Source organism: Strix uralensis, chromosome 5, assembly GCF_047716275.1.
Source record: "Strix uralensis isolate ZFMK-TIS-50842 chromosome 5, bStrUra1, whole genome shotgun sequence".
NCBI classification, from domain to species: Eukaryota; Metazoa; Chordata; class Aves; order Strigiformes; family Strigidae; genus Strix; species Strix uralensis.
Window position 1 is genome coordinate 47,113,336 of NC_133976.1, and position 144,179 is coordinate 47,257,514.

Consider the following 144,179-nt stretch of genomic DNA (forward strand, 5'->3'; position numbering starts at 1 on the left):
CCAGTGCTAGATGACATTTCTGGTCACTATTTAATTTATTAATATAAATGCAGCCTCTAGGTCCCTACTCAAAATCCACTACCCTTAAAAAATATAGGAATCTTCCATAAGGCTAGCTATACGGAAGAGATCCTGGGTTCATAAAGCTATTTCAATGTGTTTGTCTAGGAAAAACAAAAGAATGTGCAGATGTCAACCATTCAGAATCTAATTTTCAGTAAAGAATATATCTGGACACTCCACTGTATCTGCAAAGATTATTATATTTTTGTTTTCCCACTTTATGCTTCTTTTCTAACAAGCCAAAATACTATTTTTTCCCAAATATTCTTTCTACACTGAAAGGTAACCATATCTGTAAAGCATATATATGTGTGTGTGAATGTGAAATATTAAATGCAGACACACACCCCAACACAAACACATATGTTCTCTAAGTCAAAAGTATCTTTTATTATTGTCAACAATGTTGAAAGATTTTGTATTTCTGCATATGTTTTTTTCTGAATATTGGAACTGTGATGAAACATTAATTCGTCAGTTCCCTTCTACTACATATGTCCATGTTGCCACAATTTCAGGATTTTACTGCACATCTTGAGGGATCTTTTTCAATAATTTTTAATTTTTTCATGCAGAGTAACTGCTTAAAATATACTGCACTTTAAAAAAAATTGTATTCTCTTTCATTAGTGGCAAATTTTAAAAGGGTAAAAAAAATCCACTCCTGTTTTAGATCCAGCTCACTAAATAGTGATTGTAGGAAATAAAATTATAAAACATTTTTAAAGAATTCTAGAAATTAATAAAATTATATCAGAAAAATAAAGAGGAATGGATCTATTAATATTCTTTTTATGAAACTATTTTATTCTAAAGTTATTGCAATAATTTTCTTTCTTCATTCTTAAAAATATTTAGGTACTTAACTACTGTCACAATTGGTACTAACATCTTCAAACCCTGAATTTATATGTTACTTAAGTTCATGTGAATAGCAATGCTTATATTTCTGTTTGTGTCATGGATTTAAGGACAACAAAATTAATCAAGTTCCAACAACATAAAAGTTCAACAATGCTGTAGATCTTACTTGTGTATTTCAATAATGTGAGAACAGGATTTTGGATGATTAATACAGCTTTCTGGTTTTTCACCTACATAAATAATGTAATCCAGTATTTTGTCTACATTAGTATCTGGAATGTTTCTTAGCTATAAAACCTATCAGAGAATGTTGACTCTGTGGTGTGTGGTACATTGGCTAATCAAGTAATCCAGAATTCAATAAACACTGTACAGAGTTTTCAACAGTCTTGAACTGACTTCTGCGAGAAATGTCATTTTTCAAAGTCTAACATATGTTGCTTTTGCAAAATATCTTAACATGCAAGCTGAAGTGTGACTATCATTCATATAAATATAATGTATAGAGTACTAATCCTAAGAAATGAATGGTACATTATTCTGGGTGTATCTAAAATAACACTCTGTGGTTCTGACATAAGCCTACATGAAGGCAGTAGATAATTGTCAGTGTGGCATTTCCAAAAATTTCTGTGCTTTCTTTAACCTAAATCTAATTATATACAAGAAGTAATTTACTTCATATTCTTCAATTAAAATACTGTAAAACAGAAAAACAGTATAACTATTTTAGTCATTATTTACTCTTTTACTCTGTTTGTCATTATAGTTCTAATGTTAGAATTTTATACAATGGAAATATATCAAAATAAAGCAACAGAGGATCAGAGCACCACAGCATATGTAAAACAAGGAAGGGAGAATGCTCCAAGCTAAACATTTCTTGATAGTTAGAGCAGAAGTTCTTAACCTTTGGAGTCTGAAATTATGACAGTTAACATTCTGGGGATGCTTCTTAATATATATCTGGCAACAGAATAACCTATTTTCATAGCATTCCTAGTGCAAAATATATGCCTGTGGTGCTTTTGGTCTGAATCCAGACTTCAGATTTCATGACTCAACTTTCAACACCTCTCACTGTAATAAATCATAATAGGCAGCGAGGAATTTACTTATAATGCATGAAACCAAGACCCTGAGTCATGGAGACACCACAAAAATCTGGAGTTTCCACATCTAAGGAGCAAAACAAGTATTTCTGAGATTGAAAATTCATGTTAGTAAATGGTGGGCTAGTAACACTGCAACAAAACAACCCTGTTGTACAATGAAATCCATTGAGGTCTTCACCATCGCTAAATTTGGCAGGTTAATATGAAGCAGTGAAGATTCAATGTGAAAAAATCTCAAAGGACTCAAAATCTCAAAATTACTACAAATATACACCATGGGACTGTTTTGGGAAATTAAAAATAGCTTTTAAAATTGGACTTCCTGGAAGATATAATGTGGGAAAGATTTTAACATACAAACATTTAATCCTATAAAGAATTTCTGTGATTATGTATGAATATGGATACATATATATATATATATATCCCATACACAAGTCTATGGGACCAGATGGGATACACCCAAGGGTGCTGAAGGAGCTGGCTGGGGTGCTTACCAAACCCCTTTCCAGCATTTACAAGCAGTCCTGGCTAATGTGGAGGTCCCGACTGATTGGAAATTGGGAAATGTGATGCCCATATATAAGAAAGGTTGGGAGGATGATCCAGGAGATTACAGGCCTGTCAGCTTGACTTCAGTGCCTGGGAAGCTGATGGAGCAGCTCATCCTGAGTCCCATCATACAACACATGTGGGACAACCAGATGATCAGGCCCAGTCAGCATGGGTTTATGAAAGACAGGTCCTACTTGACAAACCTGATCTCCTTCTACGACAGGGTGACCTGTTTATTGGATGAGGGAAAGGCTGTGGATGTTGTCTACCTTGACTTTAGTAAGGCCTTTGACACCGCTTCCCACAGCATTTTCCTGGCGAAACTGGCTGCTCGTGGCTTGGATGGGCACACGCTTTGCTGGGTACAAAACTGGCTGGATGGCCGGGCCCAAAGAGTTGGGGTGAATGGAGTTAAGTTCGGTTGGTGACCGGTCACGAGTGGTGTTCCCCAGGGCTCGGGTTTGGGGCCACTCCTGTTTAACATCTTTATTGATGATCTAGACGAGGGGATCGAGTGCACCCTCAGTAAGTTTGCAGATGACACCAAGTTGGGTGGGAGTGTTGATCTGCTCGAGGGTAGGGAGGCTCTGTAGAGAGATCTGGACAGGCTGGAGCGATGGGCTTAGGCCAACTGTATGAGCTTCAATAAGGCCAAATGCCGGATGCTACACTTCAGCCACAACAACACCCAGCAGCTCTAGGGTCGACATAGCGCTGAGGGATATGGTGTAGTTGAGAATGGTCAGTGTTAGGTTAACGGTTGGACTAGATGATCTTCAAGGTCTTTTCCAACCTAGATGATTCTGTGTGATTCTGTGATTCTGTGAATTTCGATTTTCACACAGCTGAAGTGGGCTTTGAGCCTCTGCCACATCTTTGGATTTGAAGGTAGATTTCATAACTGAATATAAGATGTCAGAGACAACAAAAGGTATGGAATTAGGCTGATGAATGTGGTAATTCTCAAAATCTTTATTTGGTATGATAAGTCTATTTTATGCATTTTTCCCTCAGATTGCTATGTTTCTTCAGGAGCAGGTAGGAGGGCAAGAGAAAAAAAGGAAACCAAACCAAACCAAACTAAACAGACAAAGCAAAATAAATGCAAAGAAATAAGAAGTGGGACACACTTCCTAAAGCAATAAGGGAAAAAGAATAGCATTTTTGTTTGGATTAACTGAAAAATATTAAAATGAAACATCGTTTTGTCAGCAAAAGTACAGTGTCTTTTTCCCTAAAAAATTATTGGTACAAAGAGGGGAAAAATTTAAGAGAAAAATTCAGACTTTTATTGCAGAATATAAGAATACAGATAAAGGATGCAATGTGTAGCATCTTGTCCTAGTTCAGCGTGTGAAGTGCTGGAAGTCAGTGAAGGGGGAATTTACTGTTGCAAAAGTAACTTTTACTGATTTGACTGCGCAAATCATTTGGGTGACTGAGGGGGACAAGTTCCACAGAAAATGTTGTCCTTTACCTCTTTTCACCATTAAAGACTTACTCCTCAGAGGACATTTTCAATATCAGTAAAGGAAGGAAAAATATAGGATATCAGGAGAAACACAGGCAGAATTTCCTTTGCATTAAGAAAATATGTGATTCCTACAATATTAGGGACTTCAGACTGTGTAAAAAAAATAGTGCAAGAGAGACAGGGACACACTGCAGTGAGTCAAGTGAAGTGCCACAAGATAATTGCAGGACCAGAGCATCTGACACACAAGGAAAAGCTGAGAGAGCTGAGACTGTCCATCCTGAAGAAGAGAAAGCTTAGAGGGATCTTGTCAATGTGTATAAATACCTGATGGGGTAAACTAAAGAATATGGAGCCAGACTCTTCTCAGTGATGCCCAGTGAATGGACAAGAGGCAATGGGCACAAGCTGAAATACAGGAAGTTCTGCTGAAACAGAAGAAGAAATCTTTCTTCTCTGAGGGTGATCAAACCGTGGACCAGGTTGCCCTGGTAATGATGGGCTGTGCATCGCCATCCTGAGAGCTACTCATAACGCAGCTGGACACCACCCTGAGCAACCTGCTCTAGCTGTCCCTACTTTGAGCAGGGAGGGGTGGACTACATGATCTCTGAGAGTCCCTGCCAACCTCATACATTCTGTGATTCTGTGTGAAATATTTCCCCTACTACTGAAAAAGAATGCTAAAAGTAGAAATATTTCACTTCTGGATAACTTCCTTTGACAATCTAAGTGTTCAAACCAATCTAGAAGTCAAATAAATTTTATTTTTTAAAATGAATTTTTTAGAAAATAATTTGGTTTATTTTTGTTTGCTTTTTTTACAGATATGTTTCACTAAAAGCAAATTTTCTTCAAACCTAACAAACAAATAAACAAAAGACACTTTAAAAAATTTGACTAGCTGTATACCTACACTTGACCCACTTTATGTCCATTTTATTTTCAAATTAATAAAAAGGATTTTTTTCACAAACAAGATGTTAACTCAGAGACTTCTTCTTTTATATTTTCTCTTGAAACCCCTTTTGCTAAATCTTCATTGCTGAGTAAGTGGAGGTTCATGATCCAGATGCAGATCCAGATTTCAGTTAGAAGGTATTTTTGGGGTGACATCTGAAAGATAAAGTGGGACCAGGAAGCTGCAACTTAGCATTAGGTATTTAGAGGCAAACATTTTTTTAGGCCATAAAGAGATAATTTACTGGTACTAATATGAATCTAAACAGATAGAGAATAAATTATAAATAATTGTATTTTTATTGATTTTTGACTAAATAATACTTAGTTGTAGTAAACACAATGATGCTGTGAAAATAATTAAATGGAGAAGACTGAACTAAATAAGCCACAATGTACATTATACAGCTTAGAAAGTAGAAAAGGAGACCAAGGGCATACCTGTTTTACTTACAATAAAAGGCAAAACAAACAAAAATAATTGCACAGTATTCAGCGGACAAACCTCTCCATTTAATTACTACTTTGAAAAGATTTGAAAAACATTTTCATGGTAACATATTGTTTATTCTTGCTCATAATTATAGTTCTCATTTAAATAAGACAGGAGGCAGCAGAAAGATGCCTGTGTTGGGATGACATCTACAAGAGGAAATAAATCCATTTACATTTGAAAGCTGTCCCCTGGGGATGGATATTTTCATAAGGGACATCCTTTGAAAAATAAAGTGCATTTTCTTCTACTGTGCATTACCTTTCATGTAACTGTAAATCAGAAAATGACAAAGCTGTGAAAGTACAAGGTGAAAGTACCACTTCCTCTTCCAATAAAATTCCTTCTCCAATATCCCCCTCTCCCTGAATAAAACCTTTTTATGTGGGATCAAAAGAAATCTCTGAAAGAACCCAACAAACTGAAAACACTTTTGCTTATTAGAAAGTCATCTTATTCTTTTGTATACAAAAAAAAAAGCATAATGATTTTAACTAAATTGTTAAAGAATGGAGATACTTTGAGGATGATATGAGAATGTTTATGTGTTCATTGATTTTAAGACACAAGCTCGTACCCTGTTTAACCTCACCTTAGAGTCTGTTTTCTAATGTTGTATAAGTAGAAATTAGAAAAAATGAGAAAAATATTGGCAAGGTAATAGCACATAGTTAACTATAAAAGCAGATAAAAAATAGTTATATTTAACTATTCAAGGCATTAAACAACCTGATAAAAATTAAAGTTGGACCTAACTTTGAAGTTGTCCTTGCTTTGAGCAGATGGTTCGGCCAGGTGACCCCAAAGGACCCTTGATTCCTCCCACATGACTGGAAAAAAATTACAAACTGAGAGTTTTTGTATTCACAGGAAGGATACTATTCCTAAAGCTTTTGTTGTTGTTTTTGTAGTTTGCAAATAGCTGAGGCTATCCTTTTTTTTATGTGTTTTCTTTTTTTGTGCTTTTCATGAAACTACCATTTTAGTTTAATAAACAATGTCGAATGCTGGTTGAAATTGAATTTCCTGGCAGATTTTGATGTGGATATCAGAAGAAGTTACAGAGTGTTATTTTTATAGTTTAATAGAAGACAGCTATTTTCCTTATACAAAAAAAGTACTGATGTCTTAGTAAAAGCAGGCAAGATTTTTATATAAATTTCATACAAATTATGCAGACAATTTACAAGAGAGGAGTGGAACTCTGAGAGCAAGCACACATGCCTATTTGACATCCTTTATTATCCTGATAATCTTTGACATATTTATTCCTTAACTACATTTCTGGATTTCTACAGGGTATATTTTTGTTCTTCTACAAAAGCATTACATTTGCTGATTGATGTTTGGAGAAAACAATACCTAGATCTTTAAATGTATAAACAGATATATTTGACATATATTAAAAGAATATTGCTTCATAGCTTAGTTATTTGAAGACAAGGTGAGGAAAGAAAAAAATAATCTTCTAGTAACTGTCCAAATTAATTAAAATCACAAAATCTTACACTTATTTGAGACTTTGACTACCTGTCTTTGATTACTTGGTCATTTGTTCATAACAAAATGTAACTATAAAAGAATGTCAAGTGATTGTGACCTTGTGACCTTGAAGGAAGAGGATTTCTCCATAACAAAGATTGAAGACAAGTCTGAGAATAAAAAGGAAACTGGTGTTTGAAGAATCATGACTAACCAAATTAAATTTAGTTAAAAAACTAATATTTTTTTTTAGTTTATGAAGTAGTGTTGAAAATTAGTAATGCCCAAAGCCAACATCATAAAAATACATTTGCCAAGGAAGATATCATTACTGCTTATATGACTCAAACAAATAAGTCTTGTGGACAAAATATAGCTATTATCAAGCCACTGCTATGTAACTTGAAATCTGTCAGGTGACTGAAAACTGACTGCAATGACTGATCTATGTTCAGCAATGAGAGATGAAAAGCTAAGACTCACTCCACCACCAAGCTCTACATGGTTCAGGAAATTGCTGAGCAATAGTAAGCCAGTCCTACCCTAGCATCAATGTCTTCCATTTGAAATCTAATTATTTGAGGCAAATTTTGGGAAAAAGGAACACAGGTGTTTGCTGGGAGCTCATGGTGGGGACTTCTCCATCCTCTCTGCTGGGAGGAGTGTGATGTAGAAGCTTCCTTCCACATCACTCTTGGGCTCTGCCTGGATTTCCTTCTACACATTTCCCTTATACATGCTGCTTCCTTCTCATCCGTTCCCCACAAAGCCTGGAATAGTTTCCCCCAGCCTCAGGGGATGCAAAGAGATATGTTTGCTTTGCAGTCAATTGTCCAAGTTTGTCAGACCTTCACCATAAGGTATTCAGAGGGTTTTGACTAAAACAGGCTGGGTGATAGTCACTTGGCAGGGGGAAAACAATTAAAATAAGGTAAAACCAAGTCAGGCCAAGACAAGCCCTGAGAGCCTGCCTTCAGGAGCCTGCAGGTCCATGCAATAGCCTGTGGTGATTGCCAGTAATGGCAAAGTCACTTTTACTGGGGATACAGTCAAAAAAATTATCACACTTTAAAATTGCTTTATTGGAATTTAGGTTGACTCACTTTAAATAAAGACATAGAAGTAAATATTAGTACTTATTCTGATACAGTTTAAATAACAATTTGAGTCATATGGGGGCTTCACAATTAGAAATAGAGAACTGAGACACCAGAAATAAAATTAAATTAAACATGTTTTCATTCTAAATAAGAGGGAACCATAAAGAGTTTTAAAACAGTACCATGTTTTCATTAAAATCCTTATTTACCAGGATTAAAAGTCATCTTTTCCGTATCTCTCCAGAAAGGGTCTAATAGTTGATATTAATATTCTCAATTGAGCTAGATGCTATTTATAGGGAAGAACACCTAGGTCTTCAACTTGCCTTCCTGTGAGAGAAATTTTACCAATTTTACCATTCCACCTAGGCCTAACGGAAAGCTACTATACTTGACTGCGATTTTGTCAAGTGGATACTATCTCCCCAGAAGGGAAGAGAATTAGAAAGCTGAAGAGGAAGAGCTACTTTTCAGTAGAGTAGAATCCAGACTGACTAAAGGTAAAGAATTAGAAGAGAATTAGAGTCTGAGATAGTTTAATTGCTGCCACTGATGTAAAACATATAATATATAGGGAGAAAAACACATTTCTGAAAGGAACCAAGACGCATTCATTCTAGTAACTGAAAAATTTGAAATGGCAAAATAGCTCATTTTTGTCCTCCTTTAAGCAAACTCATTGCATAATGGCTTCCATCCCAGCCAACATAAATTTCAACTTTGAAATACAAAAAACCATGTTAGATTCTAATATGTTGTGGTTCAAATGCTGAGGTGTCTCTTTTCTTCCTCTTTGTTGAATTAACCTGACATTCCTGTATATGAAGCCACTACTTATTTAAATATAAATCAATCAAATGGAATGAAATGGAATGGAATTGAATTGAATCAAATAACATAGAATATTTTCATCTGGAAGGGACCTACAATGATCATCTAATCCAATCTAATCTAATGCCTGACCATTTGAGGGCTCACCAAAAGTTAAAGCATGTTATTAAGGGCATTGTCCAAATGCCTCTTAAACACTGACAGGTTTGGGACATCGACCACCTCTCTAGGAAGTCTGTTCCAGTGTTTGATAGCCCTCTAGGCAAAGCAATGTTTCCTTATAAATCATGACATATTTGGTTTGTGAAAAAACAGAGTGAAGAGCAATTTTGTTATATTTATCCACAGAATAGTTTTGTTAAATTTTCTACCATACCAAAATATTTGATAGGGTGTCCTGGTTTTGGCCAGGATAGAGTTAACTTTCCTTGCGTTGAGAGGGAGCACAGCTGAAGGGCTGGGTCCTGATCTATCATTGGAGCATTCCATGTCATGTGAGGTCAAAGCTCAGCATATAGGCAGGCGCATGCTCTCACGTGGGTTGTTTTGTTTTCAGTTTCCAGATTGGCTGGGCGGAGTTTCTCTGGTGCAGTGGGATCGCTGCTGGGGACAGGCTCTGTACCGGTCGCCATTTGGTGAGCACTACTGCATTTTACCTGTTTTGGACTACTATTATTACTGTTGGTTTTACTAGTAATTTTTTTTAATTTAACCTACAAATTTCTTCTTTTGTCCCTCCCCTATTTCACCGGGGGCTGGTGGGGTGGGTGTCCTGGTTTAACCAGGATAGGGTTAAGTTTCCCCAGCAGTGGGGGGGGAGCTCTAGCCGGGTTATTCAGATACCATGCAGACGTCACATCCTGGCAGGTCACATTTTCCTGGCGCGGAGCGCGGTGCACTCGTGGTTTTGTACATCGTGCTTCAAACTGCTGTATTTGGTAGCTATTTTGCTCTGTTCATTGCTATCACTATTACTGTTATTGTTATTGTTGTTGTTGGTTGTGTTGCTATTGCACTGTTGTATTAAACCTTTCCTTATTTCAGTCTTGGGGCTTTGTATTTCACTCCCTTTGTGGGGGAGGGGCAGCGGCCGCGTGGTCTCAGACCCCGGCAGAGGCTAAACCACCACAGTGGGGAAGTAAACAACTGACCAAGTTGCTATTTGCTACTGTATGAGTTCAAACCCCAACAGTTTTTAGCGCCCAACATGGGGCACGAAGTTTGAGATAATGGCAGAACGGGTAATAATGTTGATTGCTTGGCTCCTTAAGATTTTATCACCTCATTTGCAATATGCATTTCCCATGCTGTTGCTCACAGTCTGTGAGAGTTGGGTTAAGATTTTGGTTTTGCTGTACTATGTGATGTTTATCTATGATGGGGTGCTGTCATTGGCCCTGGGGCTATTTACAATTGTGTTTGAGGAATTCAGGAATTTCAGATACCTTTGGAATGATGATATTAACATGGACATCTTACTGTGTTCCTGCATGCGGTTCAGGTTTTTTTCAGGGTTAAGCAACTATTTAAGAGTATCCTTTGGAAATCTACCCCAAGGTTGGAGAATTATGAGTGGCTGGGGGTGTGGAGTAGCATGGGCAAGTACCTAGAACAGTGAGCACCTCCGGTGTATTGGAACTTCACTCCTGCACAGGTGCAGAATCCTGAAGAACTAGTAAAATATTTGGAAAATATATGTTGTCACTCGGGTAATTCCAGAGAGGCACAGCTCACTGCAACATGCTGGGGCCTAGCCCATGCTTACCGAGTGCTATTAAACACTGTTCAGCACCCTCAAGAGGAAGAGAAGGGCTCTGGATCTGTTAACAAAGTAACAGACAGTGCAACCACTCTAAAGTCTACAACAGAAACTGCAGCCACTACAACCCTGACCACAGGTGCTGCAGCCGAACCAGAGAACCAACTCATGACGGTGTCAGTTGCTCCCATACATAAGAAGAAATACACAAGAAAATCCCCTCGTGGCCTACAGGGTGACGATGAACCAGGCCCATCACTAGAACAAGAGGAGGAGGCATAGCCAGTGATAGTCACTCGATCCTTATCCCTGAGTGAGTTGCGAGACGTGCAAAAAGATTTCAGCCGCCACCCAGGTGAGCAACTTGTTACCTGGATGCTCTGTGCTGGGATAGCGGGGCCAGTAGCGTGGAACTAGAGGTCAGAGAGATGAGACAGCTAGGATCCCTGTCTAGGGAAGGGGGCATCCGATTCCAAGCAATTGGAAAGAAAACATGAAATCTCAGTCTCTGGAGGCTACTCCTATCAAGCGTGAGGGAGAGCTATCCCCTCAAGGAAGATGTTGTATGTCATCCAAGTAAGTGGACCACTGTGGAGAGAGGCATTCAATACTTGAGGGAGCTAGCCATGTGGGAGATGGTTTACTATGACCCAGATAATGCACAGCTACCCCCAGATCCAGATGAAGTTCAATGCACCCAGCCCATGTGGAGGAAGTTTGTATGGAGCACACCATCATCATATGCCAGTGCATTTGCAGTAGTGGACTGGAGAGACAAAGAGGGACCAACAGCAGATGAATTGTCTCGTCAACTATGACAATATGAAAAAAGTCTCTCTCTCCCTCGTCGTGGCTGTGGAGAAATTATCTCAAGAATTCCAGCAATTTAAAGAGGACATGTCCTACTCCCCACCTGCACAGACTAGAATCTTGGCTATCAGGAGCAGTCGTTTCTCTACTTGAGAAAAACCAGTACACACCACGGGGGAAGCTGTGTCATTGCCTGTGTGACTATGGAGAAGACATGAAGAAATGGGATGGAAAACCTACCTACCTCTTAGAAAAACGGGTATGTGATTTGGAAGGAGGAACAAGTACAAAACAGGGTTCTTTTAGGAGAAATGCTGCTCCGGATTCCAGTAATCAAGTGCTCAAACAGAGCAGAAAGGTCAACTTTGCTCACAATCTTATGAGAAGAACTTCTGACTTATATTCACAAGAAGTAAGTGATCAAGATGAGACTGAAACCCGTGCACACCACACTAACCCATTTGTCGTTAGCAGGTATTATGACCAACATTAGAGGGGCCCTGCCTCCAGCCAGGTGCAGGACAGGGACAGTCAAGTTTATGGACTGTGTGGATTTGATAGCCTGGCACGTCTGACCCCCTGCAGTATAAGGCTTTAGTGGACACTGGTTCTCAATGCACCCTAATGCCGTCAAATTTTCAAGGGGCAGAACCCATTTGTATTTCAGGAGTGACAGGGGCATCTCAGCAGTTGACTGTATTGGAGGCCAAGGTGAGCCTAAGTGGAAAAGAGTGAGAAAAAACACCCCATTGTGACTGGCCCAGACGCTCCATGTATTCTTGGTATAGATTATCTCAGGAGAGGCTATTTCAAGGACCCAAAAGGGTATCAGTGGGCTTTCGGTATAGCTGCCTTGGAAACAGAAGAAATTAAACATCTGTCTGTGTTACCTGGTCTCTCAGAGGATCCTTCTGTTGTGGGACTGCTGAGGGTCAAAGAACAACAGGTGCCAACTGCCACTACAACAGTGCACCAATGGCAATATTGCACCAATCGAGACTCTGTAATCCCTATCCATAAACTGATTCATCATCTAGAGAGCCAAGGAGTCATTAGCAAGACGAGCTCCCCCTTTAACAGACCCATATGGCCAGTGCAAAAGTCTAATGGAGAGTGGAGATTGACAGTAGACTATCATGGACTGAATGAAGTCACACCACCGCTGAGTGCTGCCGTGCCAGACATGCTAGAACTTCAGTATGAACTAGAGTTGAAGGCAGCCAAGTGGTACGTGTCACAACTGATATTGACAACACATTTTTCTCCATCCCTCTGGCTGAAAGCACTAGGGAACACTCGGGGTCAACCCCTGGGGTTTTGGAGTCAGGGATACAGAGGATCCAAGGACCACTGTGCTCCAACCGAAAAGGAGATACTGGCAGCATATGAAGGGGTCCGAGCTGCTTCAGAGGTGATTGGGACTGAAGCACAGCTCCTCCTGACACCCCGACTGCCAGTGCTGAGCTGGATGTTCAAAGGGAGTGTCCCCTCTGCATACCATGCAGCCGATGCCACGTGGAGTAAATGGGTCGCATTAATCACACAACGGGCTTGAATAGGGAGCCCCAGCCATCCAGGAATACTGGAAGTGATTACAAATTGGCCAGAAGGCAAAGATTTTGGAATGGCACCAGAGGAAGAGGTAACACATGCTCAGGAGGCCCCACCATATAATAAACTACTGGCTAATGAGAAACGATATGCCCTGTTTACCGACGGGTCCTGTCGCATTGTGGGAAAACATTGAAGGTGGAAGGCAGCTGTGTGGAGCCCCACACGATGGGCTGCTGAAGCTGCTGAAGGAGAAGGTGAATCGAGTCAGTTCACAGAGGTGAAAGCCATCCAGCTGGCCTTGAATATCGCTGAGCGAGAAAAGTGGCCGGTGCTCTACCTTTATACTGACTCATGGATGGTGGCAAACGTGCTGTGGGGGTGGTTACAGCAGTGGAAATGGAGCAACTGGCAATGCAGAGGCAAACCCATCTGGGCTGCTGAACTATGGCAAGATATTGCTGCTCAGGTAGAGAATCTGGGTGTGAAAGTACAGCATGTAGACACTCATGTACCCAAGAGCTGGGCCACTGAAGAACATCAGAACAACTAACAGGCGGATCAATCAAGATTAAGGTGGATCAAGTAGATCTGGACTGGCAACATAAGGGTGAACAATTTATGGCTCGCTGGGCCCATGACTCGTCAGGCCATCAGGGAAGAGAAGCAACATATAGATGGGCTTGTGACCAAGGGGTGGACTTAACCATGGATGTTATAGCACAGGTAATCCATGAATGTGAGACATGTGCTGCGATCAAGCAAGTTAAATGGTTAAAATCCATTTGGTGTGGAGGACAATGGTCAAAATATAAATATGTGGAGGCCTGGCAGATTGATTATATCATGCTCCCACAAACTCGGCATGGCAAACGCTATGTGCTTACGATGGTGGAAGCAGCCACCAGTTGGTTGGAAACTTATGCCGTGTCCCATGCCACTGCCCGGAACACCATTTCAGGCCTTGAGAAGAAAATCTTATGCCAGCACGGCACACCGGAAAGAACTGAATCAGATAATGGGAAACATTTCCAAAAGAACCTCATAGATGCTTGGGCCAAAGAACATGTTATTAAGTGGATATATCATATCCCCTACCATGCACCAGCCTCTGGGAAAATTGAGTGATACAATGGGTTGCTAAAAACTACACTGAGAGCAATGGGTGGTGGAAGTTTTGAACACTGTAATGTGCATTTAGCAACATCCACCTGGTTAGTCAATACCAGAGGATCTGCCAAGCAAGCTGGCCCTGTTCAATTAAGCCTCTTACATACTGTAGATGGGGATAAAGCCCCCGTAGTGCGCATTAGGAATATGTTGGGGAAGACCATCTGGGTTATTCCTGCATCGGGTAAAGGTAAACCCATGCGTGGAATCACTTTTGCCCAAGGACCTGTGTGCACTTGGTGGATAAAGCAGTAGGATGGAGAAGTCTGATGCGTGCCTCAAGGAGATTTGATTTTGGGTGAAAATAGATAATGAATCGAACTGTCAAATAACCCTGTCATTGCAATTGCTGCCTCACAACATCCTCCTGCCACATCCAAAGCCTTCTGCTCCACCGACTGAGCCAACTCCTCCTCATTCCTCCAGCCTTATAGACTGTCATGACAGATGGAACCCGAAGTTGTGGAGTAAATTAACTCAGTAGACATTTTGGAAGGATGGCCCATAGGTTGAGGGAATGATATCTGTGAGACCTGGGAAAAAGGGGGTGCTGATTCCTTAAGATGTGTTTGGAAACACGAGCATAACGTCAGTGGTATGGAATAAGGGGTGGAGACTGTCCTGGTTTCAGCCGGGATAGAGTTAACTTTCCCTGGGCTGAGAGGGAGCACAGCTGAAGGGCTGGGCCCTGATCGGTCACTGGAGCATTCCATGTCATGTGACGTCAAAGTTCAGCATATAGGTGGGCACGTGCTCTTATGCGTGTTGTTTTGTTTTTGGTTTCTGGATCAGCTGGGCGGAGTTCTCTGGTGCGGTTGGATCGCTGCTGGGGACTGGCTCTGTGTTGGTCTCCACTCGGTGAGCCACAACTGCATTTTACCTGTTTTAGCCTACTATAAGTACTGTTTTTTTGCTAGTAATTTTTTTTTCATTAATCTACAAATTTCTTCTTTTGTCCCTCCCCTATTTAACGGAGGCGGGGGGAATAAACAACTGGCTACGTGGTGATTTGCTATCGGCTGAGTTTAAACCACAACATAGGGGAATTAGAAATACTTGCTTACATTTATTTTCATTAAACCTAGTTGTAAGCTTTCTCATCTAATGGTTTGTTCCAGAAAAAGGTCTTGTGGGAATTTGTTGATATTTTGTATTCTCCTTGTGAAATAAGATTTTTTTTTCTACTTCTTGTTATCAAAATACTTTGATCAATTTATAATATGTTATTTCAGTTTTTATTCAAACAACATAAACAAATAATTCAAGGATATTCACTGATGTAAGGATTTCAGTCTTGCCTTACAGAAAACTGAAAATATAATCTTAGAATTTTAGCTGATGAGAGTGAGTTTTTCAACCACGTTTACAAGTCAGTGTTTTGTGTGTGTGTGCAATTCCTCACTGTATTTTTGCAACATATACCAAAATACAGTATTAACTAATTTGCCATTAATTTTATATGATAAATCTTTATATAGCATGTTGTAAGAATTTTAAATAATACCAACCCAAATTTTAACCTATGAATTAAATAGCTATTAATGTTTGAGTATGCTGTGAACCAGCCATTTTATTCTTGTTTCTAGTTTTTTGTCATATGAAGTTTTAATCATGACAATTATTTATTTTTCGGTGTGGATACCAAGTATCCTTAATATCTCCTTGTGGACAACTTTAATAGAATCTTTCAATAAGTTTAAATAAATTAATCCAATTGACTCATTTCTGCCTAGCACTCCAACATTAAGGAAGGCATAGCCCTACAAAAAGATGTGTTTTTCTTTCCTCCATATATTGTATTAGTCCAGGTGATTTGTAAGTCTAACTCTTCCTAGATCTTCCGAAAAACTCCTTATCTTTACTATTTTACTATTTTCTTGCCTGAACACAAACCATTTTTCTTCTGTTGTCTTATGAAAAGATTTTGTTTAGAAACATGAAGCCCAGAGTGGAATGAACACTGAGAAATGTGCTACAACTCTCTCTTTGAATTCTTACACTTATTTACACTTAGCTGTGTGCACTCTTCCTATACCCCCTTGTGAAATTCCTAAAAATGAATTTACTGTTGGTAAGAGATATGATAATAGCATGGTAATTATCTCCTTTGGCTCCTTTGCTCAAAGTACAAGTCTTTATAAGTTTAAAAAAGATTTTTTTGACTTCTAGGGAACTAGTAACTTGCTATTTGGAGTGTGTGTCCAGCTGAAAATGCAAATAGCACAACACTAACTTTTTTGTCAAATACTTTAACATGAATCACTGACCAAGAAACCTCCTTAATTTTATCTCTGAGGCTCAATTTATATCTGCTCTGTTGATGCAGAGGAGCCATAAATCACCTAGAGCTGGCCCCAGAGGAAGATCACCAGCAGCGTGGAGCTGATGGGGCAAAGCCTGCACTAAACACCCTCCTGGCTCAGCCTGCGGGGTGCTGGGACATGGCCAAAGGAGAAGGTGTTACAGCAGTGTGCCTATGCTCCAGGGTTTCTTGGCTGATGCAATGGTCCTTTGCAGTTGAACATGTTACAAAAGGGGTTTTTTTGCCTGTCATTTCTACCGGGGACCAGCCTTCTTTTGAAGCAGCCTGGACATATATATATTTTACAGCCCTGTCTCCTCACTGTTGTGGCATTGTACTCCACAGAAAAATAGCAGTACATTACAATAAAAGATGAAAAGCAGAGGATTTATTAAAGCTAAGTACAACGCTTAGGATGAACAGTTTGCTGACACAGTGCATTTCTCCAGCTTGTCATTGGTAAGTTTCAGCTTCCTAAAAATATACACTTCTGATTTACAGTAAGATCAAGTGTTTGATCTGGCAAGGAATGGAAATTTAAAAAGACAAACACAATAGTCTAATATTTAGTCTAATATAAAACACATTTTTCCTCAGCTGTCACAGAAAATTGCAATGGATTTTAGGGAAGGTGGAGGGAGTCATAGCATTTGGCAGGAAAGAAAGAGGTTCAGCTGGGACAACTCTAACAAGCAGATTAATTAAATTGTAATAGAGAACCCTAAGCACCAGCCTGTTTGAATAAATATGTTTAAAATTTATTGAGTGTTTTAAACTTTTGATCAAAACTGAAAAGATTACTGTTGCGTAAATTCTGTCCCCTTATACTGCTTACTGCTTTCTAATGATAAGCCTGGCTATCCTGTATTTACAAATGGATGGCCACTTCCACATGCTTTGGAGCTCGGTCTGGGCTTCCCTGAATTCCTTATTTTCTCTGTTAAATATTAATAATTTGAAATATCTATGGAAAAGAGAAATTCTCCCAGCCTAAACAGTATTCTCTTATGTCTTTCTGCAGCTTAGATGGGACTTACACACTCTTGGACTTTTGCATCTCTGTCCCTATCTTCTCCCACTTTGGACCTAGAAATACAAAACTGTGCTGTGTAAAATTGGATGTAGGGGCAGTGACTTAGAGTGATAATGAGCTTTTAGTTAAAAGCTCATGACTAAATAACTCTGGTCAGGGCTCTTGAACTTAATTGGACCTCTGATAATGAAAATTAAAGTGTCTGGAGACTTCTGACCTGAAGGGAGAGGAATCCAAAGTGTGAATCTAACTGGAGAAACTTAACTCCATACACCACAGAGGAAGGCATGTAATTCTAGACAGGAGGGCAGCTGAAGACTCAGTCACATGCTCTCCCCTTTGTGTTATCTGAAGCAATTCCTTCCTGAGGATGCTGGTTGTATCAATTCCCTTTTTGAGATCCTAAATGTTTCCATGCTTGGAATCTAGGGAAGCAAATTTCAGGTACCTAAGCAAAGGCTTCTATAGCCGTTTTAGATACAATATGGTATCCCAGCTGGTCTTCAGCTACTGCTGCAAAAAGGCATGTTTTTTTCTGTAATGCAGCCTTGGCCCTAGAGGCCCTAGAGGACTACATTTAAGTACATGAATTGTCATCTATGTGTCCAGGTCAGACACACAGAATAAGTCAAATATAGCAGTGTCTGAAAATATCAATTTGTTTTCATGGTCTTTAAAAGGTTCCTGGGCTACTGCTCTTGATGTAGATGTGTACACTGACCCCTACCTTTTGTACCTGATGTCCTTTAGCAGATTGAGGTTTTATGTCTTGTAGACATTCTGAGGAGATGTAATTTGGAGTGGCCATTCAAGAACTCCTGTAGGGTATTGCAGTATATCCAATTAGCGTGTTATGTTTTGGGGGCTACAAAAAATTTGTTGTGTTTTATGCATTTGTCAAAGTGGGAGATGGTTTTCCCTTCTAATACATGAAAAACAAACCAACCAAAACAAAAATCAGTTAACCAAAAAAATTTCAAAATGCAAAATAAAAACCTAAACCCCCCCAAAAAGTATTACCACATATCCTCAGTGCTGGCAAAGGTGAATGAAACTGAGTCAGAAAAAAACCTCATAGAATGTATGCAAACCTTGACTTACTGTGTAAGATTATGGGAACACATATTTATAATTAAAATGTAATTGGTTCAAGCTAAATAAAATCCAAAGATTTTAGGAAATCTCATAAGCTAGCAGATCCCTTGTAACAAAGAATGTGAAAAGTTACTGCATCTTTTTTTAAAAATACTTTCATTGTTAATGTCCAATCAAGGGTAGCTTACATCTATGATTTAGCTAATTAGCTAAGCCTTTGAAGTATTCAGAGCAAATTTAGAATGCTACTGTATAAGTCAGTAGCTGATACACTGTTTGACATTTAATGTAATGATTAGATTGCTCTTAGTTGAACTAACAACGAAGAAGCATGTACAAATGAGTTTTTGATAAAAATGAGGTCTTCGGGTCTCATTATTACCATGAGAATAAACTATTTTATAATCTACAGTATGTACAGAAAATACTTGAGAATTTTTTTTTTAAATCCTTTTTTTCTTTCTGCAAAACTACTTTTTTTCATCTTAGACCTAGTCAAAGGTAGACAGTACACAGGAAGCTTTGTCAGTCTGTTGATCAGCTGTTGCTGAAACAGCACAAATGGACAAAAGGAGAAAGACAGGCTTTCAGTAAGGTACCAAGGTAATTAAGAAAGGAACTTGCCCAAACAATTACCTGGGGACCCTGCAGTAATGCTTGCAGCCGCAGTTTGAGTGTAAAACATTTTCCTGTGTGTTTAAATGTTAACTCTAAGAGAAGCTAAGAATACTCTTTTATACTGGCTACTTAAGTAAATAGAAGCGAATACAGATTTGTAGAAAATAAAACATTTCTAGATGTGAGAAATAGGGGCAGATATTTGTCAGGCCTAGAGTGCACAGATAGGCCTTAATTTCTCTGAGCATACTCACACCTGCTCATGGGCCCAGGAGCCTCATTTCTGTTCAGGCCTGAGCAACTAAACCTCCCATGAGCTGTCAGAGGTGTACCTGCCTCCAGCACTGTGGTCAATCTTGGACCTACATTGCATCTGCTACAACCCTGTCTCACACTCCTGTTGATTGGCTTCCCTGGATGGACCTTGGAGGGATGATGGACTTCATTCATGCCCTCACCCTTTTTGGGGCTGTCATTGAACCCTATCACCAGCACCCAGTTCTGCTTGCAGTGCTCAGACCCTGTGGGACCACATTCTAATAGTGAAGGCAACAGCCTGTGCACAGGTCATCCTTGTTTCCTCACTCATCCCCCTCTTGAAGCAGACCTGCAGATATTGAAGTAGGAGAAAACTACAGAAATAGATTGAACTTTCTAAACTGTTCTTGTTTATTATCAACACTTTGTTTTCATAGATTTTGTTGATGTGACATATTGCCAATAATTATACATATGCAATAAAATCAAGGGTGTCACAAGATCTTTGAAAAGCACTCACATATTTTTGTCCCTTTTCTGCTGTGACTCCAAGGATATCATTATGACCAGTGTAAGGGGCAGAGGGGTGACTCTTCAGAGTAGTAGTAAAAGCCATTATCACACCAGCAGAAGCATGATGTGCAAACATCACCCATTCCAGTTTATGCATAGGATCATGACCTTAAGTTTCAGAGAAAAGCAATCCTGCTGTGTCAGTCTGAAGTAGGAACACACAACTCATTCAACAAATTCAATCAAATAAGAAAACTTGGACAATTACTGCATTTAGTTGAGCAAATGTGACTCATGAGTTTGTCTTAGACCTAAGGAAAACTTGCCTGCATAAGTTCTTTCACTGAGATTTTAATTAACAACAGGTTGTGGTTAGATGCATAGACATTAAACTAATGGAAAGTAAATTGCTAAAATGGTGTAAATTAGTGATGTGAACACAATCTCGATTTCTACAGATAAAAATGTATATGAACAATTTAACATTGGACAGTGGAAACCTATTCTCTTTTATCTTGCTCATTAAGACCTGCATCGCATATTTTAGTCATATCCAGTTTTTTGTGCTGTAATAAAGTACAAAGGGCTCTTTCAGAATGCTGATGTTTTGCTACGTCTTTTTGATGGGAACAAAGCCCAAATGTATAATAGTGTGATCAGTGGGAAGTGTTTAGAAGCTTATCAAGAATTAGATCTAGCTGAAAACTGACACTTTCTAGAAATTATTTTTTAATGATATAATTTGACAGATCTTTTGAACTGCAGTTAAGACTGGAAGGGTCTCCAGGATTTGTCGCTTGACATAATGAGAATGATGCTGCTGTACATATCTCTGCTTATCTTTGTGACCCACTTCTGTTGCATAAAATTAATAGGGTTAGAAACAGCACTTAGAAACATCCACTGGTAAATCCTATACATTTAGATCATAAATTACAGAACACTTAACATTAAAAGAGACCTCTAAAAGTCATTTGGTCTGAACATCCACCCGCAACCATCAATCTCTCTTTCTAACTTCTAATTTAAAGAAAGCTATAAAGGAGTCTAGTATCTTCCATAGGGTTTGCATCCAAACAGCCTTTTATGCATACAAAATTGGGGGTCTTCTGTACTTAATGTAAGACTCCTAGTTCTAGTTATATCTTGAGAGGGAGGACCCATTTAAAGCTGTTATCTTTAGAAATTTCAACCCTAAAACTTTGGACAAAAGAAAAATATTTTGATGGTGCTTTTGGCCCATCTTTGATTTTGATGATTTATACATTACTCCTATTTTGGCAAGTGTTCTGAGCAGTAATGGAAAGATTGGGAATAACATGTAAATTTCAAATGCCAAGGGACAGGCTTGGAATATATGCTTTGCTTAAGGTTCCTGAACAATTGCCAAAGATAATATGTTATGGGTTTCTCAAGCCAAAAAGAGAGAGGGCAGTGGGAAATGACATGTACAGAGGAAATTAGTGTGAGAGATGATTTTTGCTTGAGTGCTAGTTGCAGGGATACCTTCAGTCCCTGAACTCTGGGCACAGCATGAACAAGTACAGAAGTAAAATTGTTAAAAAACATTTTAGCAGAACTGTTGAATTCACAGAAAAAACCCACATGACTATAAAGAAAATGATCTGATAATTTAGTTTGTGGGCATCTTGCCTCACGTACTTGCAATATACTAAGTCAGATAATATTTTAGGAAGGAATCTGACACATTACTTTCTTCTTACCTTTTTTTTTTTTTTTTTTTTTTTAAAAAAAGGAAGGTTTCTAGCCTCTGTGTTCAACTGGCTGCTTTTCTGTAGACATCTGTTTTATGTAAAATGATATTTTGCCCTTCCTTTGTGTGTGAGAAATTGTGGTCAATTCTCCTTGCCACCTTCCTATATGAATGAATTAAAAGCATTGTTAGAATAGACTGATGATTCATGAACCTCTAGAGTGGTAACAGCCATAACAACTACATCAGCTTCCATCACTGGGGTGTTTACCTGTATTGAAGGCTGAATCAGTTCAGACCGAATGAGAGTAAATGTATATATAGTCCTTACAACAGAAAACTAGAGCAGAATACTGTGCACATAAGGAGAAAACCCATTTTTTACATATAATTCCACAACACGTCTATCAGTGATCCTATTTTTATTCCAGATTTGGCTTTTCTTTTTTTTTCTTCCCCTCCCCCCCCCCCCCCCAAAAAAAAAAAAAAAAAAAATTAGGTTAGACCAAAACTTGGAGCTTCTGGCAACCTCAAATCCTGCAGTTCTTCATTGAAATACCTCCTCCTGGTGGCTTTAGAAGCAATGAAACTGGCAAGAATATGTTTTTTGTGAAGAAAATATGTTTTTCAGTGGAGAGAAAAGCACAGCTGGCTTCTGGTCTTTGAGAAGACTTTCTGAAAACACAAGCATGCTTTGAATGATACTTTGAATGCCATGAAAACTTTTCCCTCCACATGTTGACATAACCAAACAACCCTCCAAACAAACCCAATCTACTAGATGATTTAAACAAAACATTTAGGCCCCAAACCTATTTGCCTGAAAGTGTTTTCACCACAACATTTTCAAGCAACCCCACTCTGAATCAATGAGACTGTAATATCAAGAAAATTGTCAGAAAATGAGAAGTGTATCCATGGGTAAATATAGCTATTCTTTCTCAGAAGACATCCATAATATTTTACATGCCTTTTTCTTTCTACTGATTTTTAAAAGTCTTTGCAGGCCAGTTTTCAAAATGTAACTATAATTGTACTAGTAAAGATCACAGAGCATACATTTGTTCTTAGGTTGCATTTGGTCTTTTCAGCCAAAATAATTAGAGATTGTTGACATTAAAAACATCCTCATCCCTCAAGATCCTCTATTAACCAACAGAAATTATGTTTCCTGAAAAGTTATTAAAATACACTGTATTTTTCAACTTTTGTGAATCAGATTTTCTACATCAGAATTCTAACATTGAAATTTCACTAGATAGTGACAGAACTCCTGTCTTCAGCCTTTTATCTCACAGCCTGTTTCTTTCAGAAACATTAATACAAAGAATGCCTTTTCATTATTTATTTTCAATACATCATTCATGTACTGTCTGTAATTATTGAGGTAATGTTTTTCAAAACAATTTTAAAGACATGGAACATGCTGGAAGCATTTTAACAAAATAGTCTCTCATAGTAACACACATGAATATGTGAAGCCTACAAGTTTCATTTAATTCTATTTTATCAACTTATCTTTTTTACTATCTTTAAAAGATACTTCATGTAAAGTTGTAGTGACTTTATTCTGTTAAAATTCTGACCCTATCAAAATTCATTCATTTTTTCTATCCTTTCACATAATGGGATTTACTGAGTTTCCAATATTAATTGCAGTGTTTGCTTTAACCCTAATGTCAACTTTCACTTTGAGAAGTTTAATTATTTTATGAAGAAAAAATGATCTCCAATGGGAGAGAAAGCAGTGGTGCAATACAATGAAGACCTGGATTTTCATTCCAATGATTTAATTGCATTTACGGGTTCAGCCAAAAGTGAATGCTCAGTGGAATTAATGTATCTGTTCTTATATTAGACCTACTTACTTGGTGTTTAGGGTTGGACATCATTTCATTGGACTTTTGATCTGAAGTCAGAAGGTACTGAAAACATTTTTAATGCCAGATATCATGTTCAATCTATCAGTGATTAATAAAATATAGGAAGCACTTTACAAAATTGGCATACCTCTATTTCTGGAGTGCAGTGCCATTAGTTAAATTAAATTGAATATCTCCTGTATAAAAGGTGATGTAAAGAGTCTATATCAATGTTAATCTGATTGAAGTATACAGACTAGGAGAAGCTTCCCAGGCTTAGTAAAACAGCTTTGATTCCAAATAACTCTGTGGCACAGACTGCTGTAAACAGTATTTTTTTTTAAATTTTTAGATAATAGACATTAGTGAGCAGCATGTCACAATATCAGGAGTAACTTACTGTAAATAAAAAAAATCACAGCAAAATAACACCCATGAATACATAAACAGCTTGATCTTTATTTGATCACATAAAAGGCCCTCATGTAGTGAATATCAACATATTTGTTTAATATGACTAAGTGAAGCATATAGATAAAATGGTTCTCTTCATTAGTGAGAATTACATTGTCCTTCATCTTTAAGTGAAATATATTTTGCTTTTCTTAATTTTTACACAAATCCAATACAGTATTTTGAAATTTGGCAATTCAGAGCAACCCGTATTTAGAAAAGGAACCCTGCCTGAAGGCAGGTTTCTAAATCTCTGTTTATTTGATTAGTTGTCATACGTTGAAATAACTGGTTGCCTGACAGTGGAAGAGGGTGGTTATGAAGCAACTCTGGAGGCCATATGACTCCATACAGTTGGCCTCAGGGTGTTTGTACATTGCTGGACAAAAGACACTTGAGCTGGACCCAGCTGAAGTTGTTCAGAAACCAGAGGAAGTGTGAGCAACATAACTCAGCACCTTGCTGAGTATCGGCTAATTAGTGCTGCCTTGAGATGGAGCTAATTAGCCAGCCACTAGCTACCATGTTATACAGTTTTACTATGACACACAGTTGTACCCATATCCTTGACTTCCCTGGGTAAATATACCATCTTTAACATAACACTGCACTGTGCAGTGCAGACATGTCCAAAAGTGCGATTTTAAGAAATAAACCCTATAAATGACGATTTATAGCTAAAAGTGAATTAAAGAGCTAATTAAAGGTCCTGGGATTAGACAACACAAATATCTCCTTTTCGGGGAAAAAAATCACACAAATGAAGTCTCAACAGTGGGGCAGTTCAGGAGGGTGAATTTCTTTAAAGATATAAAGCACCACTTACTATAAGAATTGCTTGGTTTCATTAAAAAGAAGTGAAAAAGCTGAGATATATTTGAGATAAAGAAGAAAATCTGTGCTGAGTTTACACTAAAATCCCTCCAATAATCACAGAAGATAAAGAAACCAGACACATGCAGTAATTGAACAGAAAGGATACTCATTTAATAATGAAAGGTGGGAATTAGTAGCTTTATGAACTCATGTAACTGATGTACACCATTCAGCTACCTTGGTCAGGTTCCAGGCCTTGTTAAGTTCACCAGTGGAGAACTGGGAAACCATGTCCACAGAAGCTGTACCACCCAAACCCATATTGAGGCAGTTGTTTAGATCTGAATGTTTTGTAATATCAGGATAATGGTTTGCCTGAGCTAAAAAATCCCGACCTTGATGCTGTCCTGGGTGCAGGTACCCAGGCACTGGCAGTAGGAGCTGCAGGGTGGCCTCTGAGGAGAGGACGGGGCTTCCCTGTGCTGACCACAGACAGTTCCAGCTAGTTCTGACCAAACCCCTACAGGGCACAGCTGAGCCCCTCAGACAATGCAGTGGCACCTGTGGGAAAACAGATTTAAGGAAGGGCAAAACACTAGACAGAGTTTGGGGTCTTGCAGCCAGCCAGGGTCAACCCACCACAGACACACTACTCAGAAAAGAAGAAGGTATTAATGTCCATGATTTATTATTCAAAATTTCCTGGATAGATAGAATCCCACAAATTGCTCAATTCTGTACAAAAGAAACAGTTCAGTTTAAAACAATAGCACAACATGTCTGTCATTCATTGTGAAGTCTCTTCAAATCTTTAATCTTTCTTATTTTCTCTGGTGTGTAAAATTTTTTGGTTGGTTGGTTGGTTTTTTAATTGATATGTCCTCCTTCCACATTAGAGCGATTTCTTTCTTTCTGTCTTTTTTTTCTTGATGCTTTTATAATCACCATAATCTAAAAAAAGATAAAAAATCAAAATCAGATATCCCCCAAATCATTGCCAAACTCCTTTTCACTTGTGGTCTTTAAGTATGTAAACAAGGACAATTTTCATCTAATTTACATGGTGTGTGCTATGTGTTTGTATGTTTGTATATTTTCATAGATAATAAGGCCCTTTTGCCACTTTTCTTCCATCGTAACACTCATTGGTGAAATTTCCAACTCTGAAATATCTCCCTAACAATTCCAATCTGTCTTGTATTAACAGGGTTTCAAGCTTTATGATTAATAGTGTTTTCTTAGATTTCATAAGGAACTTTCAGGTAAATCTCAATAGCAGCATATAGATGCATAAGCAGTAGACAATTTTTTGCAGACTACACTCATAAACCATAGCTATTTAGATCTTACATCAACATGTGCTATTTGACCAGTTACATTTTTAGCTGAAACCCTATAAGCAAAGACTGTTTTCAAAAAATCCATTCCTGTCAGCTAATCTGTTCACAGAGGTGGGGTTGGATAATTTAGACTTGTTCTACTAAATAAAAATATGGAAGAAGTATGTTTTGACCCACTCAAAACTGCAGAAACATCGCAAGGTCAACAAGCTTGATTTTTGTCATAATTATTCCCTGAGGGATAGTCTTCACTCATCTTGTTAGATACCAATGACAATTTAAATGAGAACAGCCCTTTAAAGATTTTGCCATTGCTAAAGCCTAATTGTACTATTTTGATCCATGTGTAACTCTCAGTAATTGAATTCTTCCAGGGTGTGGCTCAATGAGAAGCAAACATCTCCCGGACAGCTTTGCAGTATCTCTACATTATGCAGATTTACAGGAGATACTGAGCTGCAGAAAGACTGATTTGATCAGGACTTTAGAAGAACTGAATAAATGTGACTTTTTATTCTTAGCATTAAAGCAATCATGTTTTTCCTGCCATCTGTAATCAGAGATTCTTTCACTCACTAATACAGGACAAATATCTCTCACACAATCATTTCAGCTTTGCTCTCTCACTGATTACTCTGTACTTCCATCTGTTGGGAGGATGTAAATATTACAATCATATTTTTGCTTCTTCTACGTTCTCCTATGTTCTTCTACATTCTATGTTCACTGAAAGTTAAAAAAAATCTGTATTCTTCTGTTTGTTTAAGTCCTGTGTTTCCCCCAGTCCTCTGTACATTTTTGTGGAGGCAGATCTCTGCAGAAATCAAGGAAATTAAGAGGGGGAAGAATTCTCTGGATATTGTACCTTTCAGTATTCAGGACATTGGCTGTGGTAACATGTTTATGATTGGTTTAATTTGCTTGCTTCTTTGATAACTTGCTTTTTAAATGTTTTAAATACATGCTCTTGAACTTGTGAAAATGCAATGAAATTAGGTCAGCTTTAAGAGGAGCTTGACACAAACACTTTTCTTTATCTGGGATTTTATAACATTCTTAAAAGAACTGTGGAAGAAAAAGGAGTAGGAGAAGGCCATGAAGAGATGCGTCTGAAATGTGATAAAGAGGTAAGTAAGAGAATGAATAAAGTATTCCTGAATTCTCCTTTCTGACATAGATTGTTTGCTTCCCATTTGCTGACATTAAATACTTTACAAGTTTAAAAGCTCCCAATATTTGAAAAAAGGTAAGAGACCATTCTTAATTCTTCAGAAGGACATAGTGATAACCACAAGTTCAGGTAGCACTATTGGTCCTTGAATTTGATTGCCTAGTTTACCTTCTTTTCACTATTTTAAAACTGATTTAGTTAATGGTCAGTAATAAATTAAAAAATCCATTCTTGGAAGCATGGGTGTGGTGCTTTTGAAATTGTAGCGTGTAGTCTAGTGAAGGTAATTTTAAAAGAAAGTCTTTTGTCTGTTGTCCTGAATTTGCTAGAGAAGGACCCTAAAACACTGGATAAATGTTAGGAGTTATTAATGAAGAATTGAAAAATCACCTCACTAAGTAGTAGTGTCCTTATTACAAGAAATTGAAAACAGTGGCCAAGCGTGTAATATATAGACAATAGTGTCTACTCAGATGTTAATATGGAATCTGTTAAGTAATGCCTGTCTCAGTCTTCGCCTACAGTAAATATTGTACACTGCTGCAAAGACAATGAGAACCTGTGTGAAAGTAATAGATGTTCTTCAAAAACAAAGTAGTTAAACTGTGTGATACATTTCAGAGTTATGAAATCTGCTTAACTTGGGTTGCACCATAATAAAAGTGTGCTTACAGGACTGTTAGTAAGAAAATTATCTTCAGGCACTATGTGTCCAACACTTTGGCTATCGTAGGAACTAGTATACTTGCCTGTATTGATGAAGCCAACTACTCTGATTCTTCATCTGTCAAATTAATAGTTAGCAGTTTATACAGTTCATACCATATAAAACTTCTGAGTCCAATGAAAGTGAAAACACTGTTTCACATATTCATGGGTTTATGAAACAGGTTCCTACCTATCTGGAAACTCTGACCAATAGTACATGCTTTAAATAAGTTAAGTGCAGAGCATATTTTTGCTGGTTTTGTTCTTAGTCATACTGTGGTGAGGGACAAGATACTTGATTTGTACAGACCTTTGGAAACGATTGTTAATATTATGCTTAGTTATGTGGCCAATTTACAAAGAACTGCTGTTATTTTTACAAGCATTGATACTTTAATTATGTCTATCTATGGTCCCTAATTATATAGGGAAATTATTGATGGTGGAAGGGGTTTATCAGCATATATATACACATAAAATATATGATCAGAGTTTAAAATAACAATTCAATTTTATTTCATTTTACAAATGAAAAATTTGTTTCATTGTAATTCTAAAGTTATGCTTGTTTAAATATTTAAATGATAACACAGTTTTAGAAATATAGACTAATGTAAAATATAGTTTCTAGATAACTATGATTAATGTCAATGGTAATTAATAATTTTAAATCCAGTTTTCGATGTTTATTCGATCTGGTAAAAAATGGACAAATACAGGCCAAATGGGAATGAACTGAACAGATTCAGAAAAATATTTTAAGCTCATTAAGTCATAAGTTCTGTGGGATGTCTGATTTATTACTTTTCTGTTTATTTGGCTTTTCTAGGGAAAGGAAGGTCCTAAGTAGGGCCTCTTAATGCAGTCTGTGACTTTGCAAAATTAGCATGCTATCCCACTGGGTCTCCTAAAGTGCAGTGTAGGCTCATCCAGAAAAATTTGAACTAGAGAATTGTTAAAGGAGGAGAGAAATTAATGTTCCCAGTGACAGGTGCAGTTATCTTTTAACATGTAGAGGGTGTGTTTCTATCCCTATTGTTCTGCCACATTCTTCCAAGAATAAAATTTTGCCACCATTCTTGTATCTCCAGCATTACAATCTAAAACAACTGTTGTAATTTTTGTTATATGCATTCTTTGTTTCACTGGGAAAACCAGAGGAATCAACTGGTAGTCATTAGAATATATCTTGTCTTTGTGTTTGGTGAATTAAAAAAAAGCCCTATTGTGTACCTCAACCTCATCACCCTTTACCGATACAACATTTCCTGTACTCAGATAAGAACACTTTTTTCTGCACAGAAGAGTAATTGGCAAGCTCACCATTCTCTTTTCTGTTGGCTGCTGACATGCAACAATCTGGGGATACATGATGAAAAGAATTAAAGGAACACCCAAACAGATCTCATTTGCTAAGGAGTTCATTCAGTTTTTATAGCAGCTTTGTAGAAGTGAGTGATACATGGGGTAGGTGTTGTGTTCATTTTGATATAACCGTGAGAGTCTGACATGTGATTCCTCACTCCATAGATAGCAGTGTCACTGTGTTTTGTCTGTTTTTCCCAGTGTGAAAATCTATGTGCTTAAATGAGATGGGTTTTTTTTCTTTTTTTTTTACATGAAAAGGAGTTCACAAAATGCTTCATGTGGTTTAATAATAAAGCCACAATCTGTGAGGTTTTATTTTACAAACTTGTACTAAAAAGGCATTAATCAATTTCTAAATAATGTAATCAAGTTCTAAATAATGTAATCTATATTTGCTGTTTAGTAAAGATATTTATTTATGCTCCTTCAACTAACTCACAATTTGAGGATTTTTTCTTATGCTATCTGGGTAAAAATAACATAATTTTACAATATAAAAAAATCATGATCTTATTAAGAAAAAATTCATAACTGTGTAGGTCCTGGTTGACCCCACAAGCCTGATCCACCATTAAACATTCCCAAATATTCAGTTCATTATTATATTTCCAAATATGTAACTTTACTAATCCGTGTACTTTTTAAAGATAGTGACTTCTTTTAAAAACAAAAACCAAACAAAAATTCATATTAGTAAGATAAAAAATGGAACAAGGGTTTTATTCTCTTGACACAAACACACAGCTTTAAAGCTATGCCGACAGGTGCTGGGTACCCACTGTTTAGAATCTCTGTTGAACATTGTATGATGTTGATAGGCCTACAAAGGTGCTCACGGACTCTTCATCCTCAAGTTTGATGTTACTTTGTGTGTACAAATACAATGAAATGTTTTATCCTTGGACAATTAATACAGAATTTGTTTGGTGATTTCTTTTTTTTCTCTTACTGATGACCTTTCTAGGCACTTATTTATTTTATTTTCCTCTCATGTGATAACTTTATAACTTTTAGGGGCAACAGGGGAGAGAATGTACAGATATTTATTTCTTTTATAGAAGAAGATCATGTTAATACAAAAAAAAAAAAAGACCCTCCTGAATTTTGCTCTCCAGCCATGTCCATAGTCACTAGTTGGCCATAACTCTGTTATTCTTACAGAGGTTCCTTGTTTCTGTAATTTTAGATTTGTTATTTCTTTACTTTTTCTATGAAACATCTTTCCAAAAATTATACAGTATTCATTCATTAATCTTCAGTCTCTCTTTGGGGAAGGTTTCTGTTGGTGTTGGCTTTACATAGGCCTTAATAAAATTTTCCTCAGATGTTGTAAGTATCTTCACTGCTCACATCCCAGTTGACTGTCATTTCATTGCAGTGCCTTTTCCTACACACAGAAAGTTATTCAGTCTTTCAACACCTGACATTTGGCACAAGCACCTGTGAGAGATTAAGGTTGAAACAGTGATGCACTGTTAATTGTTATAAGAAATAGGCTTTCCAGTTCATAGATTCCTGTAAGCTTTTTGTATTTTTCAAGCAGCAGTTCTCATTCCTTGGCTTATTTAGAAACTGGCTGATGAGTCTGTTGCGCTGTTGGCCATAGAACTGCTTCTGGGACCATCTTGGGGCCAGATTGTTGTGGGACTGGCAAGGCTTTCTTATATCATCCTGAATGATTTTTCTTTCAGGTCATATTAGTATTTGAGGAATTTTTACATGGCTTTATATGGGCAAATAAGGCCCTATACAAATTCCACTGTTGAGATAGTGTCCAGTTTCTAGTGTAGATCTAATGTATTATATATAACCTTTTTGTCTGATCTTTCTTTTTTTTATTCTTCCCTCCCACTGTGGTACAAGAAGTAAATCCATGTAGTCATCAAATAACATAGTTGATAATTACTTCCGTAAGACTGTAGCAGATAATGTTCTCTTTCTTCATAGTTTTAAATGGACCTATAGAAGATCCACACAGAACACATCTATAAACATAATATTGGCTTCTTTTTTTAATTTTTCTTTTCAGGAAACTCACTCAGTTTTCTCATGAAGATTACTGAAAAGAGACATGCCAAGCTAATGGAAAATATTTCCAATAACCAACAGGCATCACATATATTTAGGAAATGACTGACAGAAAGATTAACTTTTTCTTCCAATAACTACCAATAATGATATTATCTTTCTAAACAGCATAAACCTCTTTAACACATAGAATCATAATTATTTTTTAATTTTATATTCCTATGATGTTGAGTGTATTTAGTTTACTTGCTGTGAATTAGTATGTCTTTTATTTACACACCATTCATGTTTTCAAATCACCTTTGTTAACAGCATAGAATCATAGAATATCTCAAGTTGGAAGGGACCCATAAGGATCATTGAGTACAACTCCCTTCTCCTCACAGGACTACCTAAAAGTAAACCACTAAGAGTGTCATCCAGCATCAGCATGGTATTTAAAGATCACAATTCACAGTGGACTGTTACCCCTGTTGCACAGCATTGGATTTCTTTATTCCTTCCTAAGTAGTCTGTTAGTGTAAATATTAGCATTTTAAGATGTGTCTCAGAAACAGTCTACTTTTTCTGATAAATTGTCACTGAGTTGTATTGATATAGTAATAGACAAGACTTCATGATACTTATTCTTCTGTAGTCTGAGCATTAGTGGGTCATGACAGTGTCTGAGGAGCAGTTCTGTAACCTGAGAATTAATTATATAAAAAAAATAGACTAGGCAGAAGTGGTTTTCCAGCTGAATGGGCTGTTTTGTTTTGGTAGTATAATGTAGCTAGCAAACCAAAACACAGCTGGAGTTCCAAAAAAGAGATGCTCCACTTGAGCACAGCCAATGACATACATAAACGCCGTGGGTTCTGTTCTAGCATAGAAATCTTTGCATCCCGCAGTAGAGTTTAGTTCAGACACGCCCATAGGATTTAAGCACCTTATTCTCTAGTGTTGTTCACTTCACAGTGGCCCAGCAGGTAAGTGCTATTCTGTCTTTTTTGTAAAGGCTCTACTAAGACACCAAATAAGAACTGATGATACACCTAGTCACAAAGTCTTAGTAGTAAAGTGCTGCAATGTCCATTTCTTAGGCACCTTGTCTCTAGGATTGGACACTTAAATTCCCTATGATATTGCATTGTATTGTTTTCCCAATTACATTGGCAGGAACTGAAGAAGTCACATATTTTCTAGGCAATATTTATTGCTAGATAATAGGGAAGGTGTATTTTTATGTTATATTCTTACCTCCTTTTGTAAGTTTCTCTTTTCTATTTATTTTAAATTTGGGTGCCTAAATTATAACTTGAGCGGAAAGCATGTTGTGTTTTCTTTTTAGATTGAGCAGTGACCACCTTTTACAACTCAGCAAGATTAAGGGAAGTGAACTGGCATCTGGTAAAGGGTTTACTGGTCACAAGACTGTTGTAAATAAGCAAATAACCGTGTGAGTAACATACACAAACATACACCAAGAAAAAAACAACTAAACAAATAAAAAAACCACTGAAAGTATTTCTTTGCTCAGGACTGAAGAATTAAAAAAATACTATTTCCAACAGAAAAGGATATAGCCGAACTCTGTGGTTTACATATGATTAATATTTCAGCACTTTTCATATGACTGAACATGACTGAAAGCTGAAAACACACTATGATGAAATTAACTGTTAGGTGTTCCAACCTAAGGAGAAGCAATTGGACAAAGATGGATTTTCTTTTCTTACATATGTATAGCAGCTCACTCAAAAATTACACCGAGCTGACACAAAGTAAAGAGAAAGAATATTTAATATAAGAAACAGGGAAAGAAAAGCACAGTAGAGAGAACTGTACTTTGTGTGATTTGCTTTCAGAACTTGGCATTATTAACAAGTGGTAATGTAATTGGAAACGCTGTTTACAGTGACATGCATGCTACTATAACAACAAAACATCTCCTAAAATATGTCTTATACTGGAAATATTTATATTTATTTACACTATTTTCTATTGACAACATTAATTAAATTAAATTGACAGACGAGGCTGTTATTAAACTCTTGTCCAGAAACTGTGTCTTAGCAGTACATAAGAAGATGCTTTAAAGGACACCGTTTCTCTACTTATCACACTAATTGCTTCTTATTTTGGCTGGCTGTCATAGATCTATCTCCCAAATTATGTAATAGTGAAAGATTACTGTATTAGCAAGTCAGTGGACATGTGTAGTAACAGCCTCTCTTATTTTTTTTTCCTTTTTAAAACTGTGAAATCATGGGTCAGGCAAAGTTTAAGGACTCTTTGAAATGCCACAGAAAATTAAAATGATCTGCTTTTCCAAGCTTGGTTGGCTGCAAATCCTATGTATATTCTGCTGCCTGATGTAGATTGTTCCTTTTGTATTCTTTGTAGTTGTAAATAAACAATATATTAAACTATTATTTTTAATGGAAGCTATTATGGCTTTAGAAGTTAAGGGAAATTAAATGTATAACTTCAACTGTACAGATAATACTAGCAAATCATCCACCTCCCTTAAAAAGCAGTTAGAAATTATTACCAATTTACAGCAAGTGAAGGAGCTACTTAATAACAGAGTTGACTTATGCTGGTTGTAAAAACCAACAAAACACTTCATTTTAGAAGTAAGTTTATAGGGGGCTATTATGCATCATTGCTGGTAGTATGAAATCAAGTATTTAATTTTAAATCTCTGGAACAATTCTTTCACAATCTGCAACCTAGCTTTATTTACACTAGACCACTCCTAACAGCTGCTGACACCATCCTCAACACCATGCCAATTAAGCTAACTTCTGAAAGAGGTATTTCTGAAACTAGTTTTAGCAGAAAAAAATGGCTAAGTCACTTCTCAGAGGCCTTTCCTAAAATTTTTGTTAGTTTCTTTGGAACAAATCTCCCATAACCACAAAAATTTTGAAAAGAGGAAGAAATAGTTTGTTTCCAACTTGATAAAGTCAGAAATAAAACTGAGACATAGAAATCTTATTTCAGGTATGGTCTTAGGTAAATTTGCAGAATGTGACATTTTCTAATTATTTATCCATGGTTTATGTATACTAAACCTGCTGGAATCCTTGCTGAATCACCTTAATTGTGTCCAGATTAAAAAACCCAACAGATTAGTATAGATATATCAGTCTGATACCTAGACAAAAGTAACTTGTAAGTCATCCAGCCCAAATCTAGGCTACAAGACTAGTGTCTTCTCTGTTTCATTTCAAAATCTGCATTAACATTTTGTGGTTGTACCTATCTGACTCTGTAGTACATTGGAAGTAAGGACAAGTGTTCTCAAAACTGATTAGGAGATACGGGCTAGCTGTACCAGCCTTACTACACAGACACTCCAGGAGAGTGGTAAAACCAAAACCAAAGTCGAAAAAAAGCCCCCCAATTTAACGGGAACTTTTGCATGAAGGTGGCGTTTATGCACAGAATTTAATCTTTTGATCAGGGTAGTGGGTCACTGTCCATGTGTCCAAGGCCACTTACAAAGTTTCTCAAGCTTGATGGGATGAGATTCCCTGAACCTCTCTCTGTTCTGTTAAATTCATATAGCCAGCTGGCCGGCAGTCCCACCCACTCACTCACACACATGCACAATGCCTGCTACTGACTGTCTTAAACTACATACAAAATATCTATGTGATCATTCCAGAGCCTACAGGAACAGTTTCCACTGACTATTTACAAGTACCTCATCTGTGTACATTTTGGTCAATCCTACAGTAGGAACCACCTTGGAGAGCCTCTGGGATGGCCAGGCTCTCCACTCTTGTCGTACCATTCATTTCCAGTTCAAGCAATAGGAAGACTATACCATGTAGTCTCAGGCCAAGGAGGGTCTCTAGGTACTGCATCAGAAACCACACTTTAGACCATAACTGCAAGAACAGGAAAAGCAATAGAGCACAGGCTTCAGCCTAAGTATGCTGAGTTATCTCACCTGAATGAAAAATTAATTTGTTTGATAAACAATTAGTCAGACACATAATTAACATAAACTGAGAAATGTAAATCTCGTTCCCATGTTTTGTCTTTTGTTTTCCTCTGAATGCCTTGTTTCTGTTATTCATTCAGTAACAATAAATGAAAATGAATTTAGTATCAGCAAGCATTTGATTGGGAAAATCTTTATTGTCTTGTCCTAAATAAGCTTATTAAGGCATCAAATGAAGCTGGCTTTCTGCCTGGTTTTTGGTGAACAGATGCACAGAACAAGAGAAACAAAGTGCATAAATTAGAACACTAGATGTGAATGCTTTTTTGTAGCCTAAAACTTTATAGATAGCTGTTACGTAAGTATCAGGTTTTTAGGGAGGAGGAGGGGATAGACTTTTTATTTTTCTTTTTAGCTTGGAAAATTAAATTAATCTTTCTTGTCAAGAAGAGAAAATAAAATATGAATTATGACTAAACCAAATTTTAAGTAAGTATTACTAGGTGAAGACCAGCAAATCAGAAATTTTAAGCAAATCTCTGTTCTCAGCCCAATTCCTTAACTGCTATTCACATTGAATAGTACAGCCTTACCACACATTACATTGATTTCAATATATAAAGGTGGTGAAATTAAACCACCATTGAAGGCATCTTATATTTCAAATTCTAATGTCTTTGTCAAGGCTAAATTAAATGTTTTTGACACCCTCATAATAATGTTGAAAAGCAAATAATTTAATTCAGGATTTTTCCTTGTGCTGAGCTTTATGTACTTTATTATTTCCTGGTTTGAATGCAACATAAGCTAGAAATGACACTACCCCTTCATATTTGGTTTACACTGACTAAGGAGATTATGGTGATTTTGACACATATATAAACAAAATATAATGTCTAGTAGTTGTACTCAGAGTTAGCTTTTTCAAGCAGTAAAGCATGATGGACAGAATTCATAAACATTGGTACCTTCCAAATTAGAGATCAAATGCTCTGTTAATAATCAGTTCACCCTACAATGCAGTTGAATGCAGTCACTTTGTTGTCTATATGTATCCATGACAGCTAATGAAAATATGTAATGCCTTTAGAAAATACAGCAGGATTTAAACACAGTTATGTGAAGAAAGAGTATCAAATTTAAAAAGTTATAGTGCCTCTAAGACCCTTGCAATATTGGGAATTATGTTATCCATAGAAGAAATTAACAAATGTGCCATCAAATTAACTTTGATACGTAAAGCAAAGCAAATTTCTTAAGTATTTCCTTCTGTTTGATGAAAAGGAATTACACAAAAGCAAACCCAGTCTCCATATGGAACTATTTTTAGTGTATTCCCATTGACATACACGAGGCTAGAAATAATAGAAACAGAATGTAATTCAATAGCACAGAGGCCAGGGTCATACACTTGGGGACTGGGACTAATAATAGTTTCTACTAGAACCTGAGAGCTTATCATCTCGAAACAGAGGAGGACAAAAGCCTAGGAGTATTAGCTGATCACAATATGACCATGAACCACCAATGTGCTATGTCTGGAAAAAATGCAAATTTGATCTTAAAGCACATCAAGCATGGGGCTTTTTTGAGCAGTGATAAGATGTTCGTGTTATTGTACGAAACATTGATGGTCAGAAATGGACTACTACTATTCTAGCTTCTGTCTGTTGACATTCTTCCCAAGTCAGCTCCTCCTGTTCCCATTTGTACCAGAACAAGCCCTTAAACAGGGAGCAGTGAGATGAGTCTAGGGTTGCTGACAGCAAATATCTTAGATTGGAAAGACTTTGAAGCATGTTACAGGACTGATCAGAGGGATAAAGATGAGGTAATAGAGAATGATTTTGGTATAAGGTTGCTAAGATATTTGCTCTCTATGGGAAACACAAAAGAATGACAAGACAGGATCTGAAATTTTTTTCCTGAGAGTTTATCTTCACACATCTAAATGGATCATGACAGTGTGATCTTAGATGGAAGGAGACTGCAGGGACACTTCTTGTCTGTTACTGTGATTGTCTTTGTTTCTATCCAAAACTAAGAAACAGAGATGCGTACTGAGCTGAATAGTATTCCTGCATAACTTAGATATCGTAAAGATTTCTTTATTCATGACAGTCTTTTATGTGGGAGGTATGAAAGAAACAGATATAATTCTAAAGATTAGCAAGGGCCACTGGAAACAATCACTTCATAATAACTCTTATGACAGAGCATGCAGACAGGCTTATCAATAAAGAACCCAGGAGATAATGCATACTGACTCTCTGAAACTGTGACATTACTTTCCAGGACATATGTTGGTAGTAGTATTTGTCCTATGGAAAAAAATTTGTGAGGTAGAAAAAGAAATTCCCAGGATATGATCAACAATACAAAATCTATAGGAAGACAAAGGCAAATAGCTGTTTTTCCAGATTCAGGTGATGACTAGCACTACATGTAATGACTGAGAGCAGGAATTTTCAGTGAGGAAGACATTGCTGAAATTTAGCTTCTGGTGACCCAAAGGCTGGTATACATACTGATAGAAGATGAACTGTTATTTATTCAGTCATGCTGTCTGCAACAATACAACAAGAGCAATGAGTAGTTTGATTGTAATTGTATTTTGGAGCAATTTGCAATTTCCTCTTAGCAGTAACAATGAATAATAATAACAGGTCTGAAACATGGTGTATGAAAATAAAATAACTAAATGGTCAAGTGCAAGCCATCAATGATAAATCACTCAGTCATGCACACACAAAAACTTAAAGTAGGCAGGAATGCCACATCTACTGAGCAACGGACAAATATTTAAGTAATAATGTGATATCAAACACCTTATGACTGAAAAAGAATTAACACCATGGACCATAATCAGCATCCCTCCCAAAATGCAAGGAAATATTTCAGAAAAACAGACATTAAGAGAGCCAACTACTGTTTTCATTACTTATGGAACAATCACAAATCTAGTCTCACATGTTCCCTACTGGAGACACTGATGAAGCATACAGAAGGAGCAGGTTCTACCATGAGTGAAATGCCTGGGTGGGCTGGCAGAGAAAAACAAGTGCAAAAACTGTTTTGTTAAAGGAAGTATCTATGATGTCTCAACACATTGAATAGAATACTGAATATAAATAGATAATCTGTATGTCTGAGGTTGCACTTGCTGACTGAGGAGGAGACTGTGGATTTATCAAATGTTAAGGATGGCAAAAAAGGGTTATAACTTACAAACTCCAGAGGATGTCTTCTAGAATTTTTGGTAGGTGTTTTGCTGATTAAGGATACCAATTAAACTTGGACACCAGAGTGAAAAGAGTAGGTGTATTTTACTGGTGAAAACCAAATAATGTAACAGTGTAATACAGAAAAAATGTAGTAAGAAAAAGCAGAATAGTGCACTTAAAACAACAAACAGGAAAATACAGGGTAATGCATCAAATCATGCAGAATAGTGATTAAGAGAAATACATCACCACTTGCATATATTATCATCATCCAGATCCGCAGACGCTGGGGAGCCCCGGTTACAGCGAGGATTTGGAGAGTCTGTCCCGGCAAGTGGGAAATCCTACGCGGTGTGTCCACCCGTAGGTGAGGCTTCCAAAGTCGCTGCAAATGGGCCCAGCCTTATATACCAGAGATCGACAAGCCAGAATAGCTGGCACCTTTGTTTTGAGCGGAAAATTTCTGGTTTCATTCTCCTGTTGGATTCCACCCAAAGCCTGGCCAGGGCTCGGGGCGGGGGGAACCAAGGGAGTTTCTAACAAGGCCAAACACTTGGGTTCTCAGCCTTGAACAAGGCTGCGAAAGGAAAGTTGGATACATTCTCTCCTCACTACTGATTATATTTTGTCTTTCACTAGTATACACATACGCACGTCCTCCAGTATATACTGAACAAATTTCTAGGCATCAGGTTTTTAAGCATTATGCTCTTATCCTTAGAGAAGGAATGGTCAAGCCTTTTCAGAACTGTTCATAAGAATATGAGCAATAACATAAAAAAAACTACTTGCAGGCATCTAGGGGAAAAATTACATTGACTTCTGAAAGATAAAGCCTATGAGAGAGCAAAATGTAAATAATCCATCAATACAAAGGATAACCAAATATATTTCAGGGTTCTGTGGTGACAACTCAGATGTTGTGTGACTTCTTTTTGTAGATTAACAGTGAAAGAAGTAAATATTTGAAATAAAAACCAGACCTGTGTAAGTCTGAATGATTAACATAAAATAGTAACGGGTAATAATATCTTTTAATCTTGAAAAGAGACACTTGGAAGTTAACAAGAAATACTTGCTAGGAGAGTCTTAAGGGGAAAAAATAACAAATAAGAAAACTCTTATTGCCCATTTAAGAAGGTAACTGAGGTGCAGAATTTTTCTAGGACATTTTGGAAAGCACCATGAAGAGGTCCCTGTGTGGAGCCAAGTTCCAACTGCTAGATGCATAATAGGTACTTTGAACAAGCTGTCTTTCAGAAAACAACACAGAAGGCTCTGTGCAACAGTAGGTGGTTTAAAATTATGTTGAACAGCCTACATGTATCTGATGGAAAACACAATAAAACATTCAACAAAATAATAGAACAGTGAAACAATTCACAGCTGTATGCTAATAATGTCCCAGATGTAAGGGAGATATAATTAAGGATGACTCAGTTTATTCAAATATAAACAAAGAGCAATAGGAGTGCAGAAGAGATGGAATGGAAAAAGAATATTTTTCTTCCAACTAGGTACAATTTTTTTTTTGAAACCTAATATACAGGGCACTTATCCAAAATAGGGGAAACATAGTTCATTTTCTTTCAGTAAATACAATTTTAAACTGACATTGCGCTGTTTCCAGAGTTCTAAAAATATTTGAAAAAGCTATGCTGTTTCCATGCAATATTCATGTAACAATTAGGGATGTGTGTGGTTGGGAGTGCTCAAATGTGGAAGAGGGAACCAAACTTTTGTTTCCTTCCCTACTTCTCCTAAATACACAATTTAGGTGAAACCAGCAGAAAACCACTTGTTTCTTATGCGAGGGAAATAATTACAGCTCACCACTTCTTTTGATTTTATTGCAAATTCTCTAGAAGTAGAAATTCATGTCAAATAGTGGTGGTGTGTTGGTTTTTTTAATCCCCTCTTGAAAATATTTTCTCCTTCAATTAGAAAGTTGCTGAGGAGAGGGGCTCCAAAGAGGAGGATAGTGGTGGGGGACCCTTCTGAAAGCATCAAAAAAACCCATGGCAAAACCGCAAGCTAAGAAGACAGAAGCCCAAGGAAGAGGGAGAGCCTCAAGCCGCCTCCCCTCTGAGCGGGAAGAGTGAGCTGCTGCTAACAAGGGCAGCGGCGCTCAGAGTGGGGAAAGATTGGAGTGACGACACCCCACACACCTCACATACAAGAGCAGCCCCCAGGGAGCGCGAGCAACCAGGAGCACTGCGAACAGGATGGGCAATCAGGGTGTGGCATGTCAGAAGGGTGAGGCACATCAGTTTGTGCGGACAAGGCACAGTTCATCTACTGGGTCTACAGCTTATCTGAGCTAGTTGTCATCTCATCATCCTCCACGAGTAGACTGAGCTGTGGTCTCCACTCGCATCAAAACCATCACCACAAAGAACGTGGTGACCCAGACGGAGCTGCCACGCAAACATGCAGCGGTCCAAGTCTCGGGCTGCAGGGAGTGCCTGAGCCCATCAATCCTGTTGGAGGGCAGCAGTGACAACACCTGTGTGCGCTGTGATCAGCTGGATGACCTGCTCAGCCTGGCGGTGGAACTCAAAGAAGAGGTTGAAAGATTAAGAAGTATTAGGGAGTGCAAAAGGGAAATTGATTGGTGGAGTAGCACCTTAGCACCCCTGAAGCAAAAGGAGTAAATGGAGGCTCCAGACAAGGCAGGTGATCCCTCACTCTCTTGCTACCAGTCAGAAGGAGGGGACCTAAGAGATGGGGGAGACTGGAAACAGTTCCCTGCTCAGGGAGGCAGGAAAATCCTCTCCCGACCTCTCTTATCTTCCATGGTGTCCCTTCACAACAGATATAGGGCCCTGGAACTTCTGAATGAAGCAGAGAAGGATGAAGAAAATTAGTCAAACAAGGTGGAAGATCAAGGTCCACCAAGGCCAGGTCGCTCTAGACCAGGTATTAAAACCAGTTCTAAAAAGAACCCCAGAGCGGTCATTGTAGTGGGTGACTCCATTCTGAGAGGTGTTGAAGGCCCAATGTGCAGACCGCATCCACTTCATAGGAAAGTCTGCTGCCTTCCTGGACCCCGGGTAAAGGACCTCACAGTAAAACTCCCCACTCTAGTGAGATCTAAGGACTACTGCCCTCTCTTGGTTTTTCAGGTAGGGAGCAACGATATTACCAGAAGTCCTAAATCAATGAAGAGAGATTTCAGGGCCATGGGGAAACTGGTTAAGGGGTTGGGTGCACAACTTGTGTTCTCCTCCATCCCTTCAGTTGCGGGGATGGATAAAGATGATTACAGGAGAACTCAACAGATGAACTTGTGGCTCTGAGACTAGTGTTACCAGCAGGGCTTTGGATTTTTCAATCACGGGTTAGTATACAGGATGCCAGAGCTCTTGGCATGCGATGGGATGCACCTGTCCCAGAGAGGGAAAAGGATCTTGGGGCAGCTGGGCTCATTGAGAGAGCTTTAAACTAGATTTGAAAGGGGAAGGGGACAAAACTGGAATTCCCAGACATAAGCCCCAGGGTAGATTACCACAGTTTTTGGGATGGTGTGCCAGCAATGACCTTCACCCTGCTATCCCAGTGGAGGCAAGGGATGGAGACATGCAGCACAACAAAGATGCAAGGGATATGGATGGATCAGTAACTGTGGTAACACCTGTGAAAGGTCAGGCTGGACTTAGGACCTCTAAATGTGAAAAGGTGCTGGGGACATCAGCCCAGCTGAAGTGCACATATACCAATGCACACAGATTGGGTAACAAACAGGAGGAGCTTGAAGCCATGATGCAACAGGAAAATTATGATGTAGCAGCTATCACAGAAACATGGTGGGATGTCTTCCATGACTGGAGTGCACGAACTGATGGCTACAAACTCTTTAGAAGGGATAGACGAGGAAGGAGAGGTGGTGGGGCGGTGCTGTATGTTAGGGACTGTTATGATTGCTTTGAGCGCAAGTGTAGTGAAGACAGGGTGGAGTGTCTTTGTGTTAGAATCAGGTGGAAGGCCAACAGGGCAGATGTTGCAGTAGGAGTCTACTATAGGCCACCAACCCAGGACATAAAGGTGGATGAAATATTCTACAGGCACTTAGGAGAAATCTCACGATCACTTGTCCTTGTTCTTGTGGGAGACTTTAACTTCCCAGATATCTGCTGGACATACCACACAGCAGAGTGGGACCAGTCCCGGAGATTCCTGGAATGTGTGGGAGATAACTTCCTGTGGAGGTTTGAAGTCAGCTGGCAGTCAGATGCCACGTGGCCGCCCGTTCACCTCCCCTCCGCCTCTCTGGTAAGATAGGGGAGGAACAAAAGAAGAGAATTCGTGGGTTGAGTAAAAAGAAAGAATTTACTAAATATAACCAGAGAACAACAGTAACAATAGTAAGTTCAAAAAGAAAACGGGTAAAATGCAGCAGTGGCTTACTGAGCGTGAAGACCGCCCCCCACCCCCCCACCCCCCCAGCAACAATACTGCTCGACAAGCAGACGGCGTGCGTGCAAGCCCCCAGCGAAAAGCAGAGAGAGAGCGAGAGACCGCCCACCTAAATCCCTGGGCATGACATCACATGCTATGAAATACTCCAATGAAAATTAAACTACATCCTGGTCGAAACCATTACACTTCCTGACACAGCTGGTGAGTGAACCAATCAGAGGAGGTGCCCTGCTGGACCTCCTCTTTGTGAACAGAGAAGGACTGGTGGATGATGTGGTGGTTGGAGGCTGACTACGGTACAGTGATCATGAAATAATAGAGTTCTCTATTCTTAGAGAGGCCAGGAGATGGGGCAGCAGAACTGACATCCTGGACTTCCAAAGGGCTGACTTTGACTTGTTTAGGCACTTGCTTGACAGAATCCCTTGGGACACAGTCCTGAAGGGTATAGGGGTCCAAGAAGAGTGGTCACACAGTGGAACAGGCTGCCCAGGGAGGTGGTGGAGTCACCATCCCTGGATGTGTTTAGGGGTCATTTAGATGAGATGTTGGGGGATATGGTGAGGGGAGAACTTTGTAGATTAGGGCTGATGGTTGGACTTGATGATCCCAAGGGTCTTTTCCAACCTGAATGATTCTGTGATTCTGTGAAGGCTGGACAATCTTTAAGAAGAAAGTCTTAATGGCACAGGAGCAGGCAGTCCCCAGGTGCCAGAGAAGACCACTCTGCCTGAACAGGGAGCTTTGGCTGCAACTCAGGGAGAAAAGGAGAGTTTACAGGCTTTGGAAGAAGGGGCTAGCCACTCACAATGATTACAAAAATGCTGTGAGTCTATGCAGGGCGAAATCAGGAGGTCTAAAGCCCAGCTATAAATTAATCTGGCTTCAGCAGTCAAGGACAACAAGAAATGTTTCTATAAGTATGTGAGCAGCAAAAGAAAGACCAGGGAGAGACTCCATCCCCTGCTAGACACAGGAGGAAACATGGTAATGAATGATGAGGAAAAGAATGAGGTGCTTAATGCCTTCTTTGCCTCAATCTTTAATAAGAAGACTAGTTGTACTGAGGGAATCCAGCCTCCTCAGCCAGAAGATAGAGACTGGGAGAACGACTGCCCCACAATCCAGGAGGAGATAGTGACCTACTGCATCACATAGACACACACAAGTCTATGGGACTGGACGGGATACACCCGAGGGTGCTGAAGGAGCTGGCTGGGGTGCTCGCCAATCCACTTTCCATCATTTACCAGCAGTCCTGGCTAATGTGGAGGTCCCGACTGATTGGAAATCAGCCAATGTGATGCCCAAATATAAGAAGGGTCAGAAGGATGATCCAGGAAATTATAGGCCTGTCAGCTTGACTTTGGTGCCTGGGAAGCTGATGGAGCAGCTCATCCTGAATACCATCACACAACATATGCAGGACAACCAGATGATCAGGCCCAGTCAGCATGGGTTTATGAAAGGCAGGTCCTGTTTGACAAACCTGATCTCCTTCTACGACAGGGTGACCTGCTTATTGGATGAGGGAAAGGCTGTGGATGTTATCTACCTTGACTTTAATAAGGCCTTTGACACCGTTTCCCACAGCATTCTCCTGGCGAAACTGGCTGCTTGCGGCTTGGATGGGCACACGCTTTGCTGGGTACAAACTGGCTGGATGGCCGGGCCCAAAGAGTTGGGGTGAATGGAGTTAAGTTCGGTTGGTGACCGGTCACGAGTGGTGTCCCCCAGGGCTCGGTTTTGGGGCCACTCCTGTTTAACATCTTTCTTGATGATCTAGACGAGGGGATCGAGTGCACCCTCAGTAAGTTTGCAGATGACACCAAGTTGGGTGGGAGTGTTGATCTGCTCGAGGGTAGGGAGGCTCTGCAGAGAGATCTGGACAGGCTGGAGCGATGGGCTCAGGACAACTGTAGGAGTTTCAATAAGGTCAAATGTCGGGTTCTACACTTCAGCCACAACAACGCCCAGCAGCGCTACAGGCTTGGGGAGGAGTGGCTGGAGAGCTGCCAGTCAGAGAGGGACCTGGGGGTGTTGATTGACAGCCGGCTGAACATGAGCCAGCAGTGTGCCCAGGTGGCCAAGAAGGCCAATGGCGTCCTGGCTTGCATCAGAAATAGCGTGGCCAGCAGGGACAGGGAAGTGATCTTACCCCTATACTCAGCACTGGTGAGGCCACACCTCGATTACTGTGTTCGGTTTTGGGCCCCTCACTACAAAAAGGACGTTGAATTACTCGAGTGTGTCCAAAGAAGGGCAATGAAGCTGGTGAAGGGTCTGGAGCACATGTCATACGAGGAGCGACCGAGGGAACTGGGGTTGTTTAGTCTGGAGAAGAGGAGGGTGAGGGAAGACCTCATCGCCCTCTACAACTGCCTGAAAGGAGGTTGCAGAGAGCTGGGGATGAGCCTCTTTAACCAAGTAACAAGCAATGGGACAAGAGGTAACGGCCTCAAGTGTTCCAGGGAAGGTTTGGACTGGATATTAGGAAGCATTTCTTTACAGAACAGGTTGTTAGGTGTTGGAATGGGCTGCCCAGGGCAATGGTGGAGTCCCCATCCCTGGAGGTGTTTAAGAGTCGGATTGACACAGTGCTTAGGGATATGGTGCAGTTGAAAATAGCCAGTGTTAGGTTACTGGTTGGACTAGATGATCTTCAAAGTCTTTTCCAACCTAGATGATTCTGTGAGTCTGTGAAAAAAATAAGAAAACAATCAAAATGTTTCTAATTTTGCATATTCTAGGCTGAAATATATTTTTCACATCTTGGTTTGTTACTAAGATATAAACTTAGAAACTGAAAATATCACAATCTGTGGAGAAGACAGAGCAAATGAAAACAGAGGAATCTACTGCCCCAGATTGAATACCCAATATAAAACATATTCTGGAAAGAGCTACAAAGTGTATACTGTTTAGCAGTGGAAAAAATTTGCAGCTTTATGGAATCTTAATACTGTGCTGAAAAAGTGTAATCTGATTTACGTAGACACAGTAGATGGCTACATGAATTCAAGGAAGTGGGACTACCAGGAGGCCATACATAAAAATGCTGTGACCTAGACACCAAAATTTTGTTTTTCAGGTTATGAAGAATGCAGAGAAAGACAGGTGTTCAGGAAGACAATGTTGATGGTTATATGAAATGTGTTTGGTGGCCACAACACACTGAGGCTGAACAGAACTGATTCAAGATTGTTTGGGAATCTAAGCACAGCATTTGGGAATCTCTGGCAGCCCACAAAGACTTGAGAAGGCTGCGTTGCCAATAAGGATGACCAAGAGACTGACTTTTTTTCTGTCACTCTCAGTACAGCTCAGTACAGCTTATAGTCCATTACAAATGCTAACAGGTTGGACACTGAGAGCTGCTTGCCATGAAGGATACAAGACTGCAGTGGAAAACAGAAGGACAGACAATGCATAGATAAAGTAAGCAATTATCTGGGGGAATAATAGCCTCCGTGAGGAGCAGGCATGGGTCTGCTGCCCACCTTATGATGGAAGAGCGCTGGAGGAGAGGCCACTTTCAGCTTCTGTCATATAAGCCACAACCCTTCTAGCAGGAAAGTACCCCCGGTGATAGCAGAATTTGCATAACTGTCTCCATTTCTCTTTCCTGTATGTATGGGAGCATCCCTCCATCCTTAGGTTCCATGCAACACGGTAGAGTAAAAGTTGGTAGTGCAGCTGAAATGTTTCTCCCGTCACTCTGTACAATGGCCTGTCGTTTGCAGGCTTTTTAATTTTTTTTTTTTTTTTTTTTTCCTCTAGAAGGAAGGGTATATGGGTTCGAAATCTTTCAGTTGAAAAAACGGTCTTCAGAAGTTCAGAAGTCCACCTCCAATAGAAAGTTTAGAATTTATTTCATTTACTACAATAAGCTAGTTCTGAATAACAGAATATCAGATCAAGCTGTAAAAAAGATAACCTTTTAAAAATTAATTTATTCTAATTAGTAAGATTTTTGTTGCTCTGTGGCAATTATTTTTTTCCACTCAGGCTGTAATCAATCAATACATATAGTCTTTCCCTGTGCTACAAGATTTGGCTGAAAGAAGGAAAATATATTACAAGTGTACACAAGGGGTAATGATAAGAGAGGCTGCCCAGCTGCATGACTACAATTATGTCATAATATGTAGGAGTGCATGTTTCAGTGACCACTGCTAAAACAATTTTTCTTTCCTCTGATAAAGTCAACCTAGTTTATTATGTTAACCTCATGTGTACATTGCTGCATTTTGTGCTACTGATTACTTTGAGAGTAAAAGGGTGAAAGGGCCTTTGTAAAGTGCTTTACAGATAGATTAACAGTCAATTAAATCCACGTTTCAGATAAATAAATCAACTTTTAAAACTCTGTTATGCTCTGGCTCATTCATGTGGTTCAGAATGAAGAATATAATCCTTGATTTGCAAATATGAGTTGGTAGCTATTTCTAACAGCTAAATGTTTTTTGTTCCAGCTTGCACTCTGCTTATAACCACTGCTCAAAAGACAATGAAAAAAACTGTCTGAATGCCAGAAATGAAATGAATGTTTAGATAGAAATGCTCCCTGGTCTATTGACAAACACTTGGAAAGGTTAATAAAAACATTAATACTGTACTCCGCTGGAAAAGTGGGTATTGTTATCTCAGATTATAAACTTACCTTAGTCATAAACTAAGATTCTATTTTTTAAGTAAGAACAAAGTTTAATGGAGAATTTGAAATAAAAATACATGATCTGACAAGGAAGGAAGAATTGATTGGACTGAATTTGAAAAAAAGCTGCAGCTTTGGCTTCATAGATAGACTGTAAAATAAGGAGTCTGTTTATACAAAACAGAATAGAATATAAAACGAGAGACTAAGATTCTGCATAGTATATACAAATACGCTTTCAAGACTTGGTGATATTTTACATCTACTTGATATCTGCAGGGTGTATTTTTAGGGTAACTGAATCATAGATGTAAGAGTTCTATCAAGTTCATCTTATTACTAAAGAAGAATTGTTCCCTAAACACAATTTTTATTGCTTTGTCCTCTCTGGTCTTAAGCACCCAACAACATGGGTGCTCCTGCAAGATTCATTAAGAGATTGTTGTACACATGAATGAATCTCCCTTTTATGGGGAATAGATTGGTTTAAGGCTCCTTCATGTTGTCCTAAAATAATAATAATAATGATGATAATTATTCTAAAGATCTTTACTCAAGTAATGAGAAACCATACAGTAGGGCCTATAGAACACAGTACTGTATAGTGTTCCCTCATATAGCTCTTCTTGCTTCATAAAACTGCACTTCATGGAGTACAGACTTGCCTCTTCATTGATGTTTGTAACCTAGACAAATGTCTCCCCTCTTTGAGACCACCCTATTTTACATCAGCTTGTCTATGCACCCTAATACAGGGACCAAATCTTTTTGAGTTACTGCAATGTAACACTGTTCAATACAGTTTATTTGTTTGAATCTGAGGAGTGGACACTCAAGAAAGTAGTTTTCAGGTAAGCTAACATAGCTGTAGCACATGTAAGTTAGATAGGTAAATTTAAGAAGCATGCTCTGAGGTAGCTTTTCCCTCAGGACAAACAGGACTGCTGTGTGCAGTTGTTCAACTGGTCAGTGTTGGTATTCCACAAATTTGTCCCCCATAACTTCACAGAAATTGCTTGTGTACCCATATTCTCAGTGAAAGATCAGGTCCATAAGGCTTGTATTGTCTAGGTTAGAGTCTGCAGCTAAGTGCATCAGCTTCAAAGAAATTGGAAGAAAAATGATCAGTTCTCTGTCTCTCTTGTGTCTTTTCCTTTTCTCCTTACCTGTTTGTGTTGACTAGCTACAGGCTCAACAAATGATAGAAATAATGGGGGAAAAAAAGAAATAGAAATGGTAAAAAAGCAGATCATGTTAATGCATGTAACAGTACACTGAACAGAGACTTGGTGGAGAATTCACATCTAGGTTATTTTTAGAAGGTAACAGAAATACAGAAATACAAGCAGGAAAGGATATAAGAGAGCTTCAGAAAGAGCCAAAAAAAATATTCATGTAAAAAAAATTCATATAAAAACAATGTTTCTAAAACAAGAGAAAATACTGTCTGATGTCATTTTTGAGATGCTAGCATCTATATTTGTGGAGAACAGATAATGTCACATGTTGCCTGGCAAATGTGACTTTGCCATTACTGGCAATCACCACAGTATGGACCTGCAGGCTCCTGAAGGCAGGCTCTCAGGGCTTGTCTTGGCCTGACTTGGTTTTACCTTATTTTAATTGTTTTCCCCCTGCCAAGTGACTATCACTCAGACTGTTTTAGCTAAAACCATCTGAATACCTTATGGTGAAGGTCTGACAAACTTGGACAAAGTGACTGCAAAGCAAGCAATATCCCTTTGCATTCCCTGAGGCCAGGGGAAACTATTGCAGGCTTTGTGGGGAACGGATAAGAAGGAAGCAGCATGTATAAGGGAAATGTGTAGAAGAAACCCCAGATAGACCCCAAGAATGATGTGGAAGGAAGCTTCTACATCACACTCCTCCCAGCAGAGAGGATGGAGAAGTCCCCACCATGAGCTCCCAACAAAGACCTGGGGATACTGACTGCTTCTAGTAACTTCTGTCTCTTTCTGTTTGAGCAAGACTGAAGTGTCAGACTTAGGACCAGATAATTATTGGACAGGTGATTGTAACACTGGAGAAAGAGGTATATAACTGGAAGGTTTTATATGATATTTTTAACTGCATGGGGCTCATACATATCATATTAGATAATTTGATATGTTAATGCAATAAATAGTCTAATTATGATTTCTTAGCTCCATGTGTTTTCCTTTGCCCATCATAAGATTTTGAGTGTAACATCTGAAAGTAATGGAAAAGGCAAACATGCTTTAAAGGACATAACCAAACAACTATCTGTAATCACATGGGAAGAACAAATTGGGAAGTAAGAGTCATATTGAGTTTTTCAAAATACAATCCAGTCAAACTGTCTTCATTTCCTTCTATGAGAGGACAGCAGGTTTTGTAGATTTAGACTCGTGAAAAAAGGATTCATCTTGAAAAGACGTATAAAAGCACAGAAATTTGTGACTGTGGGGCTCAACATTGCACAACAGCTCAACAGTCAGACTGAGTTTGATGCTGGAGGAAGTCACCTGCCAGCATCTGCCTAGGTCTGTCTGAACATCCTTCACTTTGAATGCCATGAATAGCTTAAATCGAACTAGGCATTTGATGCTAAGGGGTACAACAAATAGGGACTTGCAAGCCAGGTTTGTGTATGTGACCCCATGGGGTGCTTCCTCACCGGTGTGTGGCTTAGTGGGTTGTGGAGAGCAGCACAGCTGCATATAAAGTTAGAACCCCCCTTCTATCTCCAACAAGAAGTGTAGGTACAAAAGGGAAGCCATGCCTGGAAGAAGTGGAAGGTATTTGTAACCCACATGTCCTGTAAGAGAGGAGGGGAAAGGGCACATATCCATGCATATTTCTGAGGGGGGCAGGTGGGGGTGAGAATTTGTGAGGATAAGTTATAGAAAGGTGATGAAATTTGTGGGTGTTTACAAATGTTTAGCGAATGCCCAGTATTCTATCTGTTTTATTAATTCTGTATGTATAGTTCAGAGATTCTTGGTTAATTACATTTTATTAATACTAAATTTATAAAGTGCTTCAATCCTGATTTGATTTAAATCACAGGAGAAATTTATTCCAGTGACTGATGCTGCAATAAGAAACAGTTATCTGCTACAGCTCAGACAAAAAGCCACAGATTTCAGTGAAGAAGAGATTCAAGCTGACTACTAGGAAAATCTTTCCCAAAGTAAAAGATAATGAAACACTGGAATAGGTTTAGAGAATTGTCACCATTGGAAGTTTTTAAGAGTATTGGAAGATTTCCAAGAGCAGATTGGATAAATATGTATCAGTAAAACAGAAATAAATTAAAATGTCTTCAGAATGGGAAGAAATTCCAAGATCCAAGACAAAAGAATTTATACATTATGTATTCATTTAGCTTACTTTAGCTTATACATTCAGGTAAATATATTAAGTGAAAATAATCAGCCAGAATTGAGAAGTGGCTAGTAAGATGGTGGAAATCAGCACAAGAAGGCATAGGAAAAAGGAACAATTTAGAAAATGTAAAGACTTGACAGTATCCTTGAGCATATATTGGGGCCATAAAAGTACAGTATGGTATTTTGTTTTGATGCAATCAGCACTATGTAGGGATTCCTACCAGCTCAGTAGCTCATTTTACAATACATTATGAGAAGAGCAGAGCCTGTCAACCCATCATTAATTTAATGGAGTGAATAAAGAACTATCTGTGAACAACTGTATTCATTAAAATTGTGTTATAACATCATGGCTTCAATTGCTGCAAAGCTACAGAATATTTCTGGTTGGTATATTGCTGTTGTATGTATGAATGACACTGAAAGTAGCAAATATTTCTAGTACCCGCGTTCATTCCATACTGATAAGATACTCTAAGACAACATCATGATCTGGGTACTATCCATTTTGACTGAAGAAATCTCACTCCTGTGAAATGTTTCTAGCACCAGTTTGTATCCAGACAAAATAGATATGAAGCACAGAAAGGTTACTATAATCTTTCATGTCATTCCCCATCACACATGAGAACTTTTAATCTCAAGGACTTTATTAAGATGAATTTAGCTCCTATTGCCGTTAAAATTGGAACTTCTAGCAAAATAAGTAATAAACCAAAAAAGTAATACAAATAACTTTAAGTAACTAAAGACAATCAATAATGAATAGTAGTACTAGTAGTATATAGTAATAGAATAGTAGTAATTAACACAGAGGAATCTACCTTAAATTACAGCAAAAGTGAATATATTCCTTTACTGATCATTGTATATAATAATAGATTCCAGTTGTGTTATACTTTGGTTCTGAATGTGTTGGGTTTTCTACTCTTTACATGGTTTTATATTCATAATTTTCTGGTAAGTGATATGCTTCTTTGTGATCTGTTAAAATACTAAAGTTTTCTTTTGTAAGGTTTTCTTCCACTGCCCATTGTATTTATTTTTATTCTTTTTTGGGTTTTTTTTTTTTTTTTTTTTTTTTTTTTTGGTTATCTTTTTCTCTGTGACCATATTGTTCATGGTTTGGTCTGAACTAATGTTATAATTCATGTCTCTCCATTCACTGACACAGTGAAAACTGAGTCATTGTTCAAATGGTCGCTTTAATTCAACATTAGCCCTAATTTGTCTCTGAACAGTGTGGCTTAAATTTTCATAGAATCTTAGAATCATAGAATGATTTGGGTTGAAAGGGACATTAATGATCATCTAGTTCCAACTCCCCTGCCATGGACAGGGATACATTCTACTAGACCAGGTTGCTCAAAGCCCCGTCCAGCCTGGCCTTGAACACTTCCAGGGACGAGGCATCCACCACTTCTCTGGGCAACCTGTTCCAGTGACTCACCACTGTCACAGAGGAACATCTTCCTTACATCTAATCTAAATCTACCCTCTTTCAGTTTAAAGTCATTACCCCTTGTCCTATTACTACATGTCCTTGTAAAAAGTCTCTCTCCACCCTTCCTGTAGGCCCCATTTAAGTACTGGAAGGCCGCTCTAAGGTCTCCCTGGAGCCTTCTCTTCTCCAGGCTGAACAACCCCAACTCTCTCAGACTGTCTTCCTAGGAAAGGAGCTCCAGTTCTCTGATCATCTTCATGCCCTCCTCTGGACTTGCTCCAACAGGTCTATGTGCTTCTATGCTGGGGGCCCCAGAGGTGAATGCAGTACTTCAGGTGGGATCTCACCAGAGCAGAGTACAGGGGCAGAATCACCTCCCTCGACCTGCTAGCTGCAATTCTCTTGATGCAACCCAAGATACGGTTGGCTTTCTGGACTGCAAGTGCACATTGATGGGTCATGTTGAGCTTCTCATCAACCAACACCCCCAAGTCCTTCTCCACAGGGCTGCTCTCAATCCACACATCACCCAGCCTGTATTTGTCCTTGGGATTGCCTAAACCCATGTGTAGGACCTTGCACTTGGCCTTGTTGCACTTCATGAGGTTTGTATGGGCCCATCTCTCAAGCCTGTTATGGTCCGTCTGAACAGCATCCCTTCCCTCCAGCATGTCGACCGCACCACACTGCTTGGCAAACTTGCTGAGGGTGCACTCAATCCCACTGTCCATGTCACCAACAAAGATGTTAAACAGCGCTGGTCCCAACAATGACCCCTGAGGAACACCATTCATCACTGCTCTCCACTTAGACATCAAGCCATTGACAAAAATTCTTTGAGTACAACCATCCAGCCAATTCCTTATCCACTGAGTGGTCTGTCTGTCAAATCCATATTTCTCCAATTTAGAGACAAGGATGTTGTGCGGGAAGTGTCAAAAGCTTTGCACAAGTCCAGGTAGGTGATGTCAGTTGCTCTTCCCTTATCCACCAGGGCTGTAACCATGTCACAGAAGGCCACCAAAGTTGTCAGGCACGATTTGCCCTTAGTGAAGATTTGTTAGCTGTCTGTTGTGGTTTGAACTCAGCTGGTAGCAAATCGCCAGGTGGCCAGTTGTTTACTTCCCCACCCCCCCCACCATGGTGAAATAGGGGAGGGACAAAAGAGGAAATTTGTAAGTTGAATAAAAAAAATATTTAGTAATACTAACAAAAAACAACAATAATAATAGTAGTCCAAAACAGGTAAAATGCAACAGTGGCTCACTGAGCGGCAACCAGTAGAGAGCCTGTCCCCAGCAGCGATCTGACCGCACCAGAGAACTCTGCCCAGCCGATCCGGAAACCGAAAAAAACCCAACATGCGTGAGAGAGCACGTGCCCACCTATATGCTGAGCTTTGATGTCACATGACATGGAATGCTCCAGTGATCGATCAGGACCCAGCCCTTCAGCTGTGCTCCCTCTCAGCCCAAGGAAAGTTAACTCTATCCTGGCTGAAACCAGGACACTGTCACCAGTCACCATCTTATTTTCCACGTGCTTTTCCCTTGCCTGGCCACTTCTGTCCTCTACTTATCATAGGCCCAGTGTTGACACAAGCAATATATAACTGCCAAACTAGATGAAACAAGGAATTGATCTGACTGTGAATTATTTTTTTCACTTGTTAATTTATCTAAATCTTTGAAGATTATCAAGGTTGTTAAGTGGGGAAAAAAACCCAAAACAACAGGACTGGAAAATTTATAGAGTAAAATAATTTTCTGGTCAAATTCCAGTCACTGATGAAACCAATTATATTTGTGATCAGTTTTATCTCCTCCAAGTTAACTGGTCAAAATGAACACAGTTTCTCAATTATTTCTCTTCTTTTAGTCACAATATAAGTTTTCCGAGGCCAAGCAAGTAAGTTTTCTTTCTACATGATAGAATATATTTTATCAGGCATGGTCCTTATCCTGAATGATATGTCTCCTTTGCAGCCTAGGTAAATTTGTCAGGCTAAGATCTGTGAAATCCCCCAAAACCACTTTCTCTTCTATTGCGGCCTCCCTGCACAATGCCCCTTTAGTTCCTACCGGTTGCTATATCTCCAAGGGTTGAAATGTTATGCTAGGTTTCTGCTGACCACAGCATCCCCATGAAGCTCAGTAGCAGTGCTGAATAACATCTACCGAGGTACAGCGAAAATCAAAACATATCTTCCAGATGAAGGGCATTCATCTAATTCAGCTGGTCACCACCTAGCGAGAGATCACAATTAAAATGCAGCCTGGGTATCCCAGCTAATGAGTTGAAGGAGAACAGAGCAAATTCCAACAAATTGCTATATAAAGTAAAACTGCACAGCCTTCTTGAAATTCTAAATAAAACACTCTCATATGTGCCCCTCATTTAACTTGCTTTTTAATCACTCATGACTAAAAACCCCATGCAGTTTATGAGCTTGCATAATTATTGCTGTGTTCTATGTCTCAGAGTTGTTCTGAACTTAGAAAATGCACATCTTGCCAACCAGAGCTCACTTGTCTCAGCCTCCAAATAGATAGATAGATAGATAGATAGATAGATAGATAGATAGATAGATAGATTGATTTCACATGTTAAACTTTGAAAAGAACACTTTTTTTTGATGATTTTGCAGAACACAAGTTCAGTCTAACCCTTGGAGAATAACCTTACACAAACTCTCTGGCTGTGCTACTTCCAGTGTTATTCACACACTCACAGAGCTGAAAAAGAAATTTGAGCTATTTGAATTTTTCAAACAGTAATCTTTTTCCCCCCTTTCAGTATTATTCTTGATTTTCTTCCACTTGCTTAATCCTTCCCACTCCTGTAGGAAAGATAATCACAGGAAATTTTAGTAATATGATGTTTTTGTAGTCCTGCATCTGTAATGAAGTGATTTCCATTGTATTAGTGGGTCATTTTAAAAAAGGTTTTTTTCCTTTCTTCAAAAGAATATAGATAATTTGTGCAATGAATATGGAAATGATTTTTTTTCAGCTTTTTGTCTAATTTATGACCTGTTCATGCTGAGTGCTTTTGTTGAAGACTCTTAATTCATACATAGCATGAGGGGCATTTAATAATTTTTTAAAAAGATGACATTTCAATGCATATTGAAATTTGTTGCCTTGCAATTTTCTGCATTTTATACATTTGAGTCCCTATTGTGTTTGGTTGTGTACCTCAAAAAACATTTGATCCAATTCCTGCCATAAATGTATTTCTATAAAATCACATGGTAATGGCAACATACAAGCTTAGTATTTGAATCAAAGTAAATTAGATTTTAAAATGCATTCTTAAAAAGACTTGTGGTTTTCTTCTTTCCCCCACTCCCTGTTATGATCTGGTGTTCTTATGTCAAATGTAAAAAACAAGTTAGGTAATGAAGTTTGTAAATATGATCCAGAATCTATTCTTTTAGGTAAATCATATTTGAGATATATGGTTTTTTCCTGATAGCTGCTGGAAATCATTATTTCTGAAGAAGGTAACTCACTAATTTGGGATAGAAGCTGGGGCTACAGAAAGAATTAGATCTTCTAAGAAGACCTGTATGTGTTTTAATGAAGTCAGACTGTCTCAGGAAGTTATAAAAGATAATGTAATTTTGTGTTCTTTCTCATTATTCCACTTTATTAATAGTATAAATGCTTTCTTTTTCTTCATTGAGTCTCCTGTAGTGAGATATAGTCATCTTCACTTGATCTTTCTAGATACTAGATATTCAGGCTTAGCTTGCCATGTAGGCTCTGTTGACAGACTTTTTGGGAGAGGAAAATCCCTTCAGACACCCACCTAGTTAAACACCTCCAGTGTAAAGTAGGTGCTGAATTATCCTCAGATCTGAACCATCTCTGAAAAATTTAAAATACCTGCTTTTGGCAGATGCTCAAACCATGAACATGTCTGATAATTTGGATTGTATATTGTCTATGAAAATTTTATAAAATGCTTCAGTCTGAGGGAATACATTTTGATATTTATGACATTGTTGCTTTACATCCTACTACTTTATGTCTAAGCAGATTATTTTGTATCAGATAACATGCACAAATAGAGTAAGATGGTGTATTTATTTTGTTATGAACCACCAGTCATAGCTATCAGTAGCATTATAGGAAATCTTTCTGCTTAATCGTACCAATTTCTGGGTTTAGAGAAAGCAAGAGTTCTCTTTCTTATGAGGTTTCTTTGTTATTCTAGCCATGTACAAATAAGATTTATTTGCATTAGATAACATATCTATTCAAATACTTCCACATTAGGATACTTGAGCATACAAAATCAATATGTATTCTGTAATATATTTATCTACTTTTCAGCCTATGTATAGTGAAATGAAAAAAATCCGTATTACTGTTTTTCTAAATTAACTGTCATTAATGATTTGCTATAATACAGTTATCCTCTTATTTTTTAGTGAGAGTTAACAACTGAATTTAAAGTACAAATTCTGTGCCTATTTAAATCCTAAAAAATAGGTGAAGACACTTTTATTGCTACTTACATAGTTTGATCTTGACTTAAATGAAATGGGGAAATGGCTTAAGCTAAACAGAAAAAAAGTAGCTCTTAAATTCCTGGTTTCTTTAAGACCATTCAGAAAACTTTAAATTAAATGGATGTAATATAATAGTCCTAAACTTATTCACTGCAAGAACTTTTACTTGCGTGAGAGAAATAAAAAGATTTGAGGAAGCCCCCAAAAATAATTTTTAAAAATGGAAGAGTCTTAGCCTGTTTCATTGATTCATAGTTCTACTTGTGAAATGATGACCTCAGTCACAATAGTTACTGAAGCAATCAATCTAGTGGATGTTTAAACTTTTCACTGTAGTTGTCAAAGTGTCTTAAAATACTTTATAAAACCAATCAGGACAAAAAAAATAAAAATGCTTATGGAAAACTGGAAAAACAAGCAAGAATCCATTTAATTGTTTCATCTTTGAACTTAATTCTGCCACAATATTTGCCAGTAAAAGTTTATGACTGTTTCAGCTTAAGCACATTAATTATATTTTTTCTTTTATGTATCCTGAACTGTTGTTTTATTATTATAAGTTGGGATTTAGGTTTCCCTGATATTTTTTTTAGGCAAACTAAGAAATTAAAGTTACTAGTAAACTTTTAAACTGTTTTCTGGGGGATTTCTAGCATACTGTATGTTAGAGTTGTTATCAACTGAAGCATACATTTGAGTATATGAAGGATTAGTGCATTTCTGAAAAATGCGATGGTGAGCACCATCCTCTTCAGGTAGCTGTCATTCAAGGAAAAGTAAAAATATGTTTCTGTTGCTTCCAGAAAATTTCCAAAGATGTTGACCTCACTATGTGAAGAAGCATGTTTGCCTTCATAAAATAAACTTTTGTGTTGCATCTAGTATTAGAAATGATGACCTGAAAAATAATGTTTCCATTTTCTCCTAGCTCTTTATGCATTTTTGAGCTGTTGTGAATAATTTTTAACAGAAAGTATTATTGGTGAAACACTTGTAGGTTCTATTTTTTTTTCCCTTCAGACAGTTTTTGACTTTTAGCTCTTTCTTGCATTGGCCTTGATGTTCTCTCAAACCCCACCAGCAAGCTGGGCACATGGAGGATACTGAAACTTGAACACAGGATGCCAGACAACACTAAACTGGTTTTTCCTGTCATTTTATTTTCATTTTCTTTTGGTACCTTTCTCTTTTCTTTTCAAAGTGGAACTGGCTATTTAAAAATTCTATTTAGGTTTGTAATTGTCTTAAGTTTTAATATTAAAAAAAAAGAAAACTCTTACTAACTTACATCATCTCTGTGTTTCTTTTGTCATTCCTGCTTCTAATTTCTGCTGCTTCTCTGGTGTGTTTGCTGCCAAAGAAACAGATTGTTCTACCATAATTTAGCATTTATTATCTTTTGAATTTGAATCCCTTTGATTTTCCTTAAATATTTACAAATCCAATGAGTGATGAAAATAAAAATAGGAATATCTACATTCAAAAGCTCTTGCATTTCAGGATAAAATATTTCCAAATAATGAGTAAAGAAATCAATTAATAAGACCAATCAAAAGACAGAATTCTACAATTCATTAAATTAAAGATATGAACTCTTTCATAGTTTGTTGAGTCTGTAGGAAGCATCCTCTGACATATAGGAAGGAATTAAGGAGCTGAATTTACAGCTGGTAAGCAGTGGTGGAGGACCATTATGTGAGTAATACCATGTCAAGTTTCATTAGGTAATACTCATCATAATAATATTAGGCATTTTAATATAATACTAAACAACACACAAACTAATTGGCATGTCATCCTTCTCAGTACTAACAATCTAGTTTTTGTCAAATAATTGTATTGATAATACTATCAGATGAACTTTTGTATTGTTCAAGTTCTTTATGTTATGGTATGTTAAGCTTTTTGTTTTTGTTCAAGTAATGATTCAAAATAGTCAATAAATACTTTTAGGTACTAACCATATTCTGAGGTGGTCTTAACAAAGCAGTTAAAGAGGAACTGCTGTGGATGACTTCAACCTTAGTCTTCTTCCCAATTGATCCAACTGGCACATGCTATTTTGGTTTGGGAAGTTAAAATCAGCAGACTATGATGCAAGTCATCCTTTTCCTCTCTATGCTATTGGTTTTGAGGAACTAGTATTACTTAAGCTCTCCATAAGCCACTTACACAGCTGTGGGATACAACACTCCATCTTAAACTAGTGTGTTCCTGCTGAAATGCTTAAATGCTTTTTAAATTGCACCATATTTATTTGATTATATGATAAAAGTTCCATTTTATGTACATGCACCTCTTGGAAGTATGGTAATGAGATATTTGTGTATATTTGCTCTTCACTGTAACAAAAGCCAGATAAACGTAATGGAGAAAGAAGTAATAAATCTACCTGAGTTTATGACCTGACCCTGTTCAAGTAGCAAAGTTAATACAGAAGATTTCTTCAAGCATAAAAAGTATAAAATGAGATAAAACTAAAATAGCTAAGTGAACCTAGAGGAAAAATATATCACTGCCTGCTAATTTTAGACAACATATTTTTCGATAAAACACCCTCACTGGGGTGTGATAGTTATTGTTCTTCTGAAAGCGATTACTCTACTGTGCAGTACATTACACTGCAAAAAAATCCACACCAATAAAAAGCAATAATAATGATTCTTTAAAGTGTCCCCTGTGTGCTGTGATGTATCTGTTGTTAACTCACACAATAAATCTAAACTGATCAGCAAACGCTATAGAATGTATCTGCACGGCTTAATCGAGCTTTTCTCATTTAGCATTTTTAATAGAGCAAAATTGGCTGCAACAATACAGTTCGAACAGCAAAACTCCAAACGTTTATTTAAATTTTTAGAAAACAATTATAGAAACTAAGCCATTGCTGAAAAATCAGATACATGACTGAATAATTAAGCATCACAAAGAAGAGTTGTAGGAATTTGTTTTGTAAACTATTTTGTAGTGGTGCTACTGGGTTCTCTGTACCAGTCAGTCTTCAGATTTCAGACTCCTCATTCTAGACCATAAAAAATATTACACTATTTAAACCTGCTATTAAGATAATTGTCTTATCTTTAATAATCACACATCTTAAAGTGAAATTTCTGGAACTCAATTTCCTATTTGAATATTATAAATTATCTCCCTTCATCATGGAGAGATCTGTGCTATCCCTGATGTCTGAAGAGTGAGGACCATTTTCCCTTTGATGATTTTGGATTTCTACATAACGGTGAAAGAAACCTGAACTCTGGAGTGGATAGATAAAAAAAAATGCATCTCCACAAATCCTGAGTGACGTGTAATGATTTCAGTATGGTCAAAACACATATGAGTTTTGCTTATTGCAGTGGACTAGCCTTGACAAACAACCAAACTCTGACCCAGATTCTCACTCACTTCCTCTCTGCAGTGAAACAGGGGGAGACAATGTGTCCTGGTTCAGCTAGGATAGGGTTAACTTTCCCCAGCAGTGGGGAGGGAGCTCTAGCTGGGTTATTCTATACCATGGTCTGGGCGCCCAAGCGCGGGAAGAGCAGGGACGGCTTTTGTCCCGTTTGGTCCCCTCACTGCTGTATCCGTGTGATATATCTCTTGTTCTGTTCATTGTTATTACTGTTATTGTTATTGTTGTTGTTCAGTTTGTTGCTGTTGCACTGTTGTATTAAAACTCTCCTTATCTCAATCCCGGGATTTGTATTTCACTCCCTGCCGAGTCCGGTAGGAGGGTGGGGGAGGGGCAGTGGCGGCGTGGTCTCGGGTCCCGGCAGGGCCTAAACCACCACACAATGGAATGAAAAACTCAGAAGTTGAGATAAAGACAGTGAGATCAGTTACCAATTGCTGCCATAGGCAAAACAGACTCAACTCTGGGAAAATTAATTTATTGCAAATTAAAATAAGTTGGCATAGTGAGAAAACTAAAAGAAAAACTTTAGAACTCCTTTTCTTCCCTCTTTCATAGACTAAATACCTTCACTCTAGACTCCTTGTCCCCCTTTGGGGTGCAGGGGGTTGGTGGGGGGAAGCTATGGTCAATACATAATGGTTTCTTTCTGCCACTCCTTGCTTTTCACACTTTTTCTTTGCTCCACTGTGGGCTCTCTGTAGATCACAGTTCCTTCAGGAATATCCATCTGCTCTGTCATGGGTACACCACTGGCTTTGGTGGGAATGTCTGCTCCAGTACCTGGAGCACCATCTCTTCCTCATCTTTGTCATTGTCATTGTCATCATTGTAGTCATTGTTGTTGTCATCCTCCTTTTCCTCTTCCTCCTCTTTCCTCCTCCTCCACCTTTGTTACTTCTCTCCCTCTCCCTCTCCCTCTCCCTCTCCCTCTCCCTCTCCCTCTCCCTCTCCCTCTCCCTCTCCTTCTCCTTCTCCTCCAAACCCAATGTTTCCTCTGCTGTTTCTCACTCTTTATATTCCCTCTTCCTCTCTACTTTCTGGTGTTATTGCCCTTTCTTAAATACATTTTCCCAGAGACATCCCCAGCTTGGCTGAGGGGTTCAGCTGTGTCTTGTGGTGGGTCTGATGGAGCTGGCTGGAAATACCTGTGTCCAGCATGGGGCAGCCCCTGGTTTTTTTCCACAGAGGCCACCCCCACACTCCCCCAGCTGCCAGCACCTTGACACATACACAAAACACACTTGCATATCATGACTGCTTTGGCAAAATACTCAGTTACTTGTAGTGACATTATTATAAGATGAAAATTTTATTTTGAAAATTTGACTAAGGAGATCTCTTTCCACTGACTTCTCACAGAGAAAAGTAAAGCACATTCTGATTTACATCAGGATCTAAACTAACTGAAGAATCCATTTTAAACAATATCCAATATAATTTCCCTATAACTACCACCTGTAACTGCCCAAAGAAGAGGTCTATATATTTCACAAAAGTCTTTGAAGAAAACTGAGGTATTTTAATTATAATAGTATTATGGCTAAAACAGTATTACAGAATCATAGAATCATTTATGTTGGAAAAGACCTCTAAGATCATTGAGTCCAACTGTAAACCTATACACTGATAAAACATGTCCTTAACCACCACATCTACATGTCTTTTAAATACCTCCAGGGTATTATGTCCAATGAATGGAAATTTTAAGACATAGTGCTTACAGTGGAGGCATACTATCAATTTCAGGTACTGTAAATGATATAGTAAACCTATTTATAACTCCAAAGATGTTAATCAGAGTTCAAAATTAGCTTTCTACTGCATGCTATAATCTAGGACTTTTGATTGGTTATGTCAGGAGCTGAGCATATTCTAAAATTGCTACATGTCCACAGAAATTAAAAGTGCTCAGGATCTTCACACAGAAAATTGTACACGGTTTCTTTATGTAAATGCATTATAAAAAACAATGGGTCAACAAAAATAATGTTGTATAGCAAAGAGTTCATCAATTAGCATTTTCACAGGCAACATCACCTCACTTTTCAATTACCATTTTGAGGTATTTGTGTACCTTTACTGCCTGTAATAGTAGTTCTTTCCTTTCCATGTTGAAGGTTTCCGCTCCTGAGTTATATCAAAAGTTTGCATGGCTGCGTTTTATCTGCATGGGCAGAAATTGACAATGAACTGATTAAAATGCTAACTAGTTTTTGTTTAAAGAGTATGATTTATGCCCCAGATTGTAATTCTAAATGCCTACTGCTTTGAAAGTTGCAGATTTTTGGTCAGGAATAATCTTTTCAAGAGTAGTTTTCCTCTTAGGCTGAAATAGCAAGAGTTCTTGAAAAGCTATTTCACACCATCAAGAAAAAGAAAAAAGATGCCCAGTGAAACTGTCTTTCTGAGGTGCATTCTTCAGGCAATTCAACTTGCATTTCATTCATCCGTTTCCAATGTCTTTTTACAACTCTTGACTATCCTGAAGGTATCTCATTAATGATTACATATTATGATATGAAAATATGTCTGCTCTTTTTTAACTTAGTAAAGATAGAATCTATGATTGTAAAAAGTGAGAATTCTCAGTGTATGGATGCACAGAAGTTAACTTTTACAAGTTTAAGTCTATATCTGTTTTAGGAGAAAATAAAATTTAATACTATTAAAATGTCTTCAGTGACCCTGACCAAGACTGTGAATAGCATTTTATCTCACTGTGCAAATACACTACAATAATTAAATAATAAAAAAATAATTTTACAAATTGATTCCATTGATATTTTAATCCCAAAATTACCGGTGGCTGTCTTATATAAAATGTTCAAATTTCTATAATTCAGAAATTATAGTTCTATTATGGTTTTGCTTGTGATTTCCTGCTGTTATGCTGTACATGAACCTATGTCACATCAAATTAAAAGAACTGGAAAACTGCCCTTTGTATGACTTTAGTTTCTGCTCAGATCTCCAATTAGTTATATTTTATTTACATGAGGCCTGAAGCAAAGTTCATTTTAGTTAATAGGACTTGACTTATTGCTAAGAAAAATGGTTTTAGATTAAGCTTTTAGTGTTTAGATTAACCCTAGGTAGATTCACAAATCAATTACCAAGTGTACTTATGGTTTATATAAAAAAAAAATGCACCTTTGAGCTGTATTTAACAAAACACACTTTTATTCAAGCAATATTACTTGGATTTAATTTGCAATGTAGTTATATCAGTATAATATAGACAACAGCAGAATAACAGACAACTAAATATGGGTTTCATAATGTTGATAGATATACCAAGAAGCAATTCAGAAGTTTATCTTGTGTCACTATTAAATCTAGCTACTCATATTTCCACAAAAAATTATATTTTTGTCAACACTGCAGTATCCATCATACCAAAATTCTTATAGGTGATGAAAAACAGCTTTTTGTGATAAGCGATAAAGCAGTAATAGTACAATAGCACAACTTGTGAAGGCAAGGTTGATCCCTTATTCACTGAGTGATTTGAAATTCCCAGAAGGGACTGCCTGCTGTAAGAATGTCTTTGTGGGGAACATCTTCAGCAAAATTGAATAATAATATTTCTGTGGGCGCTAAGCACTTTGTACAGGATATGTGCTTTCCTGAACTCATTTCATTTTCACAATCATCAAAAATATGTCAATATTGCAAAATGGTTCTGGTTTGTACAAATGATCCTGGACACCTCCTGGGAAATATTTCTTTGTACACAATGTATAAAGAAGCCCCATTCAAGTAAGGAATCTGAAAGGAAAAGGTCTGACATTTTCATATTTTGTTCTCATTTCTGTTCTGAAAGGTTTTGAAAATATGAGAAAGAACAATCTGAGCACACACAGATTTCTGTGATTAGGCACTTTCTACACACTTTTCAACTTTGATTCCTTAATCCCATCAAACATTATTTTCACAGCAGGTACTTATTGAAAATAGCTTTCATTTTAGCTGGAGATTTCTCCAGTGAAAGCTCTGAAAATCTGAAGCTCTATTAATACCATTTTTTCGTCATATTTCTCAGCCTGTGAATTAGATTGAAAAAAGCATCTTTTAATGCACACACTTTAAATACAAATCATTTCATCCCTGATGTGACTATTCATTCTGTTTCATTTGATAGATCTTTAATACATTATTCAAACTTACAATCAGCAGGCAATTGTGTTCATAGAATTGAAGAACCTCCAGGTTATCTCAAAGGAAGATGTGAATTAAATTTTATTTAGCAATTCATGTGCAGTACATTGTATTAAACATTCATCATGTGTGTCAGAGACAAAGAGGGGAAAAAGCAGGGAAAATCTCAGACTTTTGAGAAAATGTCTTTACAGATTTCTGGTGTTAAACCACAATCAGATTTTTACTTCTCTAATCTTAGTTGTCTTGCTTCTACCTTCATGAGACAGGGGAGCTCCTTGGCGGTTTGGTATGGTTGTGAAGATGTGCAAAACAGTGTCTTTTATTCTTCCTCTGAAAAGCTGATTTACAAAAAAAAATGAAGATTCTGTATCAGGGAGGAGAAGTTGTCCTCAGAAAGTGAGGTAGATTAAAGAACATGTAGATATGAAGTGCAGGACCATTTAGCGAGTCTTTATTTTCCCTGTTTGGTCCTACACAGAAGATAGAACAGATCAAAGAAGCAATGAATTCTTTCATCTTTGGTACTTTCTTTCCTTCAAATAGAGCATTTCAACTTGCATTTAGGAAGCATTTCAAGTTATAACATAGTATTAATGCACTGCTTAAATGAAAAAGGACTGTCTGAAAAGTGGTAAGTTTTGCAAAGGAACACATGTAAGATCTATGTTTTAAGCATGTGGTTTAATTCCAATGTGGAAAGAAGACAGTTTTTTTCAGAAAGCAACTGAAAAAAATAAAGAAATCTTGTGCATTAGAGAACAGGCTTTACCTTAAGTTGCTTGACTGGAACCTGGAACTTGAATCTTGGCCACCCCATATTGCAGGTAACATTTTCCACTGACAAGTGGTAAGCTCATACTGTTTCCTATATCAGGAAGAATCCTGTATTGGGAAGAACAGTCTTAAGTTTGTCTCCTAAATCCGTGGCTATTAGGATATTTAGCCAACAAAAATGTCATTAAACATTTCCAATTTTTTTCTTATTATTATCTGAACAAATTAATGTTTTCTGGAAAGTGGAAAAACACCTTGTAGAAAAATTATCAATTTATCCATCTATAAATAAGATTAACAAGCACTTTAATTACAAATGGTAAATTTACCTCGTTCTGATGCCTGACAAACATGAATCACATCCTGAGGGAAACAATGGGTTCTGTGGCTGTTGCTAATGATCTGAGAGAAAGTTTTTAGGAGAAATCTGTTCCTCACAATTTATGTGTGCCAATAGACTATTCCTATCATCTACCATTTTCAAATATTGCAGAAGCTTTACAGTGATAGCCTTTTAAAGCCTCCAACTTTGTCTGTACAAACTTTGGAGGAGAACTGAGACACTGAATGGCTTAATCTTCTACAAATAACAACTCAGAGGTTGCATAACCCTAGCTCAGGATAGTGACAAATCCTAACTGTCCTTATAGTGCACAAATTTTGAGCATTTCTAGAAATGACTTCTCAGCTGAATTGTCTATCAAATTTTGACCACAGATTGGTACTAGGCGTACAGCTGAGGTACAGGGCAGCAGTCTGGGACAGTGCTGCAAGTCCTATCTGCCCACATCGGGTTCTGCCTGAAGTTAAGCGAAAGGAATTGTACAGGCTCTAATTTTCTGTCTGTTGAGTCTATCAAGCAGTATAAATAAGGAACTTGGGCCCTGAGCCCAAAGAGGTGATTTGGGGTTCAGGTTTATGTTCAAAAAGCATTATATTGTAGCCATCATCTTCAAAAGGCTCTATGGAATTTTACTTGATTGGAAGGATCTTATACTGTATCCTCTGAGTTTATTGACATACAAACTGCTCCTAATACATTAATAAAAACTAAATGCACTTTCTAGATTTAACACTAACTTTATACCATGGAAGCTGGCCTTTGACCCTATTTCATTTTTCCCATTAATATGTCCCCACAATCTTCAAGACTATTAGGACTAACAAAGTGATTTTGCAAATATACAAAGGCCCTCCTTTTCTCTTGTCAGAACAAGAGAACATGATGCAACAACACTGGAGAAACTGGCCATTGGGTCAGAAGAATTGGGTTTAGGTAACAGTAGGATAATAAATCCAGGACTTTGTTATCATAGTAGTTTCATATATATTGACTATGACAGAAACACTACATCATAAAACATATGCAAAGATTTAGTGGTTATCACATATTCTTGAGGCTAACCCTTGGAATTACTGTAAGAAAATTCAGATGAAATGTAATGAGTTTAAGGTGTGTTAAGAAAGGTTCAGATTATGATTAGTCATGAAAGGACTGAAGAGCCTTAGAATATATTGCCTAGGAAAATTTAGAGTCTAAATCATTGGAAGTTTTAAAAACAATTTGGACACACCCCTGTCAAGAATGGTTTAGGTATTTTCAATCCTGCCTTTGAACAGATAACTCTCAGGGTCCCCTCCAGCTCTTTTTTGTTGTTCTAGGATTTTACACCCATTCAGTTATGTTACCTAGAGTTTATTCTAAATGTCTTTTCCATTTGGCAGTCTCAGGTGTATATATGTAGTACTAAGTCATTCAAGAATTAGGAAGTTCTGCTCACATCTCTGCTTGATAGCTTTTTCTAAATCCTCTTAATCTAAGGAAAAACCCTGAAACTCTCACAATAGGGTCTGGGATAAAAAATATTTATTTGATATCTTTCTTAAAAAAAATATATGTAACACAAAGTTTCTAATTTTTTTTTTGTGATTCTTTATGCTTTCAGAATTTCTGTGTCAAATATACTTTACACAATTCAGATAACATAGGTGAGTCGAGGAATGAAATGTTTTTATTTGTGTCTTTATACCTGTGAGTAAAGGTCTCTGTCCTGTGGGATTATCACATCTTTCAGACTAATTCCTTTGCATAGTAAATGTAGGCACAGATTTGCATACAAATAAGTGAAATAAATTAAAAATTAGTTTATGTTTCAAAATATGTATTTATAATAGTATAGTTACCTAATTTTCAGTGGAATTTGCCTGTATTGAAAATATAACTTTTTTTCACAAAAACATAACAAAATTTGTTCTTTTACAATATGTAGTCCTTTAAAACATGTGTTTGAGGAGGTCATTGTATTTTTAGTTTTCTTATATTCTGATCTATGTATATTTATCTCCATCTATGTATACATAGACATAATTAAGGTCCAAGGTGTTTATATATATGTATGTCTGTATAAATATACGCATTTTTTTTCTCTCTCTGTCCATCTATCCATCTTCATGGATGGTATATTCATAGTGAATATCTCCCTATATGTTTTAATTTCTGATCTACATAAATCAATTTAATTTCTTACCATCTAAAGTGTTCAGCAAGACAATTTCCTTGGAAGCTGATGTGAAAGCAATACATTTATGTTTAGTACATGTAGTTCTTGAATAGTCTTATTGTGCAAGAAAGCACTTTTTAAAAAATATGTACAAATAACTGCATACTGCCACTGATCAGTTAGGCTAAGTAATTTTTGGGCAAACCCAGGAATGAAAAACATTCTGGCAGTTGACTCTCTAAGTAACTGTGTGAACATCATAGTTGTAATGTACATTTTATCATCTAAGGTATGTGAAAATACTCTTTAGAACACTTTTGTTAGATTTGATTTTGCTCTCATTTTTCCACTGGGACAAATTTATAAGCAAATAATTGTAAATTACAGTATACAATCACTGCTCTGATTGTACCTCAGTTTTGGGAGAGGGGATATGGATGTGAAAAGAAATAATTATTAGAGTTTGTAGACTTTGGATTAATAGGACAGCAAAGGATACAGGAAAAAAAAAGACATTTACTGTTATGCCCTTTATAACAGGAAAAAAGTGTTTACTTTCATCTTCAGAAGTTAAAATATGCTTACATTGACTTCAACAGCTGAAGAAGTGCTTATTCTACTTCAGCTTTAAGACAGAACCTTACAGCTTAAAAAAGAGAAGCATTCATTTCTTTTTAATGCATCTGACGATATGAACACTGCTCCTGTGTTCCCTTAAAACCAAGTATCTTGCAAAATATTTTTGGTTGAGCACAGTAGAACATAACACTGTGTGTAGTTCGGTAACAAATTCATGAATCTGAATCTCCATCTGTAAATAAGCTGAGAAACTTGTGAATTTTGAGGCATAATATAGGCTTGGATAGACAGTAAAATCAACACAAACGTAGAATATTTTCTTTGGCAGTATTTCTGTATTACTGTTACAGAGATAGTTTATACTGTTTTTGAGAATTTAACATCTTTTGTCTCTCATTTTCCTTGTAAGCAGTTTGAATTTGGCCTGACAGCACAACTCATCTACTCTTTTAGTTGATTAAGAGATGAATCCCTGCTGTTTTATCTACTTAATCTCAGTCATATGGCATCATAACATACCCTAATAGGAGTGACAGAGCTCTGAGTGTGCTGCCTAATCTTGGTGTAAATGCAGGGCTTTTTTCCTGGAAGAACAGGAGAGGAGACTCTGAGCTTTACTCAGCAATGATCCCATGTGAAAGCATCATTCATGGATGGATATTACAGTTAGCCTTCAGTCCAGTCACAAGATTGTGCTAAATAAGAGGGAGTAGCTTTCAACTAACCAGTTGGGTATAGGTTAGGTACAAGGTATTAGAGGACTAAAAGTCAAACAGTGGCAATATGGATAAGCATGAATTAATTTTCTTGTAACACATGAATATTCTGAAGATCCTATAGCTTTGGCAGGCATGATACTACTCATTTAGTGATTGTGTCTTGCTAGAAGAGGGTCTAGATGTTATTAGTAATGGATTTTCAAAAGTATCATCTTTAACTGTGCTCTTTTGCTGCTGTAGCATCTGCAAAGTTTGTAGGAGCAGGACAGATACTAGTCACTATGGTGATTAACTTTCTTGGGGCTTCCTAAGGCTTTAAAAATTTATATTTAAACCCTGGTTGCGCTTTGTTCTAAACCAAGAGCGTGAAAAATTGCAATGAGAAAATTGTAATGGCAGTTGGTGATGCAGCAGGAAAATAAAATCTCTATCCAATACACCCATTGTGTTTAAACAATTGAGTTTATGAAGTGAGTAAAATCACTCACAGAGGTAAGCATCCTTGCTGAGCTTTCAGGAGCATACAGATCCCACTTCTGCTTCATGCTACAAAATACAGATGAAAGATAACTATCTTGAGTAAGAAGCCTATCAATTGTAAGGGATTTTGGAAAAATGTGAGTGCAGAACACAGTCCTGTGACTTCTAAAATCACTGCAGCAGCTAAAAAATCCTGCCTCAGGCATAATACGTACAGTGTGGTATAAGTTGTAGGAACTCTAAGCAAAAAAATGAACTCTCAATATTGTCCAACTCCACTACAGTATACACGGTGACAAAAATAGACATGTTTCTCTGCTTTAATTTTACAATTTATTTCCTTTGAACTTCCTTCTTTGTTGCTGTGGAAAACCATTATTGAAATACCCACTAAGCGAAACAAGTGACACTTTTCACTTTGGGAAAAAAAAAAGAAAAAGTGTTCCTTTTTACACTCTTACGTTCTTGCTCAACTCTTCTGCTGCTTGCCTGCAGGTCATCTGCAATGGTAATCTCAGAGGTCCCTACCAGCACTAATCAGCAGGTGACATGTGATTCAAAGAGTACAAACTAGGCAGATGTAACCAGTTCTTAACATTGCTTGATGAAGCTGCCTGTTTGACAAAAGAATATGGAAGACAGAAGAGTAAGGATGTTTCATGGTCCTGGAGTATTTCAGAAGATCCAGTAGGCTCTTTCTGTTTGCATAAGGCACTGTTTCTGAGATGAAATGGTTTCATTATGCCTTCATGTAGTATTTTCCCTACATGTTGCAAGTCAGGACCAGCAACCAAGTCTGTTACCTGTTTCTCTTCTAAGTTGTTCCTTTTTCCACTCATTATCACACTGATGTCGCTAGAACTGCTTGCCGTGAATAATGTAAACAGCAGGGTGGAATGATTCTTTCCTTGTCCCAGTGAACACTTTGATTTGGCTAAAATTGTCCCACCGTTCAACAGACAAATTTATTTCCTGTGTACAAATCCCACTGAAATCAGTGAAACTACTCTAGCAAGCATATGCTTGCCAGTGTGAGCAAAGCATGGCAAGAAGAGACATAAAACATCAACTTGAAGAGGTAATTATTATTGGCTTGTCTTCCATATTAGCCAATGAAAAAACTAGTGTTCTGAGAGGAAGTCACTTAAAAGTTATATTTTTGGCCTGCTTCTTGATTGACTTTTCAGATTCTTACCTCCCACTTGCTCTTCTGAAGTGCTAACTTTCCTATCTCTTTCAGTTTAGAAAATATCTACAAACAGTTTTATAACTTTCATTTTGCTTTGCCTTGGAAACGGAGCTGTACCAGGTACTAAGTTAATATGAAGTATATCAAATCAAGAAATTGATTGATTTTGTGATCAGAATTAAATTAAAAGAAATTAAACATTCTGAGTCAACTTTAGCTTTCAGCATTTACAACTGCCAGGGTTCATCAGTCAACACCATCTGGCTGTAGCAAACAATGAGTTTTCCAAAATGATAAATCATATTTTTATTTAAAAAATAAATTATTGGAAAAATAAATCTGCATAAACATACACAGTTATTACCTAAGTAGAATTAGATAGTAAAGAGCAAGCTACTAGCAGCAAATGTGTCCAAGTGTAATACAAAATAGATGTAGAATTGCATAGAAGACCACAGTTGCTCATATCATTCATCCATTATGTTACATAGATTTTATGGGATGGCACTAGGGACTCTTGTCATCTCACTCTCAGATACATCCCAACACATATTACATGTCCTCCATGAAGTTTATAATAAGAAATCTAAAACATACAAAACAAAGAGGAAGCACTAAACAACATAGGAGACTGAAAGTACAGAAAGCTTAGGTTAATGGATCATCTTCTGCAGAATTTGTGTGTGATCTTGCTGAGTTGAGCAACCCACGTGAATTTATTTCCACACTTGTAAAATGGCAATAATATTTGTCTATGTAAACAAAAAGTTTTGAATCTCAATCTAATCATATTTGCCCAGCATCTTGAAATTCTTAAATACAAGACACTGTATCAGTTACTGTATTACTTCATCTTTAGATTGATGAAAATTTAGACATCATTTTTGTATATAATGTATGCTATGCCAATTAAATTAATGTAAAATCAAAGGTGTTTGACTGATATTTATAATGCCAGGACTATACCTACTTAGAAAATTTCTGTTGGAATACTTTTCAATGGGAAATATTCACAAAATTGGTGGTTTATGCCTGCAATTTTGAAGTATTTCCTTTCTTTTGGTCATAAAAATAAAAATTAATAACAGAGGTAGTGAGATATTAGAGAACAGAAGTACTTCGCCTCTGCCTTTGAGGCTTTCAGCAATTTCACTTGCAACCAGTAAAACTGGCAGGAATTTTGGGCAGAAAGCAAGCCAAAAATTTCTCTTTATGTTATCCCAAAACCAATTTTTCCTGGGAATCCCTTTGCTCATAAAAGCTATATTTTTAGCTTTTATCCTGAAGTGGGATGACATAAATTTTCATTATTTTAGAGGGAGATTTTGAATTATCTTATTGCTGTTTATACAGAAAGCCATTAGGCAAGTAATAGACTTAAAATCAAATTAAATATTTCTGAGTGCCATGCTATTGCACAATACAGGCATATGCCATTGAAGAGCCTTGATATAATAGCATAAACCAGTTGATACATATGTGGCATAGGCAGTTGCTCTGAATAGTGATTTATCTGAAAATCCAAGCATTTCCTATGTGTCTGATATCTTCAATGTATGAATTTCAGTTGCACAAATGTAAAAGTATATTTTAAAAATCTCTTTGCAACATATTCTGCTTTCTCTAATATCTGTTCAATATCCTGGAACAATATGTAAATAAGAGACAATGTAGGCTTGGATGTGACAGGATATTATTCAGAGAACTTTCACTAATCCATCTTCTTCCAGCTCACATTACACTGATGTCATTTTTCTAGGAACTGTTGTTGAGGAAGTGCTATGGCATATTATATAATGATTCTTTTATCTCACAACGTTTCTATTTCCAAGACTGGAATGATGAGGGGAAAGATGTCATCTTCTAGCATCTTCACCTATGGATTAATGAGACACTTTTAAAGTTATTTTACTAAGACCTAAATCCATAAAAAGTTTTGGCACTGAAACCTTATAATAAGGAGCTACATTTGTAGGAGATGCAAAATATTTTATGGAGAAACCAAAAGCATGTTCTATTGCAGAAGATTTTAAAAGGACTAATTTATTTTTTAAAATATTGTACTGCCAAAGATACATGTTTTCCCACAGCTGAACTTCTAACAAGTTACTTTGCTATACTAAGGAATTTCAGTTTAAATTTCCAGCAAGCACATATACACATTGTGCTTTGCAACCTGCAACACTGAACTCTTTACTTATTGTGAAATCAAACCTCATCTGGAAAATATATTTTTGTCATTATAGATAGGTACTTTGGGGTTTATTTTCTGTTGATAGGTACTCTAAGAAAATAATTCCCCTCGGTTAGGTATGACTTGACAGTAACAAAAGAAAGGTTAATTCTTGAGCTGATAGAATATGCAAAAGAATGGGAGATGAGGACAGAAAGATAACAGTATAAATGTTTTGCCATGTGGCATATGCTTGGCACCTACATTCCTACATTTATTTTCCGCTACTACTCCAAATTAACTTCTGTTGTCTTCCTTATTCCCAGTATTCATCTCAGATGCTTTGAGAAGGTGTAACTGCAATTTAAACTCTGACCATTACAGCTGCAAAATCCAGGTGCTCAATTGTCATATATATTTTTCTAACATCAGCATCTGGACACTTGGCTGGCTGCACCGTGGAAAGCAACTGGCTCTAACATTGCTTGTATTGGCATTTAAGGAATTGCCTGAGGATCAGTCTGCTGTGGGGCTGGCTGGGATATGCTGCCCAGCTGGAGGCCATAGTCTTTTGATAGGCCTGTCATTGTCAAGAATTTGTTCAAGTTTATATACCTAAGAATAAAATCCTGTTCAAATTTCCCATGATCTTTTCCACATGTAAAGTGCTATTATAGTACAAAGAAGCTTGTCCAGATTCATTGGAGTTGAGGTATAAGGAACTTTTAAGAACCCACTACTTCGGCTAACTCCTTCATAATTCATATACTGCAGAATATGCCACAGAAAACTGCATTTCTGTGTTATGTCAACCTTTTCTTCCAAAATAAAACCGTTGTGAAATATCTGATTTACAGTAAAAATGAAAATATCTTAATCTGAAATGTAGAAATAAACCCACAAAACAAAACCCAAAACTAATACCACAATGACCTTGAATTGTTAAAGGAAATAACCTGAGGAACAAAGGTTGGTAAAGTCTTTTAACTACATTTCCTAGGTCCATACAGACTTGTGACTGGAAATATTTCATTTCACTTAGACATTCATGATAATATATACAGCAAGTTCAGAAAACCTCTGGTAAAGGGAGGAAAGGATCTATGTAATTAAGATTACTAATATTGGCTCTGGAAAATATTTTTTTTTCTGCAACCAATAATGTATTTTTAAAATTTAGTTTTGGCTGGTTTCTTTTTCAAATTACAGACACTCAATAGCAACAAAAACCAAACAAAAGATAGTTTTTATCCCAGACTGAGAGCAAAACCCATAGCTGTTCTATGTGCAGAGGAAATGGTTGGCAAAACAGTTGTGTGGATATTGTTAATGAGCCTGTACATGCTCTTTTCCTCCCCCCAATGACTGCTAATATTTCTGAGTTTCTTCATGTGTCTTCTTCCACCTTCCGCAGCTGGAAACTTCCTGTGCATCACCCTAATTCCAGCAAGGAGCTGTATCAAATACTCTTAGTTCTAAATCACTGGCTTGGAAACTCTCCTACACAAATCCTTTGTGAAAGCAGAGAAAAGGGTGCAGAGGTCATCCAACTGCTCTACTGCAGTTTACCAGCATCCCAATTTTATGTCATCTGCAAGGCAACTATACTGAGACTAATGTCAAACTAGATGCATAGATATGCAAATATGTCTTGCTGTACATATGTAGAGGCTAGTAAAAGTATTTTCTTTACAGGAAAATCTTTTTTTTCTTGTCTGGAAAATATTTGATTATTGGTTAATATAACAGGGAGTGACCAAAAAAAAAAAAAAAAAAAAAAAAAAATCACTTCCTAAACACGTTTCTTTGGCTTTAGTTGTTTGTTGAACTATGTGGAAAAACACCATGCAGATTAGCCAGACCTCCTGGTAGGGTGAATGTTATTACCATTTTGAGAATGCCAACAACCTGTACAAGTCCCAGACCAGATTTATGAACAGTTGAAATTATGACTGATTATTTTAGTAGCAAATAAACTAGGAACAAGTGCAGACAATAGCTATCATAAAACCCAGGATAAGGTTAACATAAGGGTATTCCTGTGTCCAGAGTTTGGTATTTGTTGACCATGGACAATTTTTAATTTAGTTTACACATCCACAAAGTCACTCCCTTTCTTTATCATTTCTGTGCTTGAATCACCATAAAAAGAGGCAGGCTCTATGTTTAGGACCTCTGAATAGATATTCAGGGCATATAGATTTCTCCATTGACTACATCCATCCATCCACTACAACAGTGCACCGTCAATATCTCACCAATCGAGACTCTGTAATCCCTATCCATAAACTGATCCGTCAGCTAGAGAGCCGAGGAGTCATCAGCAAGACGTGCTCCCCCTTTAACAGCCCCATATGGCCAGTGCAAAAGTCTAATGGAGAGTGGAGACTAACAGTAGACTATCATGGCCTGAATGAAGTCACACCACCGCTGAGTGCTGCCGTGCCAGACATGCTAGAACTTCAGTATGAACTAGAGTCGAAGGCAGCCAAGTGGTACACCACAACTGATATTGCCAAAGCATTTTTCTCCATCCCTCTGGCAGCGGAATACAGGACACAGTTTGCTTTTACCTGGAGGGGTGTCCAATACAGCTGGAATTGGCTGCCCCGGGGGTGGAAACACAGCCCCACTATTTGCCATGGACTGATCCAGACTGTAATGGAACAGGGTGAAGCCCCGGAGCACTTACAGTACATTGATGACATCATTGTATGGGGTAATACAGCAAAAGAAGTTTTTGCCTGGCTAGCTCAGTCGGTAGAGCATGAGACTCTTAATCTCAGGGTCATGGGTTCGTGCCCCATGTTACGCATCAAAAACTGTTGTGGTTTGAACTCAGCCAGTAGCAAATTGCCACGTGGCCAGTTGCTTACTCCCCCCGCCCCCCGGTGAAATAGGGTAGCAACAGAGAAAAAAAAAAATTGGAAATTTGTAGGTTAAATAATAAAAATTTACTTAGCGAAAGAACAACAGTAATGATAGTAGTCCAAAACAGGTAAAATGCAGTAGTGGCTCACCAAACAGCGACCAGTACAGAGCCTGTCCCCAGCAGCGATCTCAACCCACCAGAGAAGCCCGCCCAGCCGATCTGGAAGGGAAAACAAAACAAACAACACCCACCGGTGAGAGAGCACACGCCCGCCTGTATGCTGAGCTTGACGTCACATGACACGGAATGCTCCAGCGATAGATCAGGACCCAGCCCTTCAGCTGTGCTCCCTCTCAGCCCAAGGAAAGTTAACTCTATCCTGGCCAAAACCAGGACAGTCCATTTCTTAAATTCTTAACTGAATCTAGGCACTGTATCTCTCTAGCTTGAAAATTTGCCATTTTTTCAGACATTTCAGTACCTAGGATATCTGCTGGTGATCTGAATGAGATTACAACTTCCATTAATTGTATTTCTTCTTAACACTGAAGAAAGAAATTACATTTGGTACATCAAAGACATTCTAAGACACTGTGCCATGATATTATCTGATGAACCTTTAAAATATTTCATGAATGTTTTCATGAAAGGTTATCCTATAGAAACTACAAAGACTATGTATTAGTATATTACTCATGATTTCTTGAACTCTTTCTGAATCTGCTTAGGACTTCTCAGGTGAGGTGAAGAGAAAAGAAGTCCACTCACCAGTGCTCATGATGCGTTTAATTAGTAACCATGTGATAGCCACAATACCATGACATTTTCAAGCTGTTACTTAAAACTGTGTTGGAAAGCTTCCTTAAACTCAGGAAGCAGGGGAGAAAAGAGCAAGGTTTTTCTTTCCATTTATTCATATACCTGGAATAGTAAATTAGGAAACACATTCAGTGGTTTAATGATGCAGTCAGTTGCCCAGAAAGAGCTCAGACCCACCCAAGTTAATGGAGGTGCAGAGCTGTGTGTGGGCAGCTGTACTGCTTCCAAAGCTCTCCAGCTACATGGATCTTCAGTAAGAAAGTGTAGCTAGGAGTAAACTGGCATCATGTAGAGACAGTCTTTCACACTGGATGTCTTGTGCCCATTAGGGCAAAAGTAGTGCCATGGCACTTCCCAGAGGGCATTCTGGTGCAGTGTTGGACATCAGCTGAGTCTCAGGGCTGGCAAGGCCACAGTCTTACTATAAGTCATTTCATCCAAATGTGGGGAAAGTAAAGCAGAAACCCAAGTGACTCTGCAGGAGCCAAACTAAATCTGGCATGGCTATTGCTGACATAAAGTTCACAAGCCTGCCTCATCTGTTCTTTGCAGATACACAGAGGACAGGAGCTCTCCATATAGCTCTTTCCAGTGGCCACATAAAATTTTCTATTGCTAATGGTCTCTGGCCCACAGTTATTGGCCAGCTCTTCCAGGGACTGCTTGGCAGACTGTAATTTGATATGGACAAATGCATGCCAGGAGCCATTTGAACAGTTTAACAGTTTAGATGGTGTAATTCCAGTGCATGGCAATATTACCCATTGTTGCTTAATTTACTACTATGGATGCTATATATTTTCTAGATTTATCCATTAGCCCAGCTCCATATTATTCAGATTAGTACAAGTTGATTGCAGTTCACGTTAGGCCAATAACTACTAATTCCATATGGTTTGATTTCATTGTGCTATTTTGTTTTCGTATAACTTTTAGCAAATATTTACATTAGGTCAAATACACTTTGCAGAATTTTGCTGGGATAACTGAATGAGAGCTGTGGTAAAAAAAAAAACAAACAAACAAACAACAAACCAACAAACAAACCAACAACAACCAAAAAACAGGAAAAAAATGAAGGTTCATCTCTACCACTTTGTTGCTATGACAGAAAGTGCCCTTTCTACTAAAATAGCAGAGACATCACCAGTAGCTATATTAAAATACTTTTATTACTTTACTCTTCTGATGCACTTTACAGAAATACTTGAAAACAGTATTCAGCAGCTTTGCTGTTTCATGTTTTGCTTTGCTAACATGAAAGGTTGCAGCTGTCTTTTTCCTTCTTCCTCTGTAGGATGGATGAAATAATGCAATAATACCTTATCTGATGTAATCCTTCAACACTTAGTCTTTTACAATTCAGATATACATATATTTTTCTGGTACGATAATTCGATATGATAGAAATGGAGAAAGAATGTAAGCTCTGAGTAGTGCTGGTGCTCCACTGTCTAGCTTCTTGTAATTAAAAAGAAAAAAGAGTGCTTTACTTATCTGATTTGACAGGACTTATGCAAATTCTGTGCTCAGCACTCAGTCCATCAGAAATGCATGGCTGCTGTAGTATTTCAAAAGGATTTGGTACAGCCCTTTGTGTCTCCTTTTTTGTTTCACATGGTATTTTAATAAAGAATAATTTCTTGAGTATATAGCAATAAGAAGAGCTTCAAAAGCACAATATCATTCAAATCATGTTTGAAATAGACATTGGACTAAATTTGAGATATTACACAATGTAAATCTTGTGTCCAAGACAGTAAAGGTTTACTGACGGTGATAAGAACTTTTCTCTTAATTATTCAATAGTTTATAGGATTAAAGAACATGAATTTATATTAGGTAATTATTGGTGCAAATTAAACATGGCTTCTCTAAAATCATGCATTTGCAGGCCATTGTACGAAATAACAAGCCATTTATTCTACTAGGAGTCTTTTTTTCTGTCTCTTGTCTTGATTTCCATGTTCATAGTAAGTTGTAGACACTTAAAAATTATCTTCAGGAAAATGCAATAATGCATATTTATTGATTTCTCATTAATAAGCTTAATGACTCCTCTCTGAACTTTATCCAAGAAATTTATCTGGATGGAGTTCAATACATATATCTTTTAATGCCTTTTTGCTGTTGTTTTGTTTGGGGTTTTTGGTTGGAATTTTTCATTTGTTTGTTTTGGAAGACTTAAAATAAGAGATCCAAATGTAAAAAGCCTACCCCATGGACAAATTGTGCAGATGAGTACCAAATAATTCTTGGACTCTATATAGTGGCAAGTGTCAACATAATATATCTAATTCTGGCAGTTTTTACATGGACTTTTTTTTAAAAGAACCTCTCCAGCTCTCAGTGAATGAATTGTTCTAACAACTAGGTGGAAATTAACACAACAACAGAGGCATTTATTATGTGCATAGGTGCTGATACATTTGTGGAATACTTAGGTGTACAAGAAACCTGTTGAAATTGAAAGAAAAATAGTGGAAATAAATCTGCAAAAAGCACAAATATGTCATGCCTATGTATATGGTGGGCATCTTGCTCACTGTAAGGGAGAGCTCTTACAAGTTTTGCTTGATCTAATTTAAATAAAATAATCTGTTTTCATTAGCTTTTGCCACAGCAAATTATGAGGAAATTAGCAATAGGATGCATTCTTTGCAGCAAGATGGGGAGGCAGTTGAGGGACTACAGCAGATGTTGCTCATCTCAGCAAAACAAGGTATGAACTAGAGGACATGCTGGGAGAGATTCTACCATATGGATGCAAAACTTAAAATCCTTCCAAGTATGAAATTGACATAGGCTCAAATCTTAGATCCATATATGTAGAAACTGGCAAGACTGGTTCTCTCTTCTAAAACATATTAGGCCCAAAGGAAGATTTTGTATGTCATTTCTACATGGAAACAGGGTGGGATTTTTAGTACTGGTGAATAAGAAGCAAAACAGTTCAGACTTACCTTAGGAGGGGGGCAGAATTTAAATAAATAAATCAGTTTTTCTCTGATGGAAGATCCAGTTTGAAAAATGATCAATCCTTTACCTTTAACCTGTAAAAAAATGAAGGTAGAAGATTTTATCATAGAAATTCTACAGAAAAAAAAAAAAAAAAAAAGGATCTGTTTCCTACTTTAAGCTCTTCCATAGTAAGAAGAGGAAACTTGCTGGAGCTAATATTTGAAAAGCTAGGTCAATTAAAGGAACTGTTATTTGATGAAGGGAATGGTAATTCCTTAAGTCTTGCTGTAAGACATCATGATTTTGCTGGACTGTATAGATAGCTCAAGGATAATTAAATAACATTATCAAGAATAAAAATTAAAATTAGTAAGGCATGAACATTTATGTTATAAATTAACAGAAATGATAAAGCTCCCTTGAGAGCACAGATCTGAATCTTTTATTTCTAATTACATAGTTGCACTCTGGAGATTTTTACTTTTCTGTAAGTTATTAGATATTGACAGAAGCAGAATGGCAAAACTGGCAAAAGCAGAGTATGAGCTAGCGCTTACACAGTGACATAATTTTAAGACCTATATTTGATCTGTAGCAACATAAAATATACATGACTTCCACCTTATCTTTAGCTCTAAAAAGCATTTGAGTGACTTGTATATCAAGCACGTGAAAATAAAATCCCTTTTAAAGAATCTTTCAGGTTTTAATTAAGCAGATCTTTCATCACTGCCTTGAAACAACTGTAAGAGAGAAAGCTGGGTTTGTCTAAAAAAATTAGTATCTTAAGCCCAAAATACATCATATCCTTCTTATGGACAATGAATTTGTGACAAAGGATCATCAGCCTCTCTTGCCTGTAGAACAAGATATGAAAATCTGCTTTTGAAGTTAAGATGTATTACTCCATCTCTCTGACTGTCAGGAGATCTCTGTCCTTGATAGTAGCAATCTGCGAATTCAGTGCCTGACTGCCGTTTCTAAAGTTTGGACCATGAATGGGTAGCAGTTACACTGGAGGAGAGAGCACGGTTCTTGACGGCTGTGGAGGAAGTACAGCCTGTTAAAGTCCTGGGGTTCTGACCCGCTGGTTTTGAGTACAGGTAAATGACTGAGCTCCTAAAAGCTTCGATTAGAGGTTTTGGCAGGATTTTTCACACTGTTGTTTTGCAAGGTCATATCTTTGTGGTGTTGCCCTTTTGTGCAACAAAGCAAGAAAAAGAAAGTGACTGTGTCCTCACAGATAGATATATTTGGACAAAAGCATCTGAAAGACTTTGTGTGTTGCGTCTGGATATAGTCCAGTGAAGTTAAAAGGGTATAAAACTCAGTGCCAGCCTTCATTTTTATCTTTGTGGCTTTCCCAGTTACAGTGGTTTTGGTCTTTGTTCCTACTGCTCAAGCTGTTCCTTACATCGGTTAGCTAGAAGCAAGGACAAGTCTTAAAAGTTAAATGATATTATTTCTCACTTCTCTTCCTTCCTAATTTACAAATGCAATCTTCACATAAGGATCAAAATTCTCTTCCTCTTTTTGATTAGTTCCATGCTTTCTTACAATGAAGGAATTTGTATTTGACCTCAATTTATGGCCAAGATGATGTGTGATGAGAGTCTTCTGCTACATGAGAGGGATTCTTTTAAGAAATAAAGAACAATTCTCCAAACTTAAATCCTGAAGAAAATAGACAGGAAAATGAAACCAGAGTTATGCATCTTAAATAGATTAAAAAAAAAAAAGGATACTTTTAACTTGATTTCTGAACAGGAAACTTCCTGAATCTGTCTTTTCATGAAGAAAATGTCAGTAACTTTAAAAACCCACTTTCCTTTAAATTTTGCTGGCAGCACAGTGTTTTAGGTTGCTCATTTTCTTCCTTTACAACAAAGTAAGGAGGACAATTGCATAAATGTATTTTTCCTTGTAAAACCAGAATAAATAGATGTCTATATCTATATATGTATGTAAATGCATATATATTGTTTAAACAAAGATGCTGATTACCTACTAAAATTCTAGGCTTCATCACAGTTGTCCAGCTGTTCATATCTGTAAATGAGTCTCAAGACTGTGGAGTTGCAGGATTACAAATCTCTGGCATCTTTTGAAAAACTGACAGCGTGTTGCTGGTAGAAGAAAAAGCCTTTTCTCTCACTCAACCACTGCTTGTACATGTCTGTCCATAATTATAATAAAATAAGGAAGATATGTGTGACTTTTTTTTCTAGTAACAATATTACTCTGATCATTTTCTGACTCAATAATCTCCATTTTCCTTTACAGTCTCAGCGCTGCAGCTAAGATTCATTTGATCTATATAGCACTGACATGACATAAAAATAACCAAACTGCAGAGTTTAATGGTTTTTTTGATCAGAAGACCCTACATTTTCCTCCCACTCCTTCAGAAAAGGATCTTCACTCTATCTATGGTAAGAACTTTTAATTAAAATATTTACATCACAGTTTTTAAAGATAGTTTTTAGAAAAGTGTTCCCTGAGGGGAAAAAAAACTATTACAACTTTTGTAAATTTATTTTTATTCCTAAACATTACTCCAGAAGTGTCAAAATAATTTGGTCAAGTGGTGGCAATTATCCCAACAGAAATAAACAACTCATCTCATGATTTTCCATAAAATATTTCAACTGCAGTTTGCAGTTTAAATTTTGTTAAATTTATGCTAGATAGTTTAATAAATTAAAAGTAAGAACACTTTTAATTTTATGTAATACATGCATTAGAGATTTTTTACTTTCTTTAAGATTTCAAATCATTAGTACCATCTTCCCTCCTGCCTTTTCCTAAACCATATGAGGAGGAAATCTGTCTAAACTCAGCAGTCTCAGAAAATTAAACAGAACAAAAGATTTTGGAATGACTAAAAATTTGGAATTACCCTGGCCAATTTTTATTAAGCAGGTAGGGTAATATAACCAACTAGTATAAATCATACAGCTCCATTAACATGTAAAATATGTTTTTTACAAGATAATTCTTCATGCTCACATCATTTACTATTAACTATCTACTCTAAAATATCTTTTATATAAATGCATGTAGACATGTACACATCCACATCCATATACACATATGTATTTGGTTCATTTTTTTATTTTAAATAGCGTACCATTTAGGGAACATAAATCACAGTAAGGAAGGCTATAGTTATACCTCCACTTCTCTGCCAGGTACCAATATTAAAGAAATTTCATCAGTCTCCACCATCAAGCTGTGTTCAAACACTAAAGAGATACTAGGAATGCCATCTTCCCTGAAGAAACACTGCTGTAATTCCCTCCAAAACTGGACAAAGAAAGGGACAACACAGTCAAGTTCTTGCTTTGGACCTGACATCTGTGAATCTGAATCACAGAATCACAGAATCATCTAGGGTGGAAAAGACCTTGAAGATCATCCAGTCCAACCATTAACCTAACATTGACAGTTCCCAACTACACCATATCCCTACGCGCTATGTCGACCCTACTCTTAAACACCTCCAGGGATGGGGTCTCCACCACCTCCCTGGGCATCCCATTCCAACACCTAAAACCCCATTCTGTAAAGAAATACTTCCTAATATCCAGTCTAAACCTTCCCTGGTGCAACTTGAGGCCATTACCTCTTGTCCTATCACTTCTTACTTCCTTAAAGAGACTCATCCCCAGCTCTCTGCAACCTCCTTTCAGGTAGTTGTAGAGGGCGATGAGGTCTCCCCTCAGCCTCCTCTTCTCCAGACTAAACAACCCCAGTTCCTTCAGCCGCTCCTTGTAAGACCTGTCCTCCATGAAGGAATGAACACATAGAAATTCTTTATCCTAAGTCTCTCAGAACCATGATTTGCAGAGGTTTTGTCCTGTTATCAGATGTCTAGCTTGAGTTGGATGACAATATGAGTTCTATGCCAAACCCATTAGCATCAAGATGAATTTCTTTCTATTAGTGCCAACGGGCTTTGGATCAAAATGCAGCAGAGTAGTAAGTGCAGACCCTTCATGTCATTGTTCTTCACCTCTTGTAGGAAGCTGCTGCAGGTACCCTAAGACATTGTTATAGGGATCTTCACTCAGAAAACTGTATGGGAGACTGCTTTTCTCCCAAGACATCTTTAGCTGTTATATCCTTGCATACTGTGCTGGTTTTGGCTGGGGTATAGTTAATTTTCTTCATAGTAGTTACTATGGGGGTAAATTTTGGATTTGTGCTGGAAACAGTGTTGATAATATAGAGATGTTTTCTATTATTTCTGAGCCATGCTCACACAGAGTCAAGGCCTTTTCTGTCTCTCACCTTACCCCACCAGCGAGTAGGCTGGGGGTGCACAAGAAGTCGGGAGGGGACACAACCGGGACAGCTGACCCCGACTGACCAAAGGGATATTACATACCATATGGTGTCATGCTCAGCATATAAAGCTGGGGGAAGAAGGAGGAAAGTAGGGATGTTCGAAGCGATGGCATTTGTCTTCCCAAGTAACTGTTATGTATGATGGAGCCCTGCTTTCCTGGAGAAGGCTGAACACCTGCCTGCCGTGGGAAGTGGTGAATTAGTTCCTTGTTTTGCTTTGCTTGCACGCGTGGCTTTTGCTTTACCTATTAAACTGTCTTTATCCCAACCCATGAGTTTTCTCTTTTACCCTCCCCCGTCCCACTAGGGGGGAATGAGCAAGCAGCTGTGTGGGGCTTAGTTGTCAGCTGGGGTTAAACCACAACACATACTTGCTCAGCGTTGGTATATTCTTCCTATATGTTTTATTATGGATGATCTATGAACATGAAAAATTGCAGTATTTACAAAAGAACTACAGTGCTACATACATTTTGATCAATAAGATGAATAATAAGTAATCAGCAAGTTACATCATTACTCTTTGCCATGAACTTCTTATTGTTCACCAGAATTTTGGGTGACTAAAAAGAGACTGGAAGGGGGAAGGGAAGAAAGGACATAGAAATAGAAAAATGAAATTAGAAGTGATATCTTAAGCACCAAAATCTGTCTGAAATTTATGAGTCTCCTTGCTTAAAACTTTGACCCTGCAACAGTTAAGCAAGTATGTAATATCATACATCCATGTACTTCCCATAATTGTGTTGATTGACTGGAAATGCTCACATGGGTAAAGACTGGAATGGGGCTAAAGCTTCTCAAGGCTGTGGCATAAATCCAACTATTGCTGATAATTGACCTGCATCCACATTCTTCCTGTTGATAATGTGTGTGTGTGACACTGGGAACAGAAGATGTAGAAAGATGAAATATTTAAATGGTATTAAAGCCAGCATAGAAGGCTAGATTTCATATTTTTTCCTATCATTCATTTCTGTAAAGAGATCTTATAAATACTTGAGATATAGAAAGAAACAACTAAGAGATACAAAGCAACAGGTAGATCACAATAAGTAACAGGACAATATTAGAAGTTTTGGAAATGTCCCATCAATCTCCCAACTTAATTTTAAAAGTAAACAACTACTGGGCTTTGGGAAGAGTTTTCCTTACTTTAAAGAAAATTATAATACTCTCCTGAGAAAATATAAGCTGATTTGCAAACTAGAACAGATAACACAGTTTCTATTACATGAAATAAAAATGTCTGAAAAATTTCTTTTTCTGGTTATTTCTCAAAGGCCTCATCTGTATGACCTCTTCTAGATTTTTGCTTCCTACAGCAGGCATTTTGGTTTTTTCTCCCAGTCTCTCCATGACTGTTAGTTCATGAAGTGATTAATTCAACTTGTAAAAATATATAGCAATAAGACTTTCACAGTTGGAGCTTATATCCTTTGCTTTGAGATGCACAAGTTTCTGATCTGACAATCTGAATTAGAGAAAAAGTTTCTTTCTCCTCCTTCTTTATAATCTGTTTCCTGCTCACAAATAAATTAAAATCCTTTATATTCATTTTCTCTTGATAAACTAGAAAAAAAAAAAAAAAAAGGTAAAAAAGGAAAAATACCTTCAGTTGCATGGAATTCATTCCATATTTCTTGTAGTATGGGAATTTTTAGGCATGTTCTCTAATTAGAATTAATCAATAAAAGAACATTTTTCTGTAAACGGTAATTTATCTGGAACTCTTCAGGCATACTTGAGAACTTGAATAAATAATACATACTAATAATTATAGCGCCAAGAAAAAAAAATTTAATTTCTCCTGTGAATAAACATTAAAGTATTTTTCTCACAGTTTAATTTTTAATTATTTTCACTAGAAGTGACAAACCTGATTAAAAATCTAAATAGATTTTGAAGGGCTTAAAGTGTTTAGCAGCCTACATTATCTTCAATTTCCCCATTATACTCAGAAGAACTTCTGAATCCAGAATGTTTTTGAAAATGTGGCCTCCTCTTTCTGGAATCATGAGGGAATCCATTCAGAAACACTTACAATCTAGTTAGCATCTCATTAAAAGCCTATTTATTTAGGAATCCCCACAAAAAGACTGATGGACCAGCATAAGGTCTATAAAGGTTTATTAAATTTGGTGAGGAAACTGCTGAGATACAATGACTGGAGGCTGTTTGAGAATACATAAGAAGTATCATTCATGCTTTTTCTTTTCTTCAGCTGCTTCCTAGGTATCTGCTTTTGCCCATGTGAGTAAGAGGATAAAGGTTGAACTAGGTTCCCTGAGCTGCCTGATCCTTCTCTCCAATTCAGCAGCAGTTCAGCAGAGAAGGAAATATTTAAATGTGCAGCCACAGTTTGAGACCTGTGTGCCAGCCGAGAGAACTGGTGTGCCCACAGGAGGAGTAAGCAGTAAATAGCACACCACTGATTTACTATTGCAGGTTTATTAATGCCTGAGAACTCTGTAAAGTGTTCTCATAAGCAAGGACTGGTGGTACAACAGAAATGGGGGAAAATCAGGCCTTCAAGAAATTACTCTTGTTCCTGGACAAAAGAGAAAATTCTTCAAGTGCTGTGAGATAACCACTGCCTTCCTGGGCATGGATGGAGCGTTTCAGATTTTGGGTGTAAACTTGGTAAGGGACACTTGTTCTGTCTGAGTCAAACTGCCTCAGAGGGGACAGCAAGGCACCAGATGTGATCTAAGCAAGACCTAACAGTCAAAATAAATTACAACAGTAATTAAAACATAATAATAAATAGTAAGCTCAAAGTTTAATTTTGACATTATTTTTCAGTCTTTAAAATGACAGGCCACTAATATAATATCATAGATTCAGGTTGGAATCAGACTGCCCTGGGGAGGATTTCTGTCTCTTAGATGAAAATTAAGATTTTCCAGTATTTTGTTTTGATACAGGCTATCAAGGACAAAGACATAAGTAGAATATGAGTCACTCTGAATCTATGCAAACATAAGCTTTGTTTCACTTGAGGAATTGACAAAACTGCATAGTTGTCCTTACTTCAACTGAACCAGCTCACTACCTTCTGAATAGTACAAACAGGTGTGTTTTCTATAACTCCACAGCATATGTTTGTTGTATTATTATCATTATCATTATTATTGTCATAGTAACTTCAAGTCCTAATCCTGAAAGAGTACCTCACTTCTCTAGGTAATATGCAAACATGGGTGTAAAAAAGATAACCCATATCAAAAGAATCCTCTTATAACTATTCATTGCAATTGTAGCTCATTACTTATTGCTACCAGCTACTCTCTAGTACAACAGTAATGACCATCCACAGTATGAGCCACAATAGATTTAACTTAGTGTTTCATTTTATAGGGATTGTTGCATGGAATTTCTAAATAAGTGATGTCTGTCATCAGTTTGTGTGGAAATTGGTTTCTTAGATTTAAACCTCTCTTAATTCCTGTTCAGAATTTGGCCAGTGGTTATTATAAGTATCATCAATCACAAGGTGAAAGATCATGGAGCAAGGTGAAAGATTGGAGAGCAAAACTACATTGTTTGTGTATTGTGTACATTGTACATATTCTAATACACACATATTGCGTTACACAGACTCTTCATGTTCTTTGTTCTATATGCTTTATTATAGTCATTCCTTTCCAAATTAGAAAGGTTATTATTAATTACATTCTAAAAAGGCATTAGTAGTTCAAGTAACAAGATTCAAATACTGCTTGGTATTGGAGGGGCATGTTGTTAAAGTCTGAGCTGTTTGTATGTATATTTACAAAACAAAGTAAATCTCTGCAGAAATTACAAACTTCAGTTGACCTAATAAACACATTTATGTTGTGTATGAACTGAAAATGCACAAAAATACATTTATACACTAAAATGCAATGATAAGCACATAAAAGAAATCTATATGAGCCAGACACTAAGCTTGGAAAGGTGGGAAGATAAAGTTCAAGATCTGAAGTTTGGAGAGGTGGGAGACTGAAGAAAGATGAGGAAAAGAAAACAATAGAGATTCAGAGACAAGATTTTCATAACAAATTCATGAAGTTAAACTTTCAACTGCTTAAAAAAAGAGACCAGATTTTCCAGACGGATGAACATACAGTAGCATCCACCAAAGATATTACAACAGTTGATTAAGTGCTGAATTTGGACATGAAAGCAGATTTTAAATGTCTATCATGTAGGACTTTGGTGAGATAGAAAAATATTTATATTTTGCCATACCATTTTTGAATGTTTTTAGAATAATCACAAGAACATAATGAGGTCTTCAAAAAAGGACACCCTGTTCAAACTTACTGCGAGGTTTCACTGATAACACAGGGGTAGCAATATACAAGACTGGTGACATTTCATCCCAGGAAGAAAAAAAAAAGGGATAAGAAATATTTCCATACAAAGTTCTCTTCAGAATTTTCCATTTCAGGCTACTGCTAGATTTAGTATTTATTCATTCTTCATACATCTTAATACGAAGACATTTCATGGAAATTAAAACAAGAAAGTGTGGTGCAACATTTAAAATCAGTAACATGCTTACAGTTCTGTTATTAATTCCACAATAAAACTCAATGATCACTGAACAGGCATAATAATTAAACTTCAAATATCCCCATTTACATACAAATAAACCTGGATTCTTCTGTGTCAGTGGAATAAAGATTATTGCATCCATTTAAAGTAGATGTAGACTAGTATCAAGTTGGAAAATTTTCTGAGCAAAATGTATTTCTGGCAATGTAAAGTGAGATAATTATGATTTACTGTGAACTAACCTAACACATGTTAAAGCTTTGGAATTTTGATTTCTATTTATGGTCAGGATTTACACCTTGGTTTTGAGGGAGTTTACCACCCTGGCAGATTTCAATCCTGGTTCACCTGCTCTGCAGGAATAGTAAATTTTTCATTTAACTTTAGAGACAGTTAGAGAATCAATTTTTGTTCTTTTCCTAAAATAGTTTTCCTTAAATTGGCAGTTCAAGTCACAGTCATATTAGGTCATAAAAGATTTTAGTGACATGTTAGAAACTGTGAGATAGCTAGTTTCAGAAATTTAAATTGCTACTTTGAGGTATTTTTGTGTTGATTTTTAGCTCCATACTATGCATGTATTACATGAAAAAGGTACTACTGATGACATTGGTTTTAAAACTCTCATCAAGCTTGTCCCCTTTCAGTTTGAGAATTGTAAACCAGACCATAGAGTATTTTCTTAGAGTATTTCTACCTTATTACTTGTTACATCTGCCATATTTCATCTAGATTAGAAGCTTGCATTCTAAAGAGGAAAAAGTAGACAAACATTGTCCTCCTTCCTCTTTATCGATGTTTTCCAGGAGCACTAATGTGACATATTTCTTCATGTTATGCAAATATCCCTTTTGTTTTCATAGTCCCTTTGTATTTTACAAACTCTTATGAACACTCTCCTGACTTACCAGTGAATAATTGATTCACATAATATTTCATTAGCAAAATAAAAATGTATAGTCTCATTTAGAGTAATATGTACACTTAAATTCACAAAAAATGTAGAATATTCTTTGCATGTACAAAATAATAGCGTAACCACCAGATAGCCAAGATGTTATATATGAACTGATCTATTCTCTGAACAGTTCTAGTAGTCAAATTACAAAATTAAATCACCTTTTACTTGGGTATCCAGACTGGTAACACTTATATTCCAGATTGGTAACACTTATATATTTTTATTTGTACCTATTTACATTTTTATTGTAATTTTAATGATCTTTAGGAGACTTCTATATTTGTATCTTTAACTGTGGAACAAAATGTGTATTTAATTTTATTGATATTAATCTTATATTTCTGATGGATATGTACTGGAAATTCAGCATTCAAGCCTTTTGTTTTTTTAATTTCACCTGAGAAATTCAAATCGCTTTTGATAGGTGAATATTTATTCAAGTATTCACAAGCTCATCCAAAAAATGCATTTGACAGAATGTAACTATCAAAGTGGAACTTAGCAAGACACAAGCTTTCATTAGCATGCCAGACCTCAAGAGTGAAGTTGAAGCATTCTGTTCATATATCATGCCAGAAAAATACCACATATCATCAGTACAGTTTTTTTCACATTACTTGTAGAAAAACTCTCCTCCTTTTCACTTCGTTCTATATAGTGAAAGTCAAGTTGTGAACAGGTTTAGTAGGGTGGGAATTTGTTTTGCTAACTGCTGAAAAACTCATGAACTAGAGACAAGATATTTAAATCATTACTCTTACAGTCTGCCTGTCACCTGGTTACAGCCAGGCATAACAGAGCAGTTCTGAGGCTTCTCTATTGTTTAAGACAAAAGCCCCGGGATGACCCAAGAAACAGCAGACAGAAAACCAGATTTGCTCCACACACATGCTCTAAGTATACTCCATAGAGCCAAGAAGTTATCATCTCATACCTTAAGCATATGGGTCATGTCAGTGATACAGTAACAGATAAGCATCTAACCTGTCTGCATACCAAAAGACAGTTGCAGAATGTTTCAAATTCCTTCAGACCATTGAACTCAGGTTTCAATGATGGCTGCAAACTCAAAAGACCTATTCTGCACTCATTGGATACATAGAGAAATTTTAACTGACATGTCTAAGGACCGAGTCCTACTGAAAAGTCCATGTCCTTATGTGAAGCATGTAAATTTATCTCCTTTTTTATATAAATATATAAAAGTTCAACACATATGAGTTACTTCTGAGTCTTGATTAAGATCTTACAGTGGTGATCTACCTTTTGGGGATGATAACTAATCTCCAACTGACATACTGTCATTCCAGGTACTGAAGGATACGGGAGTACAAGTGAAAATGATCTGCCCCTGTTAGAATCCAACTATTAATGATTAGATCTACTACTAATGATCAACTTAATTAGATCAACTACTAATGATTAGAAATTTAGAAATTTTTCTCTATGGATATCTGCTGTAGAAACCTGCTGGAAAGTAGAAATAGAAATACATCAATATATATCACCAGGACTGCAAGACAGATTTCTCATTTGTTTATTGTGGCACTGGAGTGAATGGTGACCTTACAAGAACATAGACAGATGGATATATATGAATTCCTTACTTTGGCTGTCAACAAATAATGGCAAGGAACAGCAATCTAAAACTTCATCTACAAAAAATGAAATGCTGAATGCTATTTATACAAGTGAAAAATAAATTGAGATTAAATTTTAAATCTTTCCTGCCTTATTTTTAAAAGAATATATCCCATTTACAGAAGGTCATAGAGGAAAATTAGAGTGCACTAATTTTTTTTTTTTTTTAAAATAGCTCTTTAATTCCAGAAGGAATTGTGCAGTGAAATGGATATTTAATCAACAGCAGTATGGTGCAATTCAAAAATGTACTTTAATTTTCCACAGACAGGGAAAGGTTGGAGGGGATCTTAGGCAGCATGAATAATTTTGCCTATGCTTCCACTCAGCTTCTTTCAGACTTACACTCAAAGACCAAAAAAAAGCAAAAAAATTATAAAGCTACATAGGCAACATCCAGAAAGCAATTTCACTGTAATGTGTATCAATTTTCTCAACAGGGCTCTAACAGAAAATTTCGTTGAACAACAGCTTTAAGTAGTTTTAAAAACAACAGTTCTCATAAATGATGTGGTTCTAGTATAAGAAAAAAGCTTGACTACGCTGTAATGTATCTCTCTCAATGAGCATTAAAGTGCTTTTTCTCTCTTTTTCTTTTTTTTTTTTTTTTCCTTCCCCCCCGGGAAAGTATTCTCTAATCTGTTCTAGGTTTAAAGTTAGGTCTTGTTCAGATTAACAATTAAATTTTTGAAAATACATTTTCATTTGCACCATGCTTAACCAAATTACAGAACAGATAAAATTAAAGACTGTATTCAGTCCACCTATTACGACTCTTACATACACTGAAACTAAGCACTGTAATTGCTTCTCTCCATTAACTGTACAGAAAGTATGGCTGAGCTGACAGAAAACAGGACAAATTAGTCATCAGTGTCTTGACCTTCGAAGGTACAGTGGATGCTTAAGTCTGCCTTACATTCCCTAGCAGGTAGTTTGAATACAATCTTAAATTACTACTGACATTTTATGTTACAGGTATAGCTCATGTTAAATGTACTTCATGGTTTAAGGTTAATTTTTCACGTTACTACTTGGAGAGTTCTGACATAAAATTCTATTCCCTCTAATGTAAATGAGTTTTGCCGTTGCATTAAATGGAGCTAGAAGGTCACCCCAGGTAAAGAGGTCCATCACAAACTGATATTAAAACTGTTTAGATAAACATTTTGAAGGATTTGTTTATCCAAATGTTGCTCTGATACAGAGTGCTTGTTTTAACCACCAGAAAAGATGCATGAGTATTTTTCTACTTCTGTGTCTGAAAATCTGCAGTTCTTTAAAAATTGATCTGTGTTAGAAAATGAAACATATGACGTTTTTGAAACATGTATTAGAATTTCTCACTGCCTAAACATTATAAGTCACTTGAATGTAATTCTGTATTTAACATTGGAATAGTTTGAAATAGATTTCAAAGTAATGAAGAACCATATAGGTACTAGAAAATCAAATATAATCACCTATGATTTTATTCCCAGTTAGCACTGAGGTTTTGATGCTCCTTTCCTTTTGCAAGGTTGTAGGAGATCAAACATAGGAAAGGTGAAGGGCCAAAGGTAAAAAATAGTGACTTTCCTGGCATGATCCCTTTTCCTTTTATCTGGAAAGACTCTCCTTGTTATCTGCTCTCACTTTGGACAACAGGATTCTCATATCTGGAATAAATATCTCAGAGAGAACAGATTAGTTTTCCCTGTTTCATTATTCACAATATCTACAGGAATTCCATCTTCAGTTAAGCCTCTGTTCAGCATTTCAAGTTCCTAATTTCAAGCAGCCAGGTGGGAAAAAAAATACTAGAACCTGATAGTAATTGTGCTTGCTTATCTGGGATAGAGAGAAGTAGAAATAACTCAAAATAACAGAACCAAGGGATATTTCCTTCCTTCATTCTTATCCAGGTATTATACAGGTTTTTATAACAGCTATGCCATGAGTTATCCAAACTCAAAAAAAATCACAGTATCTATAAAAAAAAATTATTAGAAAAACTAAAAATCTGAGAATATTTTATAATATTATTTAATGACTCCCAATCTGTCATTTTTCATGAAATTTCAAAATTGTTTTAACTGCTTCAAAAACGTATTTTAAATATAAAATTATTCATCCGTTCTTAATAAAGCAAGGTCATTAGATGCTAATCCTATTAAAGCACAATGGGCACATAGTTTCCAGATCTGTTCTCCTGGCTCTTCCTATACTGTAATTGAAGGATCTCAAGTTGCCTGGTATGGGCAATAATGAATTTCACTGGGTAAGACTTATCTTTAGGCCCATGAAGAAAGAAATAATCTTCAGAGATTTTTAGAAGAATGGGTTATATGTCTTTAAATAAGGCCAATTTGTATGCTGAAACGCACAAATTTGATTTAAATGGGCTAAACCCAGGGTGCTTTTTTAGTTCCAGCCTGAGTAGAACACTTAACCTGACACATACACTCTGGTGAATGTGGCAATAATCATTTAAAACATATCCCAAATATTTTTTCCTCTGCTTTTCAACTGATCACCTCAACAACTGACTTCACAGAAGTGCTGCATACTGTTTACAACGTAGAAAAGTCCAGTGTTTCAGCATAAACCTGACTTCACCCAGAGAAAATACTACATTCTACCTCTCTCTCCTAGTAAATATAACTGAGGATATACTCTTCAACTCATAGGCAGTTTCTTTTTTTCAGATACTGTTTGACAAAAATTTGAAGTTCTATCACTTGAACTCTTCAGTGTTTGAGCAGAAATTCAAATTCTCAAATTTCCAAATATTTTAATATCATATCAGTTAACTGCTAAGAATTTAGCATAATAGAAAATGGCTAAAAATATACATCTGTGTATTAAATCTCAAATGGCTCCTAACAACTAGTCTGCATTAATTGACCACTAGCACACAGAGTCATGTTTAAATTACATATATGTAACTCTCTATACTTTTGAAAGTTAAGAGGCTGAGATAACTTGTTATGTTTAGTCAAGTGAATTTACAAACAGGAAAGAACTATCTTACATGTAAGAAAGAGCTGCTGAACCTTGCCAGGGAATGTCATCTCCTATTTTAGATGTTTCTCAAAATTATAAATAAACTGTCTTGTGTTACTCTGACGATGCATACAACTAAAATCCATGTCTGTTCACTACTAATTTTATTCTTTCATTTCAGCTAAAGAAGTAGATTGTATCTGTTCAAGATAGTCTATAGCTCATTAATAGTTTGTTTCTTTAACAATGAGTATTTTTTTTCTTTTTTTAGCATTAGGGAGAGATTACTCTTGTACTGATATCAAAGCCCCTCTGTACTGTGTGGATCTGAGAGCAACCCATGGCTCACTGATACCGTAGGTCAAGAATGGTGACCCCAGTGAGACCTTTGAGAGCTTTTGTTTGGGTACTGAAATGACTATAGTTTTGTTTGTGTGATACCCAGGTAGAAGATGAAACCTGTAAGCTCCTCTGCCTAGCATTTTCTGAAGTAGTTCTGTCTTAGCTTGCACATGATGCCACACTTCATTGTATAGACACAACTTAAGAGAGATGGTCTTCATGTTAATGTGACTGCAGTAATATCCCAGACAACATACATGTATTCAATCAACACTAAGGACCTGATATAAAATCAGGAGTCAAAAGAGAAGTTTCCATGCAGATTAAACCCCAAAACTTGAAAACAAGAGTGTCATCAAGAAGTGTCTCATCGTAAAAAAATATTTTATTTATGTCCAATCTAAATCTAACCTATTTCAGTTTAAAGTCATTGTGCCTTATCCTGTCACTACAGGCCTTGGTAAAAAGTGTCTCTCCATCTTTCTTATAAGTCCCCTTTAAGTACTGAAAGATGCAATAAGATCTCCCCAGAGCCTTCTCTTCTCTAGGCTGAACAACCTCAACTGTCTCAGCCTTTCTTCATGGGGTATCATGTACCATGAAATGTGTAAAATTCCTGTGTTACCTGCAAATAAAATATTGAGGGAGACAAGCAAGGATAGAGTAAGGCATACCATTCACAGTACTGAAACATTCCATCTGATAGACAAAGACATTTTGAGTTTCGGCATTGTTAGCCTCCGCAATGGAAAGAAAACTGCCACTGTTTTCTTCTGTGCCTTTTTTTCACAACTAATGGGAAATCACATGAACAGGACACCTACTAAAGTTCTTGTGAAAGTGGCCCTGATTCTAGTTGATAACTGAAAGAATGAAAAAAAAAAAAGAAAAAAAAGCAGCCCAAGTCCACTCAGGACATTCTTCTGATACTTGCACTTATTGTAAATATCTTACTGTGGCAGCCTCACTGGTAAGAAAAATCCTGTTTTAGAAGTATCCTGAGGGGAGCAGCTCTGGTAATATAGTGAATTTCACAGTTGTTTATAATGAAGCAGTGAGCATCACTAAAGTTGATGTTACCCTTGTATTTAAACTGGAAAATGTTACAGTCACATTTTCTCCTGGAAACCAAATCACAACCAAGACCTTTAATGAGATGCTCAGAGAAATCATTGGTAAATACACAGTTTATATTTCAGGAGATCACAACTGGTCACCAGCTGGAAGGTGATTCAGGCTGGTAGTCATTGCAAGTCATTCTTTATGATGGCAAGTTGATGATTTCAGCACTGTTGGACACTTTCTTTGAAAAGAAAACTGATACTAAACTTATAATTAACAGATAATTCCAAATGAGACAAACCAAAATACTCTACATTCTTTTTTTCAGTTAACATTCTTTTGAAGTAGGATGTGGACATAGTTGTAGGTGAACATTACTCACCTGATAAATCATCAGGAATTTCTCCCTTATCTATATTCCTTTTTGTTCAGTACTTCAACACATGTTTATTATTTTTATACTCTGTTAAGAGAAAAGGGGGAAAAAATCATAGAATATCTGAGTAAATTATTCAATCCAAAAGGAAGTGAGAGAGAAAGAGAAGATAGAGGGAAATGAGAGGGAAAACTTTCAATTCACAGAAGGCTTTGAATACCTTCCACCTTCTCTTACATTAACTTTATACAAGCTTTTCTTATAAACCCAAGAAATCGGTGGGCTTATTTTCAATAAAATCTTTGCTTGCTAGGTAATATGCTGTGACTCTCATAAGTCAGGATTATCTTGTGATCCTCCAAGCACATTTTCAGTGACTCTCAGTCCACAGTACAACATATCACTTATTAGATTTTAGATCATAATATATAATTGCTGAATACAAAATACTCTGCTTTTTTAAATTGTTATTCTTTAGGAGGAATAGACATGATACTGACATTGGGGCTATAAAAATATGGAATTCTACATCTCATGCACTTTTCATAATATAGCAAATAAATCAGTTTTGATTTCCTATGTGAGCTGAAGTGTGGGACACCAGTTCAAGAACATCTTACTTCCTTTCTACAGAAGATCACTATGTGATAAGAAAAGTATTTTATATGAATAAATAAAACTGAAGATTTTGTTTGCAAGAAAAGCTTTTTTGTTTATAGGATAATGTCTTCAAATTATGTATTTGCATAAAAATTGCATGTGTATGCATCTTGGTCATAGGTATTTTGCTGATGACTGCAGAAGGACCCAGCCTGATAACGCTGGATCAGATTCTGATTGTGCCGCTCCATCCCATCTCTGTCTGGTCCTCTTAATGTATGAGGGGCAGGGACAATTTGATGAAAAGTTGCTCCCTCCACTGACACCTGATATTACCTCTGCAGGAGAAGTAATCCCCTCCCTTGAGTATGTTAGAGAATATAAAAGTGCCTTCCTCCCCAACCATATTTGCAAAGGTATTTTAATAGAATATCTTAAGTGTTCCAAAATTAAATTCTGTATATTATGGGCAGTAAGTAAATTATGTATATTAAAACAGAAGTTTCAGATAATTCTTTTCAATGGCCTGAAGAATAATACAAGTAGAAAAGGAAGCCTGTGGGGATTCCATGAAGAAAACTTAGTCTTATCATCTGTTCTGTCAGCACTACTATGGCATGGAAAGAGGCATGACCAAAGCTTGTTAATCACTTGTGTGGTGGTTTAGGCCCTGCCGGGACCCGAGACCACGTTGCCACTGCTGCTCCCCCACCCTCCAACCAGAACAGGGCAGGGAGTGAAATACAAGCCCCAGGGCTGAGATAAGGAGAGGTTTAATACAACAATGTAACAACAAAACACCGAACAACAACAAGAACGATAACAATAGCAATAACAGTAATAACTATAAACAGAACACAGGATATACCGATATAGCAGTGAGGAGAGCGACCGCACACCACGTGTTTACCGATCTTCCCGCGCTTGGGCACCCGGACATGATGTCAGCATGGTATTGAATAACCCGGCTAGAGCTCCTTCCCCGCTGCTGGGGAAACTTAACCCTATCCTAGCTGAACCAGGACATAATCCACCCCTTTATTCTATACCATCTGCGTCATGCCCAGCTGTCATTTAGCAATTAACAATAACAAAAAACCCAATTAACTAAAGCACAATATAATTCACAGTGCGTTTTCACCCAAACTCAAGTCCCCTTGTGGTACGCATCAGACCTCTCCATCCTGCATCACCCACCAGGTGCACCCAGGTCCTTGAGCAAAAGCAATCCCGTGGATGGGTTTGCCTTTTCCCGGTGCAAGACTAACCCAGACCATTTTTCCCAGCACAACTTGCAATTATCAGCCCAAAGAGATATCACCAAGGGATGGTATAACTCCAAGATAGTTGTGGTTGCTGTATTTTGCCCGAAATGAAGGAAAAGGAAAAATGTTTTTTTAGCTAATCTGCAACTGGGAATCTGTTCAACAGGTTTTAACTTTTTTTTAATGTAATACTTTTTTCTTACTACAAGGGAATTTAATCTAGTTGTTTTTTGTTGTTCTACTCATTATAATAGTTCTGTGACTTTTGGAATGACACCTTTTAACATGAAGAATATCTTCTTTACAGAAGAAACAGGTTATGAAAATCCAGTATAAATTATTTCCTTTTTTTAGACATGGACCCTCAGAGCCACACCTATTCAACAGTTTGTCTATTTTATGCATTTATTATTTACATTATGACAGCTTAATATATTTGTTAGTAACATATGCAAGGGATATTACAAGGTTTTGGTATAAATAAATGTGTATAATAGGAATATAAATATTCTGTCATATAAAAATAGTGTTCATTGCCTTTTAGCTTTCACTATGGTTGTTTAGATAGGTTCTAGCTTAAAAAAAATCCTTCTGTTACCATACAGGTTGTGCAGTCCCCTTAGGTTTTTCATAGGAACAACAGAACTGCTAGTCATTCATACAGAATGCTTTCATGATCAAGCTCACAGACAGCAACAACAGGAGAGAAAATTGTTCGGTTAAAAGTTCCTAGTTTAGAAGTTTTTATTTATCTGCACGTGAACTGCAGAATAAAATGTGGTCTTCATACTAAACTCGACAATAGTCTTTTCCAGTGGTGTTCTCAAGTAGGAGGTATATGTAAGAGAAAGAAAGTATAGGATGTAGTCCTTTCTGGTGGCCTTTCCTGAAGCTGAAGAATGGTCTCAGACTCTAGTACATCTTAGAGACCATTTGTTGCACATCCAATTGCTGTCACTTTTCTAACCCTGAGGTTCACTCATAACACTAACCTGTGTATTTCTTAATTGAATTGAGGGCCTCTTTATACAGGTCATGAATGTCTCCTGATTTGTATCAGTTGCACAGCTGTCTTCTTCTGTAGGTCATACAGCTGCACTTGATACTTTGAGAAAAAGTGTAAATAAGACTTCATCAATTAATAAAAAATTAGGCAGGAATAGTCTAACTAGTTAAACTTTCAATAAATATGATTTCTTATTGTTATTAAGATTGATGGAAAATTAGAGCCCAGCTATATGACTTTTTCCAAAATAACAACAATTAGCATCAAGGATTTTGGAAATGTAATAATATTTCTTCATTATTAGACATGATTTTACTCAAGTAATCTGAAAATATATCTCTACTTGAGTGAGACATCTGTATGGGAATGGCAATTAAATTATAAAAATGTTTTTAAAAAGATGAAGCAACCAATAGTTTTCTTGGAGCTCCAAAAACAAGAATAGGTTCATTTGAGAAAGTAAAAAGTTTCCCAGGTTCTCAGATTTTCTTCTATCTGAATAATTAGAGATTATTTAAATTCTATCTAGAATTTGCTACTAAGTGCAATAGGAAAGAGTTCTTACCTATGACATCAACATACCTCAAGAATTAGATTCTGTACAGAAAGCCTGAAGCACACATATGCTACTGTCACTGTATGATTCCCTGGGAGTATAGAACATCCTTAAGCAGGAGTCAGTTATACTGTTCTTAATTGTAAGGCCCTTTGACAAGACTATGATAGTAGAATATGCATTAGATAAATTACGGAAGAGTTCTAGAAACTGAAGAGGCTTTTTATTTGTTTATTTTTAGTTACAGTGGCTTTGGAACTCCCCTTTACTCCAGTCTCAGAGTCCTGGTTTGAAAATGTTGATAGAGGACACAATGGACTGGAAAATGAACATTAAATTTGAGCAGAAACTGTTAAATAGTTCTTTCAAGGTTATTTATCTGATAGCAATATACATGATGTATACCAGGCATTTGTTCTATATTCTGTATTTAAAATCTTTTTGGTGTAATACTGATATTTTGTCATATATCAATACACTAAATGATCTTGAGTACTTTCTTTTTTTGGACCCTCAAACAAAGCAGGTCAATGACTGCATTAATTTCTCATCTATTATTTGCTGAACTCTACATACTTTTACAACTGCTATTTCTTTAACTTCAAACTTTCTAAAGCACTCTTGGGATTAAGAGAGAATTTTTTGTAAGATTTATTAGTTAATAAATCTAATTTGAAGATGTGTTGGTGGTGGTTTTTTTTTTTTTCTATCCCTTGAATCCCAACTGTAATATAATATATGAACTGAAAATTCCATGAACAAGTACCATACAAAATAAAGTTACTCAAGTACAAGTTTATAATGTAATTCAGTACTCACATATTCATCTGGAATTATCAACTGAATAAATTGAAATTATCAACTTTTATTGACTCTGGTTCTCTTTTCCACTTCACTAGTCATCCTGGTGACAATTGTCTAACACAGTTACCAGTCTTCAGAACAACACATTCTTTTACAGAATTTAGCATTGAATGACATTTACAATATTTTTGAAGAATAATGTTTTGAAGGTATCATATATTTCAAATCTTCTTTTCCCAGATCTATTGCCTTGAATAGTATTGAATAAACTGGGAAACTCTACACATGTGTTGGCCACCCATTGCCTTTCTTTTTGATGTAGATGCAGTAGAGCTGTGCCTGATGACAACCTACAGTCTCCTATGCATGAATGGTCCTCTCCAAATATGAATAAGTGAGAATAATATATATAAAGTCTTTTTATTTACATATTTCTTTCTCATCATAACCATTTTCCCCACACCATAACAATAAGAAAGTTTATTGACAAGGGCGAACTTTATGTGCTCATTATTTGCACAAAGTCACTCTACTCAATGAAAAGTTTGCAGCTGTGGCAGGTTTAGATGATCAAGCAGGTATAAAATAAGCTGGAATGAGTTCAGGCTACAAAGCAGAAGAAAATTTCAAATAGTTGAAGAGTGGGATTCTAGGATAGTCTTTGAAGTGAGAAGGTAGAAAAATACTATTAGAATGGACCTGAATAAATACAGGCTGAATTTGTGATAGTTAAGGACCACGCTTAGGATTGTATTTCTACCATATTTGAAACTTAAGTAGGTATTGAAGAGCTGACTGAATGTCATGTAAATATACAGCTTAAAACTAGGTTCACTGATTAGACCAGAACAATCTACCTCTTCTTTGCTTAATTTAAATGCATAAAGTTCATCACATTGACCTAAGTGATACAGGATGCTTTTCTCAGTCCTATGTTCCTTATTCTGTCTAAAAACACAGACTAAGTTCCAAGCAGTATTTGCGACAGGGCTTATCAGACAGTTGATTTGGTGCATTAAAAGAAAGTGAAAAATTATGGAAATTATTCTATTTTCCATAATACTGGGAAATACAAAGTGAGGCTTGTGACATTGCTCCTTAAATACATAGCATGGGGGGAAGTGCTGTCTGTGTATAGCAGATCTTTGTATAGCAGAGATTTAATATATGAGCTTAAGGGTGATGAAATGTGACTAAATAATTTGTTCTGAAAACTATTGTAGGTAATTATTGTATTTTCAGAGCTTCATGATGCATCTAAAATATGTATATACAGCCTGTACATAATTCTAGAAAGTCTCAAGTTGCATTTTCTTTAAAAATACATTACATAATGGGTAGACCATATATATGCTTGGATAGACCATACATATAACACTTGCATGGTCTATATGACATTTAAAATAAGTTTTATTTATTATAGCTTCATTATTAAATATGAAAAGGCCCAAACCTGGCAATATACATGCTTCTTATCATAAAGGAATTATGGGTTTATGATTTTTATACCTTTTGAGTCATTCAGTGTTTTCTAATATGGCAGATTCTTCTTTTATTTTTCCAAATTACTTTGACTTTTAAGACTATGGAATGTCTACCACATATAGAATAATTTTGGATTTTACTGATTTCTGCAGTGAGAATGTAAGGCCTTCCTGACCATCAGTTCTGAGTGTTATATGAAATTAGGCAAAGATATTTGCTAATGTGCCACCTCCATGTCATTTCAAGACTTACACATTTTGGGGGTCTCTAAAGCTGAAAAAGTTCATAGAAAATAATATTTTCCAACTAAGCTATAGAATACCTTTAAGATGTACATTGTTATTTCTAAATGTTTGGTATATACAGGCTTCCAAATTTACTTTGGAAAGGTGTTTAGAGTATTATAGGTGGTATCAATTATTCAATATCTTATTCTGGACCTCTGAAAAATCTGCCATACAGTCACTGAAACAGGCTTGTGTCTCAAATTAAACTTCTGAAGTTTGACATAGTTGTGAAATGAGATAGGATTATCATAGATGAAATATTAAATCTAGTGTAGATGAAGAAAGATTTATGCACTGTACACTTATTTGTCTTTGGTTTGTATGGCACATACCCAGACTTTTCTTGTAGAGAGTCATGCTGGTCCTTGGTCCTGGATACAATTTTGAAAGAACAATCTCACCTAGTAGCTTAGTGGTATAAAGGCTGGGCTGCTGCTCTTATAGCTTTTAATGTCTTTGGGAAATGTAGTACAGGAATTTAGGCATCTTTATTCTGCTTTGTAACATTTGATATTTATGGATTCTTTAGAAGCTTTATCAAAACTGAATCATAGAACTGGCCAACAGGAAATGTATGTTTCCTGTTTCCAGAAATCCTACTATTCAATTGTCTCTCTCCACTCTAGGTTCAAAGCTCAGAGTCCTCACCTAAGAGCAAATGCTTTTACCCCTTTCAGAACAAGAGTTGGCTCAGATTGTTCTTTTAAACATGGCATTGGTCAGGCTGTTGCACACTTTTTGTATTATTTTGAAACTACGGAATCACGGAAGATTTGAAATTGGCAGGAAGCCCTGTAGATCGTCTAGTCCCGCCTACCTGCTTGAAGCAGGGCCAGTTACAGTAAGTTGCAGCAGGGCCATGTCGAGTCAGGTTTTGAGTATCTCCAAGGATGGAGACTCCACAACCTTTCCAGGCAATCTGTTCTAGTGTTTGATCACCTTCATAGTAAAAGTGTTTTCTTTCATTTCAATCATGTATTTCACTTTGTGCTCATTGTCTCGTGTCCATTCACAGGGCATCACTGAGAGAGTCTGGCTCCATCTTTTTTACTCCATCTCAGGCATTGACAGTCATTGACAAATTTCAGTCTTATCAATCAACCTTCCTGAGCTTTTTCTTCTCCAGGCTTAACAAGCATTCAGTTATTATGTAGAATACCATGAAATAAAATTTGAAGAGAATAGACTCAACAATTCCAGGTGTGCAGGAGGCAAGGAAGAACACAGGTCTGAGCAGAGAAGGAAGGCCAGAAACAATGTTGTGGTTAGAACAGTAAGCTAGGAATGAAGTTGTGGGTTTCATTTTCAGGAGCCTGGAAGTTGTTTTTAACTGAACAAATGAAAGCTCTGTGAGCAATCACAGATTCAGGACTTGGTTGGACTTGACCTTTTATTATGTCTGACCTTCAGTACACATCTAACTCTTTTTCCCCTTACAGCTAAAAGTGATTTAACAAATATATTCTTGTGCTAGTGCAAAAATGGCTCTCTAGTAATAATCGCCCAACTAAATTGTTCATGTTTGTTTTAGAGAAAAGGATGCAAATTATCAAATAAATATTGTGCTTCAGAAAGAGAGAAGAAAAACTTAGGGGATGAAACTTCTTTCCTGCATATGAACATAGCTTGTAAGGTTTTAACCCTGAGTGAAGTCAAAAGACTTTTTTCTGCAGTTACATGAAAACAGTAGATCACACTACTTAGCTTTTTGCATTTGCAATAAATTATATATGTTATCACCAGTGAGATCTATTTAAACTTAAAAGAATTTGAACAATAATTCACATGCTCCTTCACTTACACCCTCTCCGCCACCTATTAATAAGTTAATGATCATATATTTCATTAATGCAGCCTACTTAAGGAATTACGGAAAGCATCTAGAAAATAAAAATCAGTTAATTTAGGCCGAAAAAACTCTGCAACTGATAGAATTGTAGCTAAGTGATCCAGCCACTGGTTTCCAACACATTTGTAGGACAGGCACTTTCATTTTGTTGTTTAAATTATAATCAGACTTTAAATGATTAAAGCATGGAGCAAAGATGACAGATGGATTCTGTGCTTGTCAATCAATTTATTCTGATTTGTAATAGCTACCAGCCAGATTAAATAAAATTCTGGCTCTCACATTGTGGAAACTGGCACAAGGTTGAACAAACTCACTCCACCTCTGAGTCCCAAAAACCTTCTGGACTTAGCATGATCATCCACAATGCAGAAACCAAATGGAGATTTTGTTGAAACTGGCCTGGAGATATTATCTTTATTAGATTTGTTGCAATCATACGGTTATCATTTCATGAATTCTGTAGCTAACAATAGAAGCTTAATTTTTCTGCAGTTTCCTATTATATAGAAACCTCAAACTCCTGAGCAACAATTTATCCCCATTGACATTCAAACCCAGGACTGAACTCCTTTGAACTTTAAAAATAGACTTTCTGTTTTATTTTCTTAAATCACTTGCTAATGTATCTTGCATATTGGTTATATAATACCAGTCTTTCTATACAAAATTTTTTTTTAGTAAACAGCTAACATCGCATTTTTCTCTAAAAAGTGAATTAATGCAGGAATCTAGCTTTCAAGTCCCTGTCCAACAAGAGATACATGTGTATTACATCATAATGAGGCTAAAAATTATTAAAGTACCGGAGAGAGAACTCAGAAGAGAAAGCAGAATTAATGTCTTTGACTACATGACTTTATGGAATAAAAACTACAGGTCACAATTAAATAAAAATGAATTCTGAGACAAATGAATCACAAATGTACCAGGAAATTTTCTGTGAACATCAGCACTGGGAATTTAGGGTTAGAATTGCATAGCTGCAGAAGAGAGGTATCTCAAGTTTCATTTCCTAAAATACGTCTCTGAAAGGGCAAAAGTAATTTCTGTTTGCATTATTACAGTAACACTAAAAAAACTTGACATGCCTTCACAATAACATTTGTGAATAATAGAAAAAAACATGTAACTGAATAGTTACTATAGAGAGAGATGGAGGGAAAAAAAAGTAAATCCATTCTAACACACATTAACTTCAAGGGACGTTGTCTGCCTCAGCTGAAACACCTCATGTACTATTTGCCAGCTAGAGTCTGTCCTGTAGGAAGGATGCTACTAGTCATTGCCCAGTGAATGTCTCTAATGCGATCTTTAAAATTTTCTGCAAATGGAGAAATCCCGCCTAGGAAAAGCAGGGTGTGAGAACAACAGTTCTATTTCTATTCTTCCAAGCCACTGATTGCCATGGACTGTGGCATTAATTTTCAGATTCAAAACATCTAAAAACTTTTGTCCATATGTGAACATCTGTATATGAACTAAGTATCAGAGTTCCTCATATAGTCAAGAAAGATTTAGTTAGCACAGCTGATAGACCCTGCAGAATGACTCCACTGACAAAAGAAACTTCCTACAGTCTTACAACAGTGACCCACCTATCCCAGTGTTCTGTCTTTGATGGTAGCACTAGTGCAGGCTAATAGGGAAGTGTGGCACATCCTGGAGCGTAGGAGTCTGGCTGCTTTTTGCTTAGAGGGTACATCCCTGTCTATTCTTTTGGTATCTGCCCTTGAGGATGTTGTCCATGAATTTATCCAATGGAAGTCAGTAGGTGTAAGAATCACCCTGAGATAAATGGTGCAATTCAGTTGCCACCACTCAGGTTCTAGGGCCACTTGAGAAGACCTAAAATATCACCCTTCCTTCTGCTTCTCCCTACAGTGCTGATCTCCTGTGGGTCCTCTGTCAGGTCTAATCCCATGTGGAGGTTTCACAGACTGTATGAACATCTTAATAGCATCAAAGAGCTCTGAGATCAGTTTTCCATATGAGGGTGTCCAATGCCTTTTAAAATGTCCCACAATAACCTGCCTGGTTTCTAAATGCCACTCTAAGACAGTCTTCCAGGGACTCTTTGTTGTTCCTGACAACCTTTTGAGGATTTCTCACATACTTTAGGGTGTTTCATATCACACTATGTTTATACAACTAATTCAAGACCCCAGTAAATACAGTTAGTGAAATATACAAAGCAATCCATTTATCCTGAAGTATATATCTACTGACTGGTCAGCTGGATGGTTCACTAGGTTACATTGATCGTACTGATGAGATCTTCAGTGAACAGTGAGAGCTTAAGAATCTGGCTCAAGCATAGACACATCTATGCAGACATCAGCATTTAGTTGTCACAATTCCATATTCACTCACACCCCACCATTTGACAAATACAGTCTTCCCTCAAATATAACAGCTCTGTAACATAGCTGTAAAATAACTTTTTCTTTTTCATTGTATTCTCAGTTGTCAGAGACAACTGAAAAATGTGAATTTACAAAATTGTGGGATATCAAGTACATCAGCATGTACTGAAATAGTCTGGAAATGAAGCAAAAGTTCATACTACAGCAATTTTTTTCATTGATTTAAATTTTGAGTAAAAATTATTCAGATGAGAGAATATAGAAAATACAGAAAGAATAGTACACTCCAACTGGACAAATTATTTTCTTTTAAGTCAATGTGTCATTAAACTCAGTCTCTCTGTTAAGTTAAATTTCTGCATGGGAACTGCCGTTCTTAGTAATAAGTGTTCTCTTCTTCATTTATAAAATTGGCTTCTTGGATTATATTACCTCCTATACTTACAGCCATGTGGTTCCCAAAATACCACAGGCCATTCTTTCAGAAAAGACTGCTGTGTCACACAGCGTATAGTTTAATCAAGAAGCCTATTCTTCAGGACAAAATGAGAGTTTGGTCTATGATTACTGTGTTGCAATAAGACACAAGAGGGAAATGAGATTCATTTCTGAACCAATGTTTTTGACACCATAGAACTCTCATAAATATTTTGATTTCAGGTACACCCAATTTCGAACTAAAGGTACAAGGGAAAGACACCAATAAAGCAGCAGAGTTTTCCCTCCCTTCTCCTCTTCGGAAAACATTAATTTTCTGAAAACTGCATTTCTGCTGAACAATTATTTTCACAGAAACTTCTTCATTGACCCTAATAATCAGTATTCTGTTAATTTGAAGGCTGTGGGAGTTGAACCTTTCTGCCAAAGGATAATCTGTTGTTACTAAACTGCTTGCCTGTGCATTCTGAAGATCTTTAATTTAGAATTTTGTTTCTGACATGCTGTACTGATATTACTACCTTTGGCAACAAACTGCCCCCATTGGGATAGCTCATCATCTGTCTTGGGGGTGATTTTTTTGTGGATGAGGCACACAACCTAATAGCCACAGACATGATGGCAGTAAGGTTACTTCTGAAGCTTAGAGCTCATTGATGGTTCACTGCTTATGAAGGAACACTATCAGAATTTTTCAGAAACCTGTGTTCCTGCACTTGTTCTTTCATGTCCGTCCTGAGTGGGAGATAGTTGGCTTGATATGTTGTCTTGATACCATAGATCAAAAACTAATCAGAAAGATTAAGAATGTTATCCTTTGAACAAGATAAGAATAGTCATGGCCAGCAGAGTCAGTATGTTTTCTCTGGTTTTACAGAATTTTCTACAATGGCTAGCAGGAATGTGGAAGTAGAAATGCTAGTCAGCAATATGGTACACTGCTCTTGTCACCAAAAGATGCTGTGATTTACGCAGGTCCAAGGGGAGACTGGACAAAGGAAATCCACTGTGGACTCTAAAGTGAAAGCATTGTCCACGTTTGGAAATAGGCACAGGGAGAATACTTAGGACAAGTAATATACCTGTCCTGTTCTTACTCATCCAGAGCCACATGCTCATAGCTCCTGTTGGACACAAGGTTAGAGATAGTTACACTCCCTGCTCCAAGTTTTTATGTCCAGTTTAACATTCTCATGTCAAGCAAATTCCAAAACACTCTTTTTTGAGTTTTGGGTTCTTTTTTTTCTTTCTTCTGGCCTCTGAAAACCCCTTCCTTATCTAAGAAGTTTCCTATTGAGAGTCTCTTCAGTGAGGCTGTCCCTTGTTATTTGAGAATTACCAAATATTCTTTTAATCCTTTGAGACTAGTTATAAAACTACTTTTAATTTATCCCGGACAGTGGCTTTTATCCACCATGAAATTATTACAGTCTGTCAGTGTTCTATAAAAAGACAGTTACATTAGATATATTGCATACATTAAATATCTTTAAGAATTAACCCTTAAAAGACAACACTGAATAATAAGTGTGAGTTTCATGTGTCAGTTAAACGCCTTCCATTTTAAACTCCTAAATAGATACAAAGCTATTCAAAGATTTCATTTTAAGTTCTCAGTAAATATCATTCAGCCAAGAACTATCATAAATCTTTTTATATACTTGCAGATAATGGGAATAATATGCACAATTAGCAAACTCTGCTTTTTTTTTCTCTTGCATACATATAAAGGACTTAAAATAGTGATCTCCCAATTTAGTTGTGTGATACACAAAACGTTCCCGGTGTTCTAAAAACTGCAATTATATTTTCTTGACTTAAAAGATAACTAACTGGATTAAGAAAGTACATAAAAGAAGGTTTCCCCTTTCCCCAGGTGTACTAAGTACCAATCCTTCCTTGTTAACTGAAAGACTCTTGGAGATAACGTTTCAGTTTATTTTTCAGTAGGATACCTTGAAATTCAGTATTCTAGAGAGTACTCCACAGAGAAGTGTGTCCTATATGTTTTGACCTTTATTTTACATTCTTTTTAATAGCAGTTTAATAACTGTGAATGAATTCTCAAAATCTCAGTAAATGAAAAAGAGAGTGGAATACAATATATATCTGAAGAGAAAGAAGGTGAGAAGGATGTTTTAGAAAATAATTGTCAGGAGGTTGTGGATAGAGCAGAGGATTGAGGATGAGATAGGTCATAAGCGGACAATGAGAGAGTGGGACTTGATTCTGGTGGAGGGAGACAGGGACAGTACATTTGGACTAAAGATAACCATGACATGCACACTTACATTTTAAATAAAATTGACCATTGAAACTGACCTCTCATAGTTTTTAGTGTAATTACAAAAATGAAGTATAAGGGAACTTAGAGACCATGTGGTATTCAAAATACAATTTTATTCCTTATCTCTCCAGCTGTTACGTGGGTACTTTGCTCCATTGCAAAACTCTGACACTGTTACTGCCTATTTCTTCCTGCCTCAGCACAGCTCAGAAACTCAGAGACAGACTGCTGTGTAATGGCTTCAGTCTATGCTAATAGCAAAGTGGACACTGGTTTAACAAACAGAGAGAGTGTAAGGCTACAATGGCTAGCAGGAATGTGGAAGTAGAAATTCTAGTCAGCAATATGGTACACTGCTCTTGTCACCAAAAGATGCTGTGATTTAAGCAGGTCCAAGGGGAGACTGGACAAAGGAAATCCACTGTGGACTCTAAAGTGAAAACATTGTCCACGTTTGGAAATAGGCACAGGGAGAATACTTAGGACAAGTAATAACAAGTCCACTTTTCAGTGGACTGTTCTAGTGTAATTCTCCCTTTCATTTATCATCTCTCTTAGGTAGGAGATGCTTACGTTCTAATCCACTTCCAAAAATATTATGAGCCCAGGAATAATAAGTATATGCTTCAGTCAGTCCCAGCACCAAATATGCAAATGTGTTTATATCCACTGAAATTAAGTGATTAAAAATTGGGCCTTCAGGATAAAGATTTCAAATTGTTTTGCTGAACCTAGCATATGTCCAACAAAAGAATAAAGCCTCTGTTATATATATAATATCTAACATGAAACACAAGATGTGTACTTTATTCATGTGTACAAGCATTTCATTTATGGATCATCATTTAAAAGAATGACAAGGATCTAATAATGATGAAATTTATAAGAAGAGTCAGTCTTTCATTTTTCTCCTTAATTAAACTATGATTCTGTTATTAGTATATCCAGTGTTCCTATTTGCGTGACTTCAGATGCAGTTTAGCATCCAAGGTGAGATGAAGGCTGAATCTGCCTGTCTTTGTTGAACACCCAACAGAAAGTAATCTTGAGTTCTGACTGCTGAATCTGGAGTTTGCTATAGGTCAAATATTTAACCCAATAAAACACTGGGAAACAAAGTAAACTTATACTGAAAGGGGGAATAATATGTACACTTTAAAATTTAGCTGTCAGCAACACTTTTACAGAGGAAAAATAAATGTGATAGTACAAGTTGTTTTGAACAAGCTAGAAGTAAATTATGTACTGAAGGACAGAAACAGAAGATAACTATTTAACTTTCTGAGTAAGATACCTATAAAAAGCAACCCACCCCTAAATTCCTTCTAATTTGTGTCTGATTGTACATAATAATGCATTACTATTCCAGGAAAGAATAAAAAATAGTTTAAACTATCTGCATAAGAGGAAAAGACTTTAAGAAAGATCTTCATTTAAAGGACACAGTAATGCTTATGAAAGAATTTTCTAAATGTGAACCATCTGGTTACTGTGACAATTTGGAGGTCATTTTTATTTTAGCATAGTAAACCCAGAATTAACTGTTCTGGCCATTATTGATCATAGCAGATTCTGCACACAGTTTTGAAAATATGCTCCATTCCTAAAGTAGTTATTACTCTTGTAACTAAAACCATTATAATTTAGTGATGTTTAGTAGTTCAATAGCCAGAATTGACTATTATAAATATATAAATATATATTTAAATATATTAACGTATCTACCCCAAACCACCAAGTAGTCACACTTCATATCTCAAAATGACGGATTCTAGGTCTTCTCCAAGAAATATAAAGGAAACTGAAATGTCTAGAGAAGAATTTGAAGTCTCTTTTTCTCATACTGTCTTTGGCACCCACCCAAATTCCTCAGTTATTTAGGCTCTAATCTTGAAAAAAGAAGTTTATACACATGGATTCCTATTAACTTCAAAGGGATGTTGCAAAGTCACAAGAAAGTTCAGTTGTTTTCTGAAACTGTCAACCTACACGTCACTGTAGCCAGTGTCAGAAAGAATCACTGGAAATGAGCTAGATTTACACCAGAGAAAATGTGTATAAAGTTAGACTTCTGCTGGTATCTAAATCCCGTATCTTCACATTTTAACAAGTAAGATTTAAGAAGAATTTCAGTACAGTTCATCTTTTGTTAATATAATTGATTCATGTAGTTGAAGCCCTAGCCAGGGCTGTTAGAGTAGCTAATTTGAAGATAAATCTCACTTTTAAGGAAAGATTTGACTCTTGGATGCACGCATGCAACTTTCATTATGTTAATGGAAGCCACATTCGTGAATCCAAGGGCAAAATTTGTTCCTTAGCAAAATGATGTAAAATAAACAGATAATAAAGTGCATCAGTGCAGTAAGGGAAGCTAATTGCATAAGAAGGATTTCCATTAGGGTGTGTCTTTAAATGCTGGTGAAGGAAACTTTTGAAATAAACCACATAAAACTCACTAGCTTATAAAATCTAAACCCTTCAAATTGTAAAGTGAATTTTACTCTCACCCAAATAGATGTTTTTGCAAACAAAACAAACCAAAAAGAAGAGACAAAAATCAAACTAGGATTTCTAGATTCCTTTTTCTCCATGTGGAAGAAGAAATGTAAAAAAGAGGAGGGGAGCAATCATTTATTTTTAGAGATGTGCTCAAAAATGCAAAACACTATGAAAAGATTCAATATATTGTCTGAATTAATGGTAATATTACTTTTACTCATAATACTTACAACATTGTTTTCTGCAAGGAATAGAGAACTCTCACACAAAGGTCTGGCATGTATTAAGTTCTGTGTAGAAAAATACAGTGTGATTACTTTCTGTAATCAACATGAACTGATATCAGGTGAAATAAGCCCAAAACAATATTTCTTCCTATTTCTTCCAGGGTGCTCTTTCAAAGTATTTTAAAGTTATTTTTACCAGTCCCCTTCTGTTAAGCCACTGATCTAAGTCTCTTCAACAGGGCATCCACTAATAAGTAAAGCAATTAACCTCTTTCTTCCTGGGATTTTTGCCAAGATAGGCCAGCTGACTTTGCTCAACAAAAATTAAGAAAGCAAAGGCAATCATCAGACTGTTAAAAAAAAAAAAAAAGAAGATGAGATTAGAAAATCCCATGCCAGTTGTATTATTTTAATTTGTTGGTTTTTAGCTAGTAGACTACCGTGTCATAAAAGTTTAGGCAAGGTATTTCCTTACATTATATGTTGTCTCCCAAGACAAAAGCAAGAAAGAAGATACATTTGGAAGGCACAGTTCCCATATCTACTGCAAACATGTTTATAGTCTTAGGCAGAAGGAAACTTTCACCGATGATACTTATTTTGCAAAGGAATGCTGATCTGAAATAATTCAGAGAAGCAGCAGCTACTAAAGAAGACAAAAACAGAAGGAAAGGTAGTCCAAAATAAATAAATTATACACTGGTGGGACCTATAATTTGATCCTCCAGGGAACAGCTGTAATCTGTTTTCTTGCCAGAGTAGGTAACATATTTTCATCTTATGCCAGTAGCAACTGGCACAGAGCATATTGTACAGTAGTGGAAATGGATAAGGATCTGGATCTTCTCCCAAGTCTTGACCATGAGTTTTTTCTAAGTTTCTTCTAACGAAAAATCCGATATGACCTTCCTTGCCTAATGTGAAGTTCATTAGTCACACCTCAGAATTGATCTCTTCTGACATGTAAATCACATTGAGAGCGACCAACATCAGGACCTAGGCCACTAGGTGCTACAGAATGTTTTCAGTAAATAGCAAAGCCATAGCATTAGACACATTTTCCACAGTTTCTAGTCATTCTTATTTTAATAAGATTTAGTGATGAGTGGGGTTTTGGTGGTGCATTTAAATTAATGTATTTCCCACTAACAGTCTACATGTTGTTTTACACCTTTCACACCTTTGCAGAGCTTTTTTCCAGTGATGTGCTGGGGTACCCTCCTGAATAGTCTAAGACTGCAAAGTATTAGCTGGAAAGTACTCTCACAGAGTAGCTTTTTTCACTGCTAGTGTGTTCCCCTTCCCAAAGTTTATAAGTCCCTTATCTAACAAGAGAATCTCTTATTTGCAGTAAGAAAGTCTTTTTACTTCAGAAAAAATATTAGTTACAGTTAGCAGGTTTGATTGAGCCCCTAGAGGTTCTCCTTTCTGTCTTTCCTTATGTTATGTATTTTACAGACAGTTAAAAAACACTCTCTAGGCAGCTTGGAGAAGGTCATCCAAGTGGTCAGACATAGTAAATACACCAGACCTAGCTTTGTGAAATCTAGTCTGATGGGAATCAAATATTTTTGTCCATTTTTACCTCATCCTGTTATACAGTCAGTAAAACAGATGACTTAAAACCAGGCAGCATTTCTAGCAAGGTCTTTTTTAGTGTTTCTTATTCTCTAGGGTACTCTAATCTAAAATCTTGGTCTAGGGGAGTTTTGAACAGTGGGAAGTTTGATAAAACCTTTCCTTAAAAAAAATCAAAACAAAAGAAACAAACAAAAAACCAAAACCAGAGCAACCTTGTAGGTCAACAAGAAGCAAATATAACTCCCAGACATTCCAAACTTTCTCATTTGGAAAAAAAGTTCTGAAGTTATTGAAGAGATTTTTTAATAGGGATTTTTTTTCAAACTTGACTTAAATTGTTTGTTGAATTTCTCTTTTCTTGTTGATACGTTCCAAATTTTTATAAAAATGTAGGAAAAAATAGGGACAATGGGTAGAAAATAACTGTGTGACAGAACAGAAAGAAAATACATCATAGTTCTATAGATAAAATATTTATCATATATAATAGACTCATGAAACATTCTTCAGTAAAATCTGTGTGATGAACTTGGTCTTCATGTATGAGCAGTTACTAAAACAATGGTTAAACCTCAACATGTGGTTCATTAGCTGCAAAGAAGTCCTATAGTTTCAGCTATCATTATTTATATAGGTTTACCCTGAACATCTGAAGTGAGATAATAACAGTATTGGCAAGCTAACCACTGAGGACTTCCGCAGCAAGTTTCACAATATTCAGCAGTATTAAAAAGTGAAATGCATTGACATATGATGAAATTATTTGGCTCTTTATATATGTATAAATGCATACATATACGTACGTATATGTAAACACATATACACAAATATTTTGTTTCTTTAACTTGTGGTTTGCTGTAGCAAGAAACTTCAAAAATCTTAAACCAGGATTTAACTAGTGACATAAACATCTGGTATCTTGACTTAAACAATGTAAAGATTGGGGTCAATAGCAGATTTTGGCCTAGGCTTTTCCTGAAGATACAGATGCCAAAAAATTAGAAAGTTGGCTTTTTGTCACTTGCAGGTGTGAAATGTTTAATGCATGTAGCTATGGTGATTGAATAAATAACAGAAAAAATATGGAAAAAGTGTAGTACTGGGAGTTGAGACTGGAAGCCTTCCAAAAGACTTTACCTTGTTTAGGCAGAACATTTTTATTATTGACCAAAATTATAACGCAAAGTCCCCCTTGTAGATCTATGAACATAAGTAATTCTTATAGAAAAAACAAGAGCCAACACAAATACACTTTAAGAGATAAGTCTGCAGACTTCCTGCATGATTTTACATACATAATTATTTTAAGAAAGGAGACAAGTAAAATCAGCCTTTCCTTTGAAATGTCACTCCTCCACATCATTCAAAATACGCCCTTTAGGGCTAATGAGTTCAGCAGACATTTTGATCTTCTCACATATACCTTGAGACTCTTTCAAAACCAAAGGGGTAGCATTTCAAAGTCATGCCAAGTGGTCAAATAGGCAATATTTCTTTTTGTCCTGAGCTAGGCTGCCATTTCCATCACCATGCAATAATTAAAATGGCACAGCTCTCCTTTGTCAGAGTAAGAGTTGTCAGTTTGGTTATGGTGCAAACTGTACGTTTTCAGTTCCAGGGAAAGGCCATTTGATTGTTTCAGATTTTGAGAGTAGGTAATCTCACTGATAACTCATGATGGAGTCTTAAAAGCTGGATAGTGAAGAGTTCATTATAGACAGAATTTTCTTCACATAAATTGTTATTTTACCCTGGGATGAATTACGATGACATAGATTGGGAATGTATTGGGGTGGAATTTGAGTTTCTCCCTCTCTTTCCTCTTTTCTTCAGAAGATACACGTATAAATATTTCTTTACTCTTTATTATGATTTTGAAATGATGCATCTGAATAAGTTCAGCCCCAGCAGAAGCCCTTCAAGTTTAAGAAGTTTTCAGGATCGTACCGTGACTGCTGCTGACTAAAGGCACAACAAAGAGGAGATGATAAAGGAAATACTCTTTTTTTAGGTCAAGTTTTTTAATATGGGAATCATAATATTAACATGCATGCAGATACCTAAGCTGTGATTTTAACACTTGGTAGTCCTTTCTTCACTAGAAAAGTGATCTGTTGCTGACAACTTGCCAGAAACATATTGTACATGAAAGTAAACAGAATTTAACTGTTATTTCAACTGCTATTTGCAATATGCAAGTTTTCTTGCATATGAATGACAGTTACTTATCATAATGTTGCACATGGTTTTCTGAATCCAGCTCTGAGAATCCTTATAAAATGAAACTTTTGTCCTAAAAGCAGTTTAGTGTTAGTACTTTTTAACCATACCATATCATGAATATCATGGTTTTCAAAACAAAAATGTCATTTATTTGTAACACAATAAAAATCAGCTTACAAAAGGGAAAACAGAAAGATGTTAATAGATGGGAAGTCACCCAGTTTTTGTTGTATAAATACTTATGTTTCTTTGGTATAGGTCATTTTACTTGCAGGCAGTTTCATAGCTTGGGGAATCTCTTTTTCTTTCAACTAGAACAAGCTAAGCCACCACCTCATTATTATCTGTTGACAGACAGAAAGACTGTAAATCGTGACTCGACACACACCACCATGTTAACTGAAACAATGCTAGCTGTAATCATCTGGAGCCTTTCCAGCTATGTTTGAACTACACAATGGACAAAGGACTCATTTGAAATGCAGATGTAACATTTTTGTAACACTGTGTCTATAGACAAGGCTGGGCTGCCTGGCAATGCGTTTTTAATATTAGCATTTAGCGTACCAATGTTTGCTTATGTCAGTCACCTGCTATGTCAAGACCAAGAGGTCAGATCTTGAGTCTGACATGGCTGGCAGCCTAGAAACCACTTCATTCACATTGTGTTTTCTCAGGCGGACTTGCATTCAGCCATGTGAAAAAAGGGAAAAGCAAAGCAAAGCCACCACTGCCCTTTCTGTCCCAGGCTTCCCAAGGAGTTCTTCCAAGAGTCTGCAAAGTTTGCTTTCCACTGAGTCACTCTGTTAAATGCTCTTTGGTTAATGTCTATACAGAATAACAAAATAAAATCTTTATGAGGTTTCATGCTGTGGCCAGGATGGTATTGGCTGATTTACTAGCACCCTGATGACCCCCTTTCCACTGTGCTGCCTGATGATTACATGTTGTGTTTTAGTGATCGTTTGGGAAAATGCAATTAACTTTCCTTCTTCCCTTTCTTTTTTCCCTTCTTCCTTCCTTTCTTTCTTCCTCCCAATTCTTTCTCTCCTTAAGTGCAACAGTATAAAATCTTGTGTGTAAATTTAATTGCTAAGAATATACTGAGCTGCCTAAAAGTCTCCAACAAGAACTAATGTATTTTCCTTCCTTATTCCTTCAACTGCATGTTTTGAATGTAATTATGAAGCCTAAATGAGCATACTGTTTTAATTTTTCTTATATATGATAGCATGGTGGTCTATGAAAACACAGGACTCTCAGCAGAAGTTAATTCTAATGAAAACAATAAATTTCACATAATATAGTCAACCACAAAATAGCTTTCCAATTGCTTAGTTATATGAAGCCCACCTGTTCTACTTCAGGCAAGATTCCCACTGAAGTTAAAAATTTTCACAGATTAGGTCTTTGTGACTTGACCTTAGTTACCAGCTCAAATTAATATTTATGATAGCTTCTGATTTCTTAGCTGTGTCCTGCACAAAGGGGTGGAGAGGGTTTGGATCACTGTTACGGAGGCTCCCAAATAAGCAATCAACCACCAAAAATTAAAAAAAAATAATTATTAACACAGTTAACTAGCTCTCCATAAATTACAGGTTTGAATGTCTGTGAGAGGAGAACAGAACAACTTTCTAGGGTTTAACGGCAACCCAAAACGCATAACAAAGAACTCTATGGGGTTTAACGGCAACCCAAAACACAGAACAAAGCCCCACTCCCTAGGGTTTAACGGCAACCCAAAATGCTTTATCACTCACCTGATGAGTGAGGGCTCTCAACCTCGAGGACCTGCTCAGGGCAGCATCCCAACCCAAGGCACCTTGAGGAGTTTCCTTGGGCAGCATCCTGACCCAAGGGGAGAGTTCTCAACCACAGCATGCTGCTCCAGGGGACCAGCTCCAAATGGCTCCCCCAGGGGACTCCATTTATACCCAGGCCGAATCTGATCTGCGGTCAATAGCAGCTCCCATTGGCCAAAGGCCCCAATTACTGCGAAGCCCTGAGAACAAAGGCAGCCAGGAGCTGCTGCACTTCAGCAACCAAGAAGCTCTGCTTTCATTGGGTGGATGCACCTGCCACAATCACCCAGTGGAGTGATTGTATACAAAACTGTTTTCAGCTATGAAAACTGGCTCAGATTTCATAACAGTCCCACCTTAATTCCTAGAGTATCTCTACTAATGCCCTGTCCACCCTGTTTTACCACTGCTTTCCCAGTAATGCTGTTGAGGGAAACTGGATAGATCAGTAGAAGACTGATTAGATTAGAAACTGATTAGAATCAGTTTAGAAGGAACCTGTTTCCTGTTGTTAGTGCAGCTAACGTCTGTGTAGATATATGTTACAGCCATCTTATATCCCATGATGTCATAGATAAAATATAGTCAATGAAAACACAGCAATGTTTAAGTTACTACATAGGAGGAGTTAAAGAACACATACCTAAGAAATCCCACATAATTTCCCTCCCTATTCAGAAGGCAGGAGGTCGGAAGAGGATCTGGAGCAGAGGTGGGAAGACTGTCAGGAATTTAACAAGCACCATCATAGTTACAAAAGCAAAAGATCAATGTCTAAAGAATCAAAGCTAGTGGACAAAGCAGCCCAATTATCTTTGTGGTTTAATTATTCAAAATGTACAAATAATTTAAATTTTATTTGTACACTTTGATTATCTCGCCTTGAGACTTTTGAATAGATTAGACCTTATCTCTTTTGTTCTACATACTACTGTTATTTTATAATACATCTCTTTCAGTGATAATGTCAGTCATTATATGCTAACAAAAAAACAGAAAAAGTAGCAACAAAAAGTCTGATGCAACAACAGGGAAAATATGTGCAGAAAGAAGGAGAATATGACAGCTACGAACACTGTAAAATGTGTACTAAACCAAAAGAAGGAATTCAAATATTATTTCAGAGATTTTATCTTTAAAATGAAACAAACAAACAAAAAGGAACCCACAATATGATTAAGGATATATGAGTAAAATATGAGAAAAATGAAACTTTATTCTTATGAAGGATCTCGGTTCAAATCAATGAAACTATAGAGTGATTTCATAACCTTTTGTTGTTTCTTGAGATTTTCAAGTGAAATTTGGAAATTTTTGTGAGTTTAAAACAAATAATCAAGCTTATCATCTAGCAGCAGTCCCTATTGCTGATTATTTTTTCTAAATTTAATTTAAAGGCAAGAATAAAAGTAAAATGCCTAATTCGTCAACTGAGTAAGCAATAATAGTCCTCAACAGGAAAAAAAAAAAAAAAAAAAAACAAACTTGTGTGGTAGGACACTTGTTGCCTTATTCTTCATCTCTAGCTAATTTATACATAAGGATATGTGGATGGTTTATTTATACATAAGGATATGTGCATGGTTTCATCATCCTCATATTTGGGCATGCAGGAGATGGTTCAGGTCACATGCTACAAAACAGAGCAGCACTAAGGGACCTATAAGGTCTGTCAGATGGGAAATACTGGAAGATACACACTCATATCTTTCTCCATCCAGTCCATCAAAGCAGTTAGAATAGTGGCCTCTGACTTTAAACAAGTCACAGTTTGTAAATGATCACATTCTTTTATACTACTATTCAGTACCAGCCTTGGTTTTCTTCCCATGGAAAGCAGGACACTTTGGTCTATTGTTATATAATCTTGCATCCAAACAGCTTATTCTTGCTCTGTCTTCTTTACAGTTGAAGGCGGGTTCCATAGTCTGTGTTTCAGCATTTGTCTTCTCCCGTACAGTCTTGGAAGAACTATAAAACAACCAAGCATATCAGTAAACACATAGCAGTACTCAGCAGAAAGGATGAAAGAAAATACCAGAAAGTTTCACAGGGAGAATACATGTTGAAGATGATGCCAGTACTTTGACACAGAGCACGTATCCCTGAAAGAGGGAAGGTATAGGCAATCAGTGAGATGATTCCTTCAGCCTTTGTTCCAGGCTGCCCACCATGCTCTTTATACCTACTGAAACCATACCTCCTGCCAATATATCATCAAAACCTCATCTTAAAAGGTACCCTGAACATTGACTTCAGGGGTCAGCAAATTTGAGTGTAAACATCAGTCAGTCTTCTATAATCTTATAATAACTAAGCAATAGGTATAATTCCTGTTCAATATCTAGTGATCTACTGACACATGAAATAGGAAGAATTGGTTGCCAGTAATTCACCTTGTCTTATATCAGCAAGAGAAAGACTTTGACTTCCACATACTGAGAATAAAATCAGTAACTGGAGATTGGAAAAGCTGCCAAACATCTACCTCTCTGCTGCCAGAAAACAGCTGATGTTACTTTTTTAAGTTTCCAGGCCATCTGCTTTCTTGCTTGCTTGCTTCCCATTTTCTCCCAGGTGTCAGCATGCCAGCTTTTAGAGTAGCTCACAGTGGTGAGATGAGGAAGTTGATTACCCATGCAAAAGAAGAGCCAGCAGCAGGAAAGTCTTTTACCACACACACACCCTTAAAAATAAAAAGTTTATATGCTGAGTAAATGGAACAAAATGTTGAATCTTAGACCAAGGATGCTGAGGAGACAAACCTATCATAGCCATTAAAAGGACAGGAGCATAAGGATGCCTCTGAAAGAGGAGTTAAATGAGAAGGGATTTGAAAAATAGATAAACACATGAATGTTTAGTCTATATGCTTTTTAAGTCTAGTTACCCTTTATCTTGAATATCCTCTGAAAGTTAGTATCAGTAAATCATTTTATATGTCAAGTTCAGGAATTCTTAAATGTTTGTCATTCTAAAACGTATACTTGAAAAAATTAATGTACTGTATGCTTTATATGAAAAATATAAATGCTACCTTTGCTCAAGTATGCTATATAAAGGTCAAAATATTGTAGAGATGCAGTTAAACATTTGACTCATTTGACATTCCAGAATTTATTTTAGGTGTAATACAGCAACCATAGTCTCTGATTCAGGCATTAATAAATTGTTGGGTGATGATCCTACAGTATTTTGCTTAAAAATATTAACATCATAGGATTTTTCTATGCAAATATTCTGATGTCATTGTCACAATGTGTTGTACTAGACCCTGAAGTAGACTTTAAACATCATGTTAGGATAAGGAAGCAGAACACTACTAATGTTCACAATGGTGTAGAAAGAGAAGAAAGTTTTCCAACATCACTGTGGCATCAAATGTTAGATATAAAGTTTTGATTGTTCCTGTACACTCCAAAAAAATATCTGGTCTGGAAAAATGAAAAGAAACCATACCCTGACAACACTTCTCCAAACAAAACAAACTAAACAAACAAACAAACCCCCCCAAAAACAGAAGAGCACTTGCTCAAAATATTTTATAACTTACCAGTAATTTTTAGTCTTATCACTATACTTTCTTCTTCACATTTTAGTATTAAAACTATGAAGGATTGTTCAACACACAGCAATTCTATAAAGTCTTCTGTCAATACATTTCACATTTGTGTCAGCCATTTTGAGGAACAGTCCCTGTGGCACTATTAGTCTAACATCTATTAAAATATTTTAATAGAGATAAAAAAAGGACAGATTTAAGTACATTTTGTATTAGATGGTATATGTATAAAAAAACCTTAAACTTTTACTTTGGAGGTATACATTGCCCCTTAACCTCCAGATTAAACTAAGATATCTAAGTATTAGTAGTTTCTTTGTGTGGCAGTAATTTCATCTAACTTCAGATAGTAAAAGCTGGACAGTAGTCTAAAGTAGTTAACTATGTTCTCTTTACTGACAATGAAGAGATAAATCTCAAATGCATGATTCAGTCCATGTAAACTGTCTATCTTAGAATTTCAGATGTCTAAAATCTGATGAGATGTACTTTTCTTACGCTGACAGCTCTCACAACAGAAAGTTAAAAACTCATTGAACTGAAAGAGTTATCATTCAAAATAAAATTAATATTTCCTGAAATAATGAGCTGATCACTGTCAAACGGTAATATCCTTGAGTGTTAAAATGTGGTCATTTGGCTGGAAGCAAAGAAGAGGCTCTTGTTACCAGAAAATATATTTGCGTGAAACTAGGATACCCAGATTTCTTGCTTGAATCTCAAAAAAATTACATATAATCACCTATGACTGTGCAGATATGTGTTGGAGTGTCAGCTCTGCTCAGCTGTGGGAGATTCAATATGTTAAGAGTCAAATCATGTGTTACTGGTAAATGATTAAGAGGCAAGCCGGCATTGGCCTGTCAGCCCTGCACAGCTGTGGGAGTTTCAATACTTAAGAGCCAAATGGAGATTGGCTGGTCAGCTCAGCTAGAGAGCTCTGTTTGGGGAGCTCAGCAAAGGTTGAGAGCTCTGCTTGAGAGAGCTCTGCCTGGTGAGCCCTGCCTGGTGAGCCCTGCCGGTGCTCTCTCCTGTGCTGGCTTGGAGAAGTGCCAGCTCTACTCTGTGCTGGCCTGGAGAGGCAGTAAGGCTTGGAGGAGAAGCAGACCTTGGAAAAAAGATAAGTTAGCTTGGGGAAAGTATGGAACTGTTTTTGGGAGAAAGGGTTGATGACTTTCTAGTTGCTGATTTGCTTATCATGAAGTAAGAGCTAAGGTAGTGAGAGCATAGCAAAAGCATAAGTATGTACCATTGTAATAATAAAGGACTTTCCTTCTGACTTCAGTGGAGAGTCCATGCCTCAGTTACCACAGATATGAAAGCAACTATTTACTTTTTAATTGTGCTGAGTTTATTTGCTGGTTGTGTGCAGACTACAGATCAGACTTTGATCAACAGTAGAAGTATGGAACAATTGGGAAGAAGTGGACTCTACATCTGGGATTCCTGAAAACCCTGAAGCCTTTTTAAGCTTACTGCTGTAACTCAAGTATGAGTTCTTAAAAAACAAAACAAACACAACAGGAAAAAAAAAAAAAAAACCACCACAACTCCCCTCCCTCCTCCAGAAAAATAAAAATCCTGAACTGGGAAGTTTTGAAGTCTTCACATTCTACTTGTATAAGATTTTGGGTTGAAAAAAGAGAACAGGGCATCCTGGATGTAGATCAGCTGTAGAAAATAAATGGAGTTCATGGTTGTCCAGATATCTTGATATCCTCATTTTAGCTGGCAATTTCTTTCTGAGGAGTGAAACCATGGATTCTTGACTCTCTTAGAATATGTAGTTCTATGAAGGTATCGTAGGAATCCAGAGGTACGTTCAGAGTCTTGGAGCAATTACTTCAGAGACCAGTATCTCAAACATAGTTCTGGGCTACACTAAAAATATTCCAAAATGTTCAGAATTTAAGACAGTTGCTGGAAACTATCCAGTGTGGAAGAATATGATAATCAAAGTTTGGGTCAGTAGAATAGCTTGAGGAATATCTAATAATGGAAAGACCTCAAAAAAACCCCTTTAATGTAATTATGTAAAATCATGTAAATCTTGAGTGATATGAACAGTAAGGGTCTACATAATGTAATGTTTCATAAATTTATACTTATTTCTACTATTTAAATGGTATTTGTTAAATTTAAATTGATACAGCACACATCTTGTCAATTTGACATTTTATGAATATGAACTGAGTTGAACTATCAGGTACCTTTCCTTTTGGAGTGCATAACAGACAGTACTTAATTATTATATGTTTTTTTTTCCTCTTTCTTTGTGCTATCAATGGTTTTTGTCAAGCCTTTATAAGCTTTCGGAATCTGGAAACTTGAAAATTAGGGTTTCATATATATGGGAAGTTATACTGACTTGAATTATGTCAGTTAAATTAATCTGGTGAGATGTGAATTTAAACTATTATTCCTTTTATGAACATTCTTGTTCTGGGATAAAGATGCTGATCTTATGTTTAAGCTCAACCAAAAAGCTGCACACCATGTAGTATAAATGTGTATCCACCAAGGAAATCATACTAAGTCTGACTGGCATGAAAGGTCTTTTTATCAACATGGACGTGCTTTGCTCTCTTTCTGGAGGCTTCAACGCTAATGGATTTGATCAAAACTGTACTTGTTGCTTTTCCATTAATGCGGTCTTTCTGGTTTAGTAGCAAGATACAGTCTGTAGAAGACACTTGTCAACACTTCTTTTTAAAAAAAATAAAAAAAATAAAAAATCACCATTGTCTGTTTAGCATTTCTTATAATAAAACTGGCAGGTGGCAAGTTTTAGTGAAACATTTTGAATACCATTGACATGACTGTGTAGAAGAACAGTATATAATTACTCAATCAGTAATGGTAAGGAATGCTTTTATAGCTACCAGATGGATAGTTTATGTATTTGTTTAGAAATGTCCAGACTCTTTAGTAATAAAGAGAATTTGTAATTCATGTTTCCCTTTAATATCATCAAGAATATTGTAAAATTATACTAAAATGCAAAGGACAGTAATATTCTCTTGAGTTAAAATAAGAGTGATTAAAATGTTTGAAACATGCATCCCAACTTTTTGCAATGATATGGCATTTATATTAAAAATAATCTTGTGCAAAATATAATTCCAGTGCCTTTACCAAAGCAAAATTCATAGATTGAAGTTCTATACTAGTGTTGCATTTATGCAGATTCTCAGAATACCAACAGTTAAATAGCCAAGTTTGCTATATTTTAAGTCTAATAAATCATATTTCTTTCATGACAAATAATGCTGATTTTACATTTTACCTCACGAAGAAGGGAAGTTAGTTTTACTTTTCTGCTTTTGCAGCATGTACAACTAGGAAATTAAAAGTTTCATCCTCTGCTCCAGGACTGTACTGAGGTTTAAACTTCAAAAAGGTTCTTTAAACTCATCTGATTTTTCTTGCTTTTTAAACCATTCTGTCAGTACTTCAGTATGATGAGTATTACTTTATGGAAAGTCTGTAAAAATAATCTCATAGAGAATTATCTTTCCAGTAGCTTATTAAATTCCCAGGAAGAACACTCCTCTGATTTTCAGTATCCAGCTGTTTGCTTTCAAAACTGAACATCGTTAGCATGTAAAAAATGAAACGGAATTAACTGAAATTTTTATACAGTGTCAAGTATTTATATTTTCTAAAATGAAAGTGAAAGCACCAGAAGAGACACTCAAACTTGTTATTTGTAGCATAATTTCTTAAAGTATTTGTTCCACAAGAATGACTGAGTTGGAAGATCCAACAAAGATGTGTTGATAAATGTTTATTGTAAACAAATGTAGAGAATCTGCCCTGGTCCTACTAGTGTCATTTCTGTAATAGATGATAGAAATTAAGAGTCTACACTCTGAATATCAAGTGTCATAGTAATATATCCACCACTTTTAGAAAGGTATCTAATACTGTAAAGACAGTCAAGTGACAGAATTTTTCTAATGATAGAATTTATTTTCCTAATGTGCTTGCCTGTCATTAGAATTCATTTGCCTTAACAAAAATAAATACAACATGGAAGGTCAATAGTTTGAGGTTTGGGGTTTTTTTTCATAATAAATCTCTATAAAGGCCACTTCATACCAGGTGCAGGCTAGAAAATCTTCCAAACTCAATGAATATCATGTTTTTTCTATGCTTTACTAAGCTGTAATCCATGTAAATTGTAATATATTAAGAAAGTAGTAATGATAAAAGGTGTCAAAATTACAAAATTCCTCATCTTACCATGAAAGATACCTCCCAGTGAGGACAACAGATAATTTCCTTCTGTATATTAGCAAAATGTGAGTGAAAGTAAAAAAGATACAGTAGCACCAGCATGTGTGTGTGGTGTGTGTGCGTATATGTATATATTAGGTTAGATACATATACATTAATGGTTATTGTAAGAAAACATCACTGTATGGTGTTTATTTGTTTGTAGATTAATAATTGGCTAGTATATTAAAATACACTGACCATACATACTTCAATAATTATTTTAGTTACAGAAAACCTATGGGATCAATGGTACTTGACTGATAGTATACTTGCAGGTCCAAGTATTCCTTTTCTTTTTTTCTTTCTGTTTTTCTTTACTTTGAAAATAATTAAAAGAAAAATCACGTTGATCATGAAGGTATTGCTACTCCAGTTATTCTGCTTTTGTGTGAACACATTTCTACAGAACAATAATCCAGTTCACATTCTGTCCTGAGCATCATTTTTTTCTTTAGTTTTATAGGATGGAACCTAACAAAACTGGAGGAAGTGAATGCACTAGAAACATGTAAGATGATTACATTATGTGCAGATCTTGCTAATATTTAAAAGTGTTTAAAATTCTTTTTTCCTAAGAGAAAATATGGGGACATCTAACCAAGAGAAAAATCTCACATAATATCCATTCAAGTGTCCCCTAATACATGAATTCAGATGATCAGTTTAAAGTGAACAAAAAGCCAGTCTTTTGTTGGATAGAAGACTAGAGTTTAAAATAGTGCATGTAAATAAATCAGGTATATTTTTTTAATCCAAGGAGAAAAAGGCTCCAATCTTCTCTTCTTGTTGGCACTATCTGGAACATGTGAACCAGTTTTTGGAATGTATGTCATCCTGACATATATAGTATTTTTAGTACCTTTTTTCCTCACCATATCTAGTTGAAAGTGTGTGGATAGTCCCTGTTGTGAGATTACTGAAAAGAAGTTAAAAGTCGAGTCAAAGATTAGTATGCACGGTCATGAAATTACTTGAAAAATGGCAACTAACAGAGATGTCCCTTCCTTTTCCCTTATTAGAGTATATGCTTACCCTACCCGCATAAACCACTGGCTCCTTAATGTACTAATATGGAATGATCTTCCTGATCCATAGAGAACTTTAAGAATACTCCTCCTTAACAACAGTCTTAAGAATCCAAATAAGTCTTAAGTGGTTTTTGTTTTACTTGACCACTTAAATTTGTTCATCTTGCCAAAGCAGGATTTTTTGGGGGAGGAAAAGATTAATACAGTTGAACTGCTCTATTTTTGTATCTCTTTTTCAATTGATGTGAATGTGTAAAATTTAAACATGAAAAATTTTACTTATATTAAAAAAAACATATCTGATATCATATCTGATAAAGTATCTGATATCTGATAATATATCAAATAGCCCTGTCTTGGTTTTCTTAGGAAGTTTTGATTCCTAATGCAAATGAACTGTTTTTGGCTGAGTTTTTTACTTGTTCCCTAAATATTAAGTGTTTAATTTCTAGTACTTTACCACTATATTCTGTGTGTCTCACAGCACTCTTCAAACACCTGTGTGCACCAAATTTATTCCTTTATCTCATGCTAGGAACTCTAAGGACAAATTGATCAAGGAAGGAAAGGCTCACCGCCCCCCACCCCCTCCCCCCAAATGCAGTCTGCTGAGAGAGATGACTTGTAAAAACGGGTCCTGAAAGAAACAAAGACCGAGAAAAACAGCCTGAGAAAGAGATAAAGGATAGTGGGGGGAGTGGAGGCCCTCCAAGCTAAGAAATGTCTCAAACACTCGCAGGAAATGAAACTATAGTGATGGGGTTGATAGTGTGGAGGTCGAAGCTGATAAGACTGCCCAAATAACACAGGATGCAGCTGTAAGGGGGAGGCCTGTGGAGACAGAACGCTTTTGCTCTGGTGCACCTGGTCAGATTTCAAGGGCCATCTGTCCGGTGAATGACCTTTGCTTCATTATCCACAAAATGCATATTAAAGTTAACACCCCTCAATATGCTAACGAAGGCTAACATGATCATGCTAATTACATCATCCCATGAAACACCTTACGCCTCCCCATACATGGGATACGTAGGTATGTGGGTTGAACTAGGGGACAGACTCAAGGAAAGTGGGTATAAATTGGGGGGGGGGGGGGGGCAGGGGGATTCAGAGAGTGAAGTGAAGCGAAGAAGATGGATGCCTCACTGAACCCTCCCTGGCGGGATCGACGCAGCAACCCAGACTGGTGATCTCTATTCCTCTATTCTCTCCATCTCCCTCCTTTCTTTTTTCCTGTTTTCCTTCACTACCGTTAAGAAATGCAAGGCATACTGTATTGCTTGCCACAACTCATTACATATTTAGCCAATTATCATGTATCCAATTAGTACATTGTGGGAAGTTAATAAGTGTCTGGACTTTGAGACTTGTCTCACCGTTGTCCACTCCATTGGGGATTTATGAATCTAAATCCCGTCTAAGCGGCATGTGACATCTGCCTGTAACACTGAATCAGCAAAACACTCAGTACGTCCTTTAATTTCTTCAGGTAAAAGAGACCCGATTGAAAGTTCCATGTAAATCAGGGCCTCAAACTTGTAATTCTAACCGTGTTTGAGTTTTTACTCTATGAGAAAGCAGTGCTCGAGGAACCGTGTCACAGTAAGTAAGAGTGTTTGTTTTTCAGTGTTCCCAGAACACTCTTGCCTACCCAACAGCAAGATAGCTGCATGGACATCACTTCACCCACATGCTCTGGAGTCAAGTTCAATTATCTAATTACCTTACATACTTTATATTGTACAGTGAAAACACTATTCTTCAGTTTTGCAATGTTCTGAAGTACTTTAAAAAACATAATATTGCTGCAGAGCAGCATTAACACCAAGTTCTTGACGTCTTATCTCAAACATTACTGCAGTGTTGAGCCTTTCCTTTAACTGTTTGAACTGTCACATAAAGCACAAATGAAATTTCCAAGGAAGTTCTATATTTATACCAAAATGACTGACAAGTAAGAAAAGGTATAGTTAAAGATATAGCTGTACTGTCCCATTGTCTCCTATCATTATATAAACAAGTACTAGAAGATGCACCGCAGAGACTATATTTTAATAAATTGGGAGAATAGCACTATTTAAATTCATGGACTCTTTACTACATATTTTAAATGTTATCTGCCATCTACTGTATTTAGTTTTGGCTTTAAGAAAATAATGACTTCAGTTATAATCAATCAAATACGTTATAATGCTTTGTGATGAAACTGATATTTCAGTAACTGTTGAAGTAACTGTCAGCCTGAATTTGCACCTGATAAGAAGCAATCATCAGTACGGTGGATGTCATCAAGACTTTTAAATATTCTGCAGAATCTTAACAGCTTATATATAAATTACCAAATGGGATTTAAAAAACTCAGAACAACCATTCTCCACAAAAGGAGTCCATACATTCATGATAACAGAGTTAAAACATTGCTCATTTTGATAACTCTGTAGCTCATTCAGGTTAAAAATGAGTTTGTCTTTCCAGTCTCTACAGTAGGTAGACATACCAAGCATGTACAAACTTACAGGTATGCTAGAGATAATTCAAACAATACAAAGTTTCCTGAATCATTTGCTTGAGTAGAAATAACAGTTCAAGAACAAAGAAAGATTAATAGGTTTGCCACAAAATCCATTGATTCAAAATACTTGTTGTCATTTGAACAATAAGCAGTCATCCTGTTTGATATTCTAATCCCCACAAGTGTTACCCTGTGCAGAAGATATCAACAAATTATTGTTTCTTCTAGTTTTTTCTTTTTTTTTTTTTTTTTTTTCAACTACCACTCTGTTCATGAGTATCTGTGCAACACTGTCTCATCTTAAGAGTTTGTAGCTGGTTCTCATTGACTGAGGATTCCTTTCCTGGAAGACCACCTTCAATCTGATACATTTGTTGCTGATGTTGATGTTGAAGAGCAAGTAGAAAACCCAGGTAGCCACTTAATAAAAACAATGAGGACCAAGAAATTCAAGTTATTCTACCTTAAACTTGAGGATCCCTTTTGCAAAAAACCAAACCAAACCAAAAAAAAAAAAAAAAAAAAACCAAAACAAAAACCTGAACAGAACAGCAATAAAATAAAAATTCAAACAAAACAGCATTGTCTTACTCTAGCTATCTCTCCACCCCAACCCTAAGCACAACCTTTGCTCTCCATGTAACAAGGCACCTACAGATATCCAAAGAATCTCAAAGAAACAGGAGGTGAATTTGATAACTTTCTTCTCTCTTTTGACTGTAGGCCCTTCTTTCTCACCATGTACTACTTCCCAAAGTTTTTGCTCAGGGACTTCCTTTGGATGGATTCTGTAGATCACCTTCTCCCTCTCCTGAATAAATTGGCAGGCACCCCATCCAGCCATGAATTAAAAATCAGGTTGGAAATTGAAAAACAGATGAGTCTTGGGCTTTCATTTAGTTGTCTTGCAAAGGGAAGTTCCCCTATTGTTTGAGATGATTTAGGGAGACTCCAGACAACAAGGATGAGAAAGGCCTCTCCAAGCACCTCCTGTTCTTTTGTGGGGTAGATTCCTCTCCCTTGATGTCATCTAGGCTTAAGGTTAAGATTAAAGTCAGGGCTAGTGATAACATTATAGTCAGGGTTAAGCATGGGCTTTAAATTTTTGCTGTTCTTTAACCAAGGTCTGTGCATCCCATTCAACCATGGTACTGAATAGCATGAACCTCTGCTCGTCTCAAAATTCAAATACTTCAAGAATTACAGAGTGAAAATGTATATGTTTAACTTCAGAGTTTTGTTTGAGAAATATTATTTCCTTTCCCATCAACAGGCTGAACCATGACCCTAGTCTCTTCTCACATTTGGTGTAGAAGCACTTTTCCATCACTAATCCTCACACTCTTGTAACAAGTAAATCTTGCACGCTGTTTCTTATACATTATAAATATATAGTATTTTATCCCTAAAGTGTGATATACTTTGATACTTCATTTCAATGTTGTCTGATGAAAAAAGATTAGAGAAAATAGGGTGAATGTAGTTAAAAGGCAGAGAAATGCTGTTCAAAACCATCTTCAAAAAAATGTTTTATTCTCGTAACAAAATGAAATATCATCTTAGATATTACAAGTATCAAAGGTTAAGAAGTGGAAGATGTCTGTATGCATTTCATTAACATAAAATGAATGGGTGAAAAAATCATTAAACCTGGTCTCACATTTAGAATTTTATTTATGTTTTACAACATGGTTAATTGTGTCTCTGTGATATTTCTCCCTCCCTTTGTCATTCCTACCACAGTCTAATAAAAGATTATATTTCAAACATAAATCAGAATATTGTAGCCCCTGTAATATGTAAGCATTTTGAGACCATATTAGCATTAATACCAGAGAAAGATCATGTATTTGCATATTGTTGTTCCTAGTTAAAGAATGTATTATTTAGATTTACCTGTGCACATTTTTGCCATCAATGAGAATAAGCATGTAACTTAAAAAGAATCAGAACAAAACAGAAGTGGCTTAAAGTTGCATGTATTAAACATAGAAATTCTTTTGAGAGTAACAATTTTAGGAAAAGCAGAACACAGTAGTAGGCAAGTATTCATGACCAGATTTATGTGGAATAATGTAGTCTTTGATAGATTCTTCTTCCCTCTCTTTTAATAACACTAGTTCAACCAAATATGAAATCTAAATCTAAGTGCATGTAGATGAATCTAGGTTGGCTAGCAATGTAATTTTTAAACATCTACTTTTATATTAAGTTAATAATAAATGCAAAACATAAACCCTTGAAAAACAGTAGTTTTAAAAAAACCTTAATTACAAGATACATATGTGCTGGGTTTATGTGTGTGGCAGGGTTTTTGGTAGTGGGGGAGGGCGCTACAGCAGCGGCCCCCTGTGAGATGCTTCTTGAAGCTCCCCTGGCTCCAAAGTAGGACTCACCTCTGGCCAAGGCGGGGGCAATTAGCAATGGTGACTGCGCTTCTGCGATAGCATATTTAAGAAGGGAATCTGGGAGGAGGAGTGGGAGTTGTGAGGAGGACTTGTGAGGAGAACATCTGTGTGAACACCAAGGTTAGTGGAAGAAAGGAGGAGAAAGGGGAGCGGGCACACTGGTGCAGAGACTCCCCTCAGTCTGTGGTAAGACAACAGGGCCACTCCCTACGGCCACCCATGGAGGTTCATGGTGGAGTAGATGCTGACCTGCAGCCCGTGGAGGACTCCATGCCAGAGCAGATGACTGTGCCTGAAGGAGACTTGGTCTTGGTGGGAAGAAGCCCCTGCTGTTGTAGTTCTGCACTGAGAGGATTGCAACACATGGAATGGATCCACACTGGAGCAGCTCAGGAATGGCTGCAGCCTGTGGGAAGGACACACATTGGAGAAAGTTCGTGGAGGACTGTCTCCTGTGAAAGGGGAACCACACTGGAGCATGGAAAGAATGCGAAGAGTCCTCCCCCTGAGGAGAAAGGAGTATTGGACTGACTGTAACCCCTCATTCCCTGCCACCTGTGCTGCTGGGGAGACAGGAGGTAGAGAAATCAAGAGCAAAGCTGAGCCCAGGAAGAAAAGAGTGGTGGGGGGAAGGTGTTTTTAAGATGGGGTAATGCTTCTCACTGTCCCACTCTGTCTGTTAAGTGTTGTTGTTGTTAGTGTTTAAATTAGATTGATCTTTTTTCTTCCCGTAATGAGTCTGTCTGTTGACCATGACTACAATGGGTGAGTCATACCTCGCTGTCCTCATCTTGATTCCTGAGCTTTTTGCTTTATTTTCACCTGAGGGTGAAGGAGTGAGTGAGTGGCTGCGTGGTGCTCAGTCACCCTCTAGGCTCAAACCATGATGGCATACTTTCTTTTTATATAAATGTTATTTTTCTTACACATTTTAAAGTCAGATAAAATGTTAGCAGAGGTAGAACAGATTTCAGTACAAGTTATATGTCAATATATAATTGATTAGTATATTCTTAGATTAGGAGATCTCCTGCAGAACATTAGATCAGGGAATCAAAAATAATAAATCACTAATGTATATAACATCAGTTGTCACACTACTTCATTTAAAAGTGTTGTGGCAGGTGCACCAGGCCAAGGAAAACAGGGCTTCTTGGCTGCTGAAGTGTAACAGCTCCTGATTGCCTTTGCTCTCGGGGCCTCACCGTAGTTGGGGATTTCAGCCAATAGGAGCCACTATTGACCGCAGATCAGATTTGGCCTGGGTATAAATGGAGTCCCCTGGGGGAGCCATTTTGAGCTGGTCCCCTGGAGCAGCACGCTGTGGTTCAGGACTCTCCCCTTGGGTCAGGACACTGCCCAAGGAAACTTCTTGACATGACTTGCGTCAGGATGCTGCCCTGAGAAGGTCCTCGAGGTTGAGAGCCCTCACTCATTAGGTGAGTGATAGAGTGTTTGGGTTGTCATTGTGTTTGGGTTGTTAAACCGTAGGGAGTGGTGCTTTGTTCTGCATTTTGGGTTATCGTTAAACCCTAAGGAGTTGTGTTTTGTTATGTGGTTTGGGTTGTCATTAAAGCCTGGGGATTTGTTCTGTTCTCCTCTCACAGACATTCAAACCTGTAATTTGTGGAGGGCTAGTTAATTGTTTTGACAATAAATTTTTAATTTTTGGTGGTTAGTTGCTTATTTGAGAGCCTCTGTAACAATAACATTTAAGAGGATGTGCCAATTCACTATGAACGAGAAACTGAAAGTTTTTACAGTAAGAAATAGATGTCCATGAGAGAGTGAAAAAAATGAATTAAAATAGTATAGAAGGCTAAATGAGATCAACTTCTGCTACATTCTACAAGAAAATAAACACAGCAGAAAATGTTAGGCTGTGTACTCCGTGCCTGAAGCTGCTGGTTCACAGTGCTCATAAAGATGTCCTCTATAAATTCAAAGATGCCACAGAGCTATTTAGGGTAGCTATTTAGGGCATAAGAACCATGTTTACACAAGAATACTTGTTGACATAAGATTTAAACAGCTTATGAATAAAATTACTTTACACACTAGAATGCTTTTAACTACCAATAGAGGTGAGATTCTAAAACAGCCTCTCAGTAAATGGAAAAGAGTCCATAAAATTTTTAAAGGTTTTATATGGTGTTTGATGAGTTTATGAAGGTCTCATGTACCACAGCTGATTGTGTTAGCAGGAGTTGGAATGGGTAAGGCAGGAGTGTCCCTTCCTGTCCTGTGATCACTAAACAGTTCTTGTCTTTTACACAAATACAGTTGTGAGTATTTGTGTCTCATAAAATAATCCAAACAAATGTATGTGAGAATTTAAGAACTTACTATAGGACCTTTCTGAAAGTCCCATTAGCAGCTCAAAAAAATCTTTTCTTGACAGTAGCAGATGAGCAATGATCAATGTTGTTAGAAGGTTTGGAAATGACACTGAATTAGCTGTGCCTGTTCTCATTTGAACTGGATATTATTTTGCTGATCAGGGATATCAATTAAACTCAGACACCAGAGTGAAAAGAGCAGGTGTATTTTACTAGAAATAACTAAATAATATAACAGAATAATATAGAAAACATACAGTAAGAAAAGACAGAATAGGCACTTAAATAGGAAAATACAGGGTAATGCATCAAATCATTACTACACAAGAGAGAGAATAGTGATTAAGAAAGATACATCACCACTTGCATACGTTACCATCATCCAGATCCGCAGTCGCTGGGGAGCCCCGGTTACAGCGAGGATTTGGAGAGCCTGTCCCGGCAAGTGGGAAATCCTACGCGGTGCGTCCACCCGTAAGTGAGGCTTCCAAAGTCGCTGTGAGCGGGTCCAGCCTTATATGCTAAAAATCAGCAAGCCAGAATAGCTGGCACCTTTGTTTCAAGCAGAAATATCTGGTTTAAATTTCACATTAGGTTCCCCCCAGAGCCTGGCCAGGGCTCAAGGAAGAAACTAAGGGAATTTCTCTGCTTATCTGATCAGATTATGTGCAAGGTCTCACATCAGGTCTCGAGGACAGGCACCTGCCTCTGTGTCTCTGTTGTTCTATTCACATACAAAGGAAGGGAAAGATACGTTCAAGATACCTACATCCTCCATGCATATTTCATTAGGGATTACATACTGAATTAACAGTTTCGGTGCAGAGCCTGTTGCTCAGGCTTCAACACTTCCACCTTTTACATCAGACTAGGTGGTTTTTTATAATTTAGTATAATACCTGTTAGTACAATGGTTATCAGCTATAAAATATACAGGATTCATCTATAGGTCAACTCTGTCTTGGGCCTATTGTCCAAGCCTTAGCACTTCAGATATATTTACAGTCTTATTCACCTGTATTCATTTGAACATCTCTTTTCTCTATAGGCTGCTAACTCAGAGAATGAATGAATCTGTATACCATCTACTAGACTTAGCAACATATATGAAGTGCAATTATGTATATCTTGTTCTTTCTGTAGCTCCTAGTAGTTAGAAAATTCTGCAAAAAGGCTCAAAATCTGATTGCTGTTGAGTAACTTCTTATTTAGTAACCCACATCCTTTTTTAAGAGGGCTGAGAAGCCTATAACTACCATGTGCCAGAGGAATTCATCAGACTACTAACATTAAGGAAAGTTTCTCCACTGTATTTGATAACATCCCCATTCTGAATAAAATTAATCCTTCCAGGAAAGAATCCAGGTTTCTCCATCTTAGGAGACTAATGCTTTCAAAGCATTGTAACCTGGACTGAGCAGAGAGAAGGGCCTCCATGTAATGATGACTAAAATTTAGTCTTATGAGGTGAAGATGCAACAGCACTGCAGTCGTTTCCAGGAATGTGGTGAAAATGAATAATACAGAAACCCTCATTTAAACTATACTATTGATACACTTGGCTTCCTGAGGAGATGCACTATAGTGAGCATAGACGTGTCAATATGCATGTAATCAGAGTTGTAGGACAAGGTATACTTAATCATAACAGCTTCTGGGAGGTGTCATGAATAATTTTAAAAGAAAAGACAAATGAAAGCCACTGTGTGTGGTCTGAAGAAATAAGTAGCAATTCCTGTCATAAATTCAGACCATAGAAGAAATTATTTTCCAGTACATAGGTAGGTATGTAACTAGGTCTTTCCATTAAAGACCTGCAGGTTGGTCACAAGAATTTGGCAAAAATTAAGTCACACATCTCTTTAGCTTCTGGCATACATCAATATGTCTTCAAAATAAAGAACATTTTCATAGATTTTATTACAATTAAAATGTATTTTTATATAAAACATATTTTCTGTGAATACTTGCATAAGGTGATGCTTAAAAAAAAGAAAAGAAGATCTTTCAAGCCTCTTTTAACATGGGCTAAAAGCATTGGTTAAATAAAATCTTCCTTAACTCCTTGTCCCATCAGGTGACGGCCAGTCTTGTAATATACTGTAGATGCAGCTCCTGTTGCTAAGGGTAGAATGAGGCAGTTTCAGAAATATCCAAACTGTGCACTGGGAAAACACAAAGGTCTAGAAAAATCTCCTCTTATTTGATGATAATGGTAGGAAGACAATTTTTGCATGAGGGAGAAATTTTCTTGAGCTCTTCAGACTATACTGCTTCTCTAGGGGGCTCCTGACTTTCCAGGTACTGTTGCTCTGATCCAAGTTTTCAAGCAATGAGGTGGGGAACTGCACTCCTTCCCTTAGGGCCAGCCACACTGAGCATTATGATGTAAGTTGCTGGCACTGGTTCTTCTCTTGAAACTCGGATTTGCTTTGTGAAGAAAAATCTGCATCTTGCTACAAAGAGTGCTGGAAGAGTCTCAAGCTCTGTACTTTATATCATCATGCTAATTAGCTAGTTCTAACAGTATCATGATGTATAATAATAGAACCTTTTTTGCTTGGCAAAGCTACTTCTGAAATAATGATTATGTGTACAGTTGTGCTTACCTACTTTTTAGTGAGGGAATGAACATGGTGGAAAGCTAATGAAGGAGACTGGCAGAAATCATAGTGTTTCTTTTTAATATTATGGTTCAGCAATCATCAGTGGCATGAAATTTAACTACTAATGTTGGATTCTGCACCTAGGATGGAGTAACAGCAGGCACAAGTATAAACTGGGAGGTAAGTGGCTGGAAAACAGCCCTGAAGAAAGGTGTCTGGGGGTGCTGGTTGACAGCAGGCTCAACATGAGTCAGCAGTGTGCCCTGGCAGCCCAGAAGACAAATCACATCCTGGGGTACCTCAAACACAGCATAACCAGCTGGTCAGAAGAGGTGATCATCCTGCTGTGTTAGTGCAGCATCACCTTGAGTACTGTGTGTAGTGCTGGGCCCCACAATTTAAGAAGGATGTGAAGGTCCTTGAATGAGTCCAGAGGAGGGCAACAAAGCTGGTGAAAGGAGTGTACTATGAGAAGCAGCTGAGGACTTTGGGTTTCTCTGGTTTGTCTAGGAACTGGGGTTGTTTAGTCTGGAGAAAAGGAGGCTGAAGAGTGACCTCATAGCTCTCTATGGCTTCCTGAGGAGGTGAACTGGAAAGGGAGTTGCTGATCTTTTCTCCCTGGTATCCAGTGATAGGACAGAATCACAGAATCATCTAGGTTGGAAAAGACCTTGAAGATCATCTAGTCCAACCATTAACCTAACACTGACTGCTCTCAACTACACTGTATCCCTAAGCGCTATGTCAGCCCGACTCTTGAACACCTCCAGGGATGGGGACTCCACCACTGCCCTGGGCAGCCCATTCCAATACCTAACAACCTGTTCTGTAAAGAAATACTTCCTAATATCCAGTCTAAACCTTCCCTGGTGCAACTTGAGGCCATTCCCTCTTGGTTACTTGGTTAAAGAGACTCATCCCCATCTCTCTTCAGGTAGTTGTAGAGAGCAATGAGGTCTCCCCTCAGCCTCCTCTTCTCCAGACTAAACAACCCCAGTTCCCTCAGCCGCTCCTCATAAGACCTGTGCTCCAGACCCTTCACCAGCTTCGTTGCCCTTCTCTGGACACGCTCGAGTAATTCAATGTCCTTTTTGTAGTGAGGGGCCCAAAACTGAACACAGTAATCGAGGTGCGGCCTCACCAGTGCTGAGTACAGGGGTAAGATCACTTCCCTGTCCCTGCTGGCCACGCTATTTCTGATGCAAGCCAGGATGCCATTGGCCTTCTTGGCCACCTGGGCACACTGCTGGCTCATGTTCAGCCGGCTGTCAATCAACACCCCCAGGTCCCTCTCTGACTGGCAGCTCTCCAGCCACTCCTCCCCAAGCCTGTAGCACTGCTGGGGGTTGTTGTGGCCCAAGTGCAGCACCCGGCATTTGGCCTTATTGAAACTCCTACAGTTGTCCTGAGCCCATCACTCCAGCCTGTCCAGATCTCTCTGCAGAGCCTCCCTACCCTCGAGCAGATCAACACTCCCACCCAACTTGGTGTCATCTGTGAACTTACTCTGTGAGGGTGCACTCACATGTGGGAATTGTTCAAAGCTGCACTTGGGGAGGTTCAGACTTGTCATTAGGAAGCATTTCTTACAGGCAGATGGTCAAATACTGGAACAGACTTCTTAGAGAGGTGGTTAATGCCCCAAGCCTGTCAGTGTTTAAGAAGCATTTGGACAATGGCCTTAATAATATGCATTAAGTTTTGGTCAGCCCTGAAGTGGTCAAGCAGTTGGACTAGATGATCATTGTAGGTCCCTTCCAACTGAAAATATTGTATTCTATTCAATTCTATTTGATTTGATTCTGGGTTAGCTATCCTGTTACTAATGTAGCCAAGGTAAGAATCAGCTCCCATTTCTTCTTTAGTAGGGTTTACTCCATTAGTATTTTTAGCTTGGAGGGAAAAAATTAAATATATATCAAATGTATAAGTTTTCTGAATTATATAATTCAAATGAAATATTGAAAGACCATTATGTAGGGAAAGCTAGGTGTAAACAAAGTTTATGAAAAATTTATTTTTTCTTCAGAGAAGCCAGTGAATATTACAGAGAATTGAGGGCAGTGTCTATGGAAGTGATAATCATATGAAAAGTAGAAGAGAGGCTACAGAAAGTGGAATGGGAAAAAGTAAATAATTTAGAATATTTCAATGGAAAACAGACACATAGCAGCTTTTAAAGGATTTTTAAACAGCTTCTATAAAATGCAGCAAAACAAGAAATGGCTGCTCTTATATTCCAAGGAAGATTTTTGACTTTTACATGAATCATTACAATAGAATCTGAAAGTCTATTGACACATATATCTTGCTCATATTGTGTAATTTTTTTTATTAATTCATGCATTTTTCTTGAAGCATTATGAATGGGTTACACTTGAAGCTGGGACACCAATATAGATTTGTGTTTGGAGTTTATAAGGAAAACTCTGAATGTTTCATTAATATACTTGGTATCAAACTAGATTAAGAGTAAAGAATTGACTTCCAGATGAGACTTACCATCCTCTGTATTGTGTAACATATATTGGCATTAGGATCACCTAGGTTCATAACTTACTAATTTTTTAGTGACGGATCTCCATCTACCATGCTTTGCCACACAACAGTGTAACTACCAAAGGAACAAAATGCCTTATTTGATTCACTTGACAACCTGGATCACTGGTGAAATATAATATCATTCTATCATGTAGATGATTATAGGTGATAATGTAGATACTTCTTCATGGCTTGAAGCTGTGGTTGAAATTTTCAGTTTTCATAAGTAAGATGAAATTTCAGACACTTTAGCACTTCAGATAGAAAGCTCTGAGTGTTTCATGACATAAAACTGTAGAATCACAGAATTATGTAGGTTGGAAGGGACTTCAGGAGGTCACCTGTTCCAACCTCCTGTTTGAAGCAGGTCCAATTAAATCAGATTTTTCAGGGCCTTGGCCAGCTGAGTTTGTCTTTAAGGAGGGAGACGCCACAGCCTCTCTGGGTAACCTGTGCCAGTGCTTGATAACTCTCATTGTAAAGTTCCTTTTTTTTCCTTTAATGTAGTTAGAACTAGGTCTCCTCTGAGCCCTCCCTTCTTCAGGCTAAACAAACACAGCTCTTAGCCTCTCATGGTATGCCATGTGCTTGAGCCACCTTATCATGCTGCTCCTCTGCTGGACTCACTCCAGATGATCAATGCTTTTCTTCTACTTGGAAACGCAAAACAATATGTGCAGATATGGTCTCATAAATGTTGAAGATGGAAAGGATCATATCCTTCAACCTGCTGGCTTTACTCCTGCCCATGCAGGCCATGAGGCCATTAGGCCTTTTTTTTTTTTTTTTTCTTTTTTGGGTTAGAAGGGACTTCAAAGATCATCTAGTTCCAACTCCTCTGCTATGGGCAGGGACACACACTCTTGTGGCTCTTTTTGCCTCAAGAGCAGACTTTTGACTCATATTCTACTTGTTTTCTACCTGGACTCATAGGTCTTTTTCTGTAAAGCTGTTTTCTGGATAGGTGGTCCCAAAGCTTCACTTTTGCATGGGATTACTCACTCTCACGTTCAGGACTTTGCACTTAACATTACTGAATTTCATGAGGTTCCCACAGGACCATATCTCCAGCTTGTCAAGATCCATCTGCTTGCAAGGAGAAAAGAAATTTATCATGGCCATCTGAAACAACTAACTGGGGAGATGCAGCTGAATTTGATGGAAGGATGGACAGGAGAAAATCAAATACAAAAAAAAACCCCTTCCTCTAGCAAGACTACTTCCTCTTCATCTGTCCTCCCGAAACGCTTTTATAATATAATCTTTGACAATACACAGAATGTGAAACTCATAAAAGCCTCCCATGTAAACAACTAGTAAACTGGAAAAATATGATTTGATAGTAGATTTATTTTTCCCTGAAAGCCATTTCATGTGGGAAAAAATAAATAAAAAAAAAAAGTAGCTTTCTGGGATTTTGGTTTTGTTGCTTTCTGATTTTTACTTGTATTGTTTGTTTTCTTTCAGGACAAAAAACCCAAAACCCCAAAAAAACCCTAATCCAATAGCTCCCATATCCTAAACATTTTCTGAGAAAAGATTAGTGATTTTCCTTCAGTTCTTTGTTTGTTAAAATTAATAATAGTATGTACCAGGGAGAAGATGGTATCCTGATATTTAAAACCAAAACCAGATGCTTAGAACCAAAAGGATTCCCACTGCTGCAACAATTTTATAATCACTCTCCCTGCATCAGACTGGACTCTTTGTCTTCATCTTAAATAAAAGTAGTTTTCTCTACAGCTGCTTTCTTTTTGTGTTCAAAAAAGGTGTTAACTTACACTATAACTTAGTGCACCTAAGAATGCAATCATCAATGCACCTGAAAGTCACATGTATTAGGAATTCCTTAATCTATGGACCTGACACAGTATCCAGCTTTCACTGGAACCTGTATCAAGTTAGGTTAAATTAAAAATCCCTATGAACAGTTGTGGATTGCCCCAAAGTGAATTAATTTTAAAACCTCAACTTCTTATAAATGTGTTTTTATTTTTACTTTTTAAAGCATGATATAGTATCTCTGTATAGTAATATTTTTATAAATGTCCCCTGAAAAGTTTATTGAAAGACTTTTTGCAAATTCTGAATAGATGGTCTTGAACAATAGTGTCTATACCATTCTTTATTTGTATACCTTTATAATATAAAAATTATAAAATTTTATCTCTGTTCACTGCAGCAGATGATCATCATTGTTTCTCACGTAAAGCTTCCACATGCGTTTGTCCATCAAGGAATTGTCTGAAAGGTTTCTTTTTAGCTGCCAATGTCCCTTAAGTAGGTCAAGTCAGTGCTCTGGAATGTCCTCAGTTTTAGGATGGTGTATCTTTGATGAGTGTATAAAAAGTGTATAAAACCCCTAATGTTAATAAAGATTAGTAACCCTCTCTGTGACAAAGTGTATGTGTGTGTGCGTGTGCATGATATTTCAGGCAACTGTTGGTTGTGTTAAATGGTGCTGAACGGCAGTTAATAATATAGCTCATAAATATGAGTTAGATTAACTTACCATTCAGGTTTCTTTAAACCTGAATATTTGTTACAGAATTTGTAATGAAATATTGTTTCCTGAAAAACAGCTTCATGCAGATTCCAAACGTTCTCTGAGTGAGTTTTGTGTACTCAGTCAGCTTCTCATCAATGTTTGGAATTGAAGTTATGGATTTGTAAATTTTGGGAGTTTAAAAATGTGAAAATTATCAAGAATCTGTATACTTAGACGATAAACACATTAAAGAAACTAAATGGTAAAACAGTGTCAGACAAATTTTTTAGCTTTGATAGTTTTTGCCTATTTCTTTCTAGAAAGGTATGATTGAGTTTTATACAAGGTTCTGTCTAAGATTTCTTAGGTATATCTAAAATAATGTTTTTATTAAAATGATGGAAATGCAACATATTTCCAGAAGAAATTTCTAATGGTACTTTAATAAGCAGGTCCTTATTTCTAAATGAACCCACACTGACAGAGACAAATGGTAAGAAAGTTGGTCACGTATGATAAGAAGCAGTTTTAAAGCTCATTATTGAGATTTTTATTCTGTATTTTTCTGTGTGTTTCTCTTGAAATGTTATGTAAGAGTTGTTCCGTTGTCTATGTGATTTAACAATAACATAACAAGAAGAGTCAGACAATGTGGGTAATGGATTTAGCATGGATGAGCATTATGATCTCGATAAAATGAGGATTTAGCCCTCAATCTGTTTACCCAAAACACATAATCTGAGTCAGAGACTTTAGATCTATAGAAACAGAAGTAGTATGGTTGGTCATACCAAAGGTTATTATTATTTAGTATCCTGCGTCCACAAGTGATTAGTAACAGAAGTTCACAAAAGTTGTTGGGTATGGGGTGATCAAAGAATCATCCTTCTTTTTTTCTCAGCTGCTAAGTGTTTTAGGGATATCTTCATCTAGAAATTGTGCACAAGCCATTGATTTTAATAGCCTCCATGAATCTATCTAATCACTTTTTAATCATTATTCTTCTGCCTTGCCCTGTATCCTATAGCAATGAATGAAATAGTTATACAATTCATAAAAAAGTATTCAGCTTTGATTTCTAGGGTTTTGTAGATTTTGTTGGATTTTGCTGTCAAAATTAATTTGGAGACAATTCACATGAGAAATTGTGTTTAAAATTTTAACCATACTGTATTCACCATTCATAATGTCTTGCATGGACTCCTCAGTGTTTGCCAAGGCTTTTGAAGAATCTTAGCTTATTCTGTTTCTCTTCATATCAGAGCCATTTCATGTTTTGAATCAACTGTGTTGTCCTATATATTCTCAGTTCCCTCTGCAATATCCATTTTGAAGACGTAATCCCAGTGAATTGTTCACTGTGGTATGGAACTGAGTTTTCATATGTGTCATTTGCTCAACTGAATGTCACTGACATACATAGACTTGACTTTTCTCTGAAGTACCTCCATCTGCAGATATGCAAAATAAAAGCTAAACCAGAAATAATATTTTGAAGGACAACTTGTTAAAAAATAGGGGTAACAAAAATTCAAAATGTTCTAATATGGACAACTTTTCTATACAAAGTATTTAACAAAAATATTTAATAATACAACAGAAGGCAATGCACTGGGCATTTGCATCATGCTTACATTGATCGAAGGGACTCATTTCCAAAGAAAGCCGTATAGACTCTATACATTCCTGGAATACTACATATATGGTTGTGATTTAATAAAATGACTTATCAGAGGTGTGGCTGTGACATGTCCATCAGGCTTAATTTATGAAATTGCTCAGGAATGGTAAATGTAGAACTAGCTGGAGACAATTCTATAGTGGGTATTTCTTGTTCCATTCACAGACTTGCATGTCAAAAGACAGCAAGAAATGATCAAACTGTTGGTGAATATTTGGCATAATATGCCGTTTCCTCATACATTGCTCAAATACCAAATCTCCTCTTGTCTCCTTATTGAGGTGTTCTGATGAACAGTCATTTTCATCTGATGTTTTTTGGTTGCTTCATGCTGAAGTGAGATGCATGACTGGACATTTGCAAGTGTTGGCATCAGGAATATGAAAGTCTCCCTATGCAGTAGACTAAGATACCTGAAACACAGATGACATCATTCTTGAACTGTCATCCAGTTTCCAGATAAATCTTGTGGAACATATTCAGGAAGTGAGTGCCTATGATCAGCTAAATATTCTTGCTTGCCAGTGTTTGCTCTCTGACTATAAAACTGGCAGAGAATCAGGAAGTCTTAATGTGGGTTTCAGGTCAAGTGAAGCAGAGTAAATAGACTGTTCTGAATGTCTGAGTCAAAGGGCACTGTAATGGTATTTAAGCAGACTATCTGAACTTTATTATTTTACTGCAACTAGTGAAATGTTATCTTCTATTTGAAGAGCCACAAAATGTCTTTTAGGGCACTAGAGGCACTTATGTACATATACAACCCATTTGAGAAGCCTAACCTCTGCAGAACACAACCACAGGTTTGAGGGAGTCATCTTCACTGGTAAATTAGAGCTGAAGTTATTAGGGCTAGTCAGACTCCTCCATGAAGACAAGTTATGGCAAATTTATAGAGCTTTTGCAGCAAAAGAACTGTGTTAGTTTTGCATGAAGAATGAAAAGTAGAATTAGGATGGTGTTTTAAGCTGATATAAAACTCGACTGCTGGTAAGACTGGCAGTTCCCCCCTTCCCTTATTTGCATCCTTTCCTCAGTGAAGCATGATCACAGAGAGACGTGGTGCAGTTCCCTAATCTCACTGAATTCTTCTCAGGTGTTTGAATTTAAAAAAAAAAAAAAAAAATTCAATCACATCAGAAAAATTATCTATCTTACCCTATGGCTCCAAGATTACCAGAAAAAGCACAGACAACTGAGAATAGATTGATGGGGACAGAAGAGAGAATGGGATAACGTCTTCCAGCTGCAGCATGGTCCTAAGTCAAAAAGAGTCCCCTACTTCCGCTCATAATTCCCATGAAAAAATGTATGATGAATCTACTCTGTCACTATTCACTTATACTTTTCTTACATAACATAACTTTCTAACAAGCTTTTGAAAACTGTGGTTGCTCCTAGTAGTATTTTAGTTATCAGTTTTAAAGGACAACGATATTTAGTCCTGAAGCTTATAAATACCACATCCAA

General features: G+C 37.0%; 1 non-coding gene across 1 annotated transcript; it reads left to right on the plus strand.

The window, feature by feature from the left end:
• Positions 1-75,813: 75,813 nt before the first annotated feature.
• TRNAK-CUU (transfer RNA lysine (anticodon CUU)) lies at positions 75,814-75,886 on the plus strand. Its single transcript has one exon. It is a non-coding gene; the product is annotated as a tRNA-Lys (tRNA).
• Positions 75,887-144,179: the final 68,293 nt, after the last annotated feature.